This window comes from Oncorhynchus masou, chromosome 1, assembly GCF_036934945.1.
Source record: "Oncorhynchus masou masou isolate Uvic2021 chromosome 1, UVic_Omas_1.1, whole genome shotgun sequence".
NCBI classification, from domain to species: Eukaryota; Metazoa; Chordata; class Actinopteri; order Salmoniformes; family Salmonidae; genus Oncorhynchus; species Oncorhynchus masou.
Window position 1 is genome coordinate 25,172,465 of NC_088212.1, and position 144,179 is coordinate 25,316,643.

General features: G+C 42.6%; 7 protein-coding genes and 1 pseudogene across 13 annotated transcripts; 3 read left to right on the top strand and 5 right to left on the bottom strand.

Annotated features, from left to right (window-relative positions):
* Positions 1 to 3,255: 3,255 nt before the first annotated feature.
* LOC135556246 (anaphase-promoting complex subunit 5-like) lies at positions 3,256 to 8,387 on the bottom strand (annotated as a pseudogene).
* A 1,873-nt stretch (positions 8,388 to 10,260) lies between these two features.
* On the top strand, positions 10,261 to 43,284 carry LOC135540230 (E3 ubiquitin-protein ligase RNF34-like). Of its 2 annotated transcripts, none has more exons than XM_064966740.1 (8): positions 10,261 to 10,359; positions 16,599 to 16,817; positions 24,806 to 25,195; positions 28,194 to 28,256; positions 30,744 to 30,945; positions 31,093 to 31,122; positions 31,392 to 31,454; positions 40,984 to 43,284. In XM_064966740.1, exons 1-8 carry the CDS (start codon positions 10,354 to 10,356, stop codon positions 41,169 to 41,171), a joined length of 1,161 nt encoding a protein of 386 aa, XP_064822812.1. In that variant the 5' UTR covers positions 10,261 to 10,353; the 3' UTR covers positions 41,172 to 43,284. The 2 variants fall into 2 exon arrangements, with proteins under 2 accessions (XP_064822812.1, XP_064822821.1); XM_064966749.1 differs by having other exon boundaries at positions 31,392 to 31,436.
* A 3,942-nt stretch (positions 43,285 to 47,226) lies between these two features.
* On the bottom strand, positions 47,227 to 70,677 carry LOC135540237 (lysine-specific demethylase 2B-like). Of its 6 annotated transcripts, XM_064966781.1 has the most exons (13): positions 70,572 to 70,677; positions 69,896 to 69,991; positions 68,279 to 69,314; positions 67,954 to 68,168; positions 54,328 to 54,552; positions 53,689 to 53,829; positions 52,766 to 52,854; positions 51,807 to 52,104; positions 50,811 to 51,619; positions 50,324 to 50,487; positions 50,027 to 50,188; positions 49,553 to 49,771; positions 47,227 to 49,061 (listed from the first exon to the last, which is right to left on the bottom strand). In XM_064966781.1, exons 4-13 carry the CDS (start codon positions 68,005 to 68,007, stop codon positions 48,880 to 48,882), a joined length of 2,343 nt encoding a protein of 780 aa, XP_064822853.1. In that variant the 5' UTR covers positions 68,008 to 68,168; positions 68,279 to 69,314; positions 69,896 to 69,991; positions 70,572 to 70,677; the 3' UTR covers positions 47,227 to 48,879. The 6 variants fall into 6 exon arrangements, with proteins under 6 accessions (XP_064822853.1, XP_064822862.1, XP_064822868.1 ...); XM_064966790.1 differs by lacking the exon at positions 68,279 to 69,314; XM_064966796.1 differs by having other exon boundaries at positions 51,807 to 52,097; positions 52,768 to 52,854; positions 67,954 to 69,314.
* Positions 70,678 to 70,704: 27 nt separating this feature from the next.
* Positions 70,705 to 74,674, top strand: LOC135540265 (calcium release-activated calcium channel protein 1-like). The gene is made up of 2 exons (XM_064966816.1): positions 70,705 to 70,998; positions 72,619 to 74,674. Exons 1-2 carry the CDS (start codon positions 70,885 to 70,887, stop codon positions 73,171 to 73,173), a joined length of 669 nt encoding a protein of 222 aa, XP_064822888.1. The 5' UTR covers positions 70,705 to 70,884; the 3' UTR covers positions 73,174 to 74,674.
* Positions 72,357 to 77,073, bottom strand: LOC135540269 (rho-related GTP-binding protein RhoF-like). The gene is made up of 5 exons (XM_064966828.1): positions 76,761 to 77,073; positions 76,371 to 76,458; positions 75,727 to 75,861; positions 74,692 to 75,153; positions 72,357 to 73,169 (listed from the first exon to the last, which is right to left on the bottom strand). Exons 2-4 carry the CDS (start codon positions 76,380 to 76,382, stop codon positions 75,064 to 75,066), a joined length of 237 nt encoding a protein of 78 aa, XP_064822900.1. The 5' UTR covers positions 76,383 to 76,458; positions 76,761 to 77,073; the 3' UTR covers positions 72,357 to 73,169; positions 74,692 to 75,063.
* A 7,664-nt stretch (positions 77,074 to 84,737) lies between these two features.
* On the top strand, positions 84,738 to 97,492 carry LOC135549501 (histone-lysine N-methyltransferase SETD1B-A-like). The gene is made up of 17 exons (XM_064979547.1): positions 84,738 to 84,875; positions 85,022 to 85,126; positions 85,231 to 85,495; positions 85,641 to 85,753; positions 90,097 to 91,263; positions 91,413 to 92,156; positions 92,283 to 92,399; positions 92,514 to 92,607; positions 92,723 to 92,919; positions 93,035 to 93,149; positions 93,271 to 93,732; positions 93,885 to 94,976; positions 95,176 to 95,342; positions 95,436 to 95,561; positions 95,665 to 95,784; positions 95,965 to 96,102; positions 97,319 to 97,492. The coding sequence occupies exons 1-17, from the start codon at positions 84,738 to 84,740 to the stop codon at positions 97,490 to 97,492; spliced, it is 5,334 nt and encodes a 1,777-aa protein (XP_064835619.1).
* A 425-nt stretch (positions 97,493 to 97,917) lies between these two features.
* On the bottom strand, positions 97,918 to 103,950 carry LOC135540278 (4-hydroxyphenylpyruvate dioxygenase-like). Its single transcript, XM_064966841.1, has 15 exons — positions 103,868 to 103,950; positions 103,469 to 103,571; positions 103,301 to 103,327; positions 102,950 to 103,012; positions 102,486 to 102,590; positions 102,317 to 102,359; positions 102,109 to 102,191; positions 101,818 to 101,907; positions 101,624 to 101,727; positions 101,413 to 101,490; positions 100,828 to 100,990; positions 100,572 to 100,643; positions 100,343 to 100,465; positions 100,045 to 100,161; positions 97,918 to 99,863 (listed from the first exon to the last, which is right to left on the bottom strand). The coding sequence occupies exons 2-15, from the start codon at positions 103,469 to 103,471 to the stop codon at positions 99,753 to 99,755; spliced, it is 1,182 nt and encodes a 393-aa protein (XP_064822913.1). The 5' UTR covers positions 103,472 to 103,571; positions 103,868 to 103,950; the 3' UTR covers positions 97,918 to 99,752.
* A 28,287-nt stretch (positions 103,951 to 132,237) lies between these two features.
* LOC135540288 (apelin receptor A-like) lies at positions 132,238 to 134,421 on the bottom strand. The gene has a single exon (XM_064966854.1). The coding sequence runs from the start codon at positions 134,268 to 134,270 to the stop codon at positions 133,173 to 133,175; it is 1,098 nt and encodes a 365-aa protein (XP_064822926.1). The 5' UTR covers positions 134,271 to 134,421; the 3' UTR covers positions 132,238 to 133,172.
* Between the last annotated feature and the right edge of the window lie 9,758 nt (positions 134,422 to 144,179).

Consider the following 144,179-nt stretch of genomic DNA (forward strand, 5'->3'; position numbering starts at 1 on the left):
AAACTCCTCGACTTCCACCTCAGGTCTTAACAGGTCAGGTTGTCAGATCTGTTGGTGCTTTATGGGTTGGCTAAAGCAAACAGATCTGTCAACCAGGCTACAGGTCTACCATCTGCCTTATGAAGATGTTGGTCACAGGTAGCTACATTTTTATTTTCATGAGAATTCTGATCTGTAACTCTAAAACAGTGATTTCTGTTTTTCTGATTTCATTTCAACTCTGCCCATTGCCCATGGGAGCCTGCAGTTAATAAGGGCTCAAATATGGCTGCCATTGACCTATTCAAATGGTATTTTTATATTTTTTTGTGATGAGGATTGTTAAGAAAGACACATTTTTAATGTTTAATATCGAGTAAGTGAATTTAGTGTATTTAAAAAAATACATGTGCAGATATATTTTTTTAAACTTGCATTGTTCTCATGCCATGCTTGTTGCCATGCTTGTTATTAAACATTTTAAACAAATACATATTTCACATTACTCTGCATATTCTGAGGGACATCCTTCTCTGCTTTGATAACTGTAACCTAACTGCTGAACAAATGTTACTGTAGTATGAAATCAAATTATTGAAGCAAGGTTGTAGCAGAAGGTTTTACAGTACACAATATGTTAATAACAGCTACATTATGTCTAGCCAACTGACCGAAGTACCATTTCATACAAAAACATTTGGCTCAACTTCCTTTAACAGTTTCCTTCTGACAAATCTTGGCAAGATGTGGCCTTTGGCACCAGCTGTGGCTTTTACAAAAACCTCCAATTGGATTAATCACTGAAGCCATTGAATTGCCTGTGCTTCCATAGACTAGTGAAGTATAGGAAGCTAAATAGACAATAAATCACACATAGGATTCACCCTAAATACTTCCTCTCTATCAAACCGCTCTTCTCTTTTATGAGGTTCTCAATAACTGAAAAGACAAGCATGCTAATAGACTTCACCAGTAGGACTATAGGTGACAGAGTTGGTAACTTGGCAGTTGAATAAAGAGTCAAACATTTAACAACAGAGATGTGAAAATCTCCATGAGAATGATATACACTACATTAGGAACACCTGCTCTTTCCACGACATAGACTGACCAGGTGAATCCAAGTGAAAGCTATGATCCTTTATTGATGTCACTTGTTAAATTCACTTCAACATCTGTGTAGATGAAGGCGAGGAGACAGGTTAAAGGAATGTGGCCTGAGACACTATCTGTGTATACTCTACTCTCTTCTTCCTTGTGAGAGTGAAATGATTCATATTCATTCAGACAGCATTCAGCTTGTGGGCAGATGGGGAAGGATGTCTAATGAAGCTGTACATTATATACATAAATAGTTAAGCAAGTGTTTTTCAATCCTTTCACACAGCTCATCTTAACTGTGCTAATGGAACATATCCCATGCCCCGACTACTGTGATCCTTATGACAGCACAGGCCTGAACAGAGTCTAGTGTCAACGTTGAGGCTCAGTGCTCACATACAGGGGAGGCCACTGGTGCAGAGAACATCTAGCATCAATGATCACATAGCCCATCTAGAGTTGTCTGATGAAAAGACCAGCCATCCCACGGTTGCAGCTCCCTCCATCTCCAGAGATATAAACACGCACACACACAAGAGCAGAGTGAATTATGTAGCGTGTGTATATTTACTGTGTGTATTTACACAGGCTCTGTCCCGTTTCTGTTCCACGAGGCCCACCATCTGTGTGTTTATAGTGAGGTAGCTAAACACGCCTGGGGCCTTACAGAGTGCTTCTTGTGCAAACATTCAGAAACACACAACTTAAATTGTCGAACTTTCAACACCTGGACTAAACCTGCATGTTAATGGTAAGAATGATTGTGCAATTGAACAGAAAAACATTCTTCCTGTCTAATGTAAACTGTTGAAATCAACCAAAGAAAGTTCAAGTAATGATGACAATGCATTTTTCCTTGCGAGAGGGACATGAGGAAACTAACGTTTTCTCAAAAACGAACCCACTCAAACGTTAGTCAATTGCCTTTTACCTAAGTTGGTTCTAGTTTGTACCTCTGAAATTATTAAAGAGCCAGAATGAAATATTTGAAGGCTCAGGGCTGTTTCAGCATGTCACTGCTTCCTTTCAGTAATAAGACTTCTGTGTTTGCAAACCAACGTTAGGTAATGTTTTAAATGCTATTAGACTAAGCTTCTTCTGTATACAAACCAAAGGGCAATTAAGGATATTCAAAAGATCCAAATTGTTTCACAAGACCTTTCTTAGATCAGTGTCATTATGAAGAGATAATGTGAATGTAGTGGCGCTCATGACTGGCACATTAAAAAATGATCACTCTTAGAGGTTGCATAAATCTACACCAGACGAACCAAAACAATATGCAGTGTTATTGCTTAGCTCAGTTTCCCACAGAATATGTTACGTTATGGCACACACACGGAGATCTAATTTCAGTTAATCTCAGAACTATCCAATTAAAATTAGGGAATATTTTCACTTCATTTAAATAGTTGAAATTACATTGTTCATTGGCATGTTCCAACTGAAGAAAAATCACCTTGCTCTCTAAAACGTATTCATCTTCTGCCCGGCTCTGATATTACAGTCATTCATCATATTGTGGTGGGTAAAACTGGCTCTCCCTGACAGCTCGGTTAAGCCTTCTTCATTCTCTAAGCATAGATGATTAGATGCTCTATGCTAGACATCTCTGTCTTGACCTCTGATGAGATCCCACCACTGGGACTTTGAAAAATATGTTGATGATATCTATTCTATTGACATCCTTCACCAGAGGCAATGACAACCTCGAAAGGATTCTTTCCTGAATAAGGTAAAACTCATTATTGACTACTGGTATGTACCCTATGCTGAAATTCAAATACTATGTGGGTGTTATGTATGCAAATTAAAATACACAAAGGTTGTGGGGAGGCCCAGCCAGGCTGCACCAATAGCTGTGATCGCCATCTAGTGATAGTGTAGTCAGAAACATTTTCAGGTGGAACAAATTATAGTGATTTTCAGGTTCGCAGTTTCACAAGAAAAAAGGACAACAAACTTGGGAGATAAGATTATAGAGACTTGAAGGTTGATCTTAATATTGTATAAAAATGATACATGTTTGCAATGTAAAATTGGGAGTGCCTAAACCAGTTGTTTCTCTTCTAATGCAGCAATTTGAAACAAAAGATAGCATGAAATGTGAAGTTCATGACAAAGACAGAGTACACCAGTATATGTACCGGTCTCTGTTAGGGTGGTGATGACTGTTCAGAGTCGCATGGCGACGGCTGCCCCGGCGCCTGCAGCTCCACCAGGTGGAACAGCTTGGCACATTTGTTGCATTGGGGGGTTTGGCCCAGGGTGTGGTGCAGTCGGACCTGCAGGTAGTGGATGTCCCATAGACGCCCCTTACAGTCCAGCATGGAGAAGTAGGCTACAGCCTCAACCAGAGTCTGCATAGCCAGGCCCAGACCTGGAGGGAGACAACAGGGAATCAGACGTTTGGGTTGTGTAAATATCCAAAATTGTAGTGTTAGTCTCATTGCTGATACTGCTTATGTGACTCAAAAGAAAACACAATGCGGAAAGACTCCTATGTGTACTCAAATGATAAAGTCCTCCTAACCACCAACAAACATGTACATTTCTTTGAGAAAGTGATATGAAGCTTTGCTGTTGGGGATGTGTGGTACCTGCATGCCTCTGACCACTGGGCTGGGACCCAGCAGTGGCCACCTGACAGCGGGCTGGCAGCAGCAGAGCTCTGCCCTTATCCATGACTGCTCATGGGCCAGGATGGGATAATAAAGGACACAGAGTCTGTTCCAGCACTCCCAGTATCAACTGGACAGGGAGACAGAAAACAACACAAACTATTGATGGAGTTTTTAAATATAACCCAGTATGAATTTCCTTGTTTTGCCTACATGTGGGAGTATGCTTTGCATACAGTATACAGTTCCGTCTAAGGTCAAGAGATTAAAGATTTGTATATCTGAGAATATGTGTGTGCACACCAAGCATACCAGGCTTACATATTGCGTGTGTTGACCTGAGTGAAGGCCAGGTGCAGGATAGTCAGAGATCAGGGCATGTAGATGGTGCTGTCTGGCCAGGGCCTGCAGCAAGAGAGCAAGGGCTGTAGCAACACCTGACGACTCTCAATGCAACTCTGCAATGGCCAGCATCACCCTGCACAAGGCACACACACAAATATAAAAACACAGCCACACAACCCTTAGCCAAACAAATACTGTAGCTTTGACAAATTGATAAACTCATATTCAAACAACATTCTAGGACTCCATCGACAGATGAGGTCTGGTGTTTTTATTTAGTATCCTGGCCCACCTGATGCTCATCTCTGAGTACTTGGTCTTCTCACAGTACAGCTGCAGCCTCTGCAGGATACTGTACGCTTTAGTGGTCCGGTTCAGCGCCTTCGGCACTTGAGGTTTCCTGTTAACACAGCACATACACAGGTAAACTGCCAAAATAAAGGAAACACCAACATAAAGTGTCTTAACAGGGTGTTGGGCCACCACGACCAGCCAGCAGCTTCAATGCACCTTGGCATAGATTCTACAAGAGTCTGGAACTCTATTGAAGGATGCGACACCATTCTTTGACAAGAAATTCCATCATTTGGTGTTTGTTGAAGGTCGTTGAGAACTCGGGTGCCGCTCCAGAATCTCCAATAAATGTTCAATTAGGTTGTGATGACAGACAGCCATGCATATGGTTTACATAGTTTTCATGCTCATCAAACCATTCATTGACCACTCGTGCCCTGTGGATGGGGGCATTGTCATCCTGGAAGAGACCACTCCAATCAGTATAGAAATGATTCACCATAGGTGAAAAGGTGATCACTCAGAATGGCTGTGAGTAACATAACAGAGCCGCCAGAACCCTAATTTACTCAAGCGTTTCCCTTATTTTGGCAGTACCTGTACATACAGTTAACTAGAACAGTGGTTCCCAAACTGTGGGACCGAGGGGGGGACTCAGCATGGTTTTAAACTTACTCTTGAAAGTTGTAATAGTAGAATGTACAAGGTGCAATTTTGAAATTGGGTAGTGCATCATCAGTTTTCCTCTTGTCATGTCAGTCATTCTATACCTTAAAGAGCTATTTATAACTTGTAAGAAAAGTCCAGATCAACTAGCCCATGTCAGCTAATGTTATTATTTTTCTTTTTTAAAATTTTACCCCATAGATATTGCTGTAATTTGTTTGTGACTCAAATATCACATGAATACACAGTAGACATGGCAAAATGCATAGAATTGCAAGAAAATGTGCACAATTTTCTTTACACCCCATGACAGAATTTCAGGAAATAAGCTTTAAACCGGCAAACTTCTCTTCACCAACAAGAAGGGTGTGAACAGTTTGTGTCATGAAGTAGACGAGGCGCATGCTCGGGGGGGATCAAGTCTAAAGTTGATGGATAGAGATGAGTAGAAGTTCAGATTGCCTCACCTTGGTATGTTGCGTGTGAGGGGGAAACTGCTCCTTCAGATGCTTCAGGACCTCAGACACAGCCCCATACAGGCCCTGGAGGGAGAGAGGAACAGGAGCTAAAACAAGTTTCACTCACAGTCAGTACCAGTGCACATCTCCTGGGATGTAATCTGGATCACATTAATGCTTGTGAAACAGCCCTGAGGGAGATGGGACAGAAGACAAATAAGAGGTGGAGCCAGAGACAGAAGTGGAGCCAGAGACAGAGGTGGGAAGAGGTGTACTAACTACAGTATCTGTTCAGCATGCAGCTCAGCCAGGTGGCAGAGGGAATTGTGGTTCACATTGCTTCCAAATATGTGAGTGACAACCAGGTTTTGTTATTTTATATTAAATTCATTGCAGTTTGAATCTTTTATTTTTAGTGTGGACTCTTTATGTCAGGGAATGTCAGAATGAGTGAAGGAGACCCACCTCTTGCCATATATCATCCATATGGATGAAGTCTGAGCCAGGCTGATGTCTATGAGCTCTGACAGGCTGTGCTTCCAGCACTTTGCAGGATGTCTGTGTCCTTCAGAGCATTAATGAGCTCATGGGCTGTCTTGCCCTGGATCGCCCCCTGCTGGACCAGGGAATGAATGCCCAGATATGCCAAATACTGAGGAGAGAAAATCAAATGAAAGGAAAGCCCCTCTGAAAACTATTTTATTTGTCACATGCTTCATAAACAACAGGTATAGACTTAACAGTGAAATACTTATTTACGGGTCCTTTTCCAACAATACAGAGTTTAAAATATATATATATTTACAGAAAAATAGTGGTAAGAGGAATTATTACACAGTGAACAACAAATAACAATAATGAGTAAAAATAACATGGTAGGGGTACAAAATAATTGCGGTAGCTATGTAGAAATAGGTAGGGATAAAATGACTAGGCAACAGGATAGACAATAGGAAGTAGTAGCAGCGTATGTGGTGAGTGTGAAAGTGTGTGTGAGTTTAAAAAAATTAAATAATAATTGTAACTTTATTTAACTAGGCACGTCAGTTAAGAACAAATTCTTATTTTCAATGACGGCCTAGGAACAGTGGGTTAACTGCCTGCTCAGGGGCAGAACGACAGATTTGTACCTTATCAGCTCGGGATTTGAACTTGCAACCTTTCGGCTGCAAGTCCAACTCTCTAACCACTAGGCTACCCTGCCTCCCCAGGTATCAGTATGCATGTGTGTGCATGTTGGCGTATGTAGCGTGTGTATTTGTGTGTTGGAATGTCAGTATAAGCATGTGTGAGTAGAGTCCAGTGTGTGTGGGTGCAGAGTCAGTGCAAAAAAGGGTCAATGCCAGTAATCCGGGTAGACATTTTATTAGCTATTTAGCAGTCTTATGGCATGGGGATAGAAGCTGTTCAGGGTCTTGTTGGTTCCAGATTTGGTGCACTGGTAAGGAGGATGGTGGTAATGTGAGGGTTAGTAATCACCTGGATCTACTGAACCACCATAGAGTCAAGAAACTGAGAGGCTATTGCATAAAACGGTAAGTAAACCTGGAGTGCTCCAGTCTCATCTGCAGGCATATGAAATTCTTACCAGTAGACAGAAGTGGACATCCATTTTCACAGGCTTCAGTTAGCGCAGAGCTGTCAGGTCCTTTCATCTGTTACAGCGTGTAAAGCCAACTCTGAAAGAGACAAATACATTCATGGATGATTACACAGGTACATTATTGGTGCTGAGAATGTGAAATAGACACTGACCAACCTTGACTACACATTATGTAAATACTGTATGTTAGGCATATAACACAAACATAAAATCTCCTACCAGGCAGTGCTGCAGGCACACGTGATCTTTGGACTCCTGGGCGATGCGGATTGCCTCATGTAGAGCCAGGTCAGCCTGATGACTGAGTCAAGAGTTGGAGTTGATTTTCATTTTGACATGAATCAATACTGCATACATAAATTGCAACTGATACTGATACAGACTTTCCATATCTATGCCCATCACTACTCACTCGTGACCAAAGCGACAGTGCAGTGGTGCCAGGTTGAGGGCAGCGTAGGGGAGACTTCAAGGTCTCGAATAGGGTAAATGAGAAATATGCAAACTGCAAAGGATAAGCTGATGACACAGTACTCCCCTCTACTACCACCTCTACTTTTAATAACTCATGCAGTGGTGCTGTGTCCAGCTCCTCCTCCATCCTCTCCCCTACAGTGTCCTCTGTGCTGGTGAGGTCCATGTCATAGTCATCTGCAGTCAGGGCAGGCAGCCCCACCTGGTCATCACCAGGCTGGGCGTAGTGACTGTGGTAGTCGTGCTGCAGGGTGTTGTACAGTTTGTACACCTGTTTGAAGGGCAGCTTGATGTAGGCCAGGAGCATGTGTCTCATGAACAGACCTAAAAACAGAGGACGCAGTCATGATGAGAGACAAGCATTCAGCGAGCAATCCTACAATCAATAGCACTGAAAGGAGTGGGGAGGGTGGCATGCAGCACTGACCTCTTACATTACAGGCCTAGGTAACTGCAGTTGAATCGAGGACTCATCCATGCTGGAGTTTCACAGCATATTCTGTTTGAGGACAAAATTCTTCCAGTATTCAGGAATTGGCCATGAGTCATGTCTCGACCCTAATACACAGACAAAACCTTTGAAAAAGAAAAGCAAGCAATTTACAGTGGAAAGTAGAAGCTGTAAAGGTGAACAATAAGATATTCCAACCTGTTGTAGAGGCAGGATGAGTTTGTTCAAGCGCCTTCTTTCCTGAAGAGCAATTGTTTTTGACGTGGTCATCTCGTACAGTAGGCCAGAACGGAGATGTACGGAGTCACCCAATCTTTCATGCCAAACACATTAGCATGGACCACCCCATTGGTCATCATTGGGTTGAAATACAAACTTTCATGTACGCTTGACATTGTTTAAATTGAAAAGGTAACTAGCTAAGTTGGCTTCTAAATATTATAAAGTTACTTTTCAACAACGTTGTATGAAGCCAAATAATTAAGAAAAACATGCAACAGTTCGCAAACCATGTTATCAAGCTACTGTAGCTAGTTAGCTAGCTAGACTGATTTCCTTGCTTGTTAGTTAACTACTTGAGCGACTGGCTAACTATCTTATACTGTAGTGAGCAATTTTAAAGTCTGCAACATATGGCATTATTGACAGTAGTACTTGTATGAATTTGAACAACATCTAGATGTTAACTTCTTCGATGAGTTTGAACGGCGGTTGGCATCCAATAAATGTTCCATTGCTGCCACCTACTATATTGGACTATAACTCCCTTATATTATGCTTAATTGATTAATTAATTTAATTTTTCCCAACAACAACTAAAAAGTAATAAACCAACTAGCCTTTTGGTTACTGGTCCGACGCTCTAATACTGTATTCTAAACTATCTTCTGTATCTTAGTCTATGCCGCTCTGACATTGCTCATCCATATATGTATATATTCTTAATTCCATTAATTACTTAGATTTGTGTGTTTTAGGTATTTGTTGTGAAATTGTTCGATATTACTTGTTAGATATTGCTGCACTGTAGGAACTAGAAGCACAATAATTTCGCTACACACGCAATAACATCTGCTAAACACGTGTATGTGACCAACAACAGTTGATTTGATTTGTTCAGCGATATATGAATAGGAGGGGTTGAGTGGAGCTGAAGGATAGGACTAAAAACAAACAAAAGATAACTACTGTAAAACATATTGTCTGTAAAATGTATATAGTATGTATAAGCTGGAAGTAGAAGCCTAAGTGTCGTTGTCCATTAGTTTACTCCAATTAGGGTCGAGTTAGTGGAAATAATAAAGGAAAATACATACATACATTTTAAAAATATATATTTTATATAGATATATTTACAAAAAGTATATATATATATATATATATATATATATATATATATATATATATATATATATATATATATATATATATGCGGGTTTGGAAATGATGCAGACATTACATTGATATAAGCCACAATTTATATGCAATATTAAAGCTGATCAACCCCCTAAAAATACAATTTAAGCCAAGTTTAAGTTAAAAAAACTTTCTCCTTTACTTCGAAAATACATCAATTTCTTAATCAAACGATTAAGACCTAATGGATGGAGGGATTAATGTATGGTTGGATGAAACGAAGTGAGGGCAGGTGTTCGGCAGTTGGGAGCGAAGGACATGTTCATGCTCGATGCCCACATGCAGAAACGCCCCTAATTGCGGCCTGCAGTTGTACACTATTGGATATGACGGGATATTTTTGTTGTGGTACAATTAGTTATGCAAGAAATGACGGTGGAAATATTTTTATTTGGTACATGAAAATGTAACAGCAAAAGTAAATTTGATGGAAACAAATCTCTGATGAGAAAATGTGCATATTGTTTTTATGCGGATTTGAGAATATGCGCTTGAAAATCTGTCGACAATTGGATGTGAAGAAGACATACCTACACAAATCAAGTTTAAGACGGCTCTCTACTAAACGAACACAAATTTTAGGTAGCCTAGCGGTTATGGTTCGAATCCCCAAGCCGACGAGCTATCGATGTGCCCTTGAGCAAGGCATTTAACCTTAATCGCTACCGTACGTCGTCTGCTAAATTATTAAAACGTACAATGGTGGATAGCAGTGAACAGCAGCAGTAAAGTTAACGCCCTTAAAATTGTGATTGGACATTATGGATACTGCTGCACGAGACTTCGATTCAATTGGTGGAATTTATGTCCATCAAATTACTCACGCTGTCTATGCTCTAAATGCTGGTGGAAAGAAGGAAGATGTACATGAAGTGAGGATTCCTGAGTTTTTGCAATGGTCAGACTATCCATTTATTGCCACACATTCCACAACTCGGAGTTGCTATGAAGGTACAATTATTTCACAATTATTTGTAGTTGAAATGACACTTTCCTCAATAATTAATAGGTGATTGCTGCCAAGCTAGTTGACTGTCAGCAAATGTGTTAGCTAGATAGCTAGCTCTAGCTATCTACCCAGATAGATATAGCTAGCTAGCTATGTTGAATGATCTGAGCTCAATCATCTCTAGCTCTTGGCTAGCTAATGCAGTTAACGTTATTGCCAGCTACTGTACTGTCAGTATGTACAGTGCCTAAATAAAGTATCACATCACTTGTCCTTTTTACACATTTTATGTTACAGCCTGAATTTAAAATGTATTAAATTGACATTTGTGTCACTGGCCAACACACAAAACCCAATAATGTCGAAGTGGAATTATGTTTTTTGATTATTTTTAATCAAAAATTAAAAGCTGAAATGTCTTGAGTCAGTAAGTATTCAAACTATTTGTTATGGCAAGCATAAATAAGTTAAGGAGTGAACATAGGTTAAACAAGTCACATAATAAGTTGCATTAACTCACTCTGTGTGCAATAATAGTGTTCAGCATGGTTTTTGAATGACTACCTCATCTATGTACCCTACACATACAGTTATCTGTAAAAGGTCCCTCAGTCGAGCAGTGGATTTCAAACACAGATTCAACCACAAAGACCAGGGATATTTTCCAAAGCCTCGCAAAGTAGGGCACCTATTCCTTTGAGTATGTTGAAGTTATTATTTGCACTTTAGATGGCGTATTAATACACCCAGTCACTACAAATATACAGGCATCCTTGCTAACTCAGTGTCCGGCTCAGGGTTTCACAATGAGCCCAATGGTGAATTTAAAACAGAGTTTAATGGCTGTGATAGGAGAAAACTGAGGATGTATCAACAACATTGTAGTTACTCCAGAATACTAACCTAAATGACAGAGTGAAAAGAATGCCTGTACAAAATACAAATATTCCAAAACATGCATCCTGTTTGCAATAAGGCACAAATGTGGCAAATAAATATACTTTATGTCCTGAATACAAAGTGTTATGTTTATGTTTGTGGCAAATCCAACACATCACTGAGTACCACATGGTGACTGCATCATGTTATGGGTATGCTTGTCATCTGCAAGGACTAGGGAGTTTTTTGGGATAAAAAGAAAGTAGAGTAGAGCTAAGCACAGGAAAAATCCCAGATGAAAACTTGGTTCAATCTCCTTTCTAACAGACACTGGGAGACAAATGCACCTTTCAGCAGGACAATAACCTAAACACAAGGCCAGATATTACTTACCATAATGAGATTTGCTTACCATGATGACATTGAATGTTTCTGAGTGGCCTAGTTACAGTTTTTATTTATATCTACTTGAAAATCTATGACAAACATGAAAATAGTTCTATAGCAATAATCAACAACACATTTAACAGAGATTAAAGAATTTTGAAAAGAATAATGGTCAAGTGTTTCACAATCCAGATGTGGAAAGCTCTTAGAGACTTACCTAGAAAGACTCTCAGCTGTAATCGCTGCCAAAGGTGTTTCTATAAAGTATTGACTCAGAGGTGTGAATACTTATATTAATGAGATATTTCTGTATTTCATTTTCAATACATTTGAAAAAAATGTGTAAATTTTTTTCTTCACTTTGTCAATAATGGGTATTGTGTGAGGATGGGTGAGATTTAAAAATATATATTTAATTAATTTTGAATTCAAGCTGCAACACAACAAAATGTGGAATAAGTCAAGGGGTATGAATACTTTCAGAAGGCACTGTAGCTAGCTAAGTTACAATGATGCCGAAATAAGGTTAGCTAGCTACTATTAGCTAGATTTTATTTTCTAACTGTAAGAGCTAACTAGATTACACTTATCTACTCATCTAGGAAATTCTCATTAACCAGCTTTAATTTGCAATATCAGTACTATTGAAGATTGCCCCCAAGACCAAGGGTAGCTTGATGTTTTGCATCTGTACCTACTGCTAGTTGTAGCCAGCTTTGTGAAAGCACAGCAGATTGATTGAAATCTTTCCTTGCTTGTGACTGATATCTGTGATTTGAATGGATATTTATAGCATAGTTCAAATCCTCCCTCCTAGGAAGCACGCCTCCTGTCAATGAATGATTCTATTTGTTTAATGTATGTTACCATTGTCTGTAGGCTGTTTGGTTGCACATCTGTAGAAATCATGAAGTTCATTCATTGGGCATAATTTTGACTTGATTTATTAGGATCCCCATTAGCTGACGCCAATGGCGACAGCTAGTCTTACTGGGGTACGACACATGATGAAAAAAACATTACAGACAAAAGACTTCACAATTTACATACATTTAAAAACATGAACGTGTGTGTCTGTGTGTGTGCATCTATCAAATTATGTTTAGCCAAGTTTATAGCGGGAGTTATACTGTTCAAAAACAATCATCACATTGTTGCCCACCTAATGCAATTTTGTAATTGTTGTACTATCTCTCTTCAATCAATATGTATTAGTAAAGATTATTGAACAAGTACTGTATTTAATTTCATCATAATACAATCTCAAACTGAGTGACAACTGAGTCAGTTTGCTGATATGAATGAATGATTATTGGTAGAACTAGATCAGCAGGGGACTCAATGCAGATACAGGTCAATGTACCAGGAGAAACTGCATCTTCAAGAGAAACACCCTGGCAACACATCCATTAAAAAGACTAACAACTTGAGAGCAGAAAATGCAAAGTTATTAGAACATTTGTAACAATCATAATATAGCAATTGACCTGTTGCCTGAGTAACTACACTAATATATACAAAATCAAATTAGTGGGTTCGGTTATTTCAGCCACACCCATTGCTGACAGGTGTATACAATCAAGCACACAGCCATGCAATCTCCATAGACAAATATTGGCAGTAGAATGGCCTTACTGAAGAGCTCTGCAACTTTCAACTTGGCACTGTCATAGGATGCCACCTTTACAACAAGTCAGTTTGTAAAAATTCTGCCCTGCTAGAGCTGCCCTGGACAACTGTATGTGCTGTTATTGTGAAGTAGAAATGTCTATGAGCAACAACGGCTCAAACGTGAGGTGGTAGGCAACACAAGCTCACAGAATGGGACTGCCAAGTGCTGAAGCTTGTAGCGTGTAAAAATATTCGGTCCTCAGTTGCAACACTCACTACCGAGTTCCAAACTGCCTCTGGAAGCAGCGTCAGCACTATAACTGTTCGTCGGGAGCTTCATGAAATGGATTTCCATGACCGAGCAGCCGCACACAAGCCTAAGATCTCCATGCACAATGACAAGCGTCGGCTGCTGTGGTGTAAAGCTTGCCGCCATTGGACTCTGGAGCAGTGGATGCGCATTCTCTGGCTTCACCATCTGGCAGTTTGACGGACGAATCTGGGTTTGGCGGTTGCCAGAAGAACGCTACCTGCCCCAAAGCATAGTGCCAACTGTAAAGTTTGGTGGAGGAGCAATAATGATCTGGGGCTGTTTTTCATGTTTCAGGCTAGGCCTCTTAGTTTCAGTGAAGGGAAATCTTAAAGCTACTGCATACAATGACATTCTAGACGATTCTATGCTTCCAACTTTGTGGCAACAGTTTGGGAAGGCCCTTTCCTGTTTCAGCATGACAATGCTCCCGTGCACCAATCGAGGTCCATAGAGAAATGGTTTGTTGAAATCGGTGTGGAAGAACTTGACTGGCTTGCACAAAGCACTGACCTCAACCCCATCAAACACCTTTGGGATGAATTGGAACGCTGACTGCGAGCCAGGCCTAATCGCCCAACATCAGTGCCTGACCTCACTAATGCTCTTGTGGCTGAATGGAGGCAAGTCTCCGCAGCAATATTCCAACATCTAGTGGAAAGCCTTCCCAGAAGAGTGGAGGCTATTATAGCAGCAAATGGGACCAACTCCATATTAATGCCCATGATTTTGGAATGAGAGCAGGTGTCCACTTTTGGTCATATTCCTTTATTTATTTTTTTGATTTTTTTTTTTACTACCGCATAGTACAGTTGTGGCGAAAAGTTTTGAGAATGGCACAAATATATATTTTCACAAAGTTTGCTGCTTCAGTGTCTTTAGATATTTTTGTCAGATGTTACTATGGAATACTGAAGTATAATTACAAGCATTTCACAAGTTTCAAAGGCCTTTGTTGACAATGACATGAAGTTGATACAAAGAGTCAATATTTGCAGTGTTGACCCTTCTTATTCAAGACCTCTGCAATCCACCCTGGCATGCTGTCAATTAACTTCTGGGCCACATCCTGACTGATGACAGCCCATTCTTGCATAATCAATGCTTGGAGTTTGTCAGAATTTGTGGGTTTTTGTTTGTCCACCTGCCTCTTGAGGATTGACCACAAGTTCTCAATGGGATTAAGGTCTGGGGAGTTTCCTGGCAATGGACCCAAAATGTTGATGTTTTGTTCCCCGAGCCACTTAGTTATCACGTTTGCCTTATGGCAATGTGCTCCATCATGCTGGAAAAGGCATTGTTCGTCACCAAACTGTTCCTGGATGGTTGGGAGAAGTTGCTCTCGGAGGATGTGTTGGTACCATTCTTTATTCATGGTTGTGTTCTTTCAAAATTGTGAGTGAGCCCACTCCCTTTGCTGAGAAGCAACCCCACACATGAATGGTCTCAGGATGCTTTACTGTTGGCATGACACAGGACTGATGGTAGCGCTCACCTTGTCTTCTCCGGACAAGCTTTTTTCTGGATGCCCCAAACAATCGGAAAGGGGATTCATCAGAGAAAAGGACTTTACCCCAGTCCTCAGCAGTCCAATCCCTGTACCTTTTGCAGAATATCAGTCTGTCCCTGATGTTTTTCCTGGAGAGAAGTGGCTTCTTTGCAGCCCTTCTTGACACCAGGCAATCCTCCAAAAGTCTTCGCCTCACTGTGCGTGCAGATGCACTCACACCTGCCTGCTGCCATTCCTGAGCAAGCTCTGTACTGATGCTGCCCGGATCCCGCAGCTGAATCAACTTTAGAAGACAGTCCTGGCGCTTGCTGGACATTCTTGGGCACCCTGAAGCCTTCTTCACAACAATTGAACCGCTCTCCTTGAAGTTCTTGATGATCCAATAAATGGTTGATTTAGGTGCAATCTTACAGGCCGCAATATCCTTGCCTGTGAAGCCCTTTTTGTGCAAAGCAATGATGACGGCACGTGTTTCCTTGCAGATAACCATGATTGACAGAGAAAGAACAATGATCCTAAGCACCACCCTCCTTTTGAAGCTTCCAGTCTGTTATTCAAACTCAATTAGCATGACAGAGTGATCTTCAGCCTTGTCAACACTCACACGTGTAAACGAGAGAATCACTGACATGATATCAGCTGGTCCTTTTGTGGCAGGGCTGAAATGCAGCGGAAATGTTTTTGGGGGATTCAGTTCATTTGACTTGGCATAGAGGGACTTTGCAAATAATTGCAATTCATCTCTTCACTCTTCATAACATTCTGGAGTATATGAAATTGCCATCATACAAACTGAGGCAGCAGACTTTGTGAAAATTAACATTTGTGTCATTCTCAAAACTTTTGGCCACGACTGTACTATTGTTCATGTAACAGAGACCATTATAATATGCAATGGCCATTTGATAGAGCCTAGTTCGGAAACATTGATAGAGATAGGAGCTGAACTGAAATTGAGTATGTGGAATTATCTTCCCATGGTAATACAGGGGAATGCATTCTCTCGTGTTATATTTCCATTGAACAGATATGGAGTTAGAATTTGCAGCCACTCATCGAGGTTAGTTTATCTGATACATTAATCATTTCTCCACTACATGCCTTTGCTTTCTCTCAAATTTTCCCCTGCAGACAAAGTATCCAATTTAGGGAAAGAATGATAGGATGTGCTAGATGTAGGTCTATTAGGGCTGGTCTGCATGCGATCCCTGGGCATGTCTATTCTGTTGTGCCATTCTCAACTTATGCTTTAAATTTCCTCAGCCATAACAACGTGATGTTTCTCATGTGGCTGCATAATAGTATAATAGTCGGTGTTTCCATGACCACTCTATTTTTAGGAAATGTTATCAGACTTGCAGTAACCGTTGCAATACATTGCAGAACCTAGCCAATCCGTTTGTAGGTATCACTGTGAAAATGACTATAGGCTGTGTGGTGTTGCACAGATAGGTCTCAGCTAAAGGAGAGGAAGGGGAGACCCCTTCACACATCTGTGGAGCTCTGCAGTCTGAAAACTGCTGTCTGTGTTTTGTGTTCTCCAGGCAGGGGCCTCGTCCATGTGGGCTTCATGCTGTGGTCTGCTGAATGAAGTCATCGGCACAGGGGCAGTGAGAGGCCAGCAGCCCGGGTTCGGAGCCAGTGCTGGACCCTTCCGGTTTGCCCCCAGCGCAGGATACTCCACATACCCGCCCACAACCTTAGGGAGCCCCAGCCTTGTATGTAAGGCCTGTGGCCAGGCATTCTCGGTCTTCAGGAGGAAGGTAGGTGTTTGGTTTGGGGACTATTGGGGTAGCTAGTAGACTGACTGTGAATGTCCTATATACATTTACATTTAAGTCATTTAGCAGACGCTCTTATCCAGAGCGACTTACAAATATGATTGTAGGCCAGTCCCAGATAGTTAGGGGTTGTTTGATGGGCTTTGGGGTGATGGTTAGGGGTTGTTTGATAGGCTTGGGGTGATCAAGAAGGAACCTGATAGGGTTTTTGATCCAAGGAATAGTTTATGAATTGGTATGGACTGAGAGACTATTACATTCAATACACCAATATTATTTTAGATTTTATTTGAGTAGGCTTTTGAGTAGCCATCATGTTTATTTTGCCACTCATCCTCAAACAGACACACTCTACTACAGTACATGTTGTAAAGTGAGGGCCAGTATTGATTAGTTATGTCCTAATACATTAATTGTCCTTGCAGAGAGCCAAGATAAGAGACGCCAAAAGCAGCCAGTTACGTCATGAGACTGCACTTACTACACGCCTGGGGCACATCAGTTGTAATTGCTACACTCCACCACCATAGGTATTTTGTGAAAACCACGTTTTAATTAAGTGGGCTAAAAATAGACAATGACTTAGGCTATGTATTTAGTGTAGATTTACAGTGCATTCGGAAAGTATTCAGACCCCTTGACTTTTTCCACATTTTGTTACATTACAGCCTTATTCTAAAATTGATTAAATTGTTTGTTTCCCCCTCATCATTCTACACACACTACCCCATAATGACAAAGCAAAAAACTTTACATTTTTATTTTTTTGCACAGATCTGGGGAAGGGTACCAAAACATTTCTTCAGTATTGAAGGTCCAAGAACACAGTGGCCTCTATCATTATTAAATGGAAGAAATTTGGAACCACCAAGATTCTTTCTAGAGCTGGCCACCGGGAGATGACCAAGAACCCTATGGTTACTCTGACAGAGCTCCAGAGTTCTTTTCTGGAGATGGGAGAACCTTCCAGAAGGACAACCATCTCTGCAGCACTCCAAACCTTACACAATCCCTATGGTGAAGCATGGTGGTGGCAGCATCATGCTGTGGGGATGTTTTTCAGGGAATGGGAGACTAGTCAGGAGAGGGAAAGATGAATGGAGAAAAGTACATAGAGATCCTTGATGACAACCTGTTCCAGAGCGCTCAGGACCTCAGACTGGGGTGAAGGTTCAACTCCAACAGGACAATAACCCTAAGCACACAGCCAATACAACACAGGAGTGGCTTTGGGACAAGTCTCTGAATGTCCTTGAGTGGCCCAGCCAGAGCCCGGACTTGAACCCGATCTAACATCTCTGGAGAGACCTGAAATTAGCTGTCCAGCGATGCTCCCCATCCAACCTGTCAGAGCTTGAGAGGATCTGAAGAGTAGAATGGGAGAAACTCCCTAAATACATGTGTGCCAAGCTTGTAGGTTCATACCCAAGAAGACTCGCGGCTATAATTTATTTTTAATACATTTGCAAAAATGTCTAAAAACCTGTTTTTGCTTTTTCATCATGGGGTGTTGTGTGTAGATTGATGTTAGCAGTTGATGTTACTCTTCAATTAACACAGACCAACACAAATCAGGGGAGGAAAATAGGTTTATTCAAATAGGACAAATCATGCGGGGAGGTAGATGTTCTTTCTCCCCTGTCCTCAGTGATTTTCTCCTGTGATTCTCTCCTCAGAACAAAGGGACAGGATGTAGTTTTATAACCCAGCCCTAGCCTGTGGTTGACCAATTAGAAATCCTTGCAATAAAACTGGGCCAAGTATCCTATTTCAGGTTCAATGTATAAACAATTTGGACCAATGAGAACTTGGAAATCTTCTTACACTCTCCGCTAAACCATTTAAAAAAAATATATACTTAAAATGTATTTTTAGAAAACATGAATAAAAAAACATTAGCATTAAACATAAAATAATTTACATTAAACACATTGCATTTCTATAACACAAAGGGCATATTTTACAACGAGAAATTGATTTCAAACAAAGTTATAGAAAATAAGTATTAAACAGGTGTATTGATGTCCCTTACGATTCCTACCACATCCTGTATTAGGAGGAAACTCACACAAAAAATGATTGCCAATAGGACGATTGAATATTATTTTCTTGTAGACAAGGTAATCATTCACCATGTCCTTTAAAAGTGACCAGCTCTTCCACACTGGTATCAGTCCCAAATTGAGAACTATTAGAGATGACGTTCTGACAGTCTGCCGGTAGTGAGGAATTCTTCTTCCATTCCGCTGGTTGATAAGGACTTCTCTAATGAACACTTCACCGGTGATCTTGTGTCGTTTCAGGTACAGTCCTTGGGTCAAGGGATAGTACTGCAGCTTCAGACAATATATTCTTATAACCTGTAAAGAAGGAAACAAAAAAGTGAAAATAACTAACATGTCCTGGTTTCAAGAGAAATTGATATTTCACAGATTTCCCTAACTAAATATGTCCCAATTTACAGTGAAAAGTTGGACGTTTCACCTAGATATCCATAATATGACGATTGCTGTGTACAACATAGAAGATTATCAGTTTCTGATCATCTTACTATGCTTCTTCACCCGAGAGTCGCCCCTGGTTGCTAATCAATCCCCCGTGTCATCAAAATGGACAACTTTGTAATGGGTGACATGTATCCATCGCAATGTTCCCTGGACTTTTACTGCTGACCTCGTTATGAGCAAAACTTGATAAGGACCTTCCCATTTTGGCTAGAATGTCTCTAAAATATTTTTTTACCATCACCCACTGGCACTACGTCATGTACCCCCTCGGTAGTTATTCCCCACGCCTATTTTACTTGTCTGACTGCTTCCCCTACTGCATTAGAGAGTAGTATGCAATAGTTAAGCATTGTGTCACTCATAAAGTGAAAGTCTGATTTTCTCAAATCTAACGTGCCGGTCACTATCACATTGTAGTAACTGCCCAGCCTGCCTTCCTCACACCCCTCTCCACAATACTTGAACTGTGATTCGGTCCTGTGATTCTCTCCTCAGAACAAAGGGACAGGATGTAGTTTTATAACCCAGCCCTAGCCTGTGGTTGACCAGTTAGAATTCCTTGCAATAAAACTGGGCCAAGTATCCTATTTCAGGTTCAATGTATAAACAATTTGGACCAATGAGAACTTGTCATGTAGCTATGAGTCCCAGACTGAAATTCCTCCCATGTCTCTGACCCATTAATCATTAATCCCCTATAATAGAAAAAAAACACTATTTCCATGGATCGTTAGTACTCTATTGACTTTTATTCCTCTTGACCTTTAGTACTCTATTGACCTGTATTTATCTTGGAAATATTCTTACAAAGGGAAAAAATATTTAAATCCATTTTAGAATTGGGTCATAAAGTAAAAAAATGTGGATAAAGTCAATGGGTCTGAATACTTTTCGAATGCACTTGATTTATTTCACCTTTATTTAACCAGGTAGGCAAGTTGAGAACAAGTTCTCATTTACAATTGCGACCTGGCCAAGATAAAGCAAAGCAGTTCGACACATACAACAACACAGAGTTACACATGGAGTAAAACAAAACACAGTCAATAATACAGTAGAAAAATAAGTTTATATACAATGTGAGGTGAGATAAGGGAGGTAAAGGCAAAAAAGGTCATGGTGGCAAAGTAAATACAATATAGCAAGTAAAACACTGGAATGTTTGATTTGCAGTGGAAGAATGTGAAAAGTAGATAGAAATAATGGGGTGCAAAGAAGCAAAATAAATACAGTAGAGAAAGAGGTAGTTGTTTGGCTAAATTATAGATGGGCTATGTCCAGGTGCAGTAATCTGTGAGCTGCTCTGACAGCTGGTGCTTAAAGCTAGTGAGGGAGATAAGTGTTTCCAGTTTCAGAGTTTTTTGTAGTTCGTTCCAGTCATTTGCAGCCGAGAACTGGAAGGAGAGGTGGCCAAAGGAAGAATTGGTTTTGGGGGTGAACAGAGAGATATACCTGCTGGAGCACATGCTACAGGTGGGTGCTGCTATGGTGACCAGCAAGCTGAGATAAGGGGGGACTTTACCTAGCAGGGTCTTGTAGATGACCTGGAGCCAGTGGGTTTGGAGACGAGTATGAAGTGAGGGCCAGCCAATGAGAGCGTACAGGTCGTAGTGGTGGGTAGTATATAGGGCTTTGGTGATAAAACGGATGGCACTGTGATAGACTGCATCCAATTTATTGAGTAGGGTATTAGAGGCTATTTTGTAAATGACATCGTCGAAGTCGAGGATTGGTAGGATGGTCAGTTTTACAAGGGTATGTTTGGCAGTATGAGTGAAGGAGGCTTTGTTGCGAAATAGGAAGCCAATTCTAGATTTAACTTTGGATTGGAGATGTTTGATATGAATCTGGAAGGAGAGTTTACAGTAACCAGACACCTAGGTATTTGTAATTGTCCACATATTTTAAGTTAGAGCCGTCCAGAGTGGTGATGTTGGACAGGTGCAGGCAGCGATCGGTTGAAGAGCATGCGTTTAGTTTTACTTGTATTTAAGAGCAATTGGAGGCCACGGAAGGAGAGTTGTATGGCATTGAAGCTTGCTTGGAGGGTTGTTAACACAGTGTCCAAAGAAGGGCCAGAAGTATACAGAATGGTATCATCTGCGTAGAGGTGGATCAGAGACTCACCAGCAGCAAGAGCGACATCATTGATGTATACAGAGAAGAGATTCGGTCCAAGAATTGAACCCTGTGGCACCCCCATAAAGATTGCCAGAGGCCCGGACAGACCCTCAGATTTGACACACTGAACTCTATCAGAGAAGTAGTTGGTGAACCAGGCGAGGCAATCATTTGAGAAACCAAGGCCGTCGAGTCTGCCGATGAGGATGTGGTGATTGACAGAGTCGAAAGCCTTGGCCAGGTCAATGAATACGGCTGCACAGTATTGTTTCTTATTGATGGCAGTTAAGATATCGTTTAGGACCTTGAGCGTGGCTGAGGTGCACCCATGACCAACTCTGAAACCAGATTGCATAGCGGAGAAGGTATGGTGGGATTAGAAATGGTTGGTAATCTGTTTGTTGACTTGGCTTTCAAAGACCTTAGAAAGTTAGGGTAGGATAGATATAAGTCTGTAGCAGTTTGGGTCAAGAGTGCCCCCTCCCACCTTTGAAGAGAGGGGTGATCGCAGCTGCTTTCCAATCTTTGGGAATCTCAGACGACACGAAAGAGGGGTGGCAACAATTCTGGCAGATAATTTTAGAAAGAAATGGGTCCAGATTGTCTAGCCCGGCTGATTTGTAGGGGTCCAGATTTTGCAGCTCTTTCAGAACATCAGCTGACTGGATTTGGGAGAAGGAGAAATGGGGAAGGCTTGGGCGAGTTGCTGTGGGGGGGGGGGGGGGTGCAGTGCTGTTGACCGGGGTAGGGGTAGCCAGGTGGAAAGCATGACCAGCTGTAGAAAAATACTTATTGAAATTCTCAATTATAGTGGATTTATCGGTGGTGACAGTGTTTCCTATCTTCAGTGCAGTGGGCAGCTGGGAGGAGGTGTTCTTATTCTCCATGGACTTTACAGTGTCCCAGAACTTTTTGGAGTTTGTGTTGCAGGAAGCAAATTTCTGCTTGAAAAAGCTAGCCTTGGCTTTTCCAACTGCCTGTGTATATTGGTTTCTAGCTTCCCTGAAAAGTTGCATATCACGGGGGCTGTTCGATGCTAATGCAGAACGCCATAGGATGTTTTTGTGTTGGTTAACCTCTTGAAACTCTGGGGCGCAATTTCATTTTTCATTTTTGGATGAAAAACGTTTTAAACAAGATATTTTATCACAAAAAGATGCTCGACTATGCATATAATTGATAGCTTTGGAAAGAAAACACTCTGACGTTTCCAGAACTGCAAAGATATTGCCTGTGGGTGCCCTAGAACGGGAGCTTCAGGCAAAACCAAGATGAAACGGCAACCAGGAAATCAGCAGGATTTTTGAGGCTCCGTTTTCCATTGTCTCCTTATATGGCTGTGAATGCGAGAGGAATGAGCCTGCCCTTTCTGTCGTTTCCCCAAGGTGTCTGCAGCATTGTGACGTATTTGTAGGCATATCATTGGAAGATTGACCATAAGAGACTACATTTTCCAGGTGTCCGCCCGGTGTCCTCCGTCGAAATTGGTGCGTCATTTTCAGCTGCTGGTATTTTTCCATACGATTCCGAGGGGAAGGCTAACTGCATATCAATGAAGAGATATGTGAAAAAACACCTTGAGGATTGATTCTAAACAACGTTTGCCATGTTTCGGTCGATATTATGGAGTTAATTCGGAAAAAGTTTGACGTTTTGGTGACTGAATTTTCGGTTCGTTTCGGTAGCCAAATGTGATGTACAAAACGGAGCGATTTCTCCTACACAAAGATTCTTTCAGGAAAAACTGAACATTTGCTATGTAACTGAGAGTCTCCTCATTGAAAACATCCGAAGCTCTTCAAAGGTAAATGATTTTATTTATTTGGTTATCTGGTTTTTGTGAAAATGTTGCGTGCTAAATGCTACTCAAAATGCTAAGCTAGCTTGCAATACTCTTACACAAATTATTGATTTGCTATGGTTCAAAAGCATATTTTGAAAATCTGAGATGACAGTGTTGTTAAGAAAAGGCTATGCTTGAGAGCAGGCGCATTATTTTCATTTTATTTGCGATTTTCAGAAATCGTTAACGTTGCGTTATGCTAATGAGCCTGAGGCTTTATTCATGATCCCGGATCCGGGATGGGGAGTATCAAGATTAAGGGCAGTAAGGTCTGGAGAGAACCAAGGGCTATATCTGTTCCTGGTTCTACATTTCTTGAATGGGGCATGCTTATTTAAGATGGTGAGGAAGGCATTTAAAAAAATAACCAGGCATCCTCTACTGACGGGATGAGATCAATATCCTTCCAGGATACCCCGGCCTGGTCAATTAGAAAGGCTTGCTCGCAGAAGTGTTTTAGGGAGCGTTTGACAGTGATGAGTGGAGGTCATTTGACCGCTGACCCATTACGGATGCAGGCAATGAGGCAGGGATGCAACAATTGTCAGATAATTTTAGAGAGGGTCCAGATTGTCTGGCCCGGCTGATTTGTAGGGGTCCAAGTTTTGCAGCTCTTTCAGAACATCACCTATCTGGAAAGGCCTGCACCCATTACGGATGCAGGCAATGATCGCTGAGATCTTGGTTGACAACAGCAGGTGTATTTAGAGGGCAAGTTGGTTAGGATGATATCTATGAGGGTGCCCGTGTAAGTAAGAATTGGCAGGTAATGAGTGTGAGACTGTGCCTCATCAAATTTCTAGCCAGAATTTAATAAAATGTGTGGTGGTCCCCTCCCACTGGTGAGACACACCTGTCTGATTTGGGGGGGGGGGTGTTCTGTTGTTATGACAGAGGGAGAGATCCTCTCCATATTGCAGGGTTGAATTCCATTACTTGTCTGGTTTGGTCCCTCTGATGCCCTGAGTCACCATGCCAATACAGCGTCTAATCCCGAGGCTTGCATGTTATTACTGTTTGATGTTTGTGACATGAAAGAAATTAACTGCCTGCCTCCTGTCCGACTGTCTAGAGAGGGAGTGGAACAGATGCACAAGATTGAAAAAGACAGTAATAGTATCAAGACATTGATATTCTGCTTCCTCATGCCTTGTTTGAGCTCCAATACCCCACATTCCTCTCATCTGTCCACTACAGCCGGTGAAGGTTCTATTGAATATTAAACATGAGTGTAGCTTTGTTAAGAACAAACGACCGTTCAAGGTACTGTATATAGAGCCAGATGAGGGAGGGGATTGCTTATCTGAGATTTAATCATTTTGAATCTTCCTTCCGCGCTAATGTTTTAATGGAGATACATTCTAAATGCTGAATATTGGACAGGCTTTGCAGATCCTATTAAGGCACAGTGTGCCCTGGAGCCTACATTACTGTCAATGTCACTTCTGTATCTTCTACTTGGTTAATGCCTACACGCTCTCTATCACTCTCTCCCCCAGTATATCTGCTGCGACTGTAAGAAGAGCTTCTGCACGCTGTGCTCCATGCTTCAGGAGAACTTGCGTATATGTGCTACATGTCACCTGCTGAAGGGGACAGCCTTCCAGAGACCACAGCTGATGCGGCTGAGGGTCAGAGACCTGCGGCAGTACCTGCTGCTACGCAACGTCCCCACAGACACATGCAGGGAGAAGGAGGACCTGGTGGAACTGGTGCTGTGTCACCAGGGGACCGAAAGGGAGGGGGACCCCGACATGGCTAGCTTCAACTCCCGCTCCCTCTACACCCCGCCCCCTTCCACCACACGCTCCGCCTCCGAGCTGTCTACTCTCTCCGCCTCTCAGGGGGAAGCGCTCAGCAGGAGCGACAGCTCAGGGACTACCAACCAGGTACACATACTTCTTCTACACCCTCCCCAACTACCAACCAGGTACGTCATGCAGATAATGTGTAAAAAGTATTAGGTCTGCTCTGGAAGTGACTGAGGCAAAGACAGTACAGTATGAAGATAGGCAGAAACTGCTCCAATAGAACTCCTGATCACACTTGTAGGCGATGTCTTGGCAACGTCCGCTTTCAAAGCTTATGTACAGAAACACGTAATTGGGTCTAACGGTCGTCTCACGCCGAACTACGTATGTGCAGGCCTTCAAATCAAAGGCATTCCTTCAATATATAGTGGTTGTTTTTTTACAAAAATGAGAACGGGTCAGTTTGACACGTTCAAGAGGTTTGAGTAAAAAACATGTTAAACTACTTAAGAAATTGGCTCAAATTTAATTGTGTCTTTAGATTTCAAGAAAATTAACAACTAAGGAAGATCTTTTCACTTTTCTCATTGACTTCTCAAACTCTGACTGAGGTATACATTTCAGGGTTGTGATTCTTATGGATTAATCCAGAATGTCTGGTACTCAGACTAGCAAAGAGCAGGTGAACACTGACTGTGGATGTTCTGTGTGTGAAAGTATATTCAAGACGTCTGAAATATGGAGCTTCACAGTTCGTTTCTTATGTCAGCTTTAGAAAGCATTCATTTTGCTTGTCCTTATCAGACTGTCAACCCCTGGTGACTAAAATTGATGGGAGTGATTTGGTAAATTCTGTTGATTTCATAGACCCATCGTCTTCATTGTTGGACTCTTAGAAAGATGAGGCCTCCTGTTGGACTCTTCCCCTCCATAGAGACATGAGGCCTCCTGTTGGACTCTTTCCCTCCATAGAGACATGAGGCCTCCTGTTGGACTCTTCCCCTCCATAGAGACATGAGGCCTCCTGTTGGACTCTTCCCCTCCATAGAGACATGAGGCCTCCTGTTGGACTCTTCCCCTCCATAGAGACATGAGGCCTCCTGTTGGACTCCCCCCACCCCCAATAGAGAGATTTTATTTTATTATAATTTTTTTAACCAGGTAGGCCAATTGAGAACAAGTTCTCATTTACAACTACGACCTGGCCAAGATAAAGCAAAGCTGTGTGACAAAAAAATAAACAGAGTTACACATGGGATAAACAAACGTACAGTCAATAACACACTGTATAACACACTGTATACAGTGTGTGCAAATGAAGTAAGGAGGTAAGGCAATAAATAGGCCATAGTGGTGAAGTCATTACAATTTAGAAATCAACACTGGATGGATAGATGTGCAGATGAGGATGTGCAAGTAGAAGTACTGGCGTGCAAAAGAGCAGAAAAACAAATATGGGGATGAGGTAGGTAGTTGGTTGGATGGGCTATTTACAGATGGGCTATGTACAGCTGCAGCGATTGGTAAGCAGCTCTGACAGCTGACGCTTAAAGTTAGTGAGGGAGATAAAAGTCTCCAACTTCAGTGATTTTTGCAATTCGTTCCAGTCATTGGCAGCAGAGACCTGGAAGGAAAGGAGGCCAAAGGTGATGTTGGCTTTGGGGATGACCAGTGAAATATACCTGCTGGAGCGCCTGCTACGCGTGGGTGTTGCTATGGAGACCAGTGAGCTGAGATAAGTCTTTGCTAGGTAAAGCCCCGCCTTATAGAGGACCTGGAGCCAGTGGGTTTGGCGACGAATATGGTGGGTAGTATATGGGGCTTTGGTGAAAAAACGGATGGCACTGTGATAGACTGCATCCAGTTTGCTGAGTAGAGTGTTGGAGGCTATTTTGTAAATGACATCGCCAAAGTCAAGGATCGGTAGGATAGTCCGTGTTACGATGTTATTTTTGGCAGCGTGAGTGAAGGAGGCTTTGTTGCGAAATAGGAAGCCGATTCTAGATACTCATTTTGGATTGGAGATGCTTAATATAAGTTTGGAAGGAGAGTTTACAGTCTAGCCAGACACCTAGGTATTTATAGTTGTCCACATAAGTCAGAACCGTCCAGAGTAGTGATGCTGGACAGGCGGGCGGGTAGTGATCGGTTGAAGAGTGTGCATTTAGTTTTACTAGCATTTAAGACCAGTTGGAGGCCGCGGAACCAGTGATGAATGGCATTGAAGCTATACAGAATGGTGTCGTCTGCATAGCGGTGGATCAAAGAGTCACCCGCAGCAAGAGCGACATCATTGATATATACAAAGAAGAGAGTCTGCCTGAGAATTGAACACTGTGGCACCTCATAGAGAGAGTCCAGACCTCTGGCCATATCTGAGAAGTAGTTAGTGAACCAGGCGAGGGGCAGTCATTAGAGAAACCAAGGCTGTTGAGTCTGCAGATAAGAATATGGTCATTGTCGGAACTAGAAGTCATTGTCGGAACTAGAAGCACAAGCATTTCGCTACACTCGCATTAACATCTGCTAACCATGTGTATGTGACAAATAAAATTTGATTTGATTTGATTGACAGAGTCGAAAGCCTTGGCCAGGTCGATGAAGATGGCTGCACAGTACGGTTTTTTTCGATGGCGGTTATGATATCGTTTAGGAACTTGGAATCCAGATTGCATAGTGGAGAAGGTATGGTGGGATTCGAAATGGTTGGTGATCTGTTTGTTCACTTGGCTTTCAAAGACTTTAGAAAGACAGGGCAGCATGAATATAGGTCTGTAACAGTTTGGGCCTAGAGTGTCTCCCCTTTTGAAGAGATGAGGCATCTTGTTGGACCCCCCTCCCAATAGAGAGATGAGGCCTCCTCTTGGACTCTCCCCTAGCCTCCTCTCTCAAATTATATAGGAAGTAGCCCTGTCCTGTTTTTCTAGTCCTGTAAACAAAAAAGCTCAGCTGGTGCAGACAGCAGTAGAAGCTTTACTATGAATGGAAGGTAAACATAGTAGTCCCCCAGGTATCTATGGACTAAGCAGCGGGTGACTAATCCTATCCCTGCCTGGACTGTACAGTAAGTATTTATAGTTCTCTGTGGAGGTTTCCGTCTGAATCCTGTGTTTTTGTGTTTGTTTTGGCTGTATAGGATATAGGAGACGCTACATCTCTCTCCACCCTGAACCTGGAACCCAGTGAACACACACCAGAGGTAAATAATAAACATCACCCAGTAGGCTACCTCTTACAGCATCTGGAGCTTATTCAGAGGGGTGCAACTTTCTCTCCAATGCAGTATGTGTCATGTACAGTTGAAGTCAGAAGTTTACATACACTTAGGTTGGTGTCATTAAAACTCATTTTTCAACCACTCCACACATTGTTTGTTCACAAACTATAGTTTTGGCAAGTTGGTTAGGAAGTAATTTTTCCAACTGTTTTTTTCCAATTGTTTACAGACAGATTATTTAACTTATAATTAATTTGTATCACAATTCCAGTGGCTCAGAAGTTTACACACACTAAGTTGACTGTGCCTTTAAACAGCTTGGAAAATTCCAGAAAATGATGTCATGGCTTTAGAAGTTTCTGATAGGCTAATTGACAATTTAAGTCAATTGGAGGTGTACCTGTGGATGTATTTTAAGGCCTACCTTCAAACTCAGTGCCTCTTTGCTTGACATCATAGGAAAATCAAAATGAATCAGCCAAGACTTCAGAAAAAATTTGTAAAACTCCATAAGTATAGTTCATCCTTGGGAGCAATTTCCAAATGCCTAAAGTTGTAACGACCGTTGGTGGAAGAAGGTGAGGACCAAGATGCAGCTTGGTAAATGTTTATCATTATTTTAATGAACTGAACACTAAATACAACAAGGAACAAACGAAACAACCGAAACAGCTCGGTCAGGTGCAAAACACACTAAACAGAAAATAACTACCCACAACCCATAATGGGAAAACAGGCTGCCTCAGTATGGTTCTCAATCAGAGAAAACAATTGACAGCTGCCTCTGATTGGGAATCATACCAGGCCAAAACCAGAAATACAAAACAGAACAAAAACATAGAATGCCCACCCCAACTCACACCCTGACCAAACTAAAATAGAGACATAAAAAAGGAACTAAGGTCAGGATGTGACAAACGTTACCAAGTTCATTTGTATAAACAATAGTACGCAAGTATAAACACCATGGGACCACGTAGCCGTCATACCGCTCAGGAAGGAGACACGTTCTGTCTCCTAGAGATGACTGTACTGTAATGAAACAGGCAGGGAGCAGGTCTCGTTCCCTCGACCTTCTAGCCCGAAGTCCCGAGCACTATCGACTGTGCGCCAAAAGCATGCTCGAGCGGCAGAGTCGATATCCGCGCTTTTAAAGCCAGGGTCGTTACACTACTCCCTCCTTTCAAAGAGTACGTCCTCGCGCTAGCTTGCGACTCTACATCTTACAGGAACACGCTCACAGGCCATGCACACTCACTGTCGTGGATGCAAGGTCCGATCCCACTTCTGACACCAATGTAGTGAAACAAGCAGGGAGCAGGTCTCGAACCCTCGACCTTCTAGCCTGAAGTCCAGCGCGCTATCGACTGTGCCCCAAAGGCATGCTCAAGCGGCAGAGTCGATATCCGCGCTTATAAACCCAGGGTCGTTACAGTACTTTGGTGCGAAAAGTGCAAATCTATCCCAGAACAACAGCAACGGACCTTGTGAAGATGCTGGAGGAAATGGGTACAAAAGTATCTATATGCACATTAAAACAAGTCCTAAAGCGACATAACCTGAAGGGCCACTTAGCATGGAAGAAGCCACTGCTTCAAAACCGCCATAAAAAAGCCAGACTACATGGGGAAAAAGATCATACTTTTTGGAGAAATGTCCTCGGTTCTAAAGAAACAAAAATAGAACTGTTTGGCCATAATGACCATCGTTATGTTAGGAGAAAAAAGGGGGAGGCTTGCAAGCTGAAGAACACCATCCCAAACCATGAAGCACGGGGGTGGCGGCATCATGTTGTTTGGGTGCTTTGCTGCAGGAGGGACTGGTGCACTTCACAAAATAGATGGCTACATGAGGAAGGAATATTATGTGGATATTTTGAAGCAACATCTCAAGACATCAGTCAGGAAGTTAAGGCTTGGTCGTAAATGTGTCTTCCAAATGGACAATGACCCCAAGCATACTTCCAAAGTTGTGGCAAAATGGCTTAAGGACAACAAAGTCAAGGTATTGGAGTGGCCATCACAAAGCCCTGACCTCAATCCCATAGAAAATGTGTAGACCTACAAACATGACTCAGTTACACCAGTTCTGTCAGGAGGAATCGGCCAATATTCACCCAACTTATTGTGGGAATCTTGTGGAAGGCTACCCGAAAAGTTTGACCCAAGTTAAACAATTTAAAGGCAATGCTACCAAATATTAATTGAGTGTATGTAAACTTCTGACCCACTGGGAATGTGATGAAATAAATAAAAGCTGAAATAAGTCATTCTCTCTGCTATTATTCTGACATTTTACATTCTTAAAATGAAGTGGTGATCCAAACTGACCTAAGACAGGGAATTTCTGCTTGGATTAAATGTCAGGAATTGTGAAAAACTTAGTTTAAATGTATTTGGCTAAGGTGTATGTAAACCTCCGACTTCAACTGTATGTAATGGCTAATGGCTCCCCTCTCTCATCCTGTAGGTGATCCCTCAGACGTGGCAGCGAGCACGGGCCTCTCTCTCAGACATCTCTTGCCTGAGGGACATCGAGGGTCTGTCCGTCAGACAACTGAAGGAGATCCTGGCCAGGAATTTTGTCAACTATTCAGGCTGCTGCGAGAAGTGGGAGCTGGTAGAGCGCGTCAGCCACTTGTACAGAGAGACAGAGGAGAACAGGAAGTCATGTGAGTAGCAGTGAGCCTGGTCCCAGATCTGTTTGAGCTGTCCCATCAACTCCTATGGTCATCACCATGCCATGTTTTTCAATTAAAATGGTGTACGATAGTTTTATTAGCTTGAGTACCTAAATGTTTTTTCTTACTTTCCTCTAGTGGAAAACGTGAACACAGCTATAACTTCAGGTAAGAAATCACTGCTCTGTCTGTCTTTTGTGATGTTACATGATGATATGTAAAGTTTGGACCAGGAATGGAAAGTACAGCTACTTAACATGTAACCCTTCAGTCTCTGTCTCGTCAGTGATATTCTAGCTCAGGACGTACAGTATGTTCATTACTGTAGCTGCCTTTAATATTGTACCTTCAGAGTTCCTTCAGAGTTGATTTCTGTAGTGTTTAAAAAAAATCAGAATCAGTATTTATTGACAGTTGCTTTACTCCTTCCTTTCAAGTGGTGGCCTTGCCCCTTCCTCCCATCTGCATTGGAGGGATTGGAGGTAAGGTATCTGAAAAAGGCAAGTGTTCCCCTGGTCACTCCAACTGTTGACCTGGTCACTCTTACCATCTCATGGCCCAGCCCCTCCGCATGCATGTAACACAGGCATCCATCCTCATATACAGCCCTTAGTGATGCATGCAGGAGTTTCACCTTACTTACTGCATCTGGTTCCACCACCACCACTACTACTCCTGCTGCACATCAATCATGGTGTTTTTGTATCTCATCCATACCAAGGGTACCTCCATGCATTCTGAGCATGTTTCGCTATTGGACGCCATCTTTGCCCCTTTCCATTGGTGTATAAGAACCGGTCTCCCAAGTGCAATCCTTAAGTGTATTACCTCTTGGAAAGCCCAAGATAGTATTTAATAACTTCACACACATACAGTGCTTTCGGAAAGTATTAGGGCCCTATGATTTTCACGATGTGGAAAAGACGGATGGAATCACTGAATTTGGTATTAAAAATGGAATCAACTGTAAAATGTGAAATATTGCAGAATTGTCCATAATTTGCCTGATATGTATTTAAAAAATAAAATAAAGTAGGCCTAATTATTGTAGTGACCTAAATTATTCAATAATTGTAAAATTACAGGTGAGTAGGCCTAGACAAATAATTCCATTTTCGACTGGGGTGTTTTGAGAGGGTGGTCGGTCATGCGTGAGACCCTTACGTCACCTCACAACTTGGCTGTTATTTTGAGAAACATTTCGAAGAGGTCGTCTAAGACGTCCAAGTCATCAAAAAAAAATGGAAAGATTTGACCCTAACCCCTAAATTCAGAGCAGAGCAATGCCCAAAGGATTATTATGAGTCAGGTGATAAGCTGTTTTGCAAATTCTGTCAACATAGTATTGATTGGACCTGTAAAAATATGTGTGATGACCACTTAAAGTGTAAAGCTCATGTGAACAAGGAAAAGCACCGTGTTAGCCAGAGCATGCCTCTTCAAACGACCTATTACTTGTGCAAGCGCATCAGCAGATTCAAGATGAGAATTTATTCAGGACTTTGTGGCTGTTTGCACTGAATCTGACATCCCCTTACACCGTACCCAAACTGGACGCGCGCGTGCCATCGTGCGCAAATATTTTATCTGAAATGCACAAGGTCCTCTACTCTGACAGTTAATCTACACATAAAACGGTCAACCGAATCGTTTCTAGTCATCTCTCCTTCCAGGCTTTTTCTTCTTTGGACTTTATATGGTGATTGGCATCTAATCTCATAGTATTACCACGACCGACCGACCTCAGTTCATCTTTTAATCACCCAACTTGGGTATAACCAATGAGGAGATGGCACATGAGGATCTGCTTCTATAAACCAACGAGGAGATGTGAGAGCGTCACAAATAGAACTGACTTCTATTTTAGCGCTTGGCAACCCAGACACTCGTTGGCTTGCGCGTCCAGTGTGGGTGCAATGATTGCATAACATGTAAACTCAGCAAAAAAAGAAACGTCCTCTCACTGTCAACTGCGTTTATTTTCCGCAAACTTAACATGTGTAAATATTTGTATGAACATAACAAGATTCATCAACTGATACATAAACTGAACAAGTTCCATAGACATGTGACTAACAGAAATGGAATGATGTGTCCCTGAACAAAGGGGGGTCAAAATCAAAAGTAAAAGTTAATATGGTGTGGCCACCAGCTGCATTATTATGGTGTGGCCACCAGCTGCATTAAGTACTGCAGTGCATCTCCTCATGGACTGTACCAGATTTGCCAGTTCTTGCTGTGAGATGTTACCCCACTCTTCCACCAAGGCACCTGCAAATTCAAGGACATTTCTGGGGGGAATGGCCCTAGCCCTCACCCTCCGATCCAACAGGTCCCAGGCGTGCTCAATGGGATTGAGATCCGGGCTCTTTGCTGGCCATGGCAGAACACTGGCATTGCTGTCTAGCAGGAAATCACGCACAGAACGAGCAGTATAGCTGGTAGCATTGTCATGCTGGAGGGTCATGTCAAGATGAGCCTGCAGGAAGGGCACCACATGAGAGAGGAGGATGTCTTCCCTGTAACGCACAGCATTGAGATTCCCTGCAATGACAACAATCTCAGTCCGATGATGCTGTGACACACCACCCCAGACCATGATGGACCCCCCCCCTCCAAACCCTCCACCTCCGATCCCGCTCCAGAGTACAGGCCTTGGTGTAACGCTCATTCCTTCGATGATAAACGCAAATCCGACCATCACCCCTTGGTGAGACAAAACCGCGACTCGTCAGAGAAGAGCACTTTTTGCCAGTCCTGTCTGGTCCTGTGACGGTGGGTTTGTGCCCATAGGCGCAGTTGTTGCTGGTGATGTCTGGTGAGGACTTGCCTTACAACAGGCCTACAAGCCCTCAGTCCATCCTCTCTCAGCCTATTGCGGACAGTCTGAGCACTGATGGAGGGATTGTGCGTTCCTGGTGTAACTCGGGCAGTTGTTGCCATCCTGTACCTTTCCTTTAAAAATTTATTTCACCTTTATTTAACCAGGTAGGCCAGTTGAGAACAAGTTCTCATTTACAACTGCGACCTGACCAAGATAAAGCAAAGCAGTGCGACAAAAAACAACAACACAGAGTTACAAGGTAATAAATAGGCCATAGTGGCAAAGTAATTACAAATAAGCTAATTAACACTGGGAGTGATTGATGTGCAAGTAGAAATACTGGTGTGCAAAAGAGCAAAAAAGTAAATAAAAACAATATGGCAATGAGGTAGGTAGTTGGATGGGCTATTTCCGGATGGGCTATGTACAGCTGCAGTGATCGGTAAGCTGCTCAGATAACTGTTGCTTAAAGTTAGTGAGGGAGATAGAAGTCTCCAACTTCAGTGATTTGTGCAATTCGTTCCAGTCATTGGCAGCAGAGAACTTGAAGGAAAGGCAGCCAAAGAGGTGTTGGCTTTGGGGATGACCAGTGAGATATACCTGCTGGAGCGCGTGCTACGGGTGGGTGTTGTTATGGTGACCAGTGAGCTGAGATAAGGAGTTTTACCTAGCAAAGACTTATAGATGACCTGGAGCCAGTGGGTCTGGCGACGAAAATGTAGCAAGGGCCAGCCGACGAGAGCATACAGGTCGCAGTGGTGGGTAGTATTTGGGGCTTTGGTGACAAAACGGATGGCACTGTGATGGACTGCATCCAGTTGGCTGAGTAGAGTGTTGGAGGCTATTTTGTAAATGACATCGCCAAAGTCAAGGATCGGTAGGATAGTCAGTGTTACGATGGTATTTTTGGCAGCGTGAGTGAAGGAGGCTTTGTTGCGAAATAGGAAGCCAATTCTAGATTTAATTTTGGATTGGAGATGCTTAATATGAGTCTGGAAGGAGAGTTTACAGTCTAGCCAGACACTTAGGTATTTATATATTCTAAGTCAGAACCGTCCAGAGTAGTGATGCTAGTCGGGCGGGCGGGTGTGGGCAGCGATCGGTTGAAGAGCATGCATTTAGTTTTAGTAGCATTTAAGAGCAGTTGGAGGCCACCGAAGGAGTGTTGTATGGCATTGAAGCTCGTTTGGAGGTTTGTTAACACAGTGTCCAAAGAAGGGCCAGATGTATACAGAAGAGGTGCGTAGAGGTGGATCAAGGAATCACCCGCAGCAAGAGCGACATCATTGATATATACAGAGAAGAGAGTCGGCCCGAGAATTGAACCCTGTTGTACCCTCATAGAGACTGCCAGAGGTCCGGACAACAGGCTCTCTGATTTGACACACTGAACTCTCTGAGAAGTAGTTGGTGAATCAGGCGAGGCAGTCATTAGAGAAACCAAGGCTGTTGAGTCTGCCGATAAGAATACGGTGATTGAGTCGAAAGCCTTGGCCAGGTCGATGAAGACGGCTGCACAGTACTGTCTTTTATCGATGGCGGTTATGATGGCGGTTTAGTACCTTGAGCGTGGCTGAAGTGCACCGGTGACCAGCTCGGAAACCGGATTGCACAGCGGAGAAGGTGCGGTGGGATTCGAAATGGTAGGTGATCTGTTTTGTTTACTTGGCTTTCAAAGACTTTAGAAAGGCAAGGCAGGATGGATATAGGTCTATAACAGTTTGGGTCTAGAGTGTCACCCCCTTTGAAGAGGGGGATGACCACGGCAGCTTTCCAATCTTTAGGGATCTCGAATGATACGAAAGAGAGGTTGAACAGACTGGTAATAGAAGTTGCAACAATGGCTGCGGATAATGTTAGAGAGAGTGGGTCCAGATTGTCTAGCCCAGCTGATTTGTACGGGTCCATGTTTTGCAGCTCTTTCAGAACATCTGCTGTCTGGATTTGGGAAGGAGACGCTGGGGAGGTTTGGACAAGTAGCTGCGGGGGGTGCGGAGTTGTTGGCCGTGGTAGAGAAATGCTTATTGAAATTCTCGATTATCGTGGATTTATCGGGGGTGACAGTGTTTCCTAGCCTCAGTGCAGTGGGCAGCTGGGAGTAGGTGCTCTTATTCTCCATGGACTTTAGTGTCCCAGTACTTTTTGGAGTTAGAGCTACAGGATGCAAATTTCTGTTTGAAAAAGCTAGCCTTAGCTTTCCTAACTGACTGTGTGTATTGGTTCCTGACTTCCCTGAAAAGTTTCATTTCGCGGGTACTATTCGATGTTAGTGCAGTACGCCACAGGATGTTTTTGTGCTGGTCGAGGGCAGTCGGGTCTGGAGTGAACCAAGGGCTATATCTGTTCTTAGTTCTACATTTTATGAAAGGGTCATGCTTATTTAAGATGATGAGGAAATTACCTGTCAAGAAAAACCAGGCATCCTCTACTGAAGGGATGAGGTCAATATCCTTCCAGGATACCCAGGCCAGGTTGATTAGAAAGGCCTGCTCGCAGAAGTGTTTTAGGGAGCATTTGACAGTGATGAGGGGCAGTCGTTTGACCGCGGAACCATAACGGATGCAGGCAATGAGGCAGTGATTGCTGAGATCCTGGTTGAAAACAGAGGTGTATTTAGAGAGCAAGTTGGTCAGGATAATATCTATGAGGGTGCCCATGTTTACGGATTTAGGGTTGTTCCTGGTGGGTTCCTTGATGATTTGTTTGAGATTGAGGGCATCTAGCTTAGATTGTAGGATGGCCGGGGTGTTAAGCATATCCCAGTTTAGGTCACCGAACAGAACGAACTCTGAAGATAGATAGGGGGCAATCAATTCATATACAGTGGGGAGAACAAGTATTTGATACACTGCCGATTTTGCAGGTTTTCCTACTTACAAAGCATGTAGAGGTCTGCAATTTTTATCATTAGTACACTTCAACTGTGAGAGACGGAATCTAAAACAAAAATCCAGAAAATCACATTGTATGATTTTTAAGTAATTAATTTGCATGTTATTGCATGACATAAGTATTTGATACATCAGAAAAGCAGAACTTAACATTTGGTACAGAAACCTTTGTTTGCAATTACAGAGATCATACGTTTCCTGTAGTTCTTGACCAGGTTTGCACACACTGCAGCAGGGATTTTGGCCCACTCCTCCATACAGACCTTCTCCAGATCCTTCGGGTTTCGGAGCGGTTGCTGGACAATACGGACTTTCAGCTCCCTCCAAAGATTTTCTATTGGGTTCAGGTCTGGAGACTGGCTAGGCCACTCCAGGACCTTGAGATGCTTCTTACGCAGCCACTCCTTAGTTGCCTGTGTGTTTCAGATTGTTGTCATGCTGGAAGACCCAGCCACGACCCATCTTCAATGCTCTTACTGAGGGAAGGAGGTTGTTGGCCAAGATCTAGCGATACATGGCCCCGTCCATCCTCCCCTCAATGCGGTGCAGTCGTCCTGTCCCCTTTGCAGAAAAGCATCCCCAAAGAATGATGTTTCCACCTCCTTGCTTCACGGTTGGGATGGTGTTCTTGGGGTTGTACTCATCCTTCTTCCTCCAAACACGGCGAGTGGAGTTTAGACCAAAAAGCTCTATTTTTGACCCAAAAAGTTTGACCTTCTCTGGGTCATCTCCCTTCTCTGGGTCATCCAGGTGGTCATTGGCAAACTTCAGACAGGCCTGGACATGCGCTGGCTTGAGTAGGGGGACCTTGCGTGCGCTGCAGGATTTTAATCCATGACGGCGTAGTGTGTTACTAATGGTTTTCTTTGGGACTGTGGTCCCAGCTCTCTTTGTAACCAGGTCCTGCCGTGTAGTTCTGGGCTGATCCCTCACCTTCCTCATGATCATTGATGCCCCACGAGGTGAGATCTTGCATGGAGCCCCAGACTGAGGGTGATTGACCGTCATCTTGAATTTCTTCCATTTTCTAATAATTGCGGCAACAGCTCTCTGGCCTGGCCATTGTGGAGAGGTTGGAGTCTGTTTGATTGAGTGTGTGGACAGGTGTCTTTTATACAGGCAACAAGTTCAAACAGGTGCAGATAATACAAGTAATGAGTGGAGAACAGGAGGGCTTCTTAAAGAAAAACTAACAGGTCTGTGAGAGCCGGAATTCTTACTGGTTGGTAGGTTCTCGCCACTGTATGTCCCGCAGGTTTGATGTTTAGATGTACCGATCCTGTGCAGGTGTTGTTACACATGGTCTGCCACTGCGAGGACGATCAGCTCTCCGTCCTGTCTCCCTGTAGCTCTGTCTTTGGCGTCTCACATTACTGACATTGCAATTTATTGCCCTGGCCACATCTGCAGTCCTCATGCCTCCTTGCAGCATGCCTAAGGCACGTTCACACAGATGAGCAGGGACCCTGGGCATCTTTCTTTTGGTGTTTTTCAGAGTCAGTAGAAAGGCCTCTTTAGTGTCCCAAGTTTTCATAACTGTGACCTTAATTGCCTACTGTCTGTAAGCTGTCTTAACGACCATTTCACAGGTGCATGTTCATTAATTGTTTATGGTTCATTGAACATGCATGGGAAACAGTGTTTAAACGCTTTACAATGAAGATCTGTGAAGTTATTTGGATTATTACGAATTATCTTTGAAAGACAGTGTCCTGAAAAAGGGACTTTTCTTTCTTTGCTAAGTTTGTGTAAATGTATTTTCCTACGCGAGCTGTGTGGTCAGCATGTTAGAAAAGCTAAGAAAGCTCCAGCCCTTTCTAGTGAAGCATTGCAAACAGGGAGGAGCGTTGCCCGAAAATGAGAGCAGCCCCTGTCAAACTCACCTGCCTGTGTGTTCGACCAACATATGACTGCTGTTCTACAGAAGATCCGTGGCATGAAGTTTGCGGTGGTTGTTGACGAGACAACAGATGCAAGGGATTACAGCGTTCTAAACATCGTCATTGCTGAGTTAACTTAACAGCCTATTAATATACCATTGTAATAGCCTACATTTACATTCTGCAATGTGAATTGTCCGCATGCAAATTGTGATATTCCAAACGACGAGCTATCGTGTTGAAATATAGTGATGCATAATGTCAGCAGCTGTCTGCCTCTCCATCTAGCTAACTATCGCTGTATCTATATTGTGTTTACACTTGGAATTTAAATAAGACCTTTATTTTGTCACAATATTATTTTAGGTTAAATCAAAGTTTTTCCTTATGTTTAATTACAGGTGTTGAAAACCAGTACTTTCTGATGGATGTCATTTTCATGGACAAATACAACTACTCAACGTTTTCCCAATCATTACTAGCCTCCCTCCACAGCAACCATCTGAACCTGAATGATGCCTGGGCGTTGGACACAGATAATGCCTCCTACTGACTGAAGGCATACAAGGAGGTTCTGAAAGGAGTGATGCCCAACAGTGTCCATGTAACCTGTCTCTGTCATGTCATCAATCTGGTGGGTGAGACCTGGCAGCACAACAAATACTTCTCTGAAGTTGCATCACTTGTGACATGAATGAGATCTGTCTTCTTCGAGAAGTCTGCCAGAACGAGAAGATGAGCTTCCTCATTATGAAGGAGTTTGTGCAGGACAAGGCTCCTCCTTGAAGCACTGAGCACCAGATGGAATAGCTGGTTTGAGGCAGTGAAGTATCATGCAGAGAATGTTCATCTGTACAGAGATTTATTAAATTAAAAATGTAAAAAAAATAGATAATGGAACATGTGACCAACACTTAACATGTTGCGTTTACATTTTTGCTCAGTGTATTTTGGAGCAGATTCAAAAGTATAACTAGTTCACTCAGGAACATTTAATGTTGTCTTGGTAAGCAACTCCAGTGTATATTTGGCCTTGTGTTTTAGGGTATTGACCTGCTGAAAGGTGTATTTGTCTCCGTGTCTGCTAGGAAGCAGACTGAACCAGATTTTCCTTTAGGATTTTGCCTGTGCTTAGCTCTATTCTGTTTCTGTTTATCCTAATAAAGATAACTCCTTAGTCCTTACCGATGATAAGCATACCCATAACATGATTCAGTCACCACCATGCTTGAAAATATGAAAAGTGGTACTCAGTGATGTGTTGGATTTGCCCCAAACATAATTCTTTGTATTCAGGACATGTAGTTTATTTCTTTGCCACATTTTTGGCAGTTTTACTTTAGTGCCTTATTGCAAACAGGATGCATGTTTTGTTATATTTGTATTTTGTTCTTTTCACTCTATCATTTAGGTTAGCATTGTGGAGTAACTACAATGTTGATACATCTTGAGTTTTCTCCTATCACAACCGTTAAACTTTGTAACTGTTTTAAAGTCACCATTGGCCTCATGGTGAAATCTCTGAGCGGTATTCTTCCTCTGTGGTAACTGAGTTAGGAAGGACGCCTGTATCTTTGTAGTGACTGGGTGTATTGATACACCATCCAAAGTGTAAATAATAACTTCACCATGCTCAAAGGGACATTCAATGTCTGCTTCTTTTTTTTTTTTTACCCATCTACCAATAGGTGTCCTTCTTTGCGAGGCTTTGGAAAACCTCCCTGGTCTTTGCTGTTGAATGTTTGTTTGAAATTCACTGCTCGACTGAGGGACCTTACAGATAATTGTATGTGTGGGGTACAGAGATGAGGTAGTCATTTAAAAAATCATGTTATAACACTTATTGCCCACAGTGAATCAGCACAATTTATGTGACTTAGGAAATGCTTTATTCCTTAACTTATTTAGGCTCTCCATAACAAAGGGGTTGAATATTTACTGACTGAAGGCATTTCAGCTTTTAATTTTTAATTAAAAAATCTATTAACATTCCGCTTTGACATTATGGGGCATTGTGTTTAGGCCAGTGACATAAAAAGTCTCAATTTACTTTCTGAAGGCACTGTATTTCTATAAAGCTAAATATGTCCAGCTGCATGATGTCTGAATTCAAACATCCACTGATACACCGTCAGGATGAGGAACAGGTCTTGTTGTCATGGAAACTCCTCGTATGGAAGCCTTTTTATCCAGCGCTGCTATTTCCAGGAGCCTGTATGGAGCTTGCCCTCTGCTTTGTACCAGCCATGACCTTCCTATGTTAAGGCACCCTAGATAAGAGAGAGAGAGGAGATATTGGGATCTCTCTTCAAGGCAGTGTCACTCTCTTCTACCTCTTCGGGGCATGACATCATCATTGCTCTCCTCCACTCTCATCTGTATGTCATGTTGTTCTTTTACTTTTTTCTGATTCCTCCCCTCTGTCTTCCTCCAGATCGGGAGAAGGCCCAGCTGACCAACCTGGATAACAGCTTGTGTAGGATCTGCATGGATGCTGCGATTGACTGCGTCCTTCTGGAGTGTGGTCACATGGTCACCTGCACCAAGTGTGGTAAGCGGATGAGCGAGTGTCCCATCTGCAGGCAGTACGTTGTGAGAGCTGTGCACGTCTTCAAGTCCTAATGTCTCAACCCATCACCACCGTCTCAGAACATCTTCAACAAAACACTCCAGAGAAACGGAGATCTGTTCCGTCACAGTCCATACTGGGAGACTGCCTCCATGCTCTCACCACCAGTACTTCTTGTGGGTGTTCATGTTGTCATCCCCTGAAACGCTTACATTATTTGCACACTTCAACGTGACTATTAAAAATGCAGTGTTCTCTTTTTACCTTGTATTATTTAGTCTGACTAATCAGTGTTTGAAGGGAAAAAGGGCAGCAGTCTACCCTCGTATTATTCCATTACTAAACACATCCTTGACTTGTTCCTATCAAGAATGTGAGCTATTCAATCACATGTGCATTGTTGTCTAACACGATGTATCACTTTCGAATCTGCCTGCTATGAACTGTAGCATTTGCTGCAAATAACTGCATATCTTAGTAATTCTGAAGAAAATACTGTACTGTGCAACAGGATGGAGGATGAGCAAATTAGAGGTCTATTTGGATTCAAAACAGCAATATCCAATGTCATTTGCTCTTTTGTCATGTCTTAGCACTGAGTGTTAAGATGGAAAGGAAAAACAGGTGCTAAATACATTCAAATGTTTTTCCAACTTATAAATTGTGGATTTTCTTTCATTAATATTTTCCATTTTCTTTTGAAAGTGGAAGGAATAGTTTGTTTTTAATTGATAAATGATTGTAGTTAACACAGAACAACTAATCAAAGAGAGCTGCAACTTAACTGGCACTGGAATATAAAGTGTGTCTATATATATATATATATATATTAGTACCATTGTAGAATAATAGGGAAGACATCAACACTATGAAATAACACATGGAATCATGTAACCAATTTTCTTTTTAAATCAATATATTTTATATGTGATATTCTTCAAAGTAGCCACCCTTTGCCTTGCACACTCTTGGAACCTTTTTTACTATTTTCTACATTGTAGAATAATAATGAAGACATCAAAACTATGAAATAACACATACCAAGAGTGTGCAAAGGTTGGCTGCTTTGAAGAATCAAATACAGTGCCTTGCGAAAGTATTCGGCCCCCTTGAACTTTGCGACCTTTTGCCACATTTCAGGCTTCAAACATAAAGATATAAACCTGTATTTTTTTGTGAAGAATCAACAACAAGTGGGACATAATCATGAAGTGGAACGACATTTATTGGATATTTCAAACTTTTTTTAACAAATCAAAAACTGAAATTGGGCATGCAAAATTATTCAGCCCCCTTAAGTTAATACTTTGTAGCGCCACCTTTTGCTGCGATTACAGCTGTAAGTCGCTTGGGGTATGTCTCTTATCAGTTTTGCACATCGAGAGACTGAATTTTTTTTTTCCATTCCTCCTTGCAAAACAGCTCGAGCTCAGTGAGGTTGGATGGAGAGCATTTGTGAACAGCAGTTTTCAGTTCTTTCCACAGATTCTCAATTGGATTCAGGTCTGGACTTTGACTTGGCCATTCTAACACCTGGATATGTTTATTTTTGAACCATTCCATTGTAGATTTTGCTTTATGTTTTGGATCATTGTCTTGTTGGAAGACAAATCTCTGTCCCAGTCTCAGGTCTTTTGCAGACTCCATCAGGTTTTCTTCCAGAATGGTCCTGTATTTGGCTCCATCCATCTTCCCATCAATTTTAACCATCTTCCCTGTCCCTGCTGAAAAAAAGCAGGCACAAACCATGATGCTGCCACCACCATGTTTGACAGTGGGGATAGTGTGTGTTCAGGGTGATGAGCTGTGTTGCTTTTACGCCAAACATAACGTTTTGCATTGTTGCCAAAAAGTTCAATTTTGGTTTCATCTGACCAGAGCACCTTCTTCCACATGTTTGGTGTGTCTCCCAGGTGGCTTGTGGCAAACTTTAAACAACACTTTTTATGGATATCTTTAAGAAATGGCTTTCTTCTTGCCACTCTTCCATAAAGGCCAGATTTGTGCAATATACGACTGATTGTTGTCCTATGGACAGAGTCTCCCACCTCAGCTGTAGATCTCTGCAGTTCATCCAGAGTGATCATGGGCCTCTTGGCTGCATCTCTGATCAGTCTTCTCCTTGTATGAGCTGAAAGTTTAGAGGGACGGCCAGGTCTTGGTAGATTTGCAGTGGTCTGATACTCCTTCCATTTCAATATTATCGCTTGCACAGTGCTCCTTGGGATGTTTAAAGCTTGGGAAATCTTTTTGTATCCAAATCCGGCTTTAAACTTCTTCACAACAGTATCTCGGACCTGCCTGGTGTGTTCCTTGTTCTTCATGATGCTCTCTGCGCTTTTAACGGACCTCTGAGACTATCACAGTGTAGGTGCATTTATACGGAGACTTGATTACACACAGGTGGATTGTATTTATCATCATTAGTCATTTAGTTCAACATTGGATCATTCAGAGATCCTCACTGAACTTCTGGAGAGAGTTTGCTGCACTGAAAGTAAAGGGGCTGAATAATTTTGCACGCCCACTTTTTCAGTTTTTGATTTGTTAAAAAAGTTTGAAATATCCAATAAATGTCGTTCCACTTCATGATTGTGTCCCACTTGTTGTTGATTCTTCACAAAAAAATACAGTTTTATATCTTTATGTTTGAAGCCTGAAATGTGGCAAAAGTTCGCAAAGTTCAAGGGGGCCGAATACTTTCGCAAGGCACTGTATATTTTGATTTAACACTTTTTTTGGTTACTACACTATATGTGTTATTTCATAGTTTTGATGTCATCACTTATTCTACAATGTAGAAAATAGTAAAAAATAAATAAAGAAACCCTTGAATGAGTAGGTGTGTCCAAACAGAGTGCAAGTGAGAGAGAGGTGACTTGTTGTATATTTGCATATGTTTCATATCACTATGAGATGTTCATATCTATATTTTTTTCCATTTGATTTGAACGTGTAATATTGAATTATTTAAGATGTCCCTCAGATTAGGCTAGTTTATAATTAAAGAGTTGTTTCACTGTCAGGTGGATTGAAATGTTGTTGTTACTGCATTGTTTTGCTTGAGCTCTGTTCCCAAATGAGAAGCAGAGTATAAAGACATGCACAGTTGCGTCTGAAATGGCACCCTATTCCTTATCAAGTGCACTACTTTTGACAAGAACCTACGGGGCTTTGGTCAAAAGTAGTGCACTAATATAAGCCAGGGAATAGGGTGCCATTTCTTACATAGGGTTAGAGATGTTATTTGCATACTGATCTGTTTGTTTTCTACCATTTTAAAATACTAAGCACTGTACTGTATCACACAAAGTCAACATTGCTGCTATTTCAGAAAATGTCACATGCAAGCACCTAGAGTAGCTGAGCAGGTTGCACTTCACTTTGGAAGGGTATGCTAAACAGTGTGTAAGATCTGGTCTTTGGGAATGTTGAACTTTTTATTTTGGTAATTAAATATTTTTATTAAAATACATGACTGTTTACTTGTCTAGTATGCTGTGATGCGCAGAAAACTTGTTCTTGGCACCCCTTTGAAAAATGTAATGAACATAATTTGATTAATGGGGAAATGCTGTAGGAAAATTAAAGCAATCCTGTAGGGCAGTGGTTCCCAAACATTTTATAGTCCCGTACCCCTTCAAACATTCAACCTCCAGCTGTGGTACGCTGACCCCTAGCACCAGGGTCAGCACAATCTCGAATGTTGTTTTTGCCATCATTGTAAGCCTGCCACACACACACACTATAAGATACATTTATTAAACATAAGAATGGTGTGTGAGTTTGTCACTTCCCCCTAGCCGGGTTGTGACAAAGAGCTATTATAGGACCAGGGTACAAAATATAATACATTTTGCTCTTTACTTAGCCATCTTACATATAAAACCTTATTTGTTCATCAACAATTGTCAATAACTCACCACAGGTTAATGAGAAAGGTGTGCTTGAAAGGATACACATAACTCTGGGCTGTATTGGAGAGAGTGTCTTTTTCCACACAGTCTGTGCCTGTATTTCGTTGTCATGCTAGTGAGGGCCGAGAATCCACTCTCACATAGGTACGTGGTTGCAAAGGGCATCAGTGTCTTAACAGTGTGATTTGCAAAGGCAGGATACTCTGAGCGCAGCCCAATCCAGAAATCTGCCAGTGGCTTCTGATTAAATTAAATTTTCACAGAACCACTTGTTGCAATTTCGATGAGGCTCTCTTGTTCAGATATCGGTAAGTGGACTGGAGGCAGGGCATGAAACGGATAACGAATCCAGTTGTTTGTGTCATCCGTTTCGGGAAAGTACATGCGTAATTGCGCACCCAACTCACTCAGGTGCTATATCACATTTGACATTGTCCGGTAAGCTTGAGTTCATTTGCACACAAAAAAATCATACACTGATGGAAAGACGTGTGCTGTCCTTTAAGCTCTTCTCTCAATTCAAAAAAACGTGTCACTACTTTGCACCATGATAACCAGCGCACTTCTTCTGTATGTTGTAAAAGCGTTAAATTGTCACTGCCCATATCATTGCATAGTGCTGAAAATACATGAAAGTTCAGGGGCCTTGCTTTAACAAAGTTAACCATTTTCACTGTAGTGTCCAAAATATCTTTCAAGCTGTCAGTCATTCCCTTGATAGTGAGAGCCTCTTGGTGGATGCTGCAGTGTACCCAAGTGGCGTCGGGAGCAACTGCTTGCATGCGCATTACCACTCCACTATGTCTCCCTGTATTGTATCAGTACAGATACCAACACATCTTGACCATCAAAGTCCATTTGATGTCACAAAGTTGTCCAGTACATTAAAAATATCCTCTCCTGTTGTCCTGGTTTCCAGTGGTTTGCAGAAGAGGATGTCTTCCTTAATCGACCCCCCATAAACGTAACGGACATATACCAGGAGCTGTGCCAGGCCCGCCATGTCTGTTGACTCCAGCTGTAAAGCACAGAATTCACTGGCTTGTATGTGAAGCAGTGATTGTTTCAAAACATGTCACTGATGCGTCTGGAAACAGTGTTGTTTGATGGCATTGTCTGTATAGGTTTTTGGACCTTTTCCCCCAGCATTGTCCCAGCCATATCCGCGGTAGCAGGAAGAATGAAGTCCTCCACAATAGTATGGCGCTTGCATGTTCTAGCCACTCAGTAGCTCACCATATAAGACGCTTCTAGCCCCTTCTTAGTAATGGTATCTGTTGGTTTTATACATGTCTTACTAATCGAAATTCATCTTAATTCTCACTCAAATTGGCATGTTTTGTTTCTAAATGTCTGCGCAAGAGTGAAGGTTTCATCAAGTTGTGAGTTATGTGCAAAAGTACTATAACACAGTGGCTAAGGAAAGGCACTACTTCCAATACAAGTGAACCCCAAATCAATGTAGTTCTCATCATATTTGAGCCTCTTCGATGGTCCAACATCCCTGTCTGTTTGGTGCTTTCCCGGGTAAGGGTGCAGTAGCTCTTCGGCAGCATCAGATTCACAACTGTCAGTGTCCATGCTAGCTGGGCTAACAACAAATGTAGAATTACTGGTGCTAGCGGTGCTAGCATTGGATGTGCTCGTGGAAGCAGAACTTGTGTCATCGACAGGTGCAGTACTGCTACTACCAGCAGTACTATCAGTAGAGCTGGTATGTGTCTCTATGGATGAGGGCCTTGCTTTTTTTTAACCATTTATCAATTTTTCGAGCAAACTGAATGAGCAGCAGCTACATTTGGCTACATATGGACCTTTAATGGAATTCCCGCGAGATTTAGTTGGCGTACCCCCGACGGCATTGCGCCTACCCCAGTTTGGGAATACCTGTTGTAGGTTGAACTAGTGTTTAGAGTGCCAGATTAGGCCTTTGTCTAGGAGAGGACAGCTGCAGACAGCAGCTTCCATGTGACAGACGTTTGAATGTAAAACTAAAAAACATGGTTAATACATGACCCGAGTTGGGTGAGAAGGTTCCAGAAAGGTCCATACACCAATGTCCTTTCCTGCTCATTGAAAGCTAAGCCACCCGAGGTCACCAGTTACCCTGGCATTTAGGAAATTCTCTGCTGTGCCCTATCAAAAGGCCACACAACTGAGGGGGGGGAATGTTATAGTATATGAAAATACATTTTATACATAGAAATATACTTTTAATGACAATCATAGCACTAGATTTTAGATTTACAAATATAAACAACTACATCATGTGCATCTGTATTCAAGGTGGCCAATATCATTCACTTGTGACATTGTAGGTCACGGTCAACAGAAAATGGCAAATTATAATTACATCACAATTATGGATAATAACTAATATAAATAAATACAAAATGAATAGATAGTCGATCTTGAATTAAAAATAGGATGATCAAATGCTCTTTCAAAGAAACTCATTACATGCCAAGTCTGGAGGCCACTGTGACTGTATGCACCTGTGGAAACAGTGAAGGGGCAGTCTGCAGTTACTACACTCATTTTTGGATTAGAAATTAATGATAAATACTCATTGATTCTTGAAAATACCTTACAAATGCCTTATGAGCTTAGTTCAACTATCGTATCCCATCAGAACTCAAAATATAAGCTTGTAATCCTCCAATGTTTGTAAACAAACTGTATTGCCTCAAAACATGGTTAAAACTATAATTATGATATCTTGGATGGTCAGTCGTTGCATTCTTGTAAGTCTTCGATTTGAGAGGGATTACATTTCTCCAGGCCCAGCCCTCAGCCTTTTACCAAAACAGAGGCGGGGATCGCTTTGTTATTGTTTTAAATGTGGATTGGCCCTTTAAAGCAGATGATTCAATTACTTGACAGAATCTCACATTATGGGCTCTTGAGTGCTAAAACATGTGAAACAACAGATTGACATATGTACGAAACATAGGAAAATGCAGAAGGTACTGAGAGATTGAAAAAATACATTTGACTAACATTCCTTATGTCAATATTTATTGACTGATTAATTTCAAGATATATTCATTAACCCAACCATATTTGCAACATTTATTCAATTCTTATTTACTTAAACATTTAAAACATGTATTATTTCATAATAATAGTCTTATGTTCATTTTTTAAAGTAAAGTATTAAATTAATTCCAGTCCAAGTCAGTAACTACCATTAACTTGTAATGTCACCTTCAGAATTTGGCACATGATACCAGGTAAAAAAAATAGCATCCAAAAATACATATTACCATCGGTGTCAAGTCAAGCTGATTTAAAGTACTGTAGGTCAATATTCAGATCTAAGAGTTGAAATCTGGGGTGAGTATGGTACTGCATACATAAAGCTTCACTATAACGTCAAATGTTATCCCAATGCATGAATTATTGTTGTACAAAAAAAATGTCTTAAACATTTAACATGTATAAGTAATAGAAAACAAATCCCCCAACAAATTAAATCCAACAAACACAAGCCTTTGAAAAAGGTACAATCTTAACACAAAAAGAAACTACTTTATGCTTTGTTTTCCCTCCCCATCTCCTGTCCATGACATCTTTGCCTTTCAGTACAAGGATGGGTTTGTAACATCCAGAAAGACATTGATGCAAACATTTTGACCATCCCCCTTGTTAATTTACACGCTTCTGCTCCTCTCATCAACTCATGTGACATTGTTCATTCACAAATCTAACACAGTAGATTCTCCAATGAAGAAGAAACAAACATACAAAACCAACCAGTGCAGGCTTGATGGGGGAAACCTTGTCTTGCTCCATTTAGTGCAAAGGGTAGTTATTTTTTGCTGTTTGGCCTTGATGTCTGTGTCTAACTGAGTTTCTGCAGTAATTTGTCCTCTTTGAGTCCAAACTGTACACTCACAGACATCTCTGCTATGAACTGTTCACAGGCCGTCTTGGTCACCTGTTTGCAATAGCGCAGGTCAATGTGACAGATGCTTCCACAGCGCTTGAAGAAGGTAAGGGAATGGTCTGTCACCCTATTACAAACTTGAGGCGGAGACAAAAACAGAGCCAGGCATGAGGAAACCGAAGAGCCGGATTGAATATTATGAAGCCTAAATGCAACATAAAGACTTGCAAACTATTATAGAAATAACTGAAATCAAGATAAGACAGAAAATAAATACATATTCAATATTCTTTAATATTAAGAGAAAAATAAGTGAAATAGCTTGTTCTATAATAGTTATGACTGATAACACGATGTATAATGTACAATTGTATAATGTAACTAGTGTAGAAAAATTCAATAAAAAGTTTAAATAAGTGGTATGTATCCAAAATGTGTTTAGAATGTACATGTAACAACAAAAGAAAAAGCTGTAAAAAGTTACATTTTGTCCTCCGAAGGTAGCCCCCAAAAAATAAACAAGTGACAGCAGAGTAAATAAAAACAGCCTCTGTGCTGTTGTATTACTCTAGCCCCTAGTGCTAATACTGAGGTTGTGAGAGTGGTGTGATTGACTGAGGGTTCCTACCTGACAGGTTGATCTCTGCGAGTGAATCTCTGGTTGTGGTCCCTGCGGCCGTCAGCAGGTTGACCGAATGGTCGTTGATGTGGTTGCAGTAGCTCAGGTCCAGTCGGGAAAGTAACGGCATGTGTCTGATAATCAGACGCAGAGAGGCATCTGTGATGTCCAGCCCGACCAGACGCAAGTCCAGGATGTTCCTCAGTTTACAGCGGTTGTCCAACTGACCTGAGGGTGGAGAGCAGGAACAAAACAGGAGTGATTTCTCATCTCGCAGTCAAACATGGCGAGTAATCTCATACATTTTCGTTAACATCCTTTAATTAAACGTGAACTATCTTAAGATACACTTATTTTTCTTCTTAATGGTTTTTAGAAAGAAACGCCTCCCAGTCCTGTCACACCCAGGAGAACCACCAGAGGTTGCTATAATACACTCATTTCAATTTCACCTAACTCTCCCCTCTTGATGCAGGTGGTTACCTGGTCTGTTATCGGTCGGGGGCGACAGCAGGTCCCTCATCTGGGCATCTTTGAGCCCTTCCACCCACTGCACATCCAGGGTGCGCAGCAGAGGGCAGCTAGAGGTGCAGAGGGCAGACACAGCCACCCACGAGCACCCTGAGAGCAGCAACACCCGCAGACCTGCAGGACACAGAGCGAAGTACTGTCAGACGGGTTTCAACGCTGAGACACAATCACATATGGACAGTCTCTGGTGTCTGGCCGAAACATTTTCCTCTCCCGTAGATCACAGGTTCACGTGGTCCTGGTATGTACCTGGTAAGCGGTTTATTAGCCAGCTCAGCTGCTTCTTGGAGATGTTGGTCCAGCTGAGGTCCAGTGAGAGGGGCTGTCTGCGGATGATGCCACTCAGCATGAGGGGAGTTATAGATTTACAGCGGTTCAGATCGATGTTGGTCCACAGTCTTTTATCACAGCACCTGTCAGAGATAGACAATATAAATACACACTCACTATCTGGCTTGGACTAAAATTCACAATGTTCTAGATAATTAGTATATTTGAATGTGAGTGTTAAAGAGATTGAACGGGATCTTAAGCACTTACAAATTAGTAACATATTTTACGAATTGGAATTCCTACATTTTTTTATGCAGGACGTAACACATCATACGAAATGGATGATGTACACAATGGTGCACAATTATCAGGGACCCAACTTTTATAACGCATCTTTATTTTATGTTTTATAGTCCCTTAAATGTAAAGTAAAAATATGAGTGGGAATAGTAAGAGCTCTCACCATCTATTCCATGTCTTGCAGACACGCATACAGACACACAGCTCCTTGTGTGTGAAGTGCCCAAAGAGCTTCATCCAGACCTCTCGCTGAACTGCATGGGTCTTCCCGTCCACCAGGGGCAGTCTGTCTGGCGGGGGGCTGATGGGGGGTGGCCGGATTACGTGGCGCTCCATTTGGACACACTTGGGTGGGGAGCGTGGGGGCAGGGGCCGGGTGCCAGGGGAGCTCCTGTTGAAGCCCAGAGGGGTGATCTGGCTGGGGTAGAAGTGGCGCAGCTCCCAGGGGGTGCCGTTCATTTCCTTGGTCCGGAGGTGGGGGCGCTCCCCTCCCAGGTCACTGCCGATGTGAAAGCCCCTCTTGGGCTCCTCATTCTCACTCTCTGGCTCCACCTTGAGGGGCTGGCGGTTCTCATTGGCTAGGCAGTCCTCAGTCTTTTGGATCTCCTGGTTCAGTGCTTTGCTCAGCTCCTTGTTGGGTAAACGGCGTTTGCGGCGCGCTTTGGGGCGTGGGCCCTTCTCCTGGGGTTCACTGCCACTCTCGCTGCTGGGGCCAGCCTGTGGCGAGCTGCAGTGAGACTGGTCACTGTCTAGAACAGGAGTTTTGAGAGGAGGCCTTGGAAAGTTTGTCTTTGTGTCTTTGCCATCCCCATCCTCTGCCCAGTCCTCGGTATCTCCTAAACGATCTCTCCTCTCCAGGCCTCGCCAGAACAGAGAGTCCGTCTCCTCCTCATCCACTTCCTCCTCCTGGTCTTCCTCCTCAGTCTTGATCTGATGAAGGAGTTTGGGGAACAGAGGTTCATCTGCCTTTCCCTGTGGAGGAGAGGGAGGTTTAGTTAGAGAGCATGTTCAACTATGGATACCAGAGCACATATCAACATCCAAACATTTTACAAAAGGAGTTGCTTGGCACAGCATGAAAATTGCCATGCATAGTCAATGAGTAACATTATACTAACAGACACTGAAACATAAACCACATTATGAAATCGGAGTCTACCTTCTTCCTCACACTGAAGTCCTCTTCCTCGTCATCGTCGAAGAGCTTCCTCTTCTTCCTCAGTTTGTCCTCAGGTCTGGGCCGAGGCAGGGTGCTGGGGGTCAGGACTGGGGGGTGTCTGTGGAGGGGCTCCCGTTCCTCAGGTCTGTGTCTTGAGATATCATCCCCCTCAGGCTTTCTCTTGGCTGTAGACGTAGACGTGGCCTCACCCTCCTCCTTGACTGCCTTCTGCTCCTTCAGCAGGGAGCCAGGGAGGTTAGACGCATACTTGAACCCTGGTCCCCTTTTTTGCTTGCAGACCAAAAGGTGGAAAAACAGGGAAGACAACTTTATATATTTCGCCTATCACGACAGGGTCACCAAACTGAGATACTGTACTTGTTTCAATGGTGAAACAAGTCAGACATTGTAAACTACTTAGACTGTGACTGTGCCACTTCTAGAGAATTAGATGTTTGTTTCCTTCCCGTGTAACAGACACAGGGTATTGAACCATGTGATATAGTAAGTAGATGAACAGGAAGTAAGAAACCACAAAGTAAAGACATTATGAAATGCCTCTGACGTTAAAGAATAATTATTTGAAGAGTGTTTTCCAAAGATGGTTCACAGCACTGTTTCCTAATCCAACATCAGATGACAAAATTGGTGTGTGCTTTATCTTTGGAGAAAGGGGAAACTAAAATATCAATTTCATATTAATGCTTGTGAACTTGAGAATATATAGTATTCTATGATGGCTGCCTACAGTAAGTCCTTAAAATGATGCATTCATATACAGGATATTTACAACTTGTAGTGAATTTGAGGTTTAAAAGGTCTTCTGAAGTTTATAATTTTAAATGTATCAACCGCTACAAAGTATCAATTAACTATAATCCACATATCCTTTAGCTGCAGGATTAAGTTCCTGCTGTAGCAAACTGGCTCAAATTAAGATCCTACATTTGTAGGTACTCACTTTTCCGGTTTTCCCAGCGTAGTTGCATTTGGGACATTCCCAACAGTTAGGAAGTTCATCGTTCACCACGCCAGAAGCATCTTTTACCTGAAAAGCATGAAGTAAAAGAGAGAGTTAAGACGAAAAGGGCAGAAGGGGAGTCAGTCTAATGTAGAATGTGTTCAGCACAGAGAGACATTAACAGGGAACTGAAACTGACTGCTGTCACCTCTTTGTGTGAGGCAGTTTAACACCTTATTTTCTGACACATCTAAAAAGTGAGAAACTCTAGCAAACAACCTCCTCTAACAATGAAAAAAAAAAATCAATATTCTTCAGAAATACCTTACCATAAGTGTGTTATGTGCCTGGAATACAACAAACACAAAGGCTGTGTTCCTAATATCTGATGTAGTTCACAACTTCACTTCATTAGAACAGGTTCGAGCAAGGACATGCTATGACATGTTATGCTTTGGCTGAATGGCTCCTAAGAGTGCATGGGCAGCTTTGCATTTTATTTGCATCCGGCTCCACCCAGCAATGTCGAAAACACTGCAAAGTCGTATTCAAGCATCATGTGATTTCAACTGGACACAGCCTACTGCAAGTCTGGCTGGAGGAGGGAAAGTGATGAGGTGATTCAGTGTCAAACAACAACAGGAAGTCCCCACCACACCAATGACTCATCAAGTTGCCTTGTAAAACTATTTGACAGTCAGAACACAGTGAATCACCTGCCGTCAGTACAAAGGCAAACATTCCAGGATTTTGCCTTCATTTGTGTGTCAAAGCATATAAATCACTCAACCGTATCATAAACATTCAGGTGAATCTCACTCACACAAATAAGGAATCATCAAACTCATCAGGTGGAGGCTTGGCCTCGTGTTCAGTCATGGTTGTGTTCAATCACGACTCGACATGCTCATCCTGTCTCACCTTTAAGCAGTTGGGGTGGACAATCTCATTGCAGATGGAGCACTCCATGAGCATGACGTTGAACTTGTCCTCCTCCTCCAATGTGTCCTCCTTCCCTGCTTCTCCGCACACCACACACACAGCTGTGTGGGGCAGGACAGGCTGCAAAGGACAAATACAAAAACACATTCACTGACAACTGTCAATCTCATTGACAGTAACACACACAGTGTCTCCATTATGCCGGTGTGCAATAATATTTGCAAATAGTGTTGATAAGCTGCTACTGGTCATTCTGTTTCCTGTTTTAGGAAAATCATTAACAGACATTGGCGACTATGCCAAGCCGTAGACAAATATCCACTGAATGGTCTCAACAGAATCGAGAGACCTTTGACACATGAATGAGTCATACTGTTGCAAAAATAAAAATGTTAGCACTCACTTTCTGAGGTCTCGCTCTGTATCACTGTACTTCTGGTTGGTTCTTGCTTACACTGACCATTCTTTCAGACCCTGAGCTGTGAACCTGTCTTATGGTTTTCATTGCATTTGTGACACAGCACTGTAGCACTGGATAAGACAAAATAGGCTAACTGAACGATCTGCTAAATAGTATGAATGATGAAAAGCCAGTGTGGTTACTATGGCTTCACTCACTGCAATGCACTGCCTCATGATACAGGACTGCTTCATGCGCCCTGGTCCTCCAAACTTCTTCATGTCTTTACAGAAGTGACATTCTCCACACTCAGTTCGGAGGCACGCCTCACACTTTCGGCAGCGTGTTCTCCTGCGTCTGGCGCCAGACGCACTGCGATTGGACGGCAGCTTGACCGCTGCTGAAGTTCCCATCTTGGGCTTTGGCCGGTTGGCTTCTCGTTGCTGCAGAGAGAAAAATAATACAATTTATGTTAAAACATCCATTAGCTCTTGTCCCTGGAAGTAGACTTTTTGAGTCCGGTCATTGGCTCCCTGGTCCTCTCCAACCAATATTCAAACCTGAGTATTTGGAAACTACTTTAGAAAGGAAAGTCAAATGGGCACTATTGCCTAAGACAGTAACCTACATTCTGCTTCATTCTGGAACACAAAACATCTAGTATGGTCTACTCCTGACAGTCATAAAGCTAGTGAAACAGTACTGCACTGAAGACACCGGCTGCGAGCCACATACAGTACCTTTCTAAACCTCTCTAAATGCCAAATCTGTAAATCAGCCTCTGTCCAAGAAAATAAAAAGATTCTCTCCCACCCCGTGACACCGCAAATAGTTAGAGGTTCACAGGTAAAAATTAATTCCAATGCTCTTTACCCGAGCCTAGAGCCACCAGAACAATAAACATGAGATATTCCCTACGCCATTACTGAGAAATGTATTTTTTGCTGCAGAGGCGAGTGTTTCCTTGGCAACACAGTTCCCCTGCTTTTCCTAACCATTTGAATAGAATAATGAAAGGAGATGAGAACTAGCAGAAACATATTGTACTTTAGCTTTAAATGGGAGGGCTGTGGAGAGGTTAGGATTGTTTTGAAATTGAACATTTTCATCACCCCTCTGGCAGTACTAAAACTGTTACTTTATTTTCTCATAAAGTACAAATATCACTTCAGGCCCGAGGAGACACACTGGAAAAACAGAGTTGAATGTGCTACTGTAGATTGGTTCATTCATTCCTCTGGAAGCTGTTCTTACTGGCACTAAAAGCACTGTTTATGGGGTGAGATCGATTAGTGTAGAATCTGCTGCTTGTCACTCAGTCCCAGTCGAGCATTATGTCCTGCCTCTGATCTCCTGCAAAGGACATCTATAAGGCTGATACGCTGTTTACACAACCTACTCCACAAAATAAAAGGTACAACCACTTGCATGGTGTCAAATATGAATGCTTTAATCTGGAGGTTTGCGTGTGTATTTCTGGCAAAATTATCTACCACTGTGTGAGCCAGTAGGTCCATCCATTAAAGAAACTAAATCACAAGACAGCAACACACACAGGTCCACAAAAAATGTCTTACCACCTGGCAATGCTCCTCAGTTAAGGATTAATACACAACAGTGAAAACCTTCCACTCCCAAACAAATACTGAGAAACATTGCCACGTCACAGCCCTTACATAACCATCCTCCTGGAACAGATATAGCTAATAAGGACCAAACCGCCATCATATAAAAGCAGATGGAATTCTTGCAGAGGGCTTAAAGAGAGAGAAGAAAACCCCCATTGAGAACAAAGTGTTCCTTTATGAATCCTAGAATAAGATGTCCCTGGAGAGACATACCACAAGACGATCCTTCACCAGAAAGCTTTTCTTCAGGTCTGGAAAGAGAGTTGTTATAATAACCTTTCACCTTCGTCTAATCTTTGGCCATCCTCAAGCATCACTCCAGATCCTAAACAGATACTCAAGCATAAACGGTTGTTGTTGACGCAACATCCAACTGGAAATGGGAAACAGACTACAATCTGATGGTTTTCCAAAGAACTCTGTTCAACCAAGGAGTGTATGGAAAGGTATACAAGGAAGACATCAGAAGGAGGGCTGAGGCTGCAAATGCTATGACTATCAGCATTGCGCAACATTCAAGTGTGATTGGCACATTCCTGGCATTGTCTTAAAATGTTGAAATTCCTCAGATTTTTTAGAGAGCTTTAAACAGAAATCTCTACAACATTATATCCAACACAACAGATCACCAAAGCAATCAATGTGGGACTATTAGAAACCCACGTGTGCTATATGACCCATTTTCCTCTCAAACAAACTCCTGCTCACCCTGAAGGAGTCCTTGAATAAAGTAGCCGATACCCTCGTTCCAAATATTCAAGTTAATTGTGCAACAGCGTTAGCATGACAAAATGCTTAACAAAGTGTTCTGTGTATGTGAGTTATGAAAAGAGTGATGTTCTTCAAATATCTGTTCTGCCAAGGGGGCATGAGTTTGTTTATCTTTTATTTGGTTTAATCAACAAGTGTATGGTCCGTCCAGGCCATGTTATGTGAAACCTCTGAATTACAGGAGAAAGTATTAAATATGGTGGCTAAAATGAGGAGTGATCCTCCTCCTATGCCTCTCTTCCAAGAAATCAGAACTCCAATTTTTAAGACATGTGTATCGTCTTTAAAAAAAAAACTAAAGTCGTCTGAGTCAAAAGTAGGCCTATGAAACACTAATGTGTTGATTGTTTACAAAAGCATCTTGACCTATAATAGACCCAGACTGATTACCAACACTTACTGTAACTTGGCTGACTAATGTGCTAGGAATGTTAGGTTTGTTTGATGAGGCCCTAAAACACTAGGCCGAGATGGGGGCCTTATCTGATCAGTTTCACTGTGGATCCCAGTGCTGTGGGAGGAAGTCACAGGGTTCACCATCTGCCTGGCTTCAGTGGACCACAGCACACCACAACAATGCACACAAAAGGGAGGGAAGTCCATGACATCTCCACAACTGCGCCAAAAGAATAAGATTCAAATAACCCACTTCATAAACAATGACTGAGTGGGTGTGTGGGTTTCATTTTGTATTTCACCTTTATTTAACCAGGTAGGCTAGTTGAGAACAAGTTCAACTGCAACCTGGCCAAGAATAAACCAAAGCAGTTCAACACATACGACAACAGAGTTACACATGGAATAAGCAAACATACAGTCAATAACACCGTAGAAAAACATTTATATACAGTGTGTGCAAATGAGGTAAGATAAGAGAGGCAAGGCAATAAATAGGCCATGGTGGCAAAGTAATTACAATATACTAATTAAACACTGGAGTGATTGATGTGCAGAAGATGAATGTGCAAGTAGAGATACTGGGGTGCAAAAGGAGCTAGATGAATAAATAAATAAATACAGTATGGGGATGAGGTAGTTCAATGGGCTATATTACAGATGGGCTATGTACAGGTGCAGTGATCTGTGAGCTGCTCTGACAGCTGGTGCTTAAAGCTAGTGAGGGAGATATGAGTCTCCAGCTTCAGTGATTTTTGCAGTTCGTTCCAGTCATTGGCAGCAGAGAACTGGAAGGATAGGCGGCCAAAGTAGGAATTGGCTTTGGGGGGTGACTAGTGAGATAGATCTGCTGGAGCGTGTGCTATGGGTGGGTGCTGCTATGGTGACCAGTGAGCTGAGATAAGGCGGGGCTTTACCAAGCAGAGACTTGTAGATGACCTGGAGCCAGTGGGTTTGGCGATGAGTATGAAGCGAGGGCCAGCCAACGAGAGCGTACAGGTCGCAGTGGTGGGTAGTATATGGGGCTATGGTGACAAAACGGATGGCACTGTGATAGACTGCATCCAATTTGTTGAGTAGAGTGTTGGGGGCTATTTTGTAAATGACATCGCCGAAGTCGAGGATCGGTAGGATGGTCAGTTTTACGAGGGTATGTGTGGCAGCATGAGTGAAGGAGGCTTTGTTGCGAAATATGAAGCCGATTCTAGATGTAATTTTGGATTGGAGATGCTTAATGTGAGACTGAAAGGAGAGTTTAAAGTCTAACCAGACACCTAGGTATTTGTCCACATATTCTAAGTCAGAACCGTCCAGAGTAGTGATGCTGGACAGGCGGGCGGGCAGGTGCGGGCATCGATCGGTTGAAGAGCATGAATTTAGTTTTACTTGCATTTAAGAGCAGTTGGAGACCACAGAAGGAGTGTTGTACGGCATTGAAGCTCGTCTGAAGGTTAGTTATCACAGTGTCCAAAGAAGGGCCAGAAGTACACAGAATGGTGTCGTCTGCGTAGAGGTGGATCAGAGAATTACCAGCAGCAAGAGCGACATCATTGATGCATACAGAGAAGAGAGTCTGCCCGAGAATTGAACCCTTTGGCACCCCCATAGAGACTGCCAGAGGTCCGGACAACAGGCCCTCTGATTTGACACACTGAACTCTATCAGAGAAGTAGTTGGTGAACCTGGAGAGGCAGTCATTTGAGTAACCAAGGCTGTTGAATCTGCCGATAAGAATGTGGTGATTGACAGAGTCGAAAGCCTTGGCCAGGTCGATGAATACGGCTGCACAGTAATGTCTCTTATCGATGGCGGTTATGATATCGTTTAGGACCTTGAAGTCGGAACTTTACATACACTTAGGTTGGAGTCATTAAAACTTGTTTTTCAACCACTCCACAAATTTCTTGTTAACAAACTATAGTTTTGACAAGTCGGTTAGGGCATCTACTTTGTGCATGGCACAAGTAATTTTTCCAACAATTGTTTACAGACCGATTATTTCACAACTCCAGTGGGTCAGAAGTTTACATACACTAAGTTGACTGTGCCTTTAAACAGCTTGAAAAATTCCAGAAAATGGTGTCATGGCTTTAGAAGGTTCTGATAGGCTAATTGACATCATTTGAGTCAATTGGATGTGTACCTGTGGATGTATTTCAAGGCCTACCTTCAAACTCAGTGCCTCTTTGCTTGACATCATGTAAAAATCAAAAGAAATCAGCCAAGACCTCAGAAAAACATTATAGTCCTCCACAAGTCTGGTTCATACTTGGGAGCAATTTCCAAATGCCTGAAGGTACCACATTCATCTGTACAAACAATAGTATGCAAGTATAAATACCATAGGACCACACAGCCGTCATACCGCTCAAGAAGGAGACGCGTTCTGTCTCCTAGAGATATTTTTTATTTATTTTTTATTTCACCTTTATTTAACCAGGTAGGCTAGTTGAGAACAAGTTCTCATTTGCAACTGCGACCTGGCCAAGATAAAGCATAGCAGTGTAAACAGACAACAGAGTTACACATGGAGCAAACAATTAACAAGTCAATAACACAGTAGAAAAAAGGGAGTCTATATACATTGTGTGCAAAAGGCATGAGGAGGTAGGCGAATAATTACAGTTTTGCAGATTAACACTGGAGTGATAAATGATCAGATGGTCATGTACAGGTAGAGATATTGGTGTGCAAAAGAGCAGAAAAGTAAATAAATATAAACAGTATGGGGATGAGGTAGATAAAAATGGGTGGGCTATTTACCGATAGACTATGTACAGCTGCAGCGATCGGTTAGCTGCTCAGATAGCAGATGTTTAAGGTTGGTGAGGGAGATAAAAGTCTCCAACTTCAGCGATTTTTGCAATTCGTTCCAGTCACAGGCAGCAGAGAACTGGAACGAAAGGCGGCCAAATGAGGTGTTGGCTTTAGGGATGATCAGTGAGATACACCTGCTGGAGCGCGTGCTACGAGTGGGTGTTGCCATCGTGACCAGTGAACTGAGATAAGGCGGAGCTTTACCTAGCATGGACTTGTAGATGACCTGGAGCCAGTGGGTCTGGCGACGTATATGTAGCGAGGGCCAACCGACTAGAGCATACAGGTCGCAGTGGTGGGTGGTATGAGGTGCTTTAGTGACAAAAAGGATGGCACTGTGATAAACTGCATCCAGTTTGCTGAGTAGAGTGTTGGAAGCAATTTTGTAGATGACATCGCCGAAGTCGAGGATCGGTAGAATAGTCAGTTTTACTAGGGTAAGTTTGGCGGCGTGAGTGAAGGAGGCTTTGTTGCGGAATAGAAAGCCGTTGAACGTACTCTGGTGCGAAAAGTGCAAATCAATCTCAGCACAACAGCAAAGGACCTTGTGAAGATGCTGGAGGAAACAGGTACAAAGGTATCTATATCCACAGTAAAACGAGTCCTATATCGACATAACCTGAAAGGCCGCTTAGCAAGGAAGCCACTGCTCCAAAACCGACATAAAAAAGCCAGACTATGGTTTGCAACTGCACATGGGGACATAGATCATACTTTTTGAATGTCCACTGGTCTGATGAAACAAAAATAGAACTGTTGTTTGGCCATAATGACCATCGTTATGTTTGGAGGAAAAAGGGGGAGGCTTTCAAGCCTAAGAACACCATCCCAACTGTGAAGCACGGGGGTGGCAGCATTATGTTGTGGGGGTGCAGGGGGACTGGTGCACTTCACAAAATAGAGATCATGAGATAGGAAAATTATGTGGATATATTGAAGCAACATCTCAAGACATCAGTGTCTTTGCTATCCTTTGCTGCTGTTCTGGGATTGATTGAGTTAATGCTTGGTCGCAAATGGGTCTTCCAAATGGACAATGACCCCAAGCATACTTCCAAAGTTGTGGCAAAATGGCTTAAGGACAACAAAGTCAAGGTATTGGAGTGGCCATCACAAAGCCCTGACCTCAATCCTATAGAACATTTGTCGGCAGAACTGAAAAAGCATGTGCGAGCAAGGAGGCCTTCAAACCTAACACAGTTACACAAGCTCTGTCAGCAGGAATGGGCCAAAATTCACCCAACTTATTGTGGGAAGCTTGTGGAAGGCTACCCGAAAAGTTTGACCCAAGTTGAACCATTTAAAGGCAATGCTATCAAATACTAACTGAGTGTATGTAAACTTCTGACCCACTGGGAATGTGATGAAATAAATAAAAGCTGAAATAGATCACTCGCTATTATTATTCTGACATTTCACATTCTTAAAATAAAGTGGTGATCCTAACTAACCTAAGACAGGGAATTTTTACTAGGAATAAATGTCAGGAATTGTGAAAAACTGAGTTTAAATGTATTTGGCTAACGTGTATGTAAAGTTCCGACTTCAACTATATATACACACACACACACATACAAGACCAGTTCTTTATGTCCATTACATGCAAGACATATTTTATCTAGTCTTCATTATATCCTGTTTTATTCCGACAAAAAAGGAATATTCCTTCATGGGTAGTGTGATGCCTAAGTTTAACTTACAATCGACTGACACAGCCAGGCTTCTTCTGACTTTATATGGCGGTTGGCAAGGTGCATTACCATCACCAACTGGACTGGAGTGTGAACCGCAGTTCATCTTTCAATCACCCACGTGGGTATAATGTATAATAAAAACCAATGAGGAGATGGGAGAGGTATGACTTGCAACACGTCAAGCATCACAAATAGAACCAAGTTCTATTTAAGCGCCTGGCTACGCAGACACATTGAAACGCGCGAGCAGTGTGGGTGCAATGATTGATTAACATGTATGTGTACATTTATTTTGCAACGCACGAGACGCAGGCGGTGTGGTCAGCATAACATGCACTCTGCCTCCTCCAATACGAGCACCTATTCCTAGCACACCTAGAACCTAATGCTTCAAAATAAGCTAAATATTTGTAATTTACCTTTTAAATGTATTACCTTTTGTGTGTGGCATAAACACACAACCAGACAATGATTTAATCTGATTAGGCTACTTCAAAAGTCTAATGTAGGCATGCGGTTTGCAACACCCTTGCCAATATATCCTCTTTTTGGGAATTATCACTTAAATAACCACTATTTTGCACATAACACATTTTACTGACACAAAAAGATCCCAGATCCCACTAGCGTATTTTGTTTTGTCAACAAAATACTGACATTTGCTGCTTCCATCAGGACTGTCGTGCCATTTTATATCCGGCATGTACTTGACTCGCATAAAAATATTGGATGGAAACCTGGTTAATCTGAAGCCATTTTGAGGATGCTAGAATTACATTTTGTCAAGCCATTTTGCTATTTATATGGATACATCTATAACAATGAGCTAATGAGGCACAATTGTCCCTTGCATAGAAAATGTGCTCACTCGTCAGGACACTGTTGTTCAGAGGAGCTAGCCAACAACAGCTAACCAACAACACAGATAACAAAATCACTCCAAACTGAAGCTGGAAAGACTGCAAACTAGCTGCACTTCATTTCGTTTGACTTTTTTACAATTTACATTTCTTTGTATATATGCATAAATATTATGCCAGCTGATTCATGAATTTGACAAGCTGAGAAACGCTGCCTGCCTGCCTTGTCTAGTCCCGACTCCTGAGTTCATTACTTTTGGACAGCTGGAGATCAAATTTGAATATTGAAACAACGTTAGAAATTGTTGGAGAGACAGACAGCAAGGTTAATACATATCTCTGCGGTTGAAAACAAAATGTTAGTTTAAAAGAAATGTGAGAATGTCTAGATACTTGATCTTCACTATAAAAAGTTTATCAATTGCTTGGCTGGGCTGATGAGACAGTGGATTGCGCAGTCAGATGGAACAGAGTAAACAGGTATTTTAGCATCATAGATTTAGCCGGTGGTAATATGTTTTAACCAATCAGGATTAGACATGATTATTTTATCATATTATACAAGTAAACTTGGAGTCACGTGATGGTATGTTGTGTGGTCCTCCCACTATGATTTGGGAACGGTTGTAATTTATTAGGCTACAGATTAAATAAATGATGAACTTCACAGGGTGGTGAAAGTGCACGGGATGAGCATGATGTTCAATAAATATCTAGGGTCTTATTCTGGTGACATGATGATCAATGGTTGGCAATTACTAAGTGCCAATACCAGGCTGGGCACATTTGTTATACCGACACATTTTTTTGTGACAAATGCGATGGAAACCTATTTAACTTTAACCATACATGGGAATGTAACTGCAAAAGTAATTTTCATGTGCACTATGTATTTACGCACAGACTTTTATCTGCAACAAGTCAATTTGATGGAAACAACTCTGAAAATGTGCATATTGTTTTTATGCAGATTTTTGAATATTCGCATGAAAATCTGCTGCCAATTGGATGGAGCCCTAGCTATAGACACCCTAAAGACTCTGCCAAGTGCGCTAGTCCAGTGTCGCGTTGATAATGCCTGCAACATCATGGTTCACCAGCAGCCCCAAACATCTAAAGAATAAGATACAGACCAGCCAAAACAAGCATGTAAGAATTGTACTTAAACTCCCCCCCCATCTGGAGGTTGAGCATTTCAAGCAGCTAGGCTGGCTATCTGTAGAAAGAAATAGTAGAATTAATTCAACTTGGTCTGGTCCACAGAATTATCAGACTCAGCCCCCTGGTACTAACCAAAAAGGTTTAAATTTGTCAGAGATGTCCATCAGCATAATACAAGAGCCAGAGACACTAATATTCACTGTTTTAAATTTAAGAGTCTCACTGGTAAGAACACATTTGTATATACTGGCACTGTTGAATGGAATAAACTACCACAGGAACTCAAAGTCATAGCAACCATAACCACTTTTTAAAAGAATGTCAAAAGCTGGCTTATGTGTGAACAGTAGAATGTCTGTAATGTGTCTATGTGAAAACAAATAGGGACCACAATGGAAATAAGCCCCGACTTTATGGTGTAATCCCAGTCACTTTAAAAAATTGTTGTGCTCTGTATTGTGCATTTTTATTTTTTACTGGCAAATAACAAATCTAATCAATCCAAATTGTGCATCACGGTCATTTGATGAATGGAAATAAACATTTGTTAAAAAACACCAAAACGTTTAATGATATTCAGAGATTGTCAAGCCAAACCTTTGATACTGGGTAGGCCTTCAAGGTAGGGTGGGATAAATGTTCTGTTTGTCGAGATTTGACAGTCTTTTTATTTGTATTAATTAGGGATCCCCATTAGCTGCTGCCTATTCTTCTTGGGGTCCAAACACATTTAGGCACTTACATTACATATAAACATTATTACACCACTACATATCTACAATACAAAATGTATAATACAACCATATAACAACATTACAATGTACGTGTGTGTAGAGGGTGTGTGCTAGCGCTTGTGTGCGTATGCGTGTCTGTACCTTTTTGTCTCTCTTCAAAGTCCCCGCTGTTCCACAAGGTGTGTTTTTACCCGTTTTTTTTTTACATCTGATTATACTGCTTGCATAAGTTACCTGATGTGGAATAGAGTTCCATGTAATCATGGCTCTATGTAGTACTGTTCACCTCCCATAGTCTGTTCTTGACTTGAGGATTGTGAAGAGACCTTTGGTGTCTTGTGGGGTATGCATGGGTGTCCGAACTGTGTGTTAGTAGTTTAAACAGACAGCTCGGTACATTCAGCTTGTCAACACCTCTTACAAAAACAAGTAGTGATGAAGTCAATCTCTCCTCCACTTCGAGCCATGAGAGACTGATATGCATATCATTGATATTAGCTCCCCGTGTACATTTAAGGGGAAGCCGTGCTGTCCTGTTCTGAGCCAATTGTAATTTTCCTAATTCCCTCTTTGCAGCACCTGACCACACTACTGAACAATAATCAGGTGTGACAAAACTAAGGCCTGTAGGACCTGCCTTGTTGATAGTGTTGTTAAGAAGGCAGAGCTGTGCTTTATTATGAACAGACTTCTCCCCAGTTTAGCCACTGTTGTATCAATAGGTTTTGACCATGCAGGTTTACAATCCAGGGTTACTCCAAGCAGTTTATTCACCTCAACTTGCTCATTTTCCACATTATTCATTACAAGATTTAGTTCAGGTTTGGTGAATGATTTGTCCCAAATACAATTGATTTTATTTTTTGAAATATTTCGGACTAAATTATTCCTTGCCATCCATTCTGAAACTAAATGCAGCTCTTTGTTAAGTGTTGCAGTCATATCACTCAATGTAGTAGCTGACGTATATAGACACACTTGCATGTTGTTAGTAAAAATTACTTTTTTCAAAGGGGCCTAAACATCTGCCCTGGGGAATACCTGATTCTTCCTGGATTATGTTAGAGGCGCTTCCATTAAAGAACACCATCTGTGTTCTGTTAAACAGGTAACCCTTTATCGACAATAGAGCAGGGGGTGTAAAGCCATAACATACGTTTTTCCATCAGCATACTATGATCAATAATTTATTTTGGTGCTGACAATGCAAACCATGATATTGAAGCACACAAGGTCAGTATACTCAGTTTATTGGTTGTTTGGTGCATTGGCCCATAACCCTGTGTGTCATCAACTGTGAGCATGCTGAAGTGGCATAGTCGATATCCATGTTTATAAACACAGGATCGATATTGTTATTTGTGGTCATAAATATTATTTTGAGTTCATTCGGGGGGGGGGGGTAAAATTCGAACTAACCCTTAGCTAGGTTGCATGCCTAACTATGCTGCAGAGCTGTCTGACAAATAATTTGACTAGTCCATCAAATAGATGAGGCATATGTATCGTATGTGAAATGGCTAGCTAGTTAGCGGTGGTGCTGTAAATAGCGTTTCAATCGGTGACGTCACTTGCTCTGAGACCTTGAAGTAGTGGTTCCCCTTGCTCTGCAAGGGCCACAGATTTTGTGGAGCGATGGGTAACGATGCTTCGTGGGTGACTGTTGTTGATGTGTGCAGAGGGTCCCTGGTTCGGGCGTGGGGACGGACTAAAGTTATACTGTTACACATACTTTCACGAAATGTTTGTCCCTCTCATCATTGTATTGTGTACTTTCCTCCCTCAAAGGTCTATGCGGTCTGTGTGTATCTAACCTGTAGCAGGTGTTAAAGTTATCTGACACTGAGAAATGTCGGTGGAAACGCCTTTATGCGCAAATATTGATATAACAACCATCACATGGAAATAAACTTGGAGTCACGTGATGATATGTTGTGTGGTCCTCCCATTACGACTCGGGAAAGCATGCACTTTATTAGGCTACAGCTGGAATAATATACACTTATCCAGTACACAGATGCATGTGACTCTTGGCGGCAGTAAGAAACCATCTCCATCTGCACCCATTCAACATACATTTATGTTATTACTTCTAAACTAAATATTTTTGGGGGGTTTGTCATACCCTTCCAATTAAGTGTTAGTTCTTGATTGTATTATGAAATGCACTCAAACAATATGTAAATAAAGGCTTTTTTTTGCGGCGTTCTAAAACTCCCTTGTTCTGCCACAAACGGCAATGTTTGTAAACACAGAAAGGGATCGACACATGATGAACTTCACAGGGTAGTAAATGTGCAAGGTGATGAGCTTGATGCTTCTTTACAATAAATATCGAGGGTCTTATTCTGGTGACATGATGATCGATGCTTGGCTGCCATTTGACAAATACAAATAATAGCGCTCATCCATAATAATCTCAATGTAGGTCGCCTACACGCACTGTATCTGCGTTTGTTTGATATAAACATCTCTGGTGGGAAAATGTGCATACTGAATATTAGAATATTCGCATTTAAATCTGTCGCAAATTGGATGGAAACCAAGCTACTGTGTGTAGTTAAATACCATGTTTATGGCTAAACTATGTTGATTATTTGCTTCATGAAAACTACAACTCCCTTCAACCCAGCGTTCCACATAGTTCTTGACTTGAATTCTCTCGTAAATTATTTTATTTCCCTTGAGAAGACACCATTGGCTCACAATAAACATAACTAAATGGAATTCAAGTAACTGAACCAATGTCGCTCAATTTGTTGTTTAATAACCGAAAAAAACGACATATCGGTTAATTATTCAACACTATTGTCGGGTAATATACAACTAAAAGTCTCCAAACAGGCAAGAGCGGTCAACCGCTGTAAGAGCAGCTCATTGTTCCCTCTCCCCATCCCCCTCCCCAGTTCGGTTCCTGCAAAATAACATTGCCTCCAGCCCTCTTAAAGGCACAGAGCATGGTTAGGTGTGAGTATGAGCAGTTAAACACGGAAGAAATAAGTATGTCTGCCCAGAGAGCTAGACCTGAATGTGACAATGGTGCTACATCAGGCATGGTCTGATTTAGCGTAATCTATTTACTTTAGTTTTAGAAAAAGTTAACACTGAGCCTCAGGTGAAGTGTAGTGAAAGGCCTCACATGTATAGTCATGCTCCACTACTCTCCCACACCCTGACTGTTCACACAAAAATACCAGTCACAATGAACGATCCTCTTCCATGATCACAGTAACTTGACCAAGAACACAATCTGACAGATCAGTGTGTGACAAATAGCTGGTAGACAACAGAGGGGGACAATGTATATTCATTGTGTCCTCTTCAGGGTTTTTGTTGAGAAAGGTGTGTTCCAAAGGTGAGAGGATTCTGGATCACATTTAAAGCCAAGCAATTATTGGGATCAACGAACTACTTTGGTGAGCAGCTCATTCTTTTCTTGCTAGGGTCTGAGATAGGTCATCTGGATACAACAACATGAGCCAGGGACAGGAGAAGGTGTCTGTATGACCTCTTAAATAGCCATCTCTTGCCCAGTGGATGAGTTCTCTTACCAAAACAACAAACCATGTTTCCCTTTTCCATCCATTCCCTAGTCAAATTATTATCCTATTCCTGCTTATGGTACTAAGTGTGTGGGGATAGAGAAAAGAAAGAGATAGAAGGCAGGGAGGGAAAATACATTCTACTCACAGGATTACTGGTCTAAAGCCCCCCCCCCCACCGAGAAAGACAAAACAGCATGCAGATTAGAAACCCAACGTGGCTAATGTTCTGTTCTCTGACCTGTTCAGATTCTGAATCATAATCCTCTTCGTCTGCACTCAGTGACAAGGCCATGGTTCCTCTCTTCTCATCGTCTGTCCAGCGTTGTAGAGAAAACTGACATGGCTGAAGCCTCCAGCCCTGCTGCTGTTCCCTGCTGCTGTTCCCAGCTCACTCGTCACCCTTTCTCCGTCTCTCTCCCTCCCTCTCTCCACACACAGTTCAGAACCAAGCAGCTGTACAGGCACACACACGGCGACAGGAAGCCTCATGAATATGCACAGGAAAGGTCAGGAGAGACAGGGGGCAGGCAAAGCCAATGGAGAGGCAGATTGCATTTGTTTACAGGGTTGCTTACAAAGGGCACCCAGAGTCAGAGTGGGACTAGAGGGTGGTAGGGAGGGAATGGTCAAGAATAGTACAGATGGGCAATGTGAAGACATCTGGCTCCTTGGGAATAAAGGGAGTGGCATGTTATCACACAAAAAAAATCATAATGATTTAGGACATGTTTCACTTTACTACAGTGACAGATATACAGGTTGACGTTTATTGTTATAAGTCTTGTCCTGGAGGCAGAATTGAGTGATTTCCCTTTAGATAGGCCTGCTGCAAAGTCAAAATTGGCTCTATTGTAAAAATTCATGAAAACAAAACATATGTTTCTTGGTCTTAATTTAAGGTTAGGCGTTAGGGTTAGCAGTGTGGTTAAGAGTAGGTTTAAAATCAGATGTTATGACAGTGGCTGTGCCAGCTGGTGACTACTCTGCAGAGCTGCCTCCAGAACAAGATTCATGAAGAAAACCTCTAAACTGCGACAGACACAGGAAGCAATCAGCTGCTCTGGGTTTGATTGCTCTGCCCTTAATGTCTACAGATAGAGGACAAAGTACCCAACTCATGATTTCTTGGTAGTTCAAAGCAGAAATAATTAATTGCCAGTAACTAAAGTACTCATGTAGGACATTATTCATTGGAAGTACTTTCATTGGAAGATTTACATCTCATTTCTGCACAAGTATTACCAATTTAACAAGAGTGTCATCATGACCATCATTATACTGTTTAAGTCTGATCTAATAATGTCCAGAACCCTATTTGTTCTTGTTGACATTTTGTGAAATTCTTGCATCTATGCATATGAACAGATTACACAGTAGGAGATTCTAATACAATTGTTAGATTAAAATATGATGGACAAAGAGTCAGCTGCACACTCCTTCCCCCCCACAACCCTTCATTTGTTGGGGCATGGACTCTACAAGCTGTTGAAACCATTCCACAGGGATGCTGGCCCATGTTGATTCCAATGCTTCCCACAGTTGTGTCAAGTTGGCTGGATGTTTTATGGGTGGTGGACCATTCTTGATGCACACGGGATACTGTTGAGCATGGAAAAACCCAGTGGCGTTGCAGTTTTTGACACAAACCGGTGTGCCTGGCACCTACTACCATACGCAGTTCAAAAGACACATACATTAATTTCTTGCCCATTCACCCTCTGAATGGCACACATACACAATCCATGTCTCAAGGCTTAAAAATCCTTCTTTAACCTGTCCCCCCCTTCATCTACACTGATTGAAGTGGATTTAACAAGTGACCTCAATAACGGATACTTAGTTTCACCTGGTCAGTCTACGTAATAGGAAGAAAAGGTGTTCTTAATATTTTGTATACTCGTTATAATGTGCATTATAGTGGACAACAATTCTACAAACCTCCAAAGAGTGTGTTTAGGTAAGAGGTAAGAAAGATTTACGGGATTTTTTGGGGGCAGTATAATCTGGTCACAAATGGCATTAACAGTTGTGATTGGAATGTTCTACATGCCCAGATGGGCCTTGTTCAAATCAAAAATCAAATCAAATGTTATTTGTCACATGCGCCAAATACAACAGGTGTAGACAGTGAAATGTTCTCTGACATCAGGGACATAGTACATGATTGTGTCCTCACCTACCTTGTCTTTAATACCTGGTCAGTGCATTCAGTGCAGAAACCTGCTCCCAAGACCAATGAGAAGTTTCACAGTGCAGATACTCAAAGCCAGCAGCACCTGTGTGTGAGGGAAGAGACAAGTATTGAGATCCAGCGCACATAAAATCAGAGCAATAAAAAGGGCAAAACATATTGGACTAGTATAAAATGTTCATAAAATAGATTAAAAGGGATACCAATAAAGAAGTTAAACACATGAAAATAATTCATAACAAGCACTCGCCTACAAAATTATTTCTAGGCCTTTATTCTCAGGGCTTCATCGAGTTGTCATAATAGCCTATGGCATCCACTAGGTGTCAGTCAAAGATGGCTGCTCAATAGCACGTCTTCCATCATATCCATTAATTGGATAATTAATCCATAAAAACGTGCTAGTTTGCCTTAAAGAATGCGACCATCCAACAGCACATATTGCACATATAATTTACCAACACGTTCAATGTCACAGATGCATCGAATTATTACAGATGGAATTCTGGTACTAGAATATTGTCAATATTATATGGCTGAAATGCAAATGAAAAAGTATGGTAGCATTTATGCAATAGTATAGGCTATGGACACACACATTTAAATATAATCATCCCACGGTATTCAACACGTTGTTTGCATTCTTTAGGCGAAATTGATGTTACCTATTCAAAAGTGCACCCACAGATCTAGACATACAACCCCACCGAGGAAATCTACTGGAATGTTCATAGGCGCACTACAACTACCGCAAGCAGTAAACTGCGCCGCACACAGAAACAGCATTGGATTGTGGGTAAAATAATATCTTGTGTTTCCTGAATTAGTTATGGCAACAGTAGCAGAAGGTTAACGTTTATAGAAATAACGTTTTTTTTTCATTAGTTTAGAAGTTCAATTATATGTCAATTCGCATGAGACCGCATCTTGTGTAGAACTACAGGTTGACTGCTTGAAAAGTTATAACGGTAGCCAGCAATGAGTTTGAACGAACACTCTTTGCAAGCTCTGTCATGGAGAAAACTTTACTTGAGTCGAGCAAAGCTGAAGGCTACGAGCAGAACTTCAGCTCTCCTGTCGGGTTTCGCGATGGTGAGTACTGGACTCAGAGATTGGAGAGGATTCTGGCAACTTTGCCAAAATTTAGTTATATGACGCACAATTTCTTGACACATGACACCTACCGGCCTATTTGACTATCTAATAATGTAGCGTTCGTAACCGAGTGGGAAGGTAGTAATTACCAGTTGTAAATACCAATTCAAGTGCTTTGAACTTGTTGAGAAACGCCGATTGGCTAATGTAATGGCCAACAAGCCGTGTCAACCATAAATAAACAGCTATCCATGTCTATAAACAAATTATAGTGTTCAAAAACTATAATTAATAGATTCGTTTTTATAAATAATATTTTGTTGTTAAATATATCTGCTGAAAATGATATCGAGGTCATTCCCTTATTAGGTGAAGTCAGAGGTCAGCATGTGGGAGAAGTCGGAGCTCAGGGATGATGTCTCATTCAAATCAACTGGGAACTTACAGTGCATTCAAGAAAAAGCAAATTGATGGATCATACAAGTCGGAAACTCAGGCATCTTTCTAGACCTGAATGATTTGATCTTGTTTTTAGCATTCAGGACTTTAACCACCCGATTTGTCAAGGCCATTATAAACTGGCTGGTTTGAGTGCTGAATGCTGATTGGCTAACAGCCGTGGTATATCAGACCGTATACAACGGGTATGACAACATTTATTTTTACTGCTCTAATTACATTGGTAACCAGTTTATAATAGTAATAAGGCACCTCGGGGGTTTGTGATATATGGCCAATATACCACGACTAAGGGTTGTAATCCAGATACTCCGCGTTGCGTCATGCTTAAGAATAGACATGGTATATTTAAGCAATAAGGCACAAGGGTTGTGGTATATGGCCAATATACCACGGTTAAGGGCTGTTCTTAAGTACGACGGGAAGCAGAGTGCCTGGATACAACCCTTAACAGTGGCGTATTGGCCATTAATCACAAACCCCAGAGGTGCCTGTTGCTATTATAAACAGGATACCAACATAAATATAATAGTAAATAACTATTTTTGCTTCATACCTGTGGTATATTTTCTAATTTACACATGGCTGGAATGTTGTTTCAGCATCCAGGACCCAAGCTACCTGGTTAATAATGCTGGATAAACCACAACTTTTTGATTGAAAATAACCGTTGGACAGATTTAACGATACAATTAAAAATGTAAAATAAATCTGTATGAAACCGGATACATTGCAATTTGTGACGCATAGATTTGGGGAATAGTTGAATGCAGTGAAATGTCTCTGCAAGTTTAAACCTCTATGCAAGGCCAGATACAACGTAAGGATGCCATTAGTGAGTCAGAGTTCTATCTAAACCTTAACCTACCACAAATTAACTACAGAATATCCTACCGTACCATACAAGCCAATAACATTTAATCTGACAGTCACTCACCCAACAGACAGTTAGACCCAGTACAATTGTCACCTGGCCACACGGGTTAGGCTACATCTTTCTGTACAGCCGGCACCCAACAGAGAAAAACATGGAATTGTCACTTGCAGTGGTTGAGCTATAAAATAGATCATTGTCTCTGTTCAAATTGTTCTGAATCAAATCCTGGTCGTTGCTCTCTCGGTCAGTGTTTCGTGTTAAAATGCCTCTCTGTATTTCAGGTGGCTATGGTGGAGGTGCAGCTGGAGCCAGATCATGTGTATCCCCCAGGGCTGCTGATAGCCTTCAGCGCCTGCACCACTGTCCTAGTGGCAGTGCACCTCTTCGCCCTGATGATCAGCACCTGTATCCTGCCAAACCTGGAGGCCGTCAGCAACGTTCACAACTTGAACTCGGTCAACGAGTCACCCCATGAGCGCATGCACCGCCACATTGAGCTGGCCTGGGCTTTCTCCACTGTTATTGGTACCCTGCTCTTCCTGACCGAGGTGGTTCTGCTGTGCTGGGTCAAGTTCCTGCCCCTCAGGCGCCCAACTGATAATGGCACCATCAGTTCTGGTGAGGCGGCAGCCATTGCCTCCACCTCCATCATGGTGCCATTTGGATTGGTGTTTATCGTCTTCGCTGTGCACTTCTACCGCTCTCTGGTCAGTCACAAAACTGACCGTCAGTTTCAGGAGCTGGAGGAGCTGTCCAATATCACCCGGCTGCAGAACCAGCTGGACCACAGGGCAGAGACGACCAGTCTGCAGCCCTCCTCTGTCCACTTCCCCTAACGGGAATTAGACAGCTGTAAGAAATCTATAATGAAGCTTTTTTTTTATCTATTTGCATGAGCACCATGAGAAAGGATACTTTATATAGTACTATATCATTTCTACAGATGTTTTGTATTGGGATTTGGACTACTCTAGGCCTTTTCTATTTGCTAAAATGGTTGTGGAGAGGTCAGGAGAATTTGCTTTGTATTGTTCATTCGATTGGACTCAAGCAACTTTTTTATTTTATTACTTTGCTGCATGTCTATTGTCTTCCTTATGTGTTCAGAAACAGATCTGAATGTGAGTGTGAAATTTGTAGTTGAATATGTTTGGATATCTTCATTAAATAGATGATATTTGTATTTATATCACAAAGTTTTGTCTATGGCGGCTGGGGAACACTAAAAGTGTGGGATGAACATTTTGTGAAGTAGCTAGAATTATTAATTTACAAATGATAACCGGCCAATTTCCATGAAAGTAAAACTCCTCAGGAGAGTATAACATGTATTAACTGCTGTAATAGTTATGGTGCAAGAGAAGTGCAGAATTTCAGATATTTTTTAGTCAGGTGATCTGTCCATCAGGTTTGGAATATTTATATTTAAACTTTTTTAACTCAACATTATTGATAATTAAAGATTGCTCTGATGGTTTTTTGATAATTTAATGCATTTTAAGCACACTCCTCATACTGTTGTTACATGATAGGTGAACTCTTACACTGTGGTTGTGAAAATATTAGGCTGAAATTTTGTTCTCAACATAATGTACTTCCTTTTAACAATACTGTAAAGCACTGATTGTTTTGCATTTATGTGAAGTCACAAGTAGCTACTTCTAAATTAATTTAAATGGAGGCAAAACTTCAGATCTTTATCGTCAACCTTTGAATGTGATCCAAGTACACATATTACTTTAATAAAATAATGGCATGATTATTTGTGTTTTTTTATTTTATTTTATGCGTCAGTATATTTGATGATGGTTGACGCCTTTTTTAAAACATCCCCTTTAAATGCCATTTGATGTTTTTAAGATGTTCTGTTTGAGGGCTTATTAAGTCCCACTTAATGATGTTTACTCTGACTATACTGCCTTGTGTCTGTTGCCAAATCCAAGGGGTTGAATAGTTTTATAGTCGTATACTGTAAATCTGTTACAATGTACTGAGTCTCCCAAAAGGTAAGTGAATTGGATTGAGAATGCCTAATAAAGAGGTTATCATTAACATTTCTGAAATACATTATACATATTTTGTATGTCATATCTGATTACATTCATTGTCATTAGAAGGACTGGAGTTATTATGCATAACAACCCTAAGCGTACGGAAGAATGAATTCTACAAGCTAATCCAGATTTATGTTGCTTCATTTAATCATTTTTTTTTTAGTTTTTTTTTTTTTACATCTATGAGATGTACTATGTGAATTACTGTTTGAGTCAACCTTCTCTTTTGTATAAATTAAAAGATTTGGATACATCAAAATTAAAAATACAATGGAACCTTCAATTATTATACAATGGTACCTTCAACTTCTTCCTCATGCCTCCTTAACTTTCTAAGACCAAATGTCCCCATTTGTGGTTCTATAACTTGAGGGCGTTGTTCATTTCTATTAAAGAAACACATTTTGACAATGTGTCAAGAATTAGCAGGAAGGAACAACAAAGGAAGTCGGTTAGCAGAAGGGTAAAATGCAGCAACAATATTATAAGAGGAGTCGTAGGGAGAAGTAGTCTGTCATCATCTGTGTTTTCCCTGAGTAGGGCTAGAGTATTGTCTGTATCAGGAGCTCAAGGTGGTGGATAGCATTATCTCTTGGGTCACAGAAGGGCACAGAATCCGTTCCTCTTTGTCTTTCTGGATTTCCTTGTTGCTGCAAGGGCTTGTTTGGTAGCCTATCTGAATATGTCCTCCACATTCTCCTTGTATTTGGCTGAACACTCCAAGTAGAGCTCAGCTTTGATCTTCCTTTTGGTCTCTTCACCCTGCTCAGATTATGAAAAAAGTTGTGATATTCCTAATTGAGAGGCCAAAAAAACAGAAACCTTGTCCTACTACTCTGAGGTAACTCCTGTTGTGGAGTCTGTGACTCTCTGTTTTTATAGCTTACAGTTTATTCTCTGTTAGTCAGTACCTCTTCACTAAATAATGTTCTCTGGGTGTGCGCCAGCTCATGCTGTTTATAAGAAAAAATATTGTATGACAAAAGTTCCCTCTCTGACATGAACTAGTTCTGTTGTCAAAAAGCAATTGGCAGATATATAAATTGAGTCCATGTAAAGGGGTTATTCAGAAATTGAATTACCACTCATAAATGTGGGGATTTGCCTTGTAATTGCTGTCACAAACATATCATCATCAATGCTCTTGATCTTTTGAAAATGTTTTTGTTCAAACACTTCTGATCAGTCTCCCATTCCAATCACACAGCCCTAATTCATCCACATTTTCAATAAACCCAATACTAATTACTTATTATTATGTAAGTGGCATGGCAAATGTACATTCAATGTATATAAGTTATACATAGATAATGTATGGCTATGTATGAAATCTACCTGGATGTATGTGATGGGGTTCTGGCCTGAGGACCACAGTTTCCTTGCCAACGCCTTGTCTTTCCGCAGATCTGTTTTGCATCCTACCAGGATAATGGGCACGCCATGGCAGAAGTGATGCACCTTGGGGTACCACTGAAATATATGTAAACAGAGTTAGATATTATAAACATTCTACGTCATGCATTCTTGTGAGAGTGACTGCATCTACTGTGCAAAAATAATTCACCATGAACCTGATAAATACTTGCTTGAGCAAGTATTCAAATATATTTCTGGTACTGACATATCTTCATATACATACTTGTATATCATATTCATGTATGATATAGCAAAAAAATCACTCTCTTAGGACGTTGGTTACTTAAATCAATGGCAGCCTTATCTGTTATTCCTAAATCTGTTATACCTCTATCTTTCTTTAAAATATAAATGAGTATAATTCTCTCCTGAATTTTACTTAGGCCTATATTAAATTATTAAGATTATTTAGCAACCAGAGGGTGTTTGTTATTGCATTTCTAAGATATCTTTGACATAATAACTTAATAATAGCACAACACGCCCACCAAGACTTGGGATACCTGTTTAGCCTGTTGTAAGTGCACTGGTGCTTTCAAAAGCATGGGTATACAAGACCTTACCTGCAATATCATAGAGATTCAGGCTAAATTTAGCCCCTCTGTACCTCACCTTGGCGACACATTTTTCAAACACAGAGGGAATATATTTCTGAAATGTATAGACAAAAATGTAGTTATATTTCAAGTCCTGTATTTATTTATTTTTATTTCAGATATGATAGCTAAAAGGTTGAAATTAACTTTGCTCTTTTTGTAATTTTCTGTGGATATATACATATTATTTTTGTCACATACAGTCAAGCACTTCTCACTATAATTTGCTTACATGCAGAGTAAAAATAGTGCTGAAAAATGAATAAAAATAGATAGACACTTTTCACTTAATTAAAGCAAGTGTAAAAAGAGAAGAGAAGCAGCCAGATGATGAGCTGGCTTTGTCAATTGTCTTACCTCTGGAAAGTCTTTTTTTTAGTGTAAACCATGAGAAGGGAGGTTTTCTCACATCCACCATCACCTACTATCACAACCTTCAACTCCTCTCGTCGCCTGGTATGCCCACTGCTCATGCCTGACACGTTCTGTGGCATGCCTCTTTCTGAGAAGCTAGATGAAAATGTGGCAAAGAGCCTCCTCTTGTTGAAGAAGATTTGGTTATCTGGATAATGGCCGCAGACACTTGAGATAAGAATAAATGACAACAAACCCTAAGTGAGAAAACTAGCTTAACGTAGTGTGAATAGCTCCTCTTGGTTGAGTACTTACCCCTCCCACGACGGAAAAGTAGGACCTCCCCTTTTCTCTGCCCCACCCCACCCATTTATTAATGAATGGGCACATCACCAATGCCTTATCCAGGAATAGGGTTGGGTAGGTTACTTTCTAAATGTAATCCATTACAGTTACTAGTTACCTGTCCATAATTTGTATCAGTAACGTAACTTTTGGATTACCCAAACTCAGTAATGTAATCTGATTGCATTCAGTTACTTTTCAATTGCTTTCCCCTTAAGAGGCATTAGAAGAAGACCACATGTATTACCAATTGAACGACATCTATTGCAGGATAAATCAATGTTAAAGATTACATAGCTGGCCATATATGGATATTACATTTTACTTAATGGGTTGGTTATGTAGGCTTTTTCTAACCCATCCCTTTCTACTACATATAATAATACAATTATATCTTTACATTAAAAACCTATCAGAATTCCAGTCACCCTGTTTTGGTAAAAAGCTGAGGGATGTGTCTGGAGAAGTTAACCACTCTCAGTGTCACACCCTAATCTGTTTCACCTGTCTTTGTGATTGTCTCCACCTCACTCCAGGTGTCATCCATCTTCCCCATTATCTCCAGTGTATTTATACCTGTGTTCTCTGTTTGTCTGTTGCCAGTTCGTTTTGTTTCATCAAGCCTACCAGCGTTTTTCCCTCTGCTCCTGTCTCTCGATTGTTCCAGTTTCCTAATTTTCCCAGTGTTGACCATTCTGCCTGCCCTGACCCTGCCTGCCGTCCTGTACCTTTGCCCCACCTATCTGGATTACTGACCTCTGCCTGCCCTGACCCTGGCCCTGCTTGCCGTCCTGTACCTTTGCCCAACCTATCTGGATTACTGACCTCTGCCTGCCCTGACTCTGACCCTCCTTGCAGTCCTGTACCTTTGCCAGACCTATCTGGATTACTGACCTCTGCCTGCCCGTGACCTGTTTGTTGACCCCCCTGTTCAATTAATAAACTCTTGTTCCTTAGATGTTGTGGGTCTTACATGAGGCGTGATATTATGAACTGGCCATGACTGACCCAGTGGACTCGGACCAGCTGCACAACACCATCTCCAAAGGAGCCACCATTGGTAGGCATGAGGAATTGCTTTGTGGCCTATTGGTGGGGGTCCACACCTTTGCCGAACACCATGACCGGGCGTTGGACATCTTGCTGGAGCAATTCCGCTGGTTGGCTGGGAGGCAGCCTACTATGATGGTAACCTCATAGCCCCTCAGTAACTCGGCTGTTAGCAGCGCCGCCTCACTGGCCACTCCGCTTTCCCGGGAGCCCCGCTTACCTCCCTGGAATGCCTCAATGGAGAGCCCAATAATAACTCAATAACTCAATAATATCAGGTATTCAAGAATTGAAAGCATTCCAGCCTACGCATCATGCAGTATTTAATGGAGCAATGGCATGCCATGTTTTGATTTTTTTTAAACTCCTTATCTATTTTTTTTTTGTCGGGCATTTCTAGCTCAGTGTGGCCTCATCTTCGAGCTTCAGCCCACCTCCTTCCCCTCGGACCGCTCTAAGATAGCGTACCTTATCACGCTGATGTCCTGGAGGGTGCTCGCCTGAGCTACAGCTGTATGGGAGCAATAGCCGGCCATATGCGTAAGTCTGGAGGAGTTCGTAGGAGAGGTTAAGAAGGTGTTTGAAGCCCCATTTTCTCGAAGAGAGGCTGCCCGGAAGCTACTCCAGCTTCGGCAGGACTCCCGCAGTGTGGCAGACTATGCGATGGATTTCCGCACGTTGGCTGCTGAGTGCCTGGAACCAGGAAGCACTGTTCTACATGTTTCTATATGGAGTCTCGGAGGAGGTCAAGGGCGATCTTGCGGCCCAGGAATTACCAATGGATATCGATTCCCTCGTCACCTTGACCATCAAGATCGATGGGCGACTACGGGAACAACGGAGGGAGAGGAGATTAGATTTGGCTCGCCCGTACAAGGATTCCACCTCGCCTCCGAAGCCTCACGGAAGTCCCCGACGGCCCCATTGCGGAAAGAACCAGAGGCTACCAGAGGTTCCCCTGAGAGTCGCCGAAGACAGCCGAGTCGCCGTTTCACGAGCCTATGCAACTAGGCAGAGCTGGGTTGTTTCCAGCAGAACAGCTACACAGGCTCAACACTAAGAGTTGCCTGTATTGCGGGACTCGTGGTCATTTTGTGTCCTCTTGTTCGTTAAAAGACCAGGCTCAGCTTTAGGAGTGAGTACTCTGGTGGGCCATATTGAGAACTTTTCTGCTTCCCTTAATCGCACTCCATTTCATTCCATTCTGCTGTGGGGAAACCAGTCCAAATCTCTCCAGGTCCTCTGTCGACTCTGGGGCCGATGAGAGCTTTTTGTACACTACCCTGGCGTCCGAGCTGGATATTCCCACTCAGCCCCTCTCCATTCCCATGGACGTTAGAGCGCTGGATGGGTGCTCTATTGGTCGGGTCACCCACAATACCACTCCCATCAACCTATGACTGTCAGGGAACCACAGCAAGACTATTACATTTCTGCTCATTAAGTCTCCTCAGATTTCTGTGGTATTGGGATTCTCCTGGCTCCAGCGACATAATCCTCTCATTAACTGGTCTACTGGGACCATCATAGTCTGGAACCCATTCTGCCACGCCCATTGCCTGAAGTCAGCATAACCTGCCCCGGGACATCTTCCTGGGGGCTCGGAAGTTGCCCTGGACCTCTCCCCCATTCCCATGGAGTACCAGGACCTTCAGGAGGTGTTTAACAAGGCCCGGGCCACTTCGCTTCCACCGCACAGACCATATGACTGCGGGATTGACTTTCTGCCCAGTACTACTCCGCCCTGGGGATGACAGTACTCTCTATCGCGACCAGAGACCAAGGCTATGGAGACCTACATTGGGTACTCCCGAGCTGCAGGATGTATCCGTCCTTCTTCCTCTCTGCCGGCGCAGGATTCTTCTGTGTGGAGAAGAAGCACAAGACCCTGTGCCTGTGCATCGACTGCTGGGGACTCAATAACATAATGGTGAAGAACCGCCACCTGCTACCACTCATCTCCTCGGCCTTTGAGCCGCTCCAGGGGGCCAACATGTTTTCCAAGCTAGGTCTATGGAACGCCTAACACCTGCTGCAGATAGGAGAGGAGGATGAGTGGAAGACCGCTTTCAACACGACCAGCGGCCACTACGAGTATTTTTGTCATGCCATTTGGCCTTACCAATGCCTCTGCTGTGTTCCAGTCTCTGGAAAGTGATGTTCTATGCGACATTGTTACGGATACAGGTATCAAATCAAATCAAATTTTATTTGTCACATACACATGGTTAGCAGATGTTAATGCGAGTGTAGCGAAATGCTTGTGCTTCTAGTTCTGACAATGCAGTAATAATCAACAAGTAATCTAACTAACAATTCCAAAACTACTGTCTTATACACAGTGTAAGGGGATAAAGAATATGTACATAAAGATATATGAATGAGTGATGGTACAGAGCAGCATAGGCAAGATACCGTAGATGGTATCGAGTACAGTATATACATATGAGATGAATATGTAAACAAAGTGGCATAGTTAAAGTGGCTAGTGATACATGCATTACATAAGGATGCAGTAGATGATATAGAGTACAGTATATACGTATACATATGAGATGGATAATGTAGGGTATGTAAACATTATATTAGGTAGCATTGTTTAAAGTGGCTAGTGATATATTTTACATCATTTCCCATCAATTCCCATTATTAAAGTGGCTGGAGTTGAGTCAGTGTGTTGACAGCAGCCACTCAATGTTAGTGATGGCTGTTTAACAGTCTGATGGCCTTGAGATAGAAGCTGTTTTTCAGTCTCTCGGTCCCAGCTTTGATGCACCTGTACTGACCTCGCCTTCTGGATGATAGCGGGGTGAACAGGCAGTTGCTCGGGTGGTTGTTGTCCTTGATGATCTTTATGGCCTTCCTGTAACATCGGGTGGTGTAGGTGTCCTGGAGGGCAGGTAGTTTGCCCCCGGTGATGCGTTGTGCAGACCTCACTACCCTCTGGAGAGCCTTACGGTTGTGGGCGGAGCAGTTGCCGTACCAGGCGGTGATACAGCCCGGCTGATCTTCTTCAACCATTGCCTGTTCCTCACCATCCCTGGTCTCACATATCACTGGACTTTGTCACAAGTCTTCCTCCATCTGATGGCAACACCCCCATCCTGACAGTGGTTGACCTGTTTTCCAAGGCCGCCAACTTCATCCCTCTCCCCAAGCTACCCTCGGCCAAAGAGACGGCCCAGCCGCGCAGCACGTCATCCGGATCCATGGACTCCCGGTGGACATGGTCTCTGATTGGGGTCCTCAGTTCTTGTCCCGGTTTTGGAAGGCGTTCTGCATGCTCATTGGTTCGTCAGCCAGCCTGTTCTCCAGATTCCACCCCCAGTCCAATGGCCATTCACAGCGAGCCAACCAAGGCTTGGAGACGACCCTTTGCTGCCTGGTCTCTGCCAATCCCACCACCTGGAATCAGCAACTGGTGTGGGTCGAATATGCCTGCAACACCCTTCCTTGCTCTGCCACGGGTCTCTCGCCCTTTGAGTGTTCCCTGGGCTATCAGCCTCCGCTCTTCCCTGAGTAAGAGGAAGATGTTGGCGTACCTTTGGCCCAGATGTTTGTCCGCCGCTGAAGAACACCTCCAGGTATCAACGACAAGCAGACCGCCACCGGACCCCGGCTCCCCGGTATCATCTTGGGCAGATGGTATGGCTGTCAACCTGGGATCTGCCCCTCCAAGTGGAGTCTCGCAAACTGTCCCTGAGGTTTAACCGCCCCTTCCCCATCTCCAAGGTCATTAGCCCCTCTGCAGTTCACCTTCTGTTGTCCCGTACTCTCCATATACATCTCACTTTTCATGTGTATAAAATCAAACCCATGTCTCACAGCCCTTTGTCTCCTGTTTACAGACCCACCCCTCTTCCCCGGCTCATCGATGGGCAACCGGCGTATACGGTGAGGCGTCTCCTGAAGGTTTGACCTCAGGGCAGGGGATTCCAGTACCTGGTTGACTGGGATTGGTTATGGCCCGGAGGAGAGGTGCTGGGTCCCCGCTAGGGACAACCTGGACCCAGACCTCATCTCTGAGTTCCAATGCCAGCAGCCCGGTCAGCCAGGTGTGCGCCCAGGTAGGATGCCAGGTTGTGTACCTAGAGGGGATGGTAATGTCACACCCTGATCTGTTTCACCTTGGCTTTGCGATTGTCTCCACCTCCCTCCAGGTGCCGCTCATCTTCCCCATTATCCCCAGTGTTTTTATACCTGTGTTCTCTGTTTGTCTGTTGCCAATTCGTTTTGTCAAGCCTACCAGCATTTTTCCCTCTGCTCCTGTCTCTCAATTGTTCCAGTTTCCTTGTTTTCCCAGTGTTGACCATTCTGCCTGCCCTGAACCTGAGCCTGCCTGCCGTCCTGTACCTTGTTCCACCTATCTGGATTACTGCCATCTGCCTGCCCTTGACCTGTCTGTTGCCTGCCTCTGTTCGATTAATAAACTGTTGTTCCTTCGATGTTGTCTGCATCCGGGTCTTACCTGACGCGTGATACTCAGATTAATAGACAGAGCTATGGATGCAAGGACTGACCGTCCATGATATCAAAATGATTGTTTTAACCATGTTATGAGGATATACAGTGTTTGTTTACATTGACAATGTTTACAAACATTGGAGAAAAATAGACTTGTCTTCGATGGGGTCTCATGGAGTGTGACAGTTGAACTAAGAATCAATGGATATATGGATGTCGCAATTACAGACTTAAGTATATCAAAAGTGTGTGAGTTTTTCCATTAGGCCTTGGATTTTTTTTATAAGCATGAATTAGATTGAACAATAAAAGCCCCACTTTTATTCCACAGGCTGGGATCCGCACGATGTGGCTGTCGCAAGAATGCATTTTCACTGGCTGTCCACTGGTTTCAAAAACAATGATTGATAAGCAGTAGTGTGTTCAAATACACTTTTAGATTTGTGAACAGCTATCCACAACAACCACAATCCATAAAGTGCAAATAGCTCAATGAGAGAGCAGCAGTTCACATCAATGCGCTAGGTAGATATCAATAATACATGATATCCGTATCACAGTAGACTTCACTATTGCAGTCATCCTGATACCCCCAAGCTAAACTTTTAGTCAAATTGGATAAATGTGGATGCTGACAGCATTCGCACCATTGGAAGACATAGCTTGGACTGTAGCCTACAAAAGCCGATTCCTGCTCTTTTCCCTCGATCCATAAAACACATTTGGTGTGTCATCATAGTGGTCTCTGACTTGCAGTCAGACTCGCTCAGGTGGAACAAATTTACATTTGCGCCTTTTTCAATGTTGATTTGAATGTCATTGAGAAAACAAGTGTCCAAGATTTTTTTTCACAAACATCCTTTCTGAATTTAAAAGTAATCCTCAAGTAATCATCTAGTTTTTCAAAAGTATCTGTAATCTGATAACAATACTTTTGCTGGTAACGTAACGGATTACAGTTATCGGTTTTTGTAATCCCTTACTTGTAACAGATTACATGTAATCCGTTACTCACCAACCCTGTCAAGGAACACATGAAAGCAAGAAGAGATACAATCAAAAGAACCTGGAAAGCCCTTGTTCATTAGCTCCAGAACAAAATCAACCTTTTGCAGGAGAGTGAACAAATGGAAATGCTTTAATATGGGTCATGGAAACAGACCCTTTAGTATTATGGCTGTCTGTTGTAATTGGCGCTGTTCCACCCTTTCAAAACAGATTAAATGTATATGCCACCTAGTGGATCAAATGCTAAAGTATGTACATCAATCAGATAGTAGATAATTTATGTCCGAATACTCTGCTTGTTTGTAGAACCCATTTACCGTAGGTAGAATCCAATAATAATTGAATAATTTATATTTTATAAAAATGATTTAATAAAACACAGTGATCAGTAACTGAGGTGGGTGACCTGTACTGTGTTTGTTTTCCTTTCTTTTTGAGGGAACACCTGATGAATGATTGTAGATTTAGGTACTTTCTCCAACAATTCGTCGTCTAGATCCTACACTCTCCATATTTCTATAACTTTACATATAGTAAACCTTTTATATTTTAATGTAGGCCTATTTTATTGACAGAAGCTTGACATTATTTTCTTCAGTTCAAAGTATCGAATGTGCGGAGTGATTAATAAATAGGCTCCCGTCCCCAGTCCCCAATACTGTAAACTGGAAGGAAAAAAGTGCTATGACAACAGGTGCACAATGTAGGTCCGTGGGAGGCAGCTTTCGGTGCAGGTAAGAGAAAATTAGAAATAAAAAACATTGCAACATATTCTCGATTAAAAGAAAAGCGCGATAAACATGTGCTCAAGACTAGCAAAACATGTGAAAGATCACGAATTACAATAACATTGTATTGGTAGCTACAGGTGAATCGCCATCTCTCCATCACCTGTCAGGGCGTGTTTCAATGGCTTGGACCAGATGATAAAATCTCTAACGAGTAGTCAGTCTACCATCACATTTGTGCATTTTATCGTGTCGCATAGAACAATGTTTTTTTGTTTTACATGTTGTTATATAAATATTTTAAACATGGCGTGTAATATAGGCTATTGCGTATGCCGTATGTTCAATAGACCTACTGTTTACGTTTTCAGGTGTGGTGAATGTAATGGAAATCAACCATCAGGTAAATCACGGAGAAAAACATCCTCAGCACTGGAGGAGCTGCAAGTTGATCGTAGACCCTGCGTTGAATAATGGGTTTTATAAAGTGTATCGTTACGATGGGCATCATTTCAACATGCCAGTGAGTAAATAAAATTTTGGATTTTTAGGCTACTTGTTGAATGTTATTACAGATACTGTTGGCCTTTGACCTAAACTTTCTTTTGACGACACTTTTTTTCTGTTCCCACTTGAGTGTTCTTATCTCCTTGATGTATGCTATATCAGGTTCAGGACTTAGGGGCATTTCCTGTGGATACTGTCCGGGATCCCAGAATCAGTCGTCTTTGGACCAAATTCAGAGACACTAACCTGCTGGTCCCCAAATTTAAGGTAACACCTAATTTTCTGTGATGACGTCATGTGAAATGCAATCTTAGATGGATAATAATAATTGTTTACCAACTGACAATCTGTTATCTGATTAATGTTTATAGATTGATGAATGCTATGTCGGCCCACCCAAGGAAGTGACATTTGCCAGGTTAAATGACAACGTAAGGGAGGGTTTCTTGACTGACATGTGCATAAAGTACGGACAGATTGAGGAAGTGGAAATCTTGTATAATCCTAAAAACAAGAAGCATTTAGGAATTGCTAAAGTCATCTTCGACACAGTCAAGGCTGCAAAGGACACTGTGGAACACCTTCATGACACCTCTGTCATGGGGAACATTATCCACGTGGAACTTGATCCAAAGGGTAGGTTAATATAATTGATTGATCATTGAAAATAGGCTTAATTACACATACATAACTAATGTCAATAAATGTGGTAATAGATTATGATTTATGATTTTCAATTGGCTTTTGGGTAGTGATCCATCTGACTCTAATCCTTTTATAGGTAAAAACAGAATGCGGTACTTCCATCTTCTTGTTAGTGGACTCTACACCCCTTCGACATTGCCACTGGGCAGTGATGAGCACACCCTCCAACGCCTAACTGAGAGATTGCAGGTAATAGAGTTTTACTGCTCTACAGAATTCAATCTTATGTTCATTACTGCTCATTAAAATCAAATCAAATTGTATTAGTCACATGCGCCAAATACAACAGGTGTAGACCTTACAGTGAAATGCTTATTTATGAGCCCCTAACCAACAATGCAGTTTAAAAAAATACAGATAAGAATAAGAAATAAAGTTAACAAGTAATTAAAGAGCAGCAGTAAAATAACAATAGCGAGACTATATACAGGGGGGTACCGGTACAGAGTCAATGTGCGGGAGCACCGGTTAGTTGAGGTAATATGTACATGTAGCTAGAGTTATTGAAGTGACTATGCATAGATGATAACAACAGAGAGCAGCAGCGGTGTAAAGGGGGGGGGGGGGAGGCAATGCAAATAGTCTGGGTAGCCATTTGATTAGATGTTCTGGAGTCTTATGGCTTGGGATTAGAAGCTGTTTAGAAGCCTCTTGGACCTAGACTTGGCACTCCGGTACCGCTTGCCGTGCAGTAGCAGAGAGAACAGTCTATGAATAGGGTGGCTGGAGTCTTTGACAATTTTTAAGGCCTTCCTCTGACACTGCCTGGTATAGAGGTCCTGGATGGCAGGAAGCCTGGCCCCAGTGATGTACTGGGCCGTTCGTACTACCCTCTGCCTTGCAGTTGCCATACCAGGCAGTGATGCAACCAGTCAGGAAGCTCTCGATGGTGCAGCTGTAGAACCTTTTGAGGGTTCTACAGGACCCATGATCTGAGGACCCATGCCAAATCTTTTCAGTCTCCTGGGGGGATTAGGTTTGGGGTTGGTGTGCTTGGACCATGTTAGTTTTCAAATCAAATCAAATTGTATTTGTCACATACACATGGTTAGCAGATGTTAATGCGAGTGTAGCGAAATGCTTGTGCTTCTAGTTCCGACAATGCAGTAATAACCAACGAGTAATCTAACCCAACAATTTCACAACAACTACCTTATACACATAAGTGTAAAGGGTTGAAGAATATGTACATTAAGATATATGAATGAGTGATGGTACAGAACGGCATAGGCAAGATGCAGTAGATGGTATCGAGGCGAGTATATACATATGAGATGAGTAATGTAGGGTATGTAAACATATAAAAGTGGCATTGTTTAAAGTGGCTCGTGATACATTTTTTACATCAATTTTTCCAATATAAAAGTGGCTGGAGTTGAGTCAGTATGTTGGCAGCAGCCACTCAATGTTAGTGGTGGCTGTTTAACAGTCTGATGGCCTTGAGATAGAAAAACAGCTTCTGTCTCTCGGTCCCTGCTTTGACGCACCTGTACTGACCTCGCCTTCTGGATGATAGCGGGGTGAACAGGCAGTGGCTCGGGTGGTTGTTGTCCTTGATGATCTTTATGGCCTTCCTGTGACATCGGGTGGTGTAGGTGTCCTGGAGGGCAGGTAGTTTGCCCCAGGGGGATGCGTTGTGCAGACCTCACTGCCCTCTGGTGAGCCTTACGGTTGTGCGTGGAGCAGTTAACGTACCAGGCGGTGATACAGCCTGACAGGATGCTCTCGATTGTGCATCTGTAAAGTTTGTGAGTGCTTTTGGTGACAAGCCAAATTTGCGCTGCTGCGCCTTCTTCACCACGCTGTCTGTGTGGGTGGACCAATTCAGTTTGTCCGTGATGTGTACACCGAGGAACTTAAAACGTACTACCCTCTCCACTACTGTCCCGTCGATGTGGATAGGGGGGTGCTCCCTCTGCTTTTTCCTGAAGTCCACGATCATCTCCTTTGTTTTGTTGACGTTGAGTGAGAGGTTATTTTCCTGACACAACACTCCGAGGGTCCTCACCTCCTCCCTGTAGGCTGTCTCGTCGTTGTGGTAAGTCTGTAGTGTCGTCTGAAAACTTGATGATTGATTTGAAGGCGTGCATGGCCATGCAGTTGTGGGTGAACATGGAGTACATGAGAGGGCTCAGAATGCACCCTTGTGGGGCCCCAGTGTTGAGGATCAGCGCGGTGGAGATGTTGTTACCTACCCTCATCACCTGGGGGTGGCCCGTCAGGAAGTCCAGTACCCAGTTGCACAGGGCTGGGTCGAGACCCAGGATCTCGAGCTTGATGACGAGTTTGGAGGGTAATATGGTGTTAAATGCTGAGCTGTAGTCGATGAACAGCATTCTCACATAGGTATTCCTCTTGTCCAGAAGGGTTAGTGCAGTGTGGTTGCAATTGCGTCGTCTGTGGACCTATTGGGGCGGTAAGCAAATTGGAGTGGGTCTAGGGTGTCAGGTAGGGTGGACGTGATATGGTCCTTGATTAGCCTCTCAAAGCACTTCATGATGAAGTGCTACGGGGTGGTATTCGTTTAGCTCAGTTACCTTAGCTTTCTTGGGAACAGGAACAATGGTTTGTTAGTGTGATGTGGACACCAAGGAACTTGAAGCTCTCAACCTGCTCCACTGCAGCATCCATCGATGAGAATGGGGCTGTGCTCAGGCTTGTTTTTCCTGTAGTCCACAATGATCTCCTTTGTCTTGATCATGTTGAGGGAGAGGTTGTTGCCCTGGCACCACACGGCCAGGTCTCTGACCTCCTCCCTATAGGCTGTCTCGTCGGTGTCGGTGATCAGGCCTACCACTGTTGTGTCATCTGCAAACTTAATGATGGTGTTGGAGTTGTGCCTGACCGTGCAGTCATGAATGAACAGGGAGTACAGGAGGGGACTGAGCACGCACCTCTGGGGGGCCATTGTGTTGAGGATCAGCGTGGAAGGTATGTTGTTACCTACCCTTACCACCTGGGGGTGGCCCGTCAGGAAGTCCAGGATCCAGTTGCAGAGGGATGTGTTTTGTCCCAGGGTCCTTAGCTTATTGATGAGCTTTGAGGGCACTATGGTGTTGAGCGCTGAGCTTTTGTCCAGGTGGGAAAGGGCAGTGTGGAGTGCAATAGAGATTGCATCATCTGTGGATCTGTTGGGGCGGTATGCAAATTGGGTGGGTCTAGGGTTTCTGGAATAATGGTGTTGATGTGAGCCATGACCAGCCTTTCAAAGCACTTCATGGCTACAGATGTGAGTGCTACGGGTCGGTAGTCATTTAGGCAGGTTACCTTAGTGTTCTTGTGCACAAGCACTATGGTGGTCTGCTTAAAACATGTTGGTATTACAGACTTGAATAGGGAGAGGTTGAAAATGTCAGTGAAGACACTTGACAGTTGGTCAACGCATGCTTGCAGTACATGTCCTGGTAATCCGTCTGACCCTGCAGCCTTGTGAATGTTGACCTGTTTACAGGTCTTACTCACATCGGCTGCGGAGAACACGATCACACAGTCTTCTAGAACAGCTGGTGCTCTCATGCATGTTTCAGTGTTATTTGCCTCGAAGCGAGCATAGAAGTAGTTTAGCTCATCTGGTAGGCTTGTGTCACTGGGCAGCTCTCAGCTGTGCTTCCCTTTGTTGTCTGTAATGGTTTGCAAGCCATGCCACATCTGACAAGCGTCAGTGTCGGTGTAGTACGATTCGATCTTAGTCCTGTTTTGACACTTTGCCTGTTTGATGGTTCGTCGGAGGTCTTAGCGGGATTTCTTATAAGCTTCCGGATTAGAGTCCCGCTCCTTGAAAGCGGCAGCCCTAGCCTTTAGCTCAGTGCGGATGTTGCCTGTAATCCATGGCTTCTGGTTGGGGTATGTACGTATGGTCACTGTGGGGACGATGTCATCGATGCACTTATTGTTGAAGCCAATGACTGATCCGCTGTACTCCTCAATGCCATCGGAGGAATTCCGGAACATTTTCCAGTCTGTGCTAGCAAAACAGTCCTGTAGCCTAGCATCAGCTTCATCTGACCGCTTTTTTATCGATCTAGTCACTGGTGCTTCCTGCTTTAATTTTTGTTTATAAGCAGGAATCAGGAGGATAGAATTATGGTCAGATTTGCCAAATGGGGAGCGAGGAAGAGCTTTGTATGTCTCTTTGTGTGCGGAGTAAAGGCGGTCCAAAGTTTTTTTTCTCCCTCTGGTTGCACATTTAACATGCTGATAAAAATTAGGTAAAACGGATTTAACCTACTAGAAGCTACTAGAAGCGCCGCTTCTGGGTGAGCGTTTTCTTGTTTGCTCATGGCTGAATACAGCTCATTCAATGCTGTCTTAGTCTGTGGTGTTATGTAAACAGCTACGAACAATACAGATGAAAACTCTCAAGGTAGATAGTGTGGTCTACAGCTTATCATGAGATACTCTACCTCAGGCGAGCAATAGCTTGAGCAATAGCTATGTATAGCTAATGGTGATGTGAGTAGACTCGGCTGAGGCGATGTGAGATGCTTCATTGCTTCATTTTAGCCACTCTGTTTTGTTTCCTCCATCTTCAGGACAGCAAACCTCTGCAGAAACTGACTGATGGGAGTTCATCATTGACAAGGTCTATTTCCAGTCCCACCAGCGTGGCTACACCTCTCTCCCTAGACACAGCCTACTCCAGTATCTGGCAGGACACACCGGGCAGCTTTGGGCAGACACCCCTCTCTCAGGGCACCCCTCATACCCCCTGCCTGTCTGGGACCCCCCTCTCTCAGGACTCTTGCTACTCTAGCCAGCACACCACCCCAGTCCACCAAGTCACTCAGGGTGAACACTCCTCATACGGTGCTCACAGACGCTTGAGGCGCGATGTCTGCTATCGTCAACCAGGGAGACCTTATATGAGATCCCACCATCAGAGCTCAGAGCTGAGCTCTCTCCTCAAACACCTCCAACCTCACCGTCCTCTCCAGCCCCAAACCCAAGTTGCTAGCGGCAGCTACAAATCTTCCGTCTTCTGGTATCAGAACCGCCTGCCCTCGGCTGATGATAACCCTGCCACAGAGCCTCCCCTCCACCTCTCCCTTCCTGAACAGGAGTCCTGGAGGGTGCCCTCTCTACCTCCTGCCTCTGAGGCTTTCCCTCTGAGCAGCAGCTCTGCCAGTGCCACAAGTATGAACGTGGTACCTCTGAGGGAGAGACCCCAGTTTCCCCCTTCTGGACCCGATGCGGGCCTTATAGAACCGCCCCCTTCCCCTCCCAATAACTCTCCTGGAAGCCTCATCCCAGAGGAAGAGAGCCACAGCCTGGACTCACGCATTGAGATGCTTCTCAGCAAGACTCAGAGTTCTTGCCTCCCTCTACATGGTGAAAGGGGTTTGGATGCTGAAGTGCACTCTCAGGACAGCCCTGTTTCCCCATTCTCCCCTGTCTCGATGTACTCTCCTGAGTCTGACCACACCCCAGCCCGTAGTGGATCTCCTGTGAACTGTACCCACCCCACCACCAGTGATGGTCTGGAGGATGTCAGTCCCACTCCCCTCCCTGAGTGGGAAGGAGACGAGTCCCTTCCAAGGATGCCTTCTCTAATATGGACCTCACAGCGCCCCTGGCCTCCTGGGACGCTCTCTCTCACTCAAAGGGAGAGAAGTAAAGGAACAGAGATGGACCATGCAGATCAGTCAACCTCTAGTGAAAAGTATATGGGACGGGCACTCCATTCCTTATCATTTTCTCAGGTATTGGAGAAAATAGAGAGTATGAACACATTGATATGTTTAACGAGATTTAACAAACAACATCACAGATAAAGAATTAGGGACAGATTTCTTGCATTGCACATTGGGGAGAGGGGTTACAATCTATTCATTTATCATTTCTTTCACAGGGTCTCCATTTGCCAGGGGAAGACAAGGACATCTCAAATGCGGGGCAATCTGGAATGTCAAATCTCAAAAGCCATTGTTCCAGGAGCATCACAGTCAACTCCTTCATTCCCTCCTTGCGACAGCCTCTTCCAATCTCCTCTCTCAATCCCCCTGCTCCAATCCCTCCCTACAATCCTCACTCTTCAGTTCCCTCTTCCAATCCTCCCCCATCTATCACCCACTCCAACCTCCCCATTCAATTCTCTCCCTCCAACCCTCACCCTCAAATCCACCCTTCCATCCATCCCATTTCTGCTCCTCTTTCTATTCCAATCCCACCTCCAGGATTCCATCTGCTTCCTCCACACATTCCTCCCCCTCTCACTATCCTTGGGCCTCCTCCAACTATGGCAGCCCCTCCCTCTATCCTACATCCAGTTTACCCATATCCCTTGAATACGCTGCACACTGTGCATATGGACAAGGTGAATGGTATGCCTGGGTGTGGCAGTGTGCCAGTGTCTTTTACTGGGCAACCCTGGCCCCTGCCTCCCTTCATGCCCACCTTCAACCCCTCTGTGCCCCCGCCAGGCTACCTGCCTCTGCAGGAGGACCCTCATAAGGCCACAGTGGAAAAGGTGCTGGCTGTCATTACGGAGGAGCTTAAGTCCATCGTGAAGAGAGACATCAACCGTAAAATGGTTGAGGGGGTAGCCTTCAGGGCGTTTGATGAGTGGTGGGATGGCCAGGAGCAGAAAGCTAAGGTGAGCTACTACCTAGTTGAAGTTCAGTATAGTTGAAGATACAGAACTCTTCTACACCATAGAAAATTAGCTGTTTTGATTGCTATAATGTTCATAATAATGCTTCTTCATTTCGTCATTTTTCAGATTGCTGTAAGTCTTGTGAGTGCCAGAGAGGGTAGAGTGGAGGTGAGGGCCAAACCAAGAGACTCCCTAAGACAGAACATTGGCCCGTGTGGTGCCACCAACCTGCCTTCCTTCAAGGTAGGCTTCTGCTGCTACTACTAAACGTATCATGAAGGAGCTCAAACAAGGTACAGTGTGACTGTGTCTGTGGAGGTGATTATCATGATGATTGTGACTTGTGTTCATGTGTAGGTAAAGAAGAAAAAGTCTGACGAATCGACTGCCTCAGAGGACCCCAAAAGAAAGTGTCCCTACACACCTGTTAATGATGCACATGAGAGTGCTGGTTAGTGCTGTGCATTCGGACAAGGCAACATATTTACTCCCCAGTATGATTTCAATTGGTTTTACAATGAGAATATTGTGAATGCTTAGCACGCTTTCTTTCTCTTTCCCCTTAGAGCTGGAGAGTAATATAACGAATCACACACTGGACAGGTCCCCAAAAACTGGAACTATTCCAGCTGTGAGGCGAAGACATGCAAGGCCACTGGAGCTGGACAGTGAGGGGGAAGAGGAGAGCAGAGAGAAAGAGGGGGCGACAACAAGAGACAAAGAGGAGGATACTGTGGAAGCAGACAAGGTTCCCCAATGCCAGGTACACAGAGGTTTCCAGCTGTCAATCAACAGCAATACCGAAATGCCAAATGTATTTAATCAAATTATATGTTTAAGTTGCTTTAACCAGTTTATTTATTTATTTTTTTCAGCAGAGGGATGAAAATGATGACAGTGAACAAAAAGAGGAAGAAGTGGACGAGGATGAAGATGATGATGAAGATGTGGTCTTCTCTAAAGTTACAAGAGGATTACAGTCTTCAAATGAGGGTAATGTTTAAGAAGCTTTTGAGTTTTTGTCTTAAGGGGTTTTAATAGTTGCTTAATAAATCTACTTCAATAAATCTGTCACACATACTGAAATGCACATGATTGTTTTCTCATTTAGCAGAAGTTGCCAGGGTAATAAGCCTCTCAGAGGTAGAGTCTGACTCCTCAGAAGACAGTGAATACCTCTCAGAGTCTGACTCCTCCTTTGAGGAAAGTGACGACTTCTCAGACTATGACTCCAGTTCTGACCAGGAGACAGAGGAAGAGGAGGAAACAGATGGAGATGCTGACGAGGTCAACAGGGAGGTAGAGTGTGTGGTGTTGTCATCAGATGAGGAGGAGATGGATCTGGAGCCCCCGGCCACACCCTCAGCCCCTCTTACCCCAGGCATGGAGCTGGACCTACTGGATGGGTCAGAGCCGGTCCTGAGGGATCAGCCTTGGGAGGAGAAGCACTCAGTCTGTCTGACTCGAGATGTCTTTGGGCGCACCAGCTGCACAAGCCGACCTGACCCAGGGATGGAGCTCCTGTCCAGTGAGCACCACCATGATCTCCAGGCCCCCTCACCCATAGGACTGCCAGGTAGATTTTAAATACATGCATGTATTGGTAAATAATAATAAAAGTGCTCTTCAATAACATTCAAACAACTCTTATGTATGCATTTAAAGCCTGACAGCAATTACAGGGATTAGATTCAACAAAACAGAGTGTTTATTTTCCTCTACCAGCAGTGGTGGAGCCTGATTTTGCAGTGGAGATAGATAGCCCTGAATGGAGCGTTGAGTCGCCAGATAACGTGGAGAACCTCCGGCCTCTCACCCCCACTGGCTCTCTGGGGGACAGCGACTCAGACCTACTGTTCAAGAGCAAACCAACCCCCCCTGCTGTGGAGGAGGTGGAACTGCCACACACTCCTGGTCGGGGAGCAGAGGCCCTCCTTGAGAGTGAAGAGGACTCTATGGACCACCTCCTCTCCCTTTCCCCCACAGACAGTGAGCCTTTGTCCCAGAGCCGCCCCACTCATCCCTCTGCCTTAGCCTCGTACCCAACATACGAGGACATGCCCAAAACACCAGGGAGAGATGAGAGGGGTCTATGGAATCCCCTTACCCCCTGGAGGGTGCCAGTGACACCGGGCAGAGATTCAGGCCTCACAGAGGGAGGCCCGGTGTTTAGTCCCACTCCCTGTAACCCTTTCCCCCTCCCCTCCCTGTGCACCGGCCTCTACATCAGGACCCCACGAACTCCTGGGAGGGACTTCATCCCAACCAAGATAACACACAGGAATACCACCGTTATGTTGGCCTCTTCACAGAGGACTAATGGTGCTCCTTTATCCTGTGATGAAATGCTTACAGACTCACCTGTTTTAGCTTCTTCTCCTAGCAGCCTGTCTGAGTCATCAGCTGAGACTGGCCATGGGTATGTGTGGCTTAATCCTAATCCTGGGTCCCAGAGGAAGTTACCCCTGCAGGGCCTGGAGAACTGGTCAGTGCTGGCGGATGTGGAGAACCAGAGAGAGATGGAGAAGTGCTCCTGGAGGAGGGTACAACCAAGAATGAGGCGGAAGATGAGACGGAGGATGAGGCGGAGGATGAGGCGATGGCAAAGGATGAGGTCAGTGCAGAGAGCCATGCCCTCTGTCTTCTCGGCCAGTCCATGTCGTCGATCACGAAGTGAGGAGATGACTGTCCTCCACAGTGTCTGGAAGGAGGGCCTGGATGAGGAGGATTCCAAGCTGCTGCAGGTCACCTATGACAGGCTGCTACAGCAGGACAATGGCTTCAGCTGGCTCAGTGACACTCTCTGGGTCCCCCACCCTCATATCCTTTACTACAGAGCTGTTATTACCATACTGTCACTGGACACTGATACACTAATGGGATCTCAACTGTTATTGTGTATGTTTTAGAAATAATTTCTTATAGACTAAGTGTTGCAAATTGAAATTAATTAAGAATTGCATACATATTCCTCTATACATCAGTGAATTATTGTCTAGTTCCCTTGACCCCTTTGCACTCACCAGAGTCTTGACAGAGAAGAGGAAGGAGCTCAATGATTGGATGTGGGACCATGTGACAGGATCTGCCCGCAGCGAGGGCTTTTACAAAATCAGCAAGAATGACAAAATAAAATACCTCAACAGCACGTGTTTGAATTCAGACCAGCCCTCTGCAGACACCCAGGTATTCAGAGAGGAACAGCTCTTCCCCCATGTTAATGTATGCCATACCTGATAATTGACTGCTTTGATAATGGACAATATTTAATTTCTGCAGGGGGTAGGTCTTTCAGGCCAGCCTCACCCTTCCCTGCGGTCTGGGTCTGAGTTCAGGTCTGAACAACGCCGTTTGCTCTCCTCCTTCAGCTGTGACAGTGACCTGCTCAGGTTCAACCAGCTTAAGGTCAGTCAACCACTCAGCTGTGCCCAGACAGACAGTACAGTTCAGTGTATCTCTCTGCAGACGACATGAGGCTTTAGTCACAGACGATATTCCTGTGTTTCAGTTCCGCAAGAAGAGGATTCGTTTCTGCCGCAGTCACATCCATGACTGGGGCCTGTTTGCCCTGGAGCCCATAGCAGCAGATGAGATGGTGATTGAGTATGTGGGCCAGTGCATCAGACAGGTGAGACACAGACTGGGCCATAGTACCCAGTAAATAGGTAGGACAATAAGGGACATTAAGTAAGGGGCACAGCAGAAAGGTGTAACATTTTGATACATATTAATTTACATGTACATTTCATCTAGAGCTAATTCTTAACTGAGTGACTTGTGTGAATGAACACGCCACCCCTCTCCTCAGGTGATTGCAGATATGCGGGAGAAGCGCTATGAAGATGAGGGGATTGGGAGCAGCTACCTGTTCCGGGTCGATCAGGATACCATCATCGACGCCACTAAATATGGGAACTTGGCCAGATTTATCAACCACAGCTGCAATGTGAGTGGATTATGGTCTATGGAAATGTTTTGCATTTCAGAACTATTATGTGTTGTAAATGGTTTGATTTATAGTACTGATCATTTATGAAACATTTTGTAAACAGATACAATGGTCAGACTATCACACATATGGGTTGCAAATGGCGGGTATATTACTGGAAACGTTCAAAGTTTACCAGTAAAATACCAGATTTTTGTGGGCATCTTTCAATCTAGCACAAGACACCTAGTGGTCCGTTTTGGGTACTTCAGATTATTACAGGTGTCTAATTCAAATCAAATCAAATTGTATTAGTCATATGCACCGAATCGAACAGGTAGACCTTACAGTGAAATGCTTACTTACGAGCAGTTTCCCAAAATACGGATAAGAATAAGAAATAAAAGTAGCAAGTAATTAAAGAGCAGCGGTAAAACAACAATAGCGAGAATATATAAAGGGGGTACCGGTACAGAGTCAATGTGTGGGGGCACCGGTTAGTTGAGGTACTGGGCCCTGTACTGGGCCGGCCATTCACACTACCCTCTGTAGTGCCTTGCGGTCAGAGGCCGAGCAGTTGCCATACCAGGCAGTGAACAACCATGCTCTCGATGGTGCAGCTGTAGAACCTTCTGAGGATCTGAGGACCCATGCCAAATCTTTTCAGTGCATTTTAATTATCTCTGGTCCCCTGTGTGTTCAATTAATTAAATAATTGATTAAATAAGATGAGTGCTGTAAAACATTATCCTAAATATTTACCATCAACTTAGTTAATACCATTGGTGTTTAATATAACGTTTTCAGCATGAAATATCCTTTATATTCTCTACAGACTTATTTATTTTACTATGTCAATATGTGTTTGTTGTAAATGTTTTGGCGTCAAACTGCTGGCAGTTGTGAAAAAGTCAATAGTTGGAAGAGTTTCAGAGTTCATTGATAATAATGCCATTGTTGATTAGATGCTTTTATCATTAATTTGGATATTTTCTCTTTAGCCATATGTTAGATCTACTACATACTCATTTACAATATGGACATAGATATAAAAAATGAATACTACACATTATTACATTTTTCAAAAGTTATTCAAGTATAAATTACCAAAGTTATAAAAGATTGCCATATATTTTCTGTTAATTACCAAAATTATTGAATATTACTTTAACTATGGTAAATTACCGGTAGCTTTGCAACACTGATGACTTAGTAATACATTTTCTCTCTTCAGCCTAATTGCTATGCAAAAATAATCACAGTGAAATCCCAGAAGAAGATAGTGATCTACTCCCGGCAGCCCATCAGTGTCAATGAGGAGATCACGTATGATTACAAGTTCCCCATCGAGGATGAGAAGATTCCCTGTCTGTGTGGAGCAGAGAACTGCCAGGGCTCCCTCAACTGAACTCTGAACCCTTGTCTCCAGCCCCCCTCTCAAGCACTCCTGACTGTCCTGCTGCCTTACAGTTCCTGGCATAGGAATAATAATACCTCCCTTTCCAACCAAGGTTCATGAAGAGTGGAGCAAGCTGAAGATTCAAAGATGTTCAGCAACTCTTGGGCAGACAATTGAAGTTCCTTTAAAAAAAAGTTATTTATTGTTAAAACAGTTTGTGGAAAAACACACACCCCCTGCACCAGGGATGGGCGCTGTTCTCCTCTCCCTTAAAAATACTATACAGGATGGGGTATGATATTGCCTTGCCCTGTAGAGGTGATTTTTTGTGCAAATGTGTACATGATGAGTTAAATGTTTTCATTCATGAGAGCTAATGAAGATGTATTCAGCTTGTGTCAAGCATTTTATTAAGTTATTTTGGTAATTGTTCTCTCAGGTTGGTTGTTTTAGGCAGAGTGGTCACTATATTTATAAATCATTTGGTTCATTATGTCTTTTTCACAAGTTCTCTCTCGCACACACAAACACTGTGAATGAGGAAGGAGTCACAATGCAGTTGTATTTTTATTACATGCACTTAAAAATGTATGCTGAAAGTATCCAAAGTAAAAAAGTTTACGAAAGCAATTGGAATCAAAATGAACAAGTAAAGTGTAAAAAATCATTTTAGTTCATGGAAAGGATACAATACACTGACATGTTGTCATTGTGCATCTTATTGAGTCATATGTTGTGGTTGATTAATTCCTTCCACTTAAATATGATTTGTTTTCAGAAGTAAGACAAATAAGACAATGTGAAGCTAAGACAGAGTTAATGTCATACTTAAAAATTGCTTGTTAATACCAGATTTGATAACATAGCTGGCTCAAATCTAATGATGATGTCTGCTCTTTTTCTGTTGCTTTGGATTGTACATCAACATATTTGATCATACTTTGATTGTCACAAAAATGTGTTTTCTAAGCCAAAAACAAACACACAGCCTTCGGAAAGTTGTCACACTCCTTGACTTTTTCCATATTATTTTGCATTACAGCCTGAATTTATTACATTGAGATTTTGTGTCACTGGCCACACACAATACCCCATAATGTCAAAGTGGAATTATGTTTTTAGAAATGTTTACAAATGTATTAAAAATGTAAAGCTGAAATGTCTTGAGTCAATAAGTATTCAACCCATTTGTCATGGCAAACATAAGTATGTCCAAGAGTAGAAATTTGCTTATGAAGTCACATAGTAAGTTGCATGGCCTCAGTCTTTGTGCAATAATAGTGTTTAACTTTTAAATGACTACCTCATCTCCCACATACAATTATCTGTAAGGTTCCTCAGTCGAGCAGTGAATTTTAAACACAGATTCAACCACAAAGACCAGGGAGGTTTTCCAATGTGTCACAAAGAAGGGCAACTATTGGTAGATGGGTAAAAAAAAAAAAAGCAGACATTGAATATCCCTTTGAGCATGGTGAAGTTATTAATTACACTTTGGATGGTGTATCAATACACCCAGCCACTACAAAGATACAGGCGTCTTTCCTAACTCAGTTGCCGGAGAGGAAGGAAACCGCTCAGGGATTTCACCATGAGGCCAATGGAGACTTAAAACAGTTACAGAGTTTAATGGCTGTGATAGGACTGAGGATGGATCAACAACATTGTAGTTACTCCACAATACTAACCTAAATGACAGAGTGAAAAGAAGGAAGCCTGTACAAAATATAATATTCCAAAACATGCATCCTGTTTGCAATGAAGCACTAAAGTAAAACTAAAAAAAATATAGCAAAGAAATGTACTTTATGTCCTGAATACAAAGCGTTATGTTTGGGGCAAATCCAACACATCACTGAGTACCACTCTTCATATGACGGGTGACAATTATTATTTTTTTAATCCATTTAGAATTCAGGCTGTAACACAACAACATGTGGAATAAGTCAAGGGGTATGAATACTTTCTGAAATCACTGTATTTAAAATTGGCATCAAGTCAAATATATTTTTATGTTATTTTAGCGTTACTATATTATTTGAATAATTAACAATCATTCCTACGTTTGACTCCAGAAGGTATGTCAATCATAATTTAAATTTGAATAGTGTGTGCATAGAGCAGCAATGTATCCATCAAAGTCATTCAACTAGATTCTGGTTCACCTCAGATATAAATTGTTGAACAAATTATTTTCAATAGTTCTAAATTCAATGTAAGCTTCAGAGATGATGGAAATTATATCAATCGTGTAAATCAGAGCGGTACTTCAAATTTGGTTAGACATTCCATTAGGTTTCAAGATAGTCAAGTTCCCTCGAGCGTTCTGGTCTGCCTCGATGGCCTCGAAAAGAGCCTTGAAGTTGCCTGCACCAAAGCCCTAGGAAGAGTACAAAGACATGTTTTCACATAGTTTTCACTCTAAATGTAGATCGGGACATCAATCTTTATCAACATTACATACTTTAAATTGGTTTCAATACACTAACAAAGTCCTAAAATCAAACTGGTTATATATTGTTTCATTGGTAAGGCTCTCTGAAATCTCATGCTCCTCTCACCTGATGGTTGTGTCTCTGAATGATCTCCAGGAACACTGTGGGACGGTCCTGAACAGGCTTGGTGAAGATCTGGAGCAGGTAGCCATTGTCATCAAAATCCACTAAGATCTTCAGCTCCTGTCAGAGCAACAGGACATAAGAGTGCTTGTCAGGCTGCCTAGCTAAGAACCTACCATAGAGAGTTCAAATTAACTGAATTATCATTATAATGCAAATAACTATCAGGTATTTTGATAATTGAAATATAACAAATCATTGAAACATTTATTAAAACATCAGAGAAAGTTGTGTCTCTGACCTCCAGAATGTCCAGGTCCTCAGTGACCCTGACTTGCGATTGTTGGAGATTCTTTCTCAGCAGCTGGTAGTAGGTGTCTGGCACGCACATGAACTCCATGCCACGCTCCTTCAGGTTACGGATCTACAACAAAGAGAATATACTAACCACACCAGTCTTTCAATCTTCCATTAATGTGTATGTAAAAGTAACCGGGTTGAGCTTAGCCTTTATGTGTGAAAAGACTTACTGCGGTGATGATGTCTGATGTGTTCATGGCGATGTGCTGGACACCTGGGCCACCATAGTACTCCACATACTCCTGCTAAGTCCAGTGAGTTTAGCGAGGTACAAGTTCTACTCATTACTTTTTGTAATGCTGTGTTTTTTAAAGGTACGGTACTGAATATGTGTATGGATGACAATGGCATGACTTTGTTACGTTGGGTAAACACCTCTTTACATAGTTAATATATTTTATATTGAATAACATGGCGATGACTTGCCTGGATCTGGGACTTGCGTTTTCCCATGGCTGGCTCATTAATGGGCATCTTCACTGTCTCTTCATAATTGGCCACAACAATGGAGCGCAGTGCACTGAAGTCTGTCTGCAGCTGCTTGTCGTCTACAGACCAGAACCGGTGGAAGAGCAGGTTTTTCTGGTACCTATGGAAACAATACCTACTCCTCAGGAACCCCTGTGTGTTGGATGGACAGGTGAAAGACCACAATATATCTATCCCACAGCCCTCCTCCCTGGCCCTTCCCATCAGAGATCAAACCCATCCCTGTTTTTTTTTTATCTCAGAGCTGCATGGTGGAGCTCTAATTGACTCCAGATGTGCGGAACACCAGTGACCCAGCTCAAAACTGTTAAGTCATAGTAGAATCTGGCCTATGCCAAACAGCATTAGATAAGGCTTAAATAATACTGACACCTCCCCCATCCACCCATTGCTGTATTTTTTATACTGCATTTGGTGTGTGGTAGAAGAACTCTCATGTTCATGGATGTTTTTGTCTGGAATAAAATGTACAGGCCAGTGTGTGTGTTAATACATCCCTATGCCCTTACCACAATGCCTTACCATTCCACTACAGGCACCATCTCATCATCCGGCTGGTTCCCCACAACATGGTCAATGAAGTTCAGTAATCCACTGGGTCTGTAACGTTAGATAAGGCCTCACAGTGATGCCAACTGTTTAACTGAAACAGTCACTCAAATTCTGTCTTGTTTACAATGGTCTGTAAAGAGCACTCTCATCTCTAACACCAGATAAAATAGTTCATACTCACAGCTTGGCCAACAAGGGGTCCCGGTGGAGAGGAGTATGGAACCCTGGGAGGAACAGCCCATTGTAGGTAGTCCTCTCCACAAATGTGTGTGTGGTGTCCCCATACTATAGAGATATAAGAGAACATCCCAAATCTTGAGCATACTGTAAATCTACTTTTCGGCACTCAGATTCACCAGATATTGATCGTCTTACCGTCTGGAGAACAGCTAGTTTTACCCTGCCATATTTGTCCTCCAGTACATATGGCTCTTTCACTATGATGGCACCACGCTCTCTGGCTTTCTGAAGAGTATAATAGACAGATAAACATATGCATGTGATGAAGAACCAGGAAGATGAAAAAATAATCATATTTTCAATAAATCAAAGAAAACGATTGCAATCCAACAGAATATTTTTATCCCATCTCATTAGGAAAGAGGCATTATCCTCATTCCAGAAAGAGCAGTGACATTGGATTAAATGGTAAGCCTGCTATGGTACCTGCACAAGGTAATCACAGTTCTCCACAGTGAATGCAATGTCCTTGGCTCCATCCCCATGTTTGACCAAATGCTCCCCCATTTCTGAATAAAAGAGGTGGACAAAAGTATACTCAAATCGGAGTGAGTGAAGTAGCACACTAGTCAGTGACAGCCAATCTCATCATATCTAACCACATGAAGGATGACATTTTTGTGTCATACTGTACCTTTGTTTCCAGGATTGAGAGCAGATGCGAATACATAAATAATCTGTGAAAGAAAAAGAGCCAAAAAGTTACATGGTGGACAACCAAGGACCTCCATCACTTGTATCAAGTTACCTCGCTATTATAAACATGTGCCATAATGAATTCAGAATGCCGCCGCTCTGCTCACCTTGTCTTGTTTGACCACATGGGAGACCACATCCCGGCAGCCTGTCTCTAAACCCCGATAGGCCAACGGTTCAAATCCAAGCTTGTTACAATAGTAAGATGCTGCCTGTTGAAACAGAAGAAAAAACACTATTGCCACTCACAATCAATCCCCAAGCAATACAATATTTGTACATTTACTATCAGGAAAAAAAACGTAATAATAGTGTATGAACTGTAAAGGACTGTGGTGGGGGCGCCACCTCCTGGTGATGGTGTGGAAAACCTACGGCTTCTGGATCAAATTAAGAGCAGGAAGAATGGTGGGGTCTACTCTGAGGTTGCATGCCTATTTCCCCCACCCCTTAAGAGAGCCAATAGCCACCCCTTCAGTGAATACTCCTTTAACTTGGAGAAAGTTCAGGAAAATATTTACCACATGCAAAAAGAGTGAAAAACAACTATAATGGCACATGATTCTCATACCTGTTTGGCATTTCCAACCCAGAATGTGATGTGGTCGAAACAGACGAACTTGCCGTGGTCGTGCTATGAACAAATCCAGGACAATTTAATACCGGTATGTAAGGGGGGGGGACACACTTAGCATCAGCCCATTAATTCATTTATGACATAGCAATTAGACATTCTTAGATGTAAGAGAAATATTATTGTACATTTAAACATCTTGGTAGGCTATTTACACATTTTAAATAAATGTTTAAGTTTCTCAACTACTGAATCATACTTTGAACTTGTTGAAAGTCCTAATAATAATTATGTGTTCATTTAAATGTCTATGCGCAATTCAAAAATATTAGTAATTAAAAAACTAACCTTTTCACCTCTGTCCATGTAGGTAGTCTAAATAGATAGATACAAAACATTACACATCAGCATTAACGTTAAAGACCATTCTTTCAATAGCTCAAAAATATTGTAATGCGAAATTGAAATAAGACATTGAATAAGACCATTTTCGAGTAAATATATATTTTATCTTACCATCTTGTACCCTTAGCCTTTCAACTGCTTGAAAAGAAAATCGGTACAATAAAGTCGAGTGTTTAAACGTTCAGAATCAAGTTCGAACTTCCACGCCCCCGGTCTTCGAGGAGGAGGAGAGTGGGAGCGAGGGAGAAAGACAGAGAAAGATAGAGAGAAGAACAGTGATGCTCACTTTAGCTTACACAATCATGTCGCATGATAATATACATAAACAAATCATAGTTATCGAACGCTTGACTCTGCATAGAGCTTTGAAGGCATTTTATACCAAACGTTTATATTGGGTGAATCACATAACTTATAGGTGTGTACATCACATATAATATCAAGTAATATCAGAAAAGCACGCACTTAACTTCTCTACTCAAACACACTTCTCTACTCAAACACACTTACCTTCTCTACATATGTTATATTTCAAACTGAAATGCAAAGACGGACATAATGCACTCCCAATCATTTCAACAGTCAGGCCGGCCATGTGTTTGTATTTAGTCTCGAGAGGAGGTTCACTCATTGAGGTTTCCTATTGGCTGTTCGTTGGGAAGTATGTTGGAGTCAGTTATCCACAATTTTGACATGAAACAAGTTTATGCTTATTGTGGACCATTGCAGTAATTACTATTGGTAGGCTACAATAGCCCCACTCCCCTTTTCACAATCAGTGGCCTAATCTGTTAATTAATTAGTAGGCCTCATGAATGTATGAGAAAGTGTTTTCTACCTCTTGCATCATTATTTATAAATCCTTTATCATCAACATGTGTATGAAAATGGTTCTTCCATAAATGTTCATTGATCTATTTGTGTGTGTGAATACAATGTACATTTGCCCAATGTGCGAATGTTGACAGCCCGCACAACTGATTTACATAGTAGTGAATATGATACACTACAACACCACAGGTCTTCTCCTCAAGTGACCTAATAGTCTCAAAATGTGATGGGAATAAATTGTTTAAATTCCTGCATAAATGGGGACACCATGTAACCCTAGTGTGGACATGTAATGGGATGGCTGCTGAAAAATGTATTATTCCTACAGAAGATGACATTTGACAGATTGTCAAATTTCACTACAGCAGAAATATACACCGATCGAGCTATTCATTGTTTCCTAGATGGTGAGCAGCTTAAGTTTCATAGAGTCAACCAGATCGACACAACAAGAGGTTGCACCTTGTCATAGTGATTATTATATTGTAGTTTTTTTGTTTGTTTTTTACAGCGATGTGGCTTTATGTCCCAATGGGGGTGAAAAGGATTAAATACATCAATGAAACAATGCAGTTCATAACTCTGTAATTCCCTTCAAGCAGAGGGTCATTACACTGACTGACCCCTTGTATTCATAGGACTCAGTTTTCGAGAAATAAGTGACACTATCTGACAGGTGGTCAGAATGTTGGGCCAGTTACCAAAAGGCTGCTAGTTAGAATCCCGAGCCGACTCTGTGAAATCTGTCAATCTGCCCTTGAGCAAGGCACTTAACCCTGATTGCTCCAGGGTTGCCATCAATAATGGCTGATCTCTGGCTGTGACCCCAGTCCCAGGGCGAGTGGTATATGCAAAAAACGAATTACCATTTCCCCCCAACACACTTATACAGGTTATACACATGTACATGTGTGAAACAAGACAAATATAGGGAAAGGGAAAGGGGGGATACCTAGCCAGTTGTACAACTGAATGTCTTCAACTAAAATGTGTCTTCCGCATTTAACCCAACCCCTCTGAACCAGAGAGGTGAGGAATATAAGCAACCCCTAGTTGACATTTGACCATGCAAGCTCTCTGGTGTAACAATATGTACCCAATATGAGTAAGACCTTTAAACAGGTTAACATTCACAAGGCCGCAGGGCCAGACGGATTACCAGGACACATACTCAGAGCATGCACTGAACAACTGGCAAGTGTCTTCACTTCAACCTATCCCTGATCCAGTCTGGAATATCTACATGTTTCAAGCATGTTCCTGTGCTCAAGAATGCCAAGGTAACCTGTCTAAATGACTATCGCCCCATGCACTCACATTTGGAGCCATGAAATTCATTGAAAGGCTGGTCACGACTATTTGCGTTGACCTCCTTTTTATTTGCACTTACTCTCTTGCACTGGCTCTATGCATACTCACTGGAATCTACCTACACACTCACACATACTACACCCTAACCCCACACATACTCACTGGAATCTACCCACACACTCACACATACTACACCCTAACCCCACACATACTACACCCTAACCCTACATATACTCACTGGAATCTACCCACACACTCACACATACTACACCCTAACCCCACACATACTACACCCTAACCCCACACATACTACACCCTAACCCCACACATACTCACTGGAATCTACCCACACACTCACACATACTACACCCTAACCCCACACATACTCACTGGAATCTACCCACACACTCACACATACTACACCCTAACCCCACACATACTACACTGACACCCAACACACACACTCTTTCACACTCTTCATATACTGTACGCTGCTGCCCCTCTGTTTATTATCTATCCTGGTTGCCTAGTTACTTTTAGCCCAACCTACATGTAAATATTACCTCAACTACCTCATACCCCTGTACATTCACTCGGCACAGATCCTCCTTGTATATAGTCTCTTTACTGTTCTTTTATTCTGTAACTATTGTGTAACCTTTTTTATTTGTAGCAAATGTTTCTTACTTTTTAACGCTGCATTACTGGGAAAGGGCTAGTAAGTAAGCATTTCACAGTAAAGTCTACTGTGAATTTAGCATTTGACACCCTCCCTCTGCAACTGTCCCTGATGTGGTTGGTTTTTCTTACTAATACCAGGAGGCATTTTGCTGTCAAGAGATGCAATTAGAGACAGTAAATAATGATGGTGCTGCTTACACAACAGTGTGATGTTGGAGTGGTAGATGGTTACTCTTCATATTCTGTACATTAAAGAGATTGTCTGGTACTTTTGTATACTTTTTAGCCAGAAAATCTAAAACTAGTGCTCACGATCAAAAGGTGGTCCCCGAAATTTGCGTACTACATCACATATTTGCAGATATGTGCACCACATCATTGCTCTCTCTCTCTCTCGCACTGCTGTGTGTGCATCTTGCTAGCTGTCACTCAAATGGCGTTGGGCTGAAGCTCATTGGCTAGAACTTGAATTGCTGGGGTGATGGCCCACTTAAGGGAAAATGTAGGGAAAATGGCATTGCACAGCTAGGGATTTCAAGGCTAATTGAAGTCAAACAGTAATTCTGCTCATAGATAATGCATGTATTAACTACAAATTGACACACCTAGCCCAAAGCGGGAGGTTTAGTCACTAAAGTTACGGAGCCTTTAAAATAAAGAAGGATTGTTCATGGTTTAGACACAATGCCTACTGATTTCCGCTTATTCTATGTTTTAAGTCAACTGATCGAGAAAAGGCACAAATATTACATTATTGTCTAATTCACATACGATATATAACAACATAATCCAAATACATAATCCAAATATGTTCAATACAGGCAGTTTAGGAAAACGAAAACAGTAGAAGTCGGAAGTTAACATACACCTTAGCCAAATACATTTAAACTCAGTTTTTCACAATTCCTGTCATTTAATCAGAGTAAAATTTCCCTGTCTTAGGTCAGTTACGATCACCACTTTATTTTAAGAATGTGAAATGTCAGAATAATATGATTTAGTTCAGCTTTTTATTTCTTTCATCACATTCCCAGTGGGTCAGAAGTAAGTTTACATACACTCAATTAGTATTTGGTAGCATTGCCTTTAAATTGTTTAACTTGCCGGGTAGCCTCCCACTAGCTTCCCACAATAAGTTGGGTGAATTTTGGCCATTCCTCCTGACAGAGGTGGTGTAACTGAGTCAGGTTCGTAGGCCTCTTTGCTCGCACACGCTTTTCAAGTTCTGCCCACATATTTTCTATAGGATTGAGGTCAGGGCTTTGTGATGGTCACTCCAATACCTTGACTTTGTTGTCCTTAAGCCATTTTGCCACAACTTTGGAAGTATGCTTGGGGTCATTGTCCATTTGGAAGACCCATTTGCGACCAAGCTTTAACTTCCTGACTGATGTCTTGAGATGTTGCTATCAATATATCCACATAATTTTCCTGCCTCATGATGCCATCTATTTTGTGAAGTGCACCAGTCCCTCCTGCAGCAAAGTACCCCCCCACAGCATGATGCTGCCACCACCGTGCTTCACAGTTGGGATGGTATTCTTCGGCTTGCAAGCCTCCCCCTTTTTCCTCCAAACATAACGATGGTCATTATGGCCAAACAGTTCTATTTTTGTTTCATCAGACCAGAGGACATTTCTCCAAAAAGCACACTCTTTGTCCCCATGGGCAGTTGCAAACCGTGGTCTGGCGGTTTTATGGCGGTTTTGGAGCAGTGGCTTCTTCCTTGCTGAGCAGCCTTTCAGGTTATGTTGATATAGGACTCGTTTTACTGTGGATATAGATACTTTTGTACCTGTTTGTACCAAAGTACGTTCATCTCTAGGAGACAGAACGCATCTCCTTCCTGAGCGGTATGACGGCTACGTGGTCCCATGGTACTTATACTTGCGTGGTACCTTCAGGCATTTGGAAATTGCTCCCAGGGACGAACAAGGCTTGTGGAGGTCTACAATTTATTTTCTGAGGTCTTGGCTGAAATCTTTTGATTTTGCCATGATGTCAAGCAAAGACGCACTAAGTTTGAAGGTAGGCCTTCAGGTACACCTCCAATTGACTCAAATGATGTCAATTAGCCTATCAGAAGCTTCTAAAGCCATGACATAATTTTCTGGAATTTTCCAAGCTGTTTAAAGGCACAGTCAACTTAGTGTATGTAAACTTCTGACCCACTGGAATTGTGATACAATGAATTATAAGTGAAATAATCTGCCTGTAAACAATTGTTGGAAAAATTACTTGCGTTATGCACAAAGTAGATGTCCTAACCAACTTGCCAAAACTCTAGTTTGTTAACAAGAAATTTGTGGAGTGGTTGAAAATGACTCCAACCTAAGTGTATGTAAACTTCCGACTTCAACTGTATTAACATCAGTTTGATAGTTTGGGTCATTTGCAAAATCCCAAGTCAGAATGAGACAATTGGGCGTGAAATGCTCACATTTTATTTAATTTTATTTAACCTTTATTTAATTAGGCAAGTCAGTTAAGAACAAATTCTTATTCACAATGACGGCCTACCAAAAGGCAAAAGGACAACTGCGGGGATGAGTCTGGGATTTAAAAAATAAAGAAATAGAAAATATAGGACAAAACAAACATCACCACAAGAGAGACACCACAACACTACATGAAGAGAGACCTAAGACAACAACATACAGTGGCTTGCGAAAGTATTCACCCCCTTTGGCATTTTTCCTATTTTATTGCCTTACAACATGGAATAAAATATTTTTTGTGGGGTTTGTATCATTTGATTTACAGAACATGCCTACCACTTTGAAAATGCAAAATATTTTTTATTGTGAAACAAACAAGAAATAAGACAAAAAACTGAAACCTTGAGCGTGCGTAACTATTCACCCCCCCCCCCAAGTCAATACTTTGTAGAGCCACCTTTTGCAGTAATTATAGCTGCAAGTCTCTTGGGGTATGTCTCTATAAGCTTGGCACATCTAGTCACTCTGATGTTTGCCCATTCTTCAGTGCAAAACGTCTCCAGCTCCTTCAAGTTGGATGCGTTCCTCTGGTGTTCAGCAATCTTTAGGTCATACCACAGATTCTCAATTGGATTGAGGTCTTCGCTTTGACTAGGCCATTCCAAGACATATAAATGTTTCTCCTTAAACCCTTTGAGTGTTGCTTTAGCAGTATGCTTAGGGTCATTGTCCTGCTGGAAGATGAACCCCCGTCCCAGTCTCAAATCTCTGGAAGACTGAAACAGGTTTCGCTCAAGAATGTCTCTGTATTTAGCGCCATCCATCATTTCTTCAATTCTGACCAGTTTCCCAGTCCCTGCCGATGAAAAACCTCCCCACAGCATGATGCTGCCACCACCGTGCTTCACTGTGGGGATGGTGCTCCCGGGGTGATGAGGGGTGTTGGGTTTGCGCCAGACATAGCGTTTTCCTTGATGGCCAAAAAGCTCAATTTTAGTCTCATCGGGTTTGTTGTGGTGCCATATTCTTTTGGTTTTTTAATAATGTATTTAATGATGCTATGTGGGATGTTCAAAGTTTCTGATATTTTTTTATAACCCAACTGTTACGGATACAAGTATCCTGTGTGTGTGTTTCTTTTCTCTCCTTCTCCCCTCACAGGTGAAAATCATCACTCCCCAATCAGTCACCAATCATCAATCAGAAGACACACCTCCTCCTGTTTCCTACCCAATCACCGTTCCTTTCCCTTTGTTTAAAAACCCTGTCAATCGTTTGCTCTAGAGCTCAATCTCTCTGTAAATGCCATGTCTGTAGGTCTCTCTGTTTCACTCTCTCTTTGTGTATTGACCTCTCTTTTGTTTGAGTACCTCCATAGCACTTTGTCATCACCTGTATTGTTTTTGGCTATGGTGTTTGTTTGTTTGATGGTGGGAAAAGGGGGAACGAAGACAAGTCGCCCATGGGCATACACTACCCGTAGGTAAACTTTGTTAAATACACTAGTTTGAACTGGGCTTACCACCCACTGTATTTTTGGTTAGTTAGTTAGCTGTTGTTAAAGTAGGCTAGTCTAGCTTAGGTTTTTTTGAATACTTATTGTTTCTTTCCTTGGGTCCAGCTCAGCCCCTTTTCCTGCTCCCCCCATTACCGTGTGTTTATTAATAAACCCTGAGTTTGACGGTAGATTTCGGTTGTCGTGGTTATTTCGTTCACACTTTTACTTTGTCACTATTATAAATTGCATGAGTTATGTTACGGGTCTCATTACCATCCCCCTAGACTGTCGGGCCAAAAGGGATTCGTAACACCAACCCTTATCTGTAGTTCTCCACAACTTTGTCCCTGACCTGTTTGGAGAGCTCCTTGGTCTTGCTTGGTGGTGCCCCTTGCTTAGTGGTTTTGCAGACTCTGGGGCTTTTCAGAACAGGTGTATATATACTGAGATCATGTGACAGATCATGTGACACTTAGATTGCACACAGGTGGACTTTATTTAACTAATTATGTGACTTCTGAAGGTTGCACCAGATCTTATTTAGGGGCTTCATTGCAAAGGGGGTGAATACATATGCAAGCACCACTTGTAACGGTTTTCTGTAGGCGAAAGAGATTCGGACCAAAATGCAGTGTGTAGATTGCGATCCATGTTTAATGAAAAAACGTAAAACACGAATCAATACAAATACTACAAAAACAAAAAGAACGTAACGAAAACCGAAACAGCCTATACTAGTGAAAACTAACAGAGACAGGAACAAGGACACTAAGGACAATCACCCACCAAACACAAAGAATATGGCTACCTAAATATGGTTCCCAATCAGAGACAACGATAATCACCTGACTCTGATTGAGAACCGCCTCAGGCAGCCAATGACTATGCTATACACCCCACACAACCCCAAGACGAAACACACCACAAATAAACCCATGTCACACCCTGGCCTGACTCAATAAATGAAGATAACATAATAAATATAGACCAGGGCGTGACAGAACCCTCCCCCCCCTAAGGTGCGGACTCCCGGACGCACATCAAAACAATAGGGAGGGTCCGGGTGGGCGTCTGTCCATGGTGGCGGCTCCGGCTCCGGCGCGGGACGTGGAACACACTCTATAAATGTCTTTGTCCCCCCTCCTCGCTTCCTAGGTTAGTCCACCTTCTCCGCCGACCATGGCCTAGTAGTCCTCACCCAGAATCCCACTGAACTGAGGGGCAGTTCGGGACAGAGGGGCAGCTCGGGACAGAGGGGCAGCTCGGGACAGAGGGGCAGCTCGGGGCAGAGGGGCAGCTCGGGGCAGAGGGGCAGCTCGGGGCAGAGGGGCAGCTCAGGACTGAGGGGAAGCCCGGCACTGAGAGGAAGCCCGGCACTGAGAGGAAGCCTGGCACTGAGAGGAAGCCCGGCACTGAGAGGAAGCCCGGCACTGAGAGGAAGCCCAGCCAGGTATTTGGAACCGGCAGATCCTGGCTGGTTGGCAGTTCTGGCAGATCCTGGCTGACTGGCAGATCTGGAAGAGTCTGGTTGACTGGCAGATCTGGAGGAATCTGGTTGACTGGCAGATCTGGAATAATCTGGTTGACTGGCAGATCTGGAAGAGTCTGGCTGACTGGCAGATCTGGAAGAGTCTGGTTGACTGGCAGATCTGGAAGAGTCTGGCTGACTGGCAGATCTGGAAGAGTCTGGCAGATCTGGAAGAGTCTGGCAGATCTGGAAGAGTCTGGCTGACTGGCGGATCTGGAAGAGTCTGGCTGACTGACGGATCTGGCTGCTCCATGCTGACTGGCGGCTCTGGCTGCTCCATGCAGACTGGCGGCTCTGGCTGCTCCATGCAGACTGGCGGCTCTGGCTGCTCCATGCAGACTGACATCTCTGGCTGCTCCATGCAGACTGACAGCTCTGGCTGCTCCATGCAGACTGACTGCTCTGGCTGCTCCATGCAGACTGACATCTCTGGCTGCTCCATGCAGACTGACAGCTCTGGCTCCTCCATGCAGACTGACATCTCTGGCTGCTCCATGCAGACTGACAGCTCGGGCTGCTCCATGCAGACTGACAGCTCGGGCTGCGCTAAACAGGCGGGAGACTCCAGCAGCGCTGTAGAGGAGGAAGGCTCTGGCTGCGCTAAACAGGCGGGAGACTCCAGCAGTGCTGTAGAGGAGGACGGCTCCGACAGCGCTGAACAGGCGGGAGGCTCCGGCAGCACAGGAGAGGCGAGGCGCACTGTAGGCCTGATGCGTGGTGCTGGCACTGGTGGTACTGGGCCGAGGACACGCACAGGAAGCCTGGTGCGGGGAGCTGCCACCGGAGGGCTGGTGTGTGGAGGTGGCACAGGATGGGCTAGACCGTGAAGGCGTACTGGAGATCTTGAGAGCAGTGTTTGCACAGGACGTGCAAGGATAGGGATGTGCACAGGAGGCCTGGTGCGTGAGGCTGGCACCAACTTCACCAGCCGACTAACACGCACCTCAGGACGAGTATGGAGCGCTGACCCAGGTGCCATCAAATCCCTGACACGTTCCGTCGGGCGAATTCCATGCAAAAAGCACCAACACAGCAACTCCCTCATTTCTCTCTCCTCCAATTTCCCCATTAACTCCTTCACAGTCTCTGCTTCGCTCACCTCCAACACCGGTTCTGGTCTCCTCCTTGGCTCCTCACGATAAACAGGGAGAGTGGGCTCAGGTCTGACTCCTGACACTGCCACACTCTCCCTGAGCCCCCCCCCTCCAAGAAATTTTTGGGGCTGACTCTCGGGCTTCCATCCGCGTCGCCGCGCTGCCTCCTCATACCAGCGTCTCTCAGCTCTCACCGCCCCCAGTTCTTCTTTGGGGAGGCGATATTCTCCAGGCTGATCCCAGGGTCCTTCTCCGAACAATTCGTCCTCCCATGTCCATTCCTCTCTTTGCTGCACCTGCTTGTTGACACGTTGCATGGTCCGTTTGCGGTGGGTGATTCTGTAACGGTTTTCTGTAGGCGAAAGAGAGTCGGACCAAAATGCAGCGTGTAGCGTCAGTTCTTTCCACAGATTCTCGATTGGATTCAGGTCTGGACTTTGACTTGGCCATTCTAACACCTGGATATGTTTATTTTTGAACCATTCCATTGTAGATTTTGCTTTATGTTTTGGATCATTGTCTTGTTGGAAGACAAATCTCCGTCCCAGTCTCAGGTCTTTTGCAGACTCCATCAGGTTTTCTTCCAGAATGGTCCTGTATTTGGCTCCATCCATCTTCCCATCAATTTTAACCATCTTCCCTGTCCCTGCTGAAGAAAAGCAGGCCCAAACCATGATGCTGCCACCACCATGTTTGACAGTGGGGATGGTGTGATGAGCTGTGTTGCTTTTACGCCAAACATAACGTTTTGCATTGTTGCCAAAAAGTTCAATTTTGGTTTCATCTGACCAGAGCACCTTCTTCCACATGTTTGGTGTGTCTCTCAGGTGGCTTGTGGCAAACTTTAAACAACACTTTTTATGGATATCTTTAAGAAATGGCTTTCTTCTTGTCACTCTTCCATAAAGGCCAGATTTGTGCAATATACGACTGATTGTTGTCCTATGGACAGAGTCTCCCACCTCAGCTGTAGATCTCTGCAGTTCATCCAGAGTGATCATGGGCCTCTTGGCTGCATCTCTGATCAGTCTTCTCCTTGTATGAGCTGAAAGTTTAGAGGGACGGCCAGGTCTTGGTAGATTTGCAGTGGTCTGATACTCCTTCCATTTCAATATTATCGCTTGCACAGTGCTCCTTGGGATGTTTAAAGCTTGGGAAATCTTGTTGTATCCAAATCCAGCTTTAAACTTCTTCACAACAGTATCTCGGACCTGCCTGGTGTGTTCCTTGTTCTTCATGATGCTCTCTGAGCTTTTAACGGACCTCTGAGACTATCACAGTGCAGGTGCATTTATACGGAGACTTGATTACACACAGGTGGATTGTATTTATCATCATTAGTCATTTAGGTCAACATTGGATCATTCAGAGATCCTCACTGAACTTCTGGAGAGAGTTTGCCGCACTGAAAGTAAAGGGGCTGAATAATTTTGCACACCCAATTTTTCAGTTTTTGATTTGTTAAAAAAGTTTGAAATATCCAATAAATGTCGTTCCACTTCATGATTGTGTCCCACTTGTTGTTGATTCTTCACAAAAAAATACAGTTTTATATCTTTATGTTTGAAGCCTGAAATGTGGCAAAAGTTCGCAAAGTTCAAGGGGGCCGAATACTTTTGCAAGGCACTGTACTAGTAAAAACTAACATAGACAGGAACAAGGACACTAAGGACAATCACCCACGAAACACACAAAGAATATGGCTACCTAAATATGGTTCCCAATCAGAGACAACGATAATCACCTGACTCTGATTGAGATCCGCCTCAGGCAGCCAATGACTATGCTATACACCCCACACAACCCCAAGACGAAACACACCACAAATAAACCCATGTCACACCCTGACCTGACCCAATAAATGAAGATAAACATAATAAATATAGACCAGGGCGTGACACCATTTTTACGTTTTTTATAATTTTTTGAAACAATACATTTTTTACATTTCACTTCACCAATTTGGACTATTTTGTGTATGTCCATTACATGATATCCAAATAAAAATCCATTTCAATTACAGGTTGTAATGCAACAAAATAGGAAAAATGCCAAATACCTTTGCAAGGCACTGTAGCATGGCAGCAACACATGACAACACAGCTTGGTAGTCTTTGAATGAAGAGATGGAGACAAAACTGTCCAGTTTGAGTGTTTTTTTTGGAGCTCGTTCCAGTCGCTAGCTGAGCAAACTGAAAACAGGAGCAACCCAGGGATGTGTGTGCTTTGGGGACCTTTAACAGAATGTGACTGGCAGAACAGGTGTTGTATGTGGAGGATGAGGGCTGCAGTAGGCATCTCAGATAGGGGGGAGTGAGGCCTAAGAGGGTTTTATAAATAAGCGTCAACCAGTGGGTCTTGGAACGGGTATACAGAGATGACCAGTTTACAGAGGAGTATAGAGTGCAGTGTTGTGTCCTATAAGGAGCATTGGCAAATCTGATGGCTGAATGGTAATGAACATCTAGCCGCTCAAGAGCACACTTACCTGCCGATCTATAAAGTACGTCTCCGTAATCTAGCATGGGTAGGATGGTCATCTGAATCAGGGTTAGTTTGGCAGCTGGGGTGAAAGAGGAGCAATTACGATAGAGGAAACCAAGTCTAGATTTAATCTTAGCCTGCAGCTTTGATATGTGCTGAAAGAAGGACAGTGTACAGTCTAGCCATACTCCCGAGTACTTGTATGAGGTGACTAACTCAAGCTCTAAACCCTCAGAGGTAGTAGTCACACCTGTGGGGAGAGGGGCATTCTTCTTACCAAACCACATTACCTTTGTTTTGGAGGTGTTCAGAAAAAGGTTAAGGGCAGAGAAAGCTTGTTGGACACTAAGAAAGCTTTGTTGTAGAGAGTTTAACAAACTCTGAGGAGAGGCCAGCTCAGTACAAGACTATCATCTGCATATAAATGGATGAGAGAGCTTCCTACTGCCTGAGCTATATTGTTGATGTAAATTGAGTCAAGCCTTGGGGTACTCCCTTGATGACAGGCAGTGGCTGAGACAGCAGATGTTCTGACTTTATACACTGCACTCTTTGACAGAGGTAGTTAGCAAACCAGGCAAAAGACCCCTCAGAGACACCAATACACCTTAGCCGGCCCACAAGAATGGAATGGTCTACCGTATCAAAAGCTTTGGACAAGTCAATAAATATAGCAGCACAACATTGCTTAGAATCAAAGGCAATAGTGACATCCATGAGAACATTTAAGATTGCATTGACACATCCATAACCTGAGCAGGAACCAGATTTCTTACCAGAGAGAATACTATAGACATCAAGAAAGCTAGTCAGTTGATTAACACTTTTGATTAACAGGGCAAAATAGAAATTGGCCTATAAGAGTAGTGTTCTTCCTCCTGTTCCCTCATGTCTAAGTCAATGGATCACTTGGATCCCCCATGGCTCCTGAAAGTATCAAATCAAATTGTATTGGTCACATACATGTGTTTAGCCGGTGTTATTACGGGTGTAGCGAAATGCTTGTGTTTCTAGATCCAGGGGTACAGTAATATCAAACAAGTAATATCTAACAATTTCACAACAATACACACAATGTTCACAAATCTAAGGGATGAAATTAAAAATATATAAATACATGGATGAGCAATGTCAGAGCGGCATAGACTAAGATACAGTAGTATAGAATACAGTATATACATATGAGATGAGTAATGCAAAATACATGTATGTAAACATTATTAAAGTGGCCAGTGATTTCAAGTCTATATATATATAGGCAGCAGCCTCTAATGTGCTAGTGATGGCTCTTTAACAGTCTGATGGCCTTTAGATAGAAACTGTTTTTCAGTCTCTCGGTCCCTGCTTTGATGCACCTGTACTGACCTCGCCTTCTGGATGATAGCGGGGTAAACAGGCAGTGGCTCGGGTGATTGTTGTCCTTGATGATCTTTTCGGCCTTCCTGTGACATCGGGTGAGGTACAGTATCTGTATGACGGTCCAGTGACTTAGTGAATTGGGACTTAGCCTAGTCAATTCAGTTGAGGTATAACAATGAGTGAGTTATCTTCAGATAAACCACCACAGCAACTGGATGCAGGGACACCAGGAGAACAGGATGGAGCGGAGTCTCTTGACAAAGCAGTGGACATTTCTCGACCCATCTCTCGCCTAGTTAATTCTGTCAAACTCAGTGACGAAGGCTTGGAGGACTGCATCCCTGCAGAGAGGACTACTCAAGCAAAGATGCAGTCTGTTTTCCAGCAGGTGTGCAAGCAGGTCAAATCCCAGCTGAGCATGAACGTCCCAAGGGATGGCATTCGGGAACTAGTTCAGAAGGTCAAAAGCAGAGAGCTGGAGATGGCATAGGTGAACGGCCCCAATGACACTGAGAAAGCAGGTGCAGAATTTTGGAAGATGAGTGTACAGGTGAGATGGATGTCAAAAGGGAGGAGCTTATAGCATTTTTTCAACAGGAGCTGGAGGCCAGTAAAGAGGTAATGAGGGGTGAGTTTAAAGAGCAGATTACCCAACTGCGGATAGAAATGCAAGTCTACACAGGCCAGATTCTGAAGGGTCTGGAGTTCAAGGTGCAGAACAGGAAAACATACTCCCACAGTGTACTGTGTATCAAGCAGAACAGTCAGAGACCAGAAGTCTTGAGAAGAAGAAGTTTCCAGCAGCACCCTTACTGGGCCCTGGTAAGACCAGAGTTCTGAGCAGAACCACGACAAATCTCACCCCCAAGACATGTCCCCCAATTGTCCTCTTGCCATGCTCTAAATCAGAGACCTTGATCTCCTCCATGGAGAACAGTACTCTGCTTCTCCTCAAGGATCCAGACTTCTTTGTTCTCCTATCTCTGAACACCTGTCACGACTTTTCGGGCTACGTTTGGCGGTCGACGTCACCTGCCACCGCCGATCCACTTTTCATTTTCCATTTGTTTTGTCTTAGTCTTACACACCTGGTTTCACTCACCCAATTACCTGTTCATTATTTAACCCTCTGTTCCCCATGTTTGTTTGTGAGTGATTGTTCTTTGTAAATCGGTCTGTTATTGTGGGCTCGTATATTTGCCTTGTATTTTTGAATTTTGAGTAAAGTACTTTGATTACTCATGTCAGCTGTCCTGTGCCTGACTCTCTTCACCAGCTACACACAGGACCCCATTACAACACATCAGTCCTGTGGACCTCTACCCCTACCTGCCCTTCTCATAAGCTGCCGTATCTGATGTCAGTGCAGCCAGCCACACAGACCTGTTGAGTTGGTGGGCTCAACATCAGGTGGGATGCAGTTGTTTACATTATATTTTCACTATAAGTGAAATAGTACTTTCACTTATATTGCAAATAAATGTTGCATATTAGGTTGCATATAAACGTCTACAGAAAATAAAGAAATGCCAATGGCGGAGGTGTTGCTGTTTATATTCAGAACCACAGTCCTGTGAAGCTTAGAGAGGATCTCATGTTAAATACTGTTGAAGTAATATGGCTGCAGGTTCATCTGCCTTACCTAAAGCTAATTTTTGTGGACATTGCTATAGACCACCACGTGTTAAGTCAGTGTGTGGATAACATGTGTGAAATGCTTGATAATGTATGTGATATCAACATAGAGTTATATTTTCTGGGTGATTTAACTATTGACTGGCTTTCATCAGGCTGCCACTCAAAAGCTTCAAACTGTAACCAGTGTCTGCAACCTGGTTCAGGTTATCAGTCAGCCTAAAAGGGTAGTTACAAACAGCACAGGAATGAAATTATCAACGTGTATTGATCACTGCTTTACTAATGCTGCAGAAATTTGCTTTAAAGCAGTATTCAAATCCATTAGATGTAGTGATCACAATATAATAGCCGTATCTAGGAAAACCAAAGTTCCAAAGGCTGGGCCTGATTTAGTGTATAAGAGGTCATACAATAAGTGTTGTAGTGATTCCTATGTTGTTGATGTAAATAATATATTTTGGTCTGTTTTGTGTAATGAGGAGCAACCAGTCACTGCACTTGACACATTTATGAATTGCTAATTCCAGTTATTAATAAGCATGCACCAATTAAGTGAAAATGTCTGTGAAAACGGTTAAATCCCCATGGATTAATGAGGAATGGACAAATTGTATGGTTGAGAGGGATGAGGCAAAAGGAATGGCAAATTTGTCTGGCTGCACAACTGATTGGCAAATGTACTGCAAACTGAGAAATCATGTGACTAAACTGAATAAAATGAAGAAGAAACTACACTATGAAACAAAGATAAATTATATAAAGAATAATAGTAAGAAGCTTTGAATCATTCATTGATTCAAAGCACCGGGGTCTGACAACTTGGATGGAAAATTACTGAGGATAATAGCGGATGATATTGCCACCCCTATTTGCCATATTTTCAATCTAAGCCTACTAGAAAGTGTGTGCCCTCAAGCCTGGAGGGAAGCAAAAGTAATTCCGCTACCCAAGACTAGTAAATCCCCCTTTACTGGCTCAAATAGCCGACCAACCAACCCTTAGTAAACTTTTGGAAGAAATTGTGTTTGACCAGAAACATGCTATTTTACTGTAAACAAAAACAGATTTCAGCAAGCTTATAGGGAAGGACATTCAACAAGCACGGCACTTACACAAATTACATTTATGATAAAAAGATTGTGGGAGCTGTTTTGTTAGACTTCATTGCGGCTTTTGACAAAAAAGTGTGTGTACTGGCTATACACCTCCTCTATATTGTGGATAAAGAGTGGCCTGTCTAACAGAACACAAAGGGTGTTCTTTAATAATGGAAGCCTCTCCAACATAACCCAGGTAGAATCGGGAATACCCCAGGGCAGCTGTCTAGGCCCCTTACTTTTTTCAATCTTCACTAACGGCATTTGTTGTAAAGCCAGTGTGTCTATGTATGTGGATGACTCAACACTATACATCAGCTATTACAGAGAGTGAAATCACTGCAACACAAAGACCTGCAGTTAGTTTCAGAATGGATAGCAAGAAAAAGTTAGTCCTAAATATTTCAAAAACTAAAAACATTGTATTTGGGACAAATCATTAACTAAACCCAAAACCTTAAGGTTAAGGTTTAGTCTCCCGACCCCTCCTGCCTCAGCCTGGCCAAGACCAGAGAGCTGAGTAAGGACATCAGGGATAAAATTGTAGACCTGCACAAGGCTGGGATGGGCTACAGGACAATAGGCAAGCAGCTTGGTGAGAAAGCAACAACTGTTGGCGCAATTATTAGAAAATGGAAGAAGTTCAAGATGACGGTCAATCCCCCTCGGTCTGGGGCTCCATGCAAGATCTCACCTCATGGGGCATCAATGATCATGAGGAAGGTGAGGGATCAGCCCAGAACTACATGGCAGGACCTGGTCAATGACCTGAAGAGAGCTGGGACCACAGTCTCAAAGAAAACCATTAGTAACACACTACGCCGTCATGGATTAAAATCCTGCAGCGCACGCAAGGTCCCCCTGCTCAAGCCAGCGTATGTCCAGGTCCATCTGAAGTTTGCCAATGACCATCTGGATGATCCAGAGGAGGAAGGGGAGAAGGTCATGTGGTCTGATGAGACAAAAATAGAGCTTTTTGGTCTAAACTCCACTCGCCGTGTTTGGTGGAAGAAGAAGGATGAGTTCAACCCCAAGAATGCCATCCCAACCGTGAAGCATGGAGGTGGAAACATCATTCTTTGGGGGATGCTTTTCTGCAGAGGGGACAGGACAACTGCACCGTATTGAGGGGAGGATGGATGGGGCCATGTATCGGGAGATATTGGCCAACGACCTCCTTCCCTCAGTAAGAGCATTGAAGATGGGTCGTGGCTGGGTCTTCCAGCATGACAACGACCTGAAACACACAGCCAGGGCAACTAAGGAGTGGCTCCGCAAGAAGCATCTCAAGGTCTTGGAGCGGCCTAGCCAGTCTCCAGACCTGAACCCAATAGAAAATATTTGGAGGGAGCTGAAAGTCCGTATTGCCCAGCGACAGCCACAAAACCTGAAGTATCTGGAGAAGGTCTGTATGGAGGAGTGGGCCAAAATCCCTGCTGCAGTGTGTGCAAACCTGGTCAAGAACTACGGGAAACGTATGATCTCTGTCTGTTACGAATCCCTTTTGGCCCGACAGTCTAGGGGGGGGAATGGTAATGAGACCCGTAACAACTCACGCAAATTATAATTGTGACAAAGTAAAAGTGGGAACGAAATAACCAGGACAACTGAAATCTACCGTCAAACTCAAGGTTTATTTGAAAACACACAGTAATGGGGGGAGCAGGAAAAGGGGCTGAGCTGGACCCAAGGAAAGAAACAATAAGTATTCAAAAAAAACCTAAGCTAGACTAACCTACTTTAACAACAGCTAACTAACCAAAAATACAGTGGGTGGTCCGCCCAGTTCTAAATAGTGTATTTAACAAAGTCTACCTACGGGTAGTGTATGCCCATGGGCGACTTGTCTTGGTTTCCCCTTTTCCCACCAACAAACAAACAAAAACACCATAACCAAAAGAATATTCACAGGTGATGACAAAGTACTATGGAGGTGCTCAAACAAAAGAGAGGTTAATACACAACGAGAGAGTGAAACACAGCGACCTACAGACATGGCATTTACAGAGAGATTGAGCTCTAGAGCAAACAACTGACAGGGTTTTTAAACCAAGGGAAAGGAATTGTGATACGGTAGGAAAACAGGAGGAGGTGTGTCTTCTGATTGATGATTGATTGGTGATTGATTGGGGAGTGATGATTTTCACCTGTGAGGGGAGAAGGAGAGAAAAGAACACAGGATACACACACACACACAGGATACACACACAGGATACTGGTATCCGTAACACTGTCATTGCAAACAAAGGTTTCTGTACCAAATATTAAGTTCTGCTTTTCTGATGTATCAAATACTTATGTCATGCAATAAAATGCCAATTAATTACTTAAAAATCATACAATGTGATTTTCTGGATTTTTGTTTTAGATTCCGTCTCTCACAGTTGAAGTGTACCGATGATAAAAATTACAGACCTCTACATGCTTTGTAAGTGGGAAAACCTGCAAAATCAGCAGTGTATGAAATACTTGTTCTCCCCACTGTAACTGCCTTAATGTTGCTGGACCCCAGGAAGAGTAGTTGCTGCTAACAGTTTAATATCATTAGCACAAAACACTTGAAGGCAAATATATGTTGTCTTTTATTTCATACAAATTCGGGAATTGATGCCAATTGTTAAAATAGCTTAAAATTGGGTATCACTGACAATGTAAGTTAGCATACACATTCAGGGGTTAGGTTACAAAAATGACAAATACATGTATTTTACCCATCAATAACCGATTTCCAAAGTACATAGGCTGCACCTTTAAAATCCTGTTTATGTGGCATGTGAAAACTGTTGCTGAATCATCCTCTCATTTCAGGATTATGGGTGGGCTATATATTTAAATCATTTCAGTCAGTTGCATTTTAGCCCCCCCTTTTCCTAACCAATACCTAATTCTCATAACGGAAAGTAAATTAACATATTTCGTACTGTACTACCAAAGTTTTCTATAACTGAACCAAGATAGAACAAAGCCTGCCGTTTCCAATGGGAACAAACGAGCCGCAGTGGTAGAACAAGCAAGGAGGGGGGTCGAGCCAAGCACGAGCTAGTGAGATCCTATTGGCGCGTTCTAGCATCATCTACATATTTCCGTTAGGGAACGCATACTCTGTGATGTTTGCGTGTGCGACGACTCAATTCACCTTTGAAATCCTTCTAAATAATAAGAATATAGGGTAGGGTATAGTCTTCAAACCTTAGTCAACTCTGTTCATAACAGATTTTAGTTTGGGAACAGAAAACTGTATTGAGATCAAATGTTTCATCGATGAGAAAATGTGCATAATGTCGGCCAAAATTAATCTCGTTCCAGGTTCTCCCTCTGCCCACCAGTGAGCTTCCTTTTCACTACCATATTTGGTAGTGAGTGGAAACACCAAGCGGAAGTTTCACATTTATACATGCAAGTGAAATTTCTGTCTCGTCGTTCTGTCTCATCGTCTCATCTGTGGTACTACGGTGTATGAATCTGGAAATTGGCGTTGATTGGTTCAAATGGTTTCGCGGCTGGCGCTGAGGGTGCAGGAGGATTTCTTTCTTCAACCTCTGCTGCCATCTGCTGACTAAAGTTGGGATTTGCAAACTGCTCTGTTACCTCTTTTTGGTCAGCAGATGGCAGCTTCATAAAATACATGTATTTTCATCAACAGAAAAGTTTCTGCTGGAAATGTAATTGGAGTAGGTGTTTGCAATTTGTAGTTTGTATTTGCAACTTGAAGTAATGACTTTATACTACTTTATACATTATATCGAATCCCCGAGCTGACAAGGTACAAATCTGTCGTTCTGCCCCTGAGCAAGGCAGTTAACCCACTGTTCCTCAGGCGCCGAAGACGTGGATATCGATTAACACCATGCCCAATCCGGACGCGATTTAGGCAGCCCCCCGCACCTCTCTGATTCAGAGAGGGTTGTATTAAATGCGGAAGACACATTTCAGTTGAAGGCATTCAGTTGTACAACTGACTAGGTAACCCCCCTTTCCCCATCTGTCCCAAGCTCCCTGCTTGCCTTAGCTCGCACATGAAGCTAACTTACATTGGGGCACCTGTCAGGAAGAAAGGATGGGGGAAGGGGCTATATGGCGGTGGTTTGTTGTCTCTACAGGCCCTAGGATTCACGATGCAGGAGAATGGAAGGGAGCATGTGAGAGGAAGGAGGTGTAGACAGAGCATAGCATCACACTAAGTAATAACTGAGGCAGCTTTGTTCTGTTATATTTGTGTAGCAATGGCCCCTATTGATATGTGCTCAAATCGAGGAAACTGTCAAGGGCACCTGGCAATGGTTAGAGACAATAATGTTAATGGTGTCGCTTGAGGTCTACAGGGTGAGACATGGTGAGAAATATGGAAGAACACCGATATATATTATAATGACCTATCTAAGTCATAGCCTCGGAAGCCCAGGCTTTTCGTTTCAACGAGACGAGATATGGAAGGCTGGCCATGTGAGACTATCTAAATCTCCTGAATGAGTCCAATTCGTATATGTCAGAACTTATAATTTGAGTTTGGGGACAATTGGTTTAAAGTTTTAAAAATTCAAGAGTTCTCCTTTTTTAAATGTTTTTGCATGATCCGAGCACCTGAATGCATCCAGCTGAACTGGCACTGGGTATGGGCAATGACAGGAGATGCATTTAAGTCTGTAACGGGCATGGGGGGCCGTGTGCCCAGAGGCACCCCTCTCTCACAATGGATGGGATAGAAGATGTTGTGAAGAGGAGCTTTGTACCCCAGGGAGGATGAGCTCTGAGCGCCCAAATCCGGGGGACCATGAGCCGAGCACATTCAGTTCTGGCCAAGGCGCGCTGTCATCGGAAGCATCACATCTCTGCTAACGATGTCCACCCAAAGCAATGCTAATTAACATCTGTATGCCTTGGTTATTTGACATTTCTTAATATTATAAGGAATCTAGTCATCACTCAGTCATCACTCAGTCATCACTCAGACTAGTTCAGTAATAATAGAAGTCAGCAGGGCTTCAAACATTTTTAAATATTTTTATAACCAGGTTGATTTTTCATCCATCCCTGCCCAATGATTTTGAAAACCAAGGTGTAAAAACAGGAAAGCTCGCTGAAGACCACATGGTCATTAACTGACAGGATGAGGGATCCAGGCGGTACCGTGTCTGTCCATCCGTATTACCCCGCTTCCCCATTGTTCATTTCCCTCAAACCACATATGCACTTCCTCCTTTTTTAACCTTTTTAACTGCTTATTGATGTTTATTGCAAAGTTAAAACTGATGACAAAGTTATTGGTGTTGTGTTGGTGTTGACGTGTTGTATTGACATGGGAGAAGAGTGATTTTACTGCTCCCTTCCTTCATACAAGAGTTGCTTTCTTTTAAAAAAAGATCCCCCTGAAGCTTTTCTTAATGGGGCATGATTTTTACCTTCTCAATCATATTTGAAAAGTGAAAAATATATCAAATTATCAGCAAAGAACACAGATCATCAATAAGTCAAGCTTTATTCTATGCATATCTAATTTGGGCTTGACTAATTATCATACACCCACACCACCAATGGAAGATCAGGTCCTATTAACAGCTCACCCATTAGAAGGACAATGAGGAAGGAAGTCCCCCATTTTGAGGTCAATCAGTGTCACGCCCTCTGTGTTTATATCAGTCTCTTCTACAACACAGCTGTCTCTCAGGAATACACATGTTGTACTCTCTGTTGTGTAGAAAAAGCGTGTCATATTTGACTGAGATAGGTAGTATTATTGCTGAGTTTATGACAACGCTTAAAATGTAGAGTATTCTACTTTCCTGTAAAATGTCCATCATCAGAATTCTTCTAGAGGTGCAGCCATACCTTCTTATTTACAGTTAGTGTTTTATGCTTCACTTCTTGTATTACAACATGAAAGGGTCTTCGTCTTCATGGTTTATATCCTCTTATGCACTCGTCGAACTGACTGAAATCCTTCTCACCCAAAGAGACCTGTATGATACTGGGTGGAATAAGGTGTGGTCCTGGGCCTGAACAAAACAAGAAGTCAAAACAATGTCGGTACATTCAGAGAATCGGCTTTAATTAGATACCTGTTTGTGAATTTTCAGATCTCCCACCCACTGAAGGCCCAAACGGCCAAACTACCATTATCATTCCAATGCCATGGCCTTACTGTAAACAGTACACACGTCTTGACCATCTCACCTGTATTGTAAAATGTGTTGGTGTAACAGGTTAGTGAGGGCAGGGCACTTCCTGGTTGAGCAGGACAGGTGATTCTGTAATGGATCACTACTCAACACACAGCCTTGGGGCACAGAGACTATCTGGAAAAACCACTTCTTACATTACACTTCTAGAAAGAAACACAGTACAGTGTACTACAGAGAAAAACAAACAAATAGAGAGAGAGAGTGAGAGATCGAGAGAGAGAGACAGAGAGGGAGGGAGGAGAAGGGAAGAGAATGGTTCTAGACTGTAACATCATGTGTGTGTATTGGCCATCCAGTGGCCCTCCTTTCCATTGTAATGCAGAAAGACCTGCATTTTTCAATTAGCTCAGAGTACAATATCTTTAATTGCCATCTTTGTTTGGGTTTAAATCCCAATCATTAAGTGATAGTTGACAATTTGCTGGACATGTTGTGATTTTTTAAATTCTCCCCCATCCTCTAACAAATTACACTCTCTTCATTTTTCAACATCCATTGTCCATTATGGTTGTTATTTTAGTCACATTTTAATCTCAGAGAGAAGACAGATAGTACCATGACAGTATTATTTAAGAATAGTTATTCCTATCGATCATTATCAATGGAGCTTTGTGTTAATGTTTTGCTCTGCAAACCAATTTCAAAACTATAGTGACATCTATAAATGAAACATTGGGTCATATGAAAAACCTAATCTTCAAATAAGCGACAGGAGTGTTGAGATAAACTTGCGGTATTGATCAACAGTGATAATCTATGCCTGGGGTTCCTTTTGTCCTCTCTGACCTTTCAGAGTGTAGAGAATCGAGTCCAAACAGAGGATAGAGGAGATCTGCCCTGATAGCTCTGTGGATGGATCTGCTCTCGTGAAATTAGTTCAGGTTTGTGCTGCAGTCATAAAATGATTATGAGGGGTCCTGACAGAGTGGACGTGGACTGTCAGACTGTATAGGGGTTCTGCCCTTTGATCCCAACAGATTGGAATCAGCCAGGTGGATTAACGGGCTCCCCACCTGCCTGCCCTTTTGCTGAGGGTTGAAAAATACCAAATGAAATCTGGATTTTTCTCTATCTGTGTTTTGCTCATCTATGTTTCTCCTCTTTTCATATACTCACAACCAGCATTTTCTTGGCATATGCCACACACAGGTGAGAATGCTGGTTGTGTATCAGAGTCAGGGCTCTGGTGGGCGCATGTGTGCAGAGTGAGTGCTTCACGTACATTAAGAACGGGGGAGAGTGATCAGAATGCATGCAACAGAGACTGATGTTTCCACACAACACAAGGCAGCTGGTAAGGCTGAAGTGCGTCGGACATAGCTGAACAATTGTTCAAGCACTGGAATGGAAGCTTGCCTTGGAAAATGCCAAATGAATTTTTCAGAATGTGTAAAGGTATATGTCATGAAATTAGAGGAAAATGCTGAAATGTAATCATGAAGACTCAAGCAGAGGTTTAAATCTGAGAGGAGATATTAGGATATTGAACTTTGAGGTTCCAAAAGATGAACTTTTCTCAGTGTCAGTTATTTACTTTATCTTTGTAAGCTCTTTGAATATTTATTACACTGTGACACTGTCTGCTCTCGTGTACAGACGGATAGACGGCTCCTTTGAACTGGGGTAAAGTTGGAGATTGTTGACATTGGTTGAGTAGGTTCCTGTGTTGTTAAAGTGTTTAACCTCAGCTAATGTACTTTTCTCTATTCAATTTAATTTAAGGGGCTTTCTGCTCGTTACAGTAGAGAAGCAGGGTTGGGTGGGGTGGGGGGGTATCTAAAATATCAAAGGATCTCACTTTGGGGGCACCTCTGTGAGAGAAGAGAGAGACAACCCACAGAGTGGAGGGGTGTGTTTAAAGGTTTGGTCAACTGCAAATAACTTGAAATATAGGCTGTACAAGCACTTCTAATGAATTACCAATATGTCCTTATAGAGGATAAAGATAACTCAATCTTCTAGAGAGGAAATCAGACAGTTTAACCCACCCAGACAGGAAAGGTGTACCTGCTACTTTCTGGGGTCCTCTTCCAGAGCTCAGACTTGGTCATGGCGAGCCCACTTGTTTTGTTGGATCAGAGGCTCTATTGTCTAGACTAGCGTGGAGCCCATACACAGACACATTAAGTTATTAACAGTGATGTGTGAGTCCTAATCCTCCAGCCAGATAGGGTTTCCCCTCAAGGACTAGCAGACGTCAGTCCCCCCACAAGCCCAGTCTCCACTCAGCCTGTTTTTATCATTATCCAGCATACATTTATATAATCACCAATAACACACTGCTTGTGCTAGAGATCACAGTCAATATACTGTACATCCAATTACATCACGCTTCACATCAAACCTGTGGCTTATGGTCATATCTGATGTTGGTTGTATTTTTGAAATGGTCACTCAAATCTTGTTGAATCTGTTGAATCTCACACACTCTGTCATTCTACATTTAGCTTATGTTAACTTTCCCTTAGATAGATATCCTGTCCTTTCATTCTTTCTATCTATCCCTCTTTTTCTTTCCCTCCCAAGTGAGACCAAATTGTGTTCCATTAAAGTCCCCCTAACCTGATCCCCTGATCGTGGGCTACAGTAGATCCAGGGTGTTCCAGCTCACAGGTACTCCTCACCCTGTGCTAAGCATGATGACACCCCAGGCCTCTTTGATCTGTGGATGGAGTGGGGGAGGTGAGGGGTCCCTAAACCTCTGTCCTCACAGCTCACTTCAAATCAAATCACATTTTATTTGTCACATACACATGATTAGCAGATGTTAATGCGAGTGTAGCGAAATGCTTGTGCTTCTAGTTCCGACAATGCAGTAATAACCAACGAGTAATCTAACAAAAAAATTCCACAACTACTACCGTATACACACAAGTGTAAAGGGATAAAGAATATGTACATAAAGATATATGAATGGGTGATGGTACAGAACGGCATAGGCAAGATGCAGTAGATGGTATCGAGTACAGTATATACATATGATATCAGTAATGTCGGGTATGTAAACAAAGTGGCATAGTTTAAAGTGGCTAGTGATACATGTATTACATAAAGATGCAGTAGATGATATAGAGTACAGTATATACATGTGAGATGAGTAATGTAGGGTATGTAAATATTATATTAAGTGGCATTGTTTAAAGTGGCTAGTGATACATTTTTTACATCAATTTCCATTATTAAAGTGGCTGGAGTTGAGTCAGTATGTTGGCAGCAGTCACTCAATGTAAGCGGTGGCTGTTTAACAGTCTGATGGCCTTGAGATAGAAGCTGTTTTTCAGTCTCTTGGTCCCTGCTTTGATGCACCTGTACTGACCTCGCCTTCTGGATGAGGGGTGAACAGGGTGAACAGGCAGTGGCTCAGGTGGTTGTTGTCCTTGATGGCCTTCCTGTGACATCGGGTGGTGTAGGTGTCCTGGGTTGCAGGTAGTTTGCCCCCGGTGATGCGTTGTGCAGACCTCACTACCCTTTGGAGAGCCTTATGGTTGTGGGCGGAGCTCGTTCCATTCTCTATGGTAACTTCACCAATGGGTTTTGTGATGTAAGTCTTAGTGTGTACAGACATGCCTTTGGGAAGTGCTTTTTTTTAATGAAAATTTGAGTATTTGAGGAACTGTTTGTATTTTGATATGCCTATGTATGTGGGTAAATGTGTCATGGGCTACATTCTCTGATCTCAGTGTGTTTTTTAGAACTTTATTTTGACATATGTGCATGTATGTTCATGAGACAGGTGGACAGATGCTGGGGGGGAAGTAGGCACAGTGTTGACAGGCTGTCGAACGTGTCACATCTCTGTTTACATGCACACATTAATTACTTTGTGTTTCTGTGCACTTGGGTGTGCTCGAAATGTGTGTGTGCATTTGTCACAGTGTGGGTGGGATAGGAAAGCAGGAAGATCTGAGGGGAGGTCCAGAGTAGCAGCCTGTCTGTGTTGTGTTTAGTTGTGGGGTGCTCAGATGCTCCATTTGGGTGTGGCAGCTCACACTGATGACACCACTCGAAGACAGACAACTGTTGGACTGGTGGTGAACATCGATTAAGCAGGGTATATGCTGCAGGGTTTTCTCCATTTTGGCAAGGTGACAGGTGACAGCTGTGTGACCGTTGAAGATAAACACAACCGTCCTCTCAAGCAAGCCCCCACCCTGATGAGGCGTTTCTGTTATTCATTGGGTTGGGGTCTTGAACAATGAAAAAAAGGTTGAACAACAACAAAACATGAAGGATTTAATTTAGAACACAGAGCATAAATGTGGACATGTATGATGCACCTAAACAAACACACACTCACTCAGGCACACACGAACGTGCTCACGCACACGCTATCACAGCAAGCATGTCTGTGCTTTTAAAGAGCTAACATTTGTGTTTTTGTCACTGGCTTTAGCGTTCATATCCCCACGCTGCCTTGGTCAGCTTGTATTCTGGGTGAGTTATTCCAAAGGGGCCTTACTGGCTAACACCATCAGACAAGCTGTCAGTCCAATTCGTCGAAATAACAACAACAGGTCTGGCCAGTCTTCCATGTGCAAGATTCACTACACCCTATCTTTTATTACATTATCCCTTACCAGTCATTTCTTTATAATCAGCTAATCAGGTGTAATGATCAATATGATTAATCTGTCAAACTTAAATGCTTGAATTTACTTGTGTCCTTTAAGGGATGAGGTTATGGCATAAGGACAGAATAACAATCATATGTGATTTATTTCATGCTTTATCATTGTCAAATATGTTCCATTTCCCCAGATGGTAAACGGGTAATATGATCTCTCACACACACAAAAAGATGAATTACTTCTCTCTCTCACTATTTCACATATGTAGTTTGTTTTGGCTGTGTTAAAGGATAAAATATGGCAAAACTGTAAATATATGATCCTTTCCAATAACGCTCTATCTCTCTGTCTGTCTCCCCCTCTGATCACCCCAGGAAGAGTCCTCCGCTCTTATCACCGGCGTCTGTTGGTTTGAGCATCTGCAGACACCCCACTCCTCCCCCCACCTCCTCCACTCAGTGCTTCTAACTGCAATCTCTTGTCAACAGGGACAAACATTGACTTGTCCTGCAGCCCAACTTCTGCCAGGATTAGGAACCTAGACCCCCTCTTCCATTCAATCTAAACTCAGTGATTATGTCCAACAGAGCTCATTACTGTCAAATCAAAGGGCCCCTTAGAGGAGTCACTCATTGGTAATTACCCCATTATTCAGCCAACATGTGGGGGCTTGGCCTGCAAACTGCTCAGTGAATACAGCCCAGAACTAGAGGTTCCCCTACTGGTGCTATGGGGTAGACAGTGACTCACGATGTGACAATATTTGTTTTTATTTGTATGGCATGATACATGTGGTCCCTGTATTTTTTTGTTATTCGTTATTCACTGTGTATTTATTACATTTACATTTAAGTCATTTAGCAGACGCTCTTATCCAGAGCGACTTACAAATTGGTGAATTCACCTTCTGACATTATTCCTCATGTCACTATATATACAGTACCAGTCAAATGTTTGGACACACCTACTCATTCCAGGGTTGTTCTTTATTTATTTTTACATTTTCTACATTGTAGAATAATAGTGAAGTTGTCAAAACTATGAAATAACACGTTAAACAAATCAAAAATATTTTATATTTGAGATTCCTCAAAGTAGTCACCCTTTGCCTTGGTGACAGCTTTGCATGATCTTGGCATTCTCTCAACCAGCTTCATGAGGTAGTCACCTGGAATGCAATGTCTTTACTTCTTAATGCGTTTGAGCCATCAGTCGTGTTGTGAAAAGGTAGGGTATACCGAAGATATCCCTATTGGTAAAAGATATTGTAGCAAGAACAGCTCAAATAAGCAAAGAGAAACGACAGTCTATCATTACTTTAAGACATGAAGGTCAGTCAATCCAGAAAATGTCAAGAACTTTTAAAGTTTCTTCAAGTGCAGTCGCAAAAACCATCAAGTGCTACGATGAAACTGGCTCTCATGAGGACCGCCACAGGAATTAGATTTTTTAATTGAACCTTTATTTAACTAGGCAAGCCAGTTAAGAATAAATTGTTATTTACAATGACGGCCTACCCCAGCCAAACCCTAAACCGGACGACACTGGCCAATTATGCACCGCCCTACGGGACTCCCAATCACAGCCTGTTGTGATATAGCCTGGAATTGAACCAGGGTCTGTAGTGACACCCCTAGCACTGAGTGCCTTAGACCGCTGTGCCACTCGGGACCCCAGAGTTACCTCTGCTGCTGCAAAGGATAAATTATTTAGAGTTCATTTTACCTCAGATTGCAGCCCAAATAAATGCTTTATAGAGTTCAAGTAGCAGAGTTTATAGAGTTTAACTACACTCTGCATGGAATATACGTTCGCAGGAGAAATGTTTTTTCCTTATCTTTCAGATCTGTATATTGGTTTTGATTGAATAGGGTCTAGTGTTTGGTGCAGGGCTGTAAAACCAAGAGGAAGACATTCATGGCAGAGCTGCAGCCCTCTGGGCATCCTTATCACTGACAAAACAGGATGATGTTGAAATCCTATACTCTCTGATGAAACTAATGTGAAAGTTCACATGTGCAGAATGAATGAAGCATTAACACACCACAATGATTAATCATGAATTTCCTCAAAGACTGAACTTTGTGTGTTACTTCAAACAGGACCAAAGTTAAAGAGAATACACATACCCCTATTCCTTGAGATAAAATTCCACATAAAGATCAACAAGGAGATCCATTTCATAGATCATATTTCTTTAATACAGTAGTTAGTTACACAGATGCCAAAAACATATATGCAATACAATAAAAAATTCATGAAGTCCCCTTTCCTCCCGGCACCAGAGGGCACTGTAAAGCCCCCACCCACTTCCCTGACAACATTTGTCAGCTGCCATCTGCCTGTCTGCCCCTGTCTCCTCCTCAAACTCTGTAATTAAGCTGCAACACCTTTCCTCCTCTTACACCCCCCCCTCCTCTGCCCAGTCTCCTACCTTCACAAACAACAACCTGAAGAAGATATGGTCTCTTTGTAAACACATTTTCCCCTCTTTTACATTTCAGTCATTTAACAAGTGCTTGTAATAAAACAAAATATCAACACATCTGAAACAGCAAAAGTATGAAAATACTGTACATTTGTGATTTACCCAGTGTAAACAGGTTTGCATGTGATATACATAACAACAACAGAAAAAAACCCTCAATGTCTTTTTGTTCAGGGTTCTGGTCCCTTATACAGTAAAGAATAACAGTTGAAAGGGAGAAGAGGAAAAATAGAGTCCGTCTGAAAAGTATATTTACCTTTCTGAGACGTTGTGGGGAAAAAGCAGCTATATGGAGCTCAGCCAACTCTCCCCAGATCCAGAGTCCAGTCCAGGGGTTAGAGGGAACCTTTGTAGGGCTGAGGACTCCCTGGGCTTCTGCCCTACCCACTGAAGCACACGTTGGGTTGGAATGGGTGAGAAATGTACATATACACAAGAATGAAAACATACTGTATATGCAAACCCATGTTTCGGAAAATAAAGTCATTGTTCATTGTCTGTTACGCCTTAAAAGCATTTGAATAACGGACACCAAAAAACTGTGTGTTTACCAGTCAGTGTTCCTGTGGTGGCAGCAGGGAACCAGCCAGCAGTCCCACTCCACCTATCCCTCCCCTCTCTTTACACTTTGGTGGCCAGAGACTGTATCTCTGACTTCTGTGTCTGGGCGCTGAGCGTGGAGGACATGGAGCTCATCTGTCCATGCATGGCCTTCTTCAGGTTGAGCAGGCACAGGCACTGGGAGCGGAAGCGCAGGTCGAAGAAGGCGTACAGAAAGGGGTTGAGGCAGCTGTTAACGTAAGCCAGGCAGGTAGCATAAGGATGGGCCACCAGGAGGAAGCGCTCAAACCCACAGGAGCTGGGAGACAGGTTCAGGTAGGAGAGGGCGTCCATGCTCTTCAGCAAGTGGAATGGGGTCCAGCAGATGGCAAATACAACCACCAGGGTGGTGATGATCTTCAGCAGACGACGCTTCTTCTGGTCCTCCTTGCGCAGGTTGTTAAAGTGACGCGTGACGGTGCAGCCGATGAAGCAGTAGAAGATGGTCATGGCCAGGAACGGCAGGAGGAAGCCCAGGGCAGAGGACGACAGGCTGAGTCCTGCGATCCACAGCGACTCATGCCTCTCGTTTAGGGTGACCAGGCTGAAGTCCATGGCACAGGTGGTGCGGTTGCTGTTGATGTCGTCCACGGTGGTGCGGAACAGCAAAGTGGGCACAGCCAGCAGGCCTGAGAGGAGCCAGATGGCCCCCAGGGAGGCCAGCATTGTGCCCCGCGACCGCAGCCGGCTGCTGGACAGAGAGTGGACGATAGCCAGGTAACGGTCAAAGCTCAGGCAGGTGAGGCAGAAGACACTGGCGTACATGTTGACCAGCACCACATAGCTGCTGATCTTACACAGGGCCACACCAAAGGGCCAGTGGTAGCCCAGTGCTGTGTACACGGCCCAGAGGGGCAGAGTGATCACAAAGGTGAGGTCAGCCAGGGCCAGGTTGCCTATGTAGACGTCTGCTGCTCGGCGCTTGGACTTGGACCTCCACACGGTGAAGATGACCACTCCATTCCCAGACAGGCCCAGGATGAAGATGAGCATGTAGAGGACAGGGATAAGGGAGTAAGATGGCTCCCACTCAGAGTAGTCACACATAGTTTCGTTTTCACCATAATCATAATCATAGGTATCTCTATACTCCACAGTGGGATCCATGTTCCAAGTCATGAGTATGAAATGGAAAATAATTTCAAACTTTTAAAATCCTTTCTGTACAGTCCAGAGCTGGTTCAGTAAAATTCAAACAAACCAAATGTCAACACTGAAAACTCGAGAAAAGGTCACGTTTAAGGAATGGTCCCCATCAGTCACTGGAGGAGAGCACAGGCAGTATGAGTGAGTGGTGCAACGCTGCCTGGCTTTTTAAACTCGGTGCTCCACACCCCTAGTTCCCTCCCTCCCAGGACGAATCCCCCTCCCCCATGAAACACTTAGCCCTGCACCCCCTCCTCTCACCTCTCTCTAGAGCAGCACACACCAGCCTTTATCCAGTTGCGATGAATCATGAAGCACGTCTGGCTTTATTCATAGCATTTGAAAATGGAATGGGAAAATATAAACTTCAATTGTCTCCCTAAAAAGTGATCTATTTTGAAATATTCTTGAAAACATTATTGTAAAGAATTTTCATCACTTTCAGTAACGATCATTGATGCAGAATAACCTTTCATTTTCAAAATAGTGCAGAAAACCCCCACATGTAAAATAATGCAACTAGACAAGCTTGTGAGACACTAGACAATTAGCTCATAGAGAAAAGTGTTACATTCAATGTAAAAGTTTTTGAAATAAAAAAAGAAAAAACATGTGTTTGGTGCACCAAGCTGCCTCTGCTTTAAATTCAACAATAAATCAAACACACCTTTTCAATGCTTTTCAATTGATTTTGAGAACTATTGCTCAATCTTAAGGGTTCATGGCATGTCTGGACAGGCAAGTTTTGTAATTCACAGATTAACTACTAAATTACAATGTCAATGCCTCAATGCTAAAAGTAAATGCCTGGAGATTTCCTAACCTGATGGTCTTGTCACTTACATTTGGTTCTCAACGTGTTCTATTTCAAATGTAATAAAGTGTAACAATTTAGAAATAGGGTAATTAAAATATGACAACAATAAGGAATATTATTCAGCTGCCAATGCAACATGCAGAGCATCGGTGTGTTTTGATTAAAACATCAAATGGTAATTAGATTGATAGGCGGGCACTTTAGAATTGGTTAAGCGGGTTTAATGATTAAATTAAATGTAACCAGACAGCTCAAGGGGTGTGTGAATTAAATTCTCACTCTGGATTCATTTCCATGATAAAAAGAAGAAAGAAAATGTCACATTCGGTTTAACTTGCTTTACTTTGATCGTGGTTGGCCTATAGGTTTAACTTGCTTTACTTTGATCGTGGTTGGCCTATAGGTTTAACTTGCTTTACTTTGATCGTGGTTGGCCTATAGGTTTAACTTGCTTTACTTTGATCGTGGTTGGCCTATAGGTTTAACTTGCTTTACTTTGATCGTGGTTGGCCTATAGGTTTAACTTGCTTTACTTTGATCGTGGTTGGCCTATAGGTTTAACTTGCTTTACTTTGATCGTGGTTGGCCTATAGGTTTAACTTGCTTTACTTTGATCGTGGTTGGCCTATAGGTTTAACTTGCTTTACTTTGATCGTGGTTGGCCTATAGGTTTAACTTGCTAATGCAAAAATTAAAACATATAGGCCTAAACTACTCTTTTTTTTAAAGACAAGTGAAAATGCTAGGTCTATTTGGCTTTCTCCCCACTACCCAAGCTCTGCTCAGTGCCTATGCGCTTGAGAAAACCTGTGCAGTGATTTTTCAATAACAGGCTACAGCTACTGAGCTCTTCAAAAACATTGTAGGAAAGAATGCATTGCCTAATCAAGGTCATTTGGCAATTGATTATAAGATTTAAACTCATCCCCTATCCTAACGGTTAGAGAGAAAGGTTGCCAGTTTGAATCCCTGAGCCAACTAAGTGAAGCATCAGCCAATGTGCCCTTGAGCAAGGCACACAACTCAATACATTGTTTTGAAATAATGTTATTTCAGCTGCTCAAAGTCCGACAGGCTAATGCTTATTAACCACACAAAGCTACCCTATAGGCTACTAGAGCGGTTGGACACTTGTTGGGCAGAAGGAACTGCTCCTCCCGGTGGAGACCATGGTGTTGTGCGGGGGCTCTGACACATAATGCAGGCAATTTTGTAATACTCCTCCCAAAAGAGAAGACTATTTATATTCTCAACATTGTCATGGAGGACAACATCAGAGTGATGAAATCACTCCAGCACTGATGCCCATTGGACATTGGCACCATCCCATCCTTCATGGCAAAACCTCTGGCTGCAGGTCAATCTAACATACAACTAGTGTAATCTAATGTTTTGGACAGTAGTAGTTGCTTAACCCTTAAGAGGGAGAGGAAGTGAGGGAGAGAGAGAAAGAGAAAGAGAGAGAGAGAGAGAGAGAGAGAGAGAGAGACAGACAGACAGACAGACAGACAGACAGACAGACAGACAGACAGACAGACAGACAGACAGACAGACAGACAGAAGGCAATCCCAACGTGAGGCAGCAGGGTAGCATGGGGAGATCTGGGAGGATCTAGGAAACACAGAGGATTGGACTCACTCTACACTTCTGATCCATCGCTCATCGGCATGGAGAAGCTGGCGCCCAGTCGCTGCTCAGCAGAGACACAACTACCCCTCAGCTCAGTAGCAGTAACTACTGTCTAATGTCCTCCTGAAAGTTAACAACAGCTCTCAGCTATTCTGTGTATGTATGTGTGTGTTTGAGAGAGTACATTACAATCTTGGCAGAATGTTTTTCTCTCCAATACATATGGTTTGCAAAGGCAACAGAATAAGGGGGAAGGAAATATTGTCAGGCAAAAAAACAACTTCTAGTCCCAGATGCACCACAAATATAAAGTTAATTAATTAAGATACACACACACACATACAAGCTCACACACACACACACACACACACACACACACACACACACACACACACACACACACACACACACACACACACACACACACACACACACACACACACACACACACACACACACACACACACACACACACACACACACACACACACCTACAGCTGAAGTCGGAAGATTCCATTTATTTAGGTTGGTGTCATTAAAACTCGTTTTTCAACCACTCCACAAGTCGGTTAGGACATCTACTTTGTAACACAAGTACTTTTTCCAACAATTGTTTACAGGCAGATTATTTCACTTATAATTCATTGTATCACAATTTCAGTGGGTCAGATGTTTACATACACTAAGTTGACTGTGCCTTTAAACAGCTTGGAAAATTCGGGAAAACAATGTCATGGAAGGTTCTGATATAGGTTCTGACATAATTTGAGTCAATTGGAGGTGTACCTGTGGATGTATTTCAAGGCCCACCTTCAAACTCAGTGTCTCTTTACTTGACATCATGGGAAAATAAAAAAAAATCAGCCAAGACCTCAGAAAAAAGAGTCCTATATCGACGTAACCTGAAAGGCCGCTCAGCAAGGAAGAAGCCACAAGGAAGAATCCACTGCTCCAAAACCACCATAAAAAAGCCAGACTACGGTTTGCAACTGCACATGGGGACAAAGATCGTACTTTTTGGAGAAATGTCCTCTGGTCTGATGAAACAAAAATAGAACTGTTTGGCCATAATGACCAGCGTTATGTTTGGAGGAAAAAGGGGGAGGCTTGCAAGCCGAAGAACACCCATCCCAACAGTGAAGCACGGGGGTGGCAGCATCATGTTGTAGGGGTGCTTTGCTGGAGGAGGGACTGGTGCACTTCACAAAATAGATGGCATCGTGAGGCAGGAAAATTATGTGGATATATTAAAGCAACATTTCAAGACATCAGTCAGGAAGTTAAAGCTTGGTCGCAAATGGGTCTTCCAAATGGACAATGACCCCAAGCATACTTTCAAAGTTGTGGCAAAATGGCTTAAGGACAACAAAGTCAAGGTATTGGAGTGGCCATCACAAAGCCCTGACCTCAATCCTATAGAACATTTGTGGGCAGAACTGAAAAAGCATGTGCGAGCAAGGAGGCCTACAACCCTGACTCAGTTACCCAGGCTCTGTCAGGAGGAATGGGCAAAAATTCACCCAACTTATTGTGGGAAGCTTGCGGAAGGCTACCCGAAACGTTTGACCCAAGTTAAACAATTTAAATGCAATGCTACCAAAAACTAATTGAGTGTATGTAAACTTCTGACCCACTGGGAATGTGATGAAAGAAATAAAAGCTGAAATAAATCATTCTCTCTACCTTTTATTCTGTCATTTCACATTCTTAAAATAAAGCGGTGATCCTAACTGACCGAAGACAAGGAATTTGTACTCTGATTAAATGTCAGGAATTGTGAAAAACTGAGTTTAGATGTGTTTGGCTAAAGTGTATGTAAACTTCCGACTTCAACTGTAGGTTGGGATCTGCCTCGATCTCACTCCCCAGGGAGAGGATTGGCTGCCTGCTGTTTTCAGGCCCAGAATCCGTTAGATAAATAAATTCACAAATAAATAAATAAATACAGGAGGGCAGATAAGAAACAGATGGTCAGGTTAGCCCATTGTCTGGGTCTTACAGATAATACATACCCTACTAATCTATAATGAACTTGTGAAGCACATTACACTACCTTTCCATCTGATCATTAGCTTACATTTGTGTTTATTAGATTGTAATCAAATCAGATTTAATAGACTTTCCTTGCTTAATCAATTCATGTATCTGTACAGATCCCGAACACTGTGCGTTTTACTGGTTTGTGTAACAGCGGTGAAGTGTTTCCCTGTCCTGGTGTTGTGTTGCTGTCTCTGGGTTGGACCACACATGTGAGCGCTGGCTAAGGTGGCCCTGACACAGCTGTGAGAGCTTTTGATCTGGCGTTCAAATGACCCTGCTGTTGCAATATGACTGCTTCTGTCTCACAGCAACCCTGGTCACACCACGGCTGTGTTGTTCAGACGGCAGACTTCCAGAAACAAGTCTTAGGGGAGAGTGGGGTTCGTTGAGCCATTTTTTACATTCAGCATCACTCCATCAAGGGAAATATAGTATCCTTTATAACAAATATATATCTACATATATTTCAGGATGTTATGTCTCCCTGAAAATAATGAGAGTTAATTTAAAAATGACAGTTTAGACAACATAGCTTGTCCAAAAGTGGTGTCTTACTCCAGGTACAGGGTAAATTAAGCCACCTACAAATTACCACTAGCTTTTTAAAACCATTTCTACCTTTATTTCCCAAACACAATTCAACACGCTCACAATATGTGTTTTGTCTTTTAATAACTTTAAGCATCTTTTAACAGAGGATTAACACCTGACAAACACTTTGTACTTTCTAAAATACTTTGAACCTCGGCCAGGCACTGTTGTTACCTCCCAGTGGGTCCCAGTTGGAGTCATGGCCGTGCACCATCAGTAAGATTGCAGACGACACAACGTTGGTAGGCCTGATTACAGATAACGATGAGACGGCCTGTAGGGAGGAGGTCAGAGACCCGGCAGTGTGGTGCCAGGACAACAACCTCTCCCTCAATGTCAGCAAGACAAAGGAGCTGATTGTGGACAACAGGAAACGGTGGGCCGAGCAGGCCCCCATTCACATCGTAGTGGAGCTGGTCGAGAGTGTCAAGTTACTCAGTGTCCACATCACGAACGATCTTTGCATCATGTTCCTAGCACACCAACACCGTTGTGAAGATGGCACGGCAAAGCCTCTTCCCCCTCAAGAGGCTGAACATATTTGTCATTGGTCCTCAGATCATCAAAAGGATTTATACAACTGCACCATTGAGAGCACTGGCTGCAACACTGCCTGGTATGGCAAATGCTTGGCTTCTGACCGCAAGGAGCTACAGAGGTTAGTGCGGACGGCCCAGTACATCACTGGGGATGAGCTCCCTGCCATCCAGGACCTCTATGCCAGGAGGTGTCAGAGGAAGGCCCTAAAAATGATCTAAGACACACAAGTCATAGACTGTTCTCTCTGCTACCGCATGGCAAGCGTTACCGATGCACCAAGTCTGGAACCAACAGGATCCTGAACAGATTCTACCCCCAAACCATAAGACTGCCAAATAGTTAGTTAAATAGTAAACCAAACAGAGTCATCACATATGCTACTGCTACTGTTTATTTATATATATATAGTATCTATCGACTCGGTACTGGTAATCCTTGTGTATAGCCAAGTTATCATTACTCATTGTGTATTTATTATGACCTGTTTTATTTGTCTATTATTGATCTACTTTCTAAGTAAGTATTTCACTGTTAGTCCACACCTGTTGTTTATGAAGCCTTTGACAAACACAATTTGATTTGATGCATTGCATTATGCCTGGGAAGAAAACACTTCAATTCGTTCGACTTGCCATTTGCTCAGCTTACCCCAAAGCAAACATTTTGACTATATTAGCCCACACAGCTACAAGAATACACTTTCATGCTAGATCTCACATTGAAGCTAATAGAGACCTAAACTGATGTATAGAACAATCTTAAAACTATCTACTTGGTTTAGATACAGTACAAGCATCATGAAACCTCTAACACAGTAAATTCATTTGACTTGGTGAAAATCAGTTTGCTTACCACTTTTTCAATGTGGTTTCTTCCTTCACAGACTCCAAGAAATTATGACCTCTTCCTAAATATTTGGTCAAATGATACATTTTGTGTACTGTTTCCTAGAAACAAGGGTGGCTCAACTTACCCCACTCTCCCCTAAACTGCTTAGGAGCTCGAGGAAACAGCCTCATTGTTCCCTTTTCAAGAATCCAAACAGAATATCAGTCATCTTGAGTGTTCTGGAAAGAACCAAACTCCATAATCACCTCTGGGAGTGGGTGTTCCAGAATTAAAATATTTCCTATTCTTTGCATTGAGTCTTGACTGACAGCCATTTTTCGCTTCAACTTGGTCTCAGAGCATTTCATATTATTCTGTATGTAAATATGTAACACTCCATTTATTATGATATGTAACGCTTGGTATGGTTACAGAAGACAGACGGTTAAAAAATGTTTCCAAAAGGTTTCAAGTTCGAATCTCATCACAGATAACTTGATCATTTTAGCTAATTAGCAACCTTTCAACTACTTTTCAACCTTTTTAGCTACTTTGTAACTACTTAGCATGTTAGCTAACCCTTACCCTAACCCTAAACCGAATTTTAACCCTTTAAGCTTCCCCTTCCCCTAACTCTTTAACCTAACTCCTAAACTTAACTCTAACTTTACCCTAACCCCTCAGCCTAACCCCTAGTCTAGCTAATGTTAGCGAGCTAGCTAACGTTAGACACCTAGCTAAAATTCACAACACATTATACGTTTTGCAAATTCGTAACATATTGTACATTTTGCAAATTCATAACATATACTCTGAATTGTAATTCATAACATATCATATGAAATAGCTGATAGACATCCACAAAATAATACATACTTTACGAAATGTGATATAGCACACTAAACGGTGTGTCTCAGATTTAATACAGAATAATACAAAATGCTCAGAGACCAGGTTGTTGGCTCAGATCGCCTTAAATGACCTCACTATAAAACAATAACCGGTTCTATGTACACAGCTGGATTTTTTGAACGTCCATTATACCCTAAACAGCAAGTGAGCAGAGGGTGCAATTTGTCCGTTGTGCATCTCACTCACACAAAGTTCAGTGGGATCAATAACAGGGAACTTGTGGACATGTATAATGGACACCTGTCAGCTCTAGTCTGGTGAGGAGTAGTTGAGGGGAGACATAAGTCATGGAGGGTGTAATCTGTGACCAGGGACCTGTTTGAAGTGTAAAGCTGTCAACCACAAACAGATTGGCCCTCCTGATTTGTCGACCAATGCACCAGACCCCAGGCCCCACAAATCACGCCCAGGCGCCCAGGGACAGGGGGACGAGGGGGCCGGGGTCACAGCCTGGTGTCACCTGAGTAGGCCTGGGGCTGGGGCTAAGGTAAGTCGCTGGACATAGCGTGTCTGTCGGCTCCTGAAGAACTATGGGGAAGGTTGTGTACATGACTCTGTCTGACACTTTGAAATAAGTTTCTAATAAGAATCTAATATTTCTAATATTTGTCCCACTGGGGACACACTGGTTGAATCAACATTGTTTGCACATCATTTCAATTAAATGACATTGAACCAACGTGGTATAGACGTTTAATTGATGTTGTGCCCAGTGGGGTTTGTATATCTCTTCTCCCTCGTGCCGATGCCTATAGCAGGTTGCTATAAACCAGGGCTTCTGACCTTTCACATCAGCTTGCTAAGCATTGGGACTGCTGTGTCAGCCGACATCACACTCCTGTGTCACGAGCCCACATCATCACCCCACCCCCTATGTAAGGGCACAGCTCCTACTGTGGTGATTGGCAGAGCTGCTAACCTGTCACAACCCCATTTGATTTACAGAGAAGGTGAGCACTCTCCTGCTTTTTTGGGGATAATATTGCATGCTCCTACTCTTGATACTAGGTCACTTGAAGTGACCCACTTCTGGGTGAGTGACTGTATTTTGTGCAAAAAGTCATAAATGAATGAGTGAATCCCAATGGGAACAAGGGAGAGCAGAAAATAATTTAGCTTTACTATAAATCAAACTTACTGCCCGCCGTTTCCCTTACCGTAACTAGGCCTGTAGGAGCTTACTCTCCTAACAACTTCCTGGAGACGTTGTTCTGACCTAATTAGCTGCTCAAACATGAAGTCACAGACCGGTTACACGAACGTCTATCCTTTTCCCACAGCTGTCTTGCCTTGACTTCACCATTGAATTGACTAGAACCACATCTGACTGTAACAAGTGTTTGGGTTGATAAGGTTCACCTATTGTTTCATTTCTGCTTCCCTCAGCACGTTTCTGTTAATGAGCAACACACCTGTTTTCAGTCTGAGGTCTCCTCTAGATTTTCACAAACATTTGTTGTTGTATGAAGGAAGATGATAAAATCTTTCACAGTGCACTGCTACACACCACATCACAGACAGTCAAAAACATTGACTTTATTTCTCGGATGGGGAAATACTCAAAATGTCTGCTTACTTGTACAATTTTTTAAAACAAAGCTGGGTTAAAATAACATCCCAAAACTGGACGAGGGCATCTGCTTATGTAAAAATACCATCATTATCTCGTCTGGAAACTTCAGTCTGTCCCCTCAGCAGTATTTTAGCCTCTATTCCTTCAGTGTTATAAAAAGCATATGTGTAGGAATTGTACTGGGGGTCCATAAAATCAGAACTGTAGCTCCATGGATGAGTTGGACAGGGCAGTCCATTCACTACCCAATAAGCTCTTATCGACTGCGACGTCTTTTAGGCTTCTTTTTTTGGTCCTGTCCGGACCTGGCGTCTATGTTGGGTTCAGATTTTGTCCGGTCTGGACCGGCCTTGATTTCAACGTCCACAGACATCCGGTTCAAACCGGGCCAATATTTGGCGCAAATATAGACCTCGATAATTGGTTCAGATTTGGTGTACTGTATTGCACCCTACTTTACTCTAATTTACTCTAATCTATTAAACTCTACGGTCACACATTATTTGGATAGTCCCATATAGATGATCTACATATTTTCATACTATCAACAAATTATATGTTGATAAGTAAAATGCCTACTTAAATAAAGGTTAAATTAATAATAATAAAATGATTGCTAAGGTTCCGGTTAGGGATCGGGTTTGGTTTAGAATAAGGGCTAGGATAAGGCTTAAGGTTAGGATTAAGGTTACATCTGGGGTTAGGATAAGGCTTAAGGTTAGGGTTAGCGGATAGTTAGTTGAAATGTTGTTGACAGTTATTGAACATTACTGAACTGAACATCTACAAACCATCTACTAGTGACTTATCCAAATAAAGTGTTACCAACTCTACTGTACTCTTCTGAATTAAACTATACTGTACTGTACTCTACTGTAGTCTACTCTACTCTATTGTCCTGCACCATACCATACTGTACCATACTCTACTGTACTCTACTGTACTAAACTG

Coding starts and splice junctions, on each gene's coding strand:
- LOC135540230 (XM_064966740.1), top strand. Junction 16,818..24,805: donor TCTCGGTCTTCAGGAGGAAG/GTAGGTGTTTGG, acceptor TCTCTCCCCCAG/TATATCTGCTGCGACTGTAA. Junction 31,455..40,983: donor AGGTAAGGTATCTGAAAAAG/GCAAGTGTTCCC, acceptor GTCTTCCTCCAG/ATCGGGAGAAGGCCCAGCTG.
- LOC135540237 (XM_064966790.1), bottom strand. CDS start 68,007: ATGGCCTTGTCACTGAGTGCAGACGAAGAGGATTATGATTCAGAATCT. Junction 53,830..54,327: donor TCATGAGGCAGTGCATTGCA/GTGAGTGAAGCC, acceptor TGTCCTTTGCAG/CCTGTCCTGCCCCACACAGC. Junction 50,189..50,323: donor GCTAATAAACCGCTTACCAG/GTACATACCAGG, acceptor TGTGTCCTGCAG/GTCTGCGGGTGTTGCTGCTC.
- LOC135540265 (XM_064966816.1), top strand. CDS start 70,885: ATGAGTTTGAACGAACACTCTTTGCAAGCTCTGTCATGGAGAAAACTT. Junction 70,999..72,618: donor TCCTGTCGGGTTTCGCGATG/GTGAGTACTGGA, acceptor TCTGTATTTCAG/GTGGCTATGGTGGAGGTGCA.
- LOC135540269 (XM_064966828.1), bottom strand. Junction 75,154..75,726: donor ACCCCATCACATACATCCAG/GTAGATTTCATA, acceptor TAATCTGAGCAG/GGTGAAGAGACCAAAAGGAA.
- LOC135549501 (XM_064979547.1), top strand. CDS start 84,738: ATGGAAATCAACCATCAGGTAAATCACGGAGAAAAACATCCTCAGCAC. Junction 85,127..85,230: donor TGCTGGTCCCCAAATTTAAG/GTAACACCTAAT, acceptor TAATGTTTATAG/ATTGATGAATGCTATGTCGG. Junction 92,400..92,513: donor CCAACCTGCCTTCCTTCAAG/GTAGGCTTCTGC, acceptor GTTCATGTGTAG/GTAAAGAAGAAAAAGTCTGA.
- LOC135540278 (XM_064966841.1), bottom strand. Junction 103,013..103,300: donor ACATGGACAGAGGTGAAAAG/GTTAGTTTTTTA, acceptor ATTTGTTCATAG/CACGACCACGGCAAGTTCGT. Junction 102,192..102,316: donor TCTCAATCCTGGAAACAAAG/GTACAGTATGAC, acceptor TCTTTTATTCAG/AAATGGGGGAGCATTTGGTC.
- LOC135540288 (XM_064966854.1), bottom strand. CDS start 134,270: ATGACTTGGAACATGGATCCCACTGTGGAGTATAGAGATACCTATGAT.